This window comes from Oncorhynchus mykiss, unplaced genomic scaffold, assembly GCF_013265735.2.
Source record: "Oncorhynchus mykiss isolate Arlee unplaced genomic scaffold, USDA_OmykA_1.1 un_scaffold_156, whole genome shotgun sequence".
Classification (NCBI taxonomy): Eukaryota; Metazoa; Chordata; class Actinopteri; order Salmoniformes; family Salmonidae; genus Oncorhynchus; species Oncorhynchus mykiss.
In genome coordinates, this window is record NW_023493666.1 from 31494 (window position 1) to 175672 (window position 144179).

Below are 144179 nucleotides of genomic sequence, written 5' to 3' on the forward strand. Positions count from 1 at the left end.
TTGTATTATGACATACCAGCTAGATCGATTGTCTCTATTGTATTATGACAGAGCAGCTAGATCTACTGTCTCTATTATATTATTACAGACTAGCTAGAACTACTGTCTCTGTTCTTTTATGACAGACCAGCTAGATCTACTGTCTCTATTATATTATGACAGACCAGCTAGTTCTACTGCCTCTATTGTATTATGACAGACCAGCTAGATCTACTGTCTCTATGTCTCTATTATATTATGACAGACCAGCTAGAACTTCTGTCTCTATTATATTATGACAGAACAGCTAGATCTGCTGTCTCTATTATTTTATGGCAGACCAGCTCGATCTACTCTCTCTATTATATTATGACAGACCAGCTAGATCTACTGTCTCTATTATAATATGACAGACCAGCTAGATCTACTCTCTCTATTATATTATGACAGACCAGCTAGATCTACTGCCTCTATTATAATATGACAGACCAGCTAGATCTACTGTCTCTATTATATTTGACAGACCATCTAGATTACTGATTCTATTGTATTATGACACACCAGCTAGATCGATTGTCTCTATTGTATTATGACAGAACAGCTAGATCTACTGTCTCTATTATATTATTACAGACTAGCTAGAACTACTGTCTCTGTTCTTTTATGACAGACCAGCTAGATCTACTGTCTCTATTATATTATGACAGACCAGCTAGATCTACTGCCTCTATTGTATTATGACAGACCAGCTAGATCTACTGTCTCTATGTCTCTATTATATTATGACAGACCAGCTAGAAGTTCTGTCTCTATTATATTATGACAGAACAGCTAGATCTGCTGTCTCTATTATATTATGGCAGACCAGCTCGATCTACTGTCTCTATTATATTATGACAGACCAGCTAGTTCTACTGCCTCTATTGTATTATGACAGACCAGCTAGATCTACTGTCTCTATGTCTCTATTATATTATGACAGACCAGCTAGAACTTCTGTCTCTATTATATTATGACAGAACAGCTAGATCTGCTGTCTCTATTATTTTATGGCAGACCAGCTCGATCTACTCTCTCTATTATATTATGACAGACCAGCTAGATCTACTGTCTCTATTATAATATGACAGACCAGCTAGATCTACTCTCTCTATTATATTATGACAGACCAGCTAGATCTACTGCCTCTATTATAATATGACAGACCAGCTAGATCTACTGTCTCTATTATATTTGACAGACCATCTAGATTACTGATTCTATTGTATTATGACACACCAGCTAGATCGATTGTCTCTATTGTATTATGACAGAACAGCTAGATCTACTGTCTCTATTATATTATTACAGACTAGCTAGAACTACTGTCTCTCTTCTTTTATGACAGACCAGCTAGATCTACTGTCTCTATTATATTATGACAGACCAGCTAGATCTACTGCCTCTATTGTATTATGACAGACCAGCTAGATCTACTGTCTCTATGTCTCTATTATATTATGACAGACAAGCTAGAAGTTCTGTCTCTATTATATTATGACAGAACAGCTAGATCTGCTGTCTCTATTATATTATGGCAGACCAGCTTGATCTACTGTCTCTATTATATTATGACAGACCAGCTAGATCTACTGTCTCTATTATAATATGACAGACCAGCTAGATCTACTGTCTCTATTATATTATGACAGACCAGCTAGATCTACTGCCTCTATTATATTATGACAGACCAGCTAGATCGATTGTCTCTATTGTATTATGACAGAACAGCTAGATCTACTGTCTCTATTATATTATGACAGACCAGCTTGATCTACTGTCTCTATTATATTATTACAGACTAGCTAGAACACATATGTCAGAGTCAAGGCCCGCGGGCCACATCCGGCCCGCAAGAAGGTTTTTTACGGCCCCTGGGATGATCTTGATTTATTATTAGAACCGGCCCGCAGCAAGCCGGCAGCCCGCAGATCTTTTACACGCACCAATACTACATTTCCCACAATGCAAAGGTGACGCACCGAGCAGTAGGCTGCTTCATTTCAATATTTATTGGCACAGCAGTCGTCAGCATCACAGTAAAATTAACTTTCAGATACCCATCAAAAATGGCAAAACGGAAGGTGGATACTGAGAACCGGGGGTTTCAAACAAGGTGGGAGTCGGAGTATATGTTCACGAAGGTAGCTGGAAAACCTGTGTGTCTTCTGTGTGGAGAAAGTGTGGCGGTACTGAAAGAGTATAATCTGAGACGACATTATGAAACGAAACACGCGGACAAAAACAAGAATATGGACATGGAACAAAGGCTACAAAAGGCAGAGGAATTAAAACGAGGCCTCAAATCTCGACAGGCTCTGTTCAAAAAAGCCAAATCACAAGGCCAGGCTGCTGTCAAGGCCAGTTTTATTTTGGCAGAAGAGATCGCTAAATCAGCCCGGCCATTTACGGAGGGGGATTTCATCAAAAACTGCATGATTAAAGTTTGTGACGAAGTTTGCCCAGAAAAAAGGCAACTCTTTTTAAATGTGAGTCTGAGCAGAAACACCATTGCCGAGAGAGTAGACCAGTTGTCCATCAATCTAAAAGAGCAGCTTGTGAAAAAGGGAAAAGATTTTATTGCATATTCCTTGGCTGTGGATGAGAGCACCGACATTTCTGACATTGCCCAGTTGTCAATTTTCATCCGCGGAGTGGACTCCAACCTAAGCGTGACAGAGGAGTTTTTGGCTTTACGTCCTATGCATGGCACAAATACGGGGCATGATTTGTATGAAGAGGTGTCAAGATGTGTAAATGAGATGGAGCTGCCTTGGGAAAAACTCGTGGGTTTGACAACCGACGGAGCACCTGCGATGTGTGGACACAGGAGCGGACTGGTGGCGAAGATACGGGAAAAGATGCAAGAGGAAAACGCGACAGGTGAGCTGACAGCTTATCATTGTATCATACACCAGGAAGCGTTGTGCGGTAAAGCCTTGAAAATGGAGCATGTAATGAGCATCATCACGCGCACAGTTAACTTTATCAGAGCCAAAGGTTTGAATCACCGCCAGTTCAAGGCATTTCTGACGGAGTTAGAAACGGAGCATGGTGATTTGCCTTATCACACAGAGGTGCGATGGCTAAGCCAGGGAAAGGTGCTTCAAAGATGTTTCGAGCTTCGTGAGGAGATTTGTCTGTTCTTGGACAGCAAAGGGAAAGACACAACACAACTCCGAGACGAAATGTTTCTGTGTGAAATGGCTTTTCTGTGTGACATTACGAGTCATCTGAATGCAATAAACTTGCAGCTGCAGGGTCGGGATCGTGTCATCTCTGATATGTACAGTACAGTGAAGGCATTTAAAACCAAACTGACTCTGTGGGAGACGCAGATGCGGAAAGAAAATTTGAGCCACTTTCCCAGCTGCCAGACCATGAAAGAGAAGCTCTCTACCAGTGCGTTCCCGAGCACACAGTTGGCTGATAAAATAGGTATGCTTGCCGCTGACTTTCGACGCCGATTTGCTGACTTTGAAGCGCAAAAAAGCAGGTTGGAACTGCTCGGTAACCCATTTGCTGTTGACGTGGAAAGCTCACCACCAAACCTCCAAATGGAGTTGATTGACCTCCAATGCAATGATGCACTGAGGGCAAAATATGCGGCAGTGGGTGCTGCGGAGTTCGCCCGTTTCCTCCCCGGCACAATGCCCCAGCTGCGCATCCAGGCTGCTCAAACGTTGTCTATGTTTGGCAGCACATACCTGTGTGAACAACTGTTTTCTTTGATGAACCTGAACAAAACATCACACAGAAGTCGACTTACTGCTGAACACCTCCACTCAATTCTGAGGATTTCTTCAGCTCAGAGCCTTACCCCGAACATTGATGAACTTGTGGAAAAGATGGGACACCACCAAGTATCACCCTCAACCTCAAACAAGTGAACATTACTGTGCAATCACATATTTAGAGTTTTTACTCAGTTCAAGTTTAAAAGTTAAAATTTAATATTTGTTTTCACTGCATGTTACTTCTCCTTAAACAAAGTGTTGTTTTTGATTAATAGATTTTTGCACTTTATTTTTTTGTATTTCAATCCAATTATATTTTAAAAATATTTCAGTTGAGTGGATGATAGAAAATTGCTATTATTGTTTTTTCTTTGAAGTAAATTTAGCCCACTTTTGCTAAAATAGAAAATATAGTCTACTGATGGTGCCTTGAATACCGGTTTCTTTCATTTAATGTTCATGTTATGGGGATATTTATATAAAGGAAATTTGTCTTTTGTGTCTGTTGAAAATTAAAGATTACTGACAGAGCCATAAGAAAATATTGCTTTATTTATCTGATCATATTGTAATATATTTGTTAGGTTTTCAGTAGGTTCAATTAGGTTCACTAGACTATATGCGTCATTTAAAAAATTTTCAATGAACATTCGAACAGTCCGGCCCTCGTCTTGTAGCTGATTTTTTTATTTGGCCCTCCGTCCATTTGACTTTGACACCCCTGAGCTAGAACTACTGTCTCTGTTCTTTTATGACAGACCAGCTAGATCTACTGCCTCTATTGTATTATGACAGACCAGGTAGATCTAATGTCTGTATGTCTCTATTATATTATGACAGACCAGCTAGAACTACTGTCTCTATTATATTATGACAGAACAGCTAGATCTGCTGTCTCTATTATGTTATGGCAGACCAGCTCGATCTACTGTCTCTATTATATTATGACAGACCAGCTAGATCTACTGTCTCTATTATAATATGACAGACCAGCTAGATCTACTGTCTCTATGTCTCTATTATATTATGACAGACCAGCTAGATATACTGTCTCTATTATATTATGACAGACCAGCTAGATCTACTGTCTCTATTATATTATGACAGACCAGCTATATCGATTGTCTCTATTGTATTATGACAGAACAGCTAGATCTACTGTCTCTATTATATTATGACAGACCAGCTAGATCTACCTTCTCTATTATAATATGACAGACCAGCTAGATCTACTTTATCTATGTCTCTATTGTATTATGACAGATCAACTAGATATACTATCTCTATTATATTTTGACAGACCAGCTGGATCTACTGATTCTATTGTATTATGACAGACCAGCTAGATCTACTGTCTCTATTATATAATGACAGACCAGCTAGATCTACTGTCTCTATTATATAATGACGAACAGCTAGATCGATTGTCTCTATTGTATTATGACAGAACAGCTAGATCTACTGTCTCTATTATAATATGACAGACCAGCTAGATCTACAGTCTCTCTGTCTCTATTATATTATGACAGACCAACTAGATATACTGTCTCTATTATATTATGACAGACCAGCTAGGTCTACTGATTCTATTGTATTATGACAGACCAGCTAGATTGATTGTCTCTATTGTATTATGACAGAACAGCTAGATCCACTGCCTCTATTATATTATGACAGACCAGCTAGATCTACTGTCTCTATTATATTATTACAGACTAGCTGGATCTACAGTCGCTTGTGTATTATGATAGACCAGATAGATCTACTGTCTCTATTGTATTTTGACAGACCAGCTAGATCTACTGTCTCTATTATATTATGACAGACCAGCCTGATCTACTGTCTCTATTATGTTATTACAGACTAGCTGGATCTACAGTCTCGTGTGTATTATGATAGACCAGCTAGATCTACTGTCTCTGTTATATTATGACAGACCAGCTAGATCTACTGTCTCTGTTATATTATGACAGACCAGCTAGATCTACTGTCTCTGTTATATTATGACAGACCAGCTAGATCTACTGTCTCTATTATATTATGACAGACCAACTAGATCTGCTGTCTCTATTATATTATGACAGACCAGCTAGATCTACTGTCTCTATTATATTATGACAGACCAGCTAGATCTACCTTCTCTATTATAATATGACAGACCAGCTAGATCTACTGTCTCTGTCGCTATTATATTATGACAGACCAACTAGATATACTATCTCTATTATATTATGACAGAACAGCTAGATCTACTGTCTCTATTATATTTTGACAGACCAGCTAGATCTACTGATTATTTTGTATTATGACATACCAGCTAGATCTACTGTCTCTATTATATTATGACAGACCAGCTAGATCTACTGCCTCTATTGTATTATGACAGACCAGCTAGAACTACTGTCTCTATTATATTATGACAGAACAGCTAGATCTGCTGTCTCTATTATGTTATGGCAGACCAGCTCGATCTACTGCCTCTATTATATTATGACAGACCAGCTAGATCTACTGCCTCTATTGTATTATGACAGACCAGCTAGAACTACTGTCTCTATTATATTATGACAGAACAGCTAGATCTGCTGTCTCTATTATGTTATGGCAGACCAGCTCGATCTACTGTCTCTATTATATTATTACAGACTAGCTAGAACTATTGTCTCTGTTCTTTTATGACAGACCAGCTAGATCTACTGTCTCTATTATATTATGACAGACCAGCTAGATCTACTGCCTCTATTGTATTATGACAGACTAGCTAGATCTACTGTCTCTATGTCTCTATTATATTATGACAGACCAGCTAGAACTTCTGTCTCTATTATATTATGACAGAGCAGCTAGATCTGCTGTCTCTATTATATTATGACAGACCAGCTAGATCTACTGTCTCTATTATATTATTACAGACTAGCTGGATCTACAGTCGCTTGTGTATTATGATAGACCAGATAGATCTACTGTCTCTATTGTATTTTGACAGACCAGCTAGATCTACTGTCTCTATTATATTATGACAGACCAGCCTGATCTACTGTCTCTATTATGTTATTACAGACTAGCTGGATCTACAGTCTCGTGTGTATTATGATAGACCAGCTAGATCTACTGTCTCTGTTATATTATGACAGACCAGCTAGATCTACTGTCTCTGTTATATTATGACAGACCAGCTAGATCTACTGTCTCTGTTATATTATGACAGACCAGCTAGATCTACTGTCTCTATTATATTATGACAGACCAACTAGATCTGCTGTCTCTATTATATTATGACAGACCAGCTAGATCTACTGTCTCTATTATATTATGACAGACCAGCTAGATCTACCTTCTCTATTATAATATGACAGACCAGCTAGATCTACTGTCTCTGTCGCTATTATATTATGACAGACCAACTAGATATACTATCTCTATTATATTATGACAGAACAGCTAGATCTACTGTCTCTATTATATTTTGACAGACCAGCTAGATCTACTGATTATTTTGTATTATGACATACCAGCTAGATCTACTGTCTCTATTATATTATGACAGACCAGCTAGATCTACTGCCTCTATTGTATTATGACAGACCAGCTAGAACTACTGTCTCTATTATATTATGACAGAACAGCTAGATCTGCTGTCTCTATTATGTTATGGCAGACCAGCTCGATCTACTGCCTCTATTATATTATGACAGACCAGCTAGATCTACTGCCTCTATTGTATTATGACAGACCAGCTAGAACTACTGTCTCTATTATATTATGACAGAACAGCTAGATCTGCTGTCTCTATTATGTTATGGCAGACCAGCTCGATCTACTGTCTCTATTATATTATTACAGACTAGCTAGAACTATTGTCTCTGTTCTTTTATGACAGACCAGCTAGATCTACTGTCTCTATTATATTATGACAGACCAGCTAGATCTACTGCCTCTATTGTATTATGACAGACTAGCTAGATCTACTGTCTCTATGTCTCTATTATATTATGACAGACCAGCTAGAACTTCTGTCTCTATTATATTATGACAGAGCAGCTAGATCTGCTGTCTCTATTATATTATGGCAGACATGCTCGATCTACTCTCTCTATTATATTATGACAGACCAGCTAGATCTACTGTCTCTATTATAATATGACAGACCAGCTAGATCTACTGTCTCTATTATATTATGACAGACCAGCTAGATCTACTGCCTCTATTATAATATGACAGACCAGCTAGATCTACTGTCTCTATTATATTTGACAGACCATCTAGATTACTGATTCTATTGTATTATGACATACCAGCTAGATCGATTGTCTCTATTGTATTATGACAGAACAGCTAGATCTACTGTCTCTATTATATTATTACAGACTAGCTAGAACTACTGTCTCTGTTCTTTTATGACAGACCAGCTAGATCTACTGTCTCTATTATATTATGACAGACCAGCTAGATCTAATGCCTCTATTGTATTATGACAGACCAGCTAGATCTACTGTCTCTATGTCTCTATTATATTATGACAGACCAGCTAGAACGTCTGTCTCTATTATATTATGACAGAACAGCTAGATCTGCTGTCTCTATTATATTATGGCAGACCAGCTCGATCTACTGTCTCTATTATATTATGACAGACCAGCTAGATCTACTGTCTCTATTATAATATGACAGACCAGCTAGATCTACTGTCTCTATTATAATATGACAGACCAGCTAGATCTACTCTCTCTATTATATTATGACAGACCAGCTAGATCTACTGCCTCTATTATAATATGACAGACCAGCTAGATCTACTGTCTCTATTATATTTGACAGACCATCTAGATTACTGATTCTATTGTATTATGACACACCAGCTACATCGATTGTCTCTATTGTATTATGACAGAACAGCTAGATCTACTGTCTCTATTATAATATGACAGACCAGCTAGATCTACAGTCTCTCTGTCTCTATTATATTATGACAGACCAACTAGATATACTGTCTCTATTATATTATGACAGACCAGCTAGGTCTACTGATTCTATTGTATTATGACAGACCAGCTAGATTGATTGTCTCTATTGTATTATGACAGAACAGCTAGATCCACTGCCTCTATTATATTATGACAGACCAGCTAGATCTACTGTCTCTATTATATTATTACAGACTAGCTGGATCTACAGTCGCTTGTGTATTATGATAGACCAGATAGATCTACTGTCTCTATTGTATTTTGACAGACCAGCTAGATCTACTGTCTCTATTATATTATGACAGACCAGCCTGATCTACTGTCTCTATTATGTTATTACAGACTAGCTGGATCTACAGTCTCGTGTGTATTATGATAGACCAGCTAGATCTACTGTCTCTGTTATATTATGACAGACCAGCTAGATCTACTGTCTCTGTTATATTATGACAGACCAGCTAGATCTACTGTCTCTGTTATATTATGACAGACCAGCTAGATCTACTGTCTCTATTATATTATGACAGACCAACTAGATCTGCTGTCTCTATTATATTATGACAGACCAGCTAGATCTACTGTCTCTATTATATTATGACAGACCAGCTAGATCTACCTTCTCTATTATAATATGACAGACCAGCTAGATCTACTGTCTCTGTCGCTATTATATTATGACAGACCAACTAGATATACTATCTCTATTATATTATGACAGAACAGCTAGATCTACTGTCTCTATTATATTTTGACAGACCAGCTAGATCTACTGATTATTTTGTATTATGACATACCAGCTAGATCTACTGTCTCTATTATATTATGACAGACCAGCTAGATCTACTGCCTCTATTGTATTATGACAGACCAGCTAGAACTACTGTCTCTATTATATTATGACAGAACAGCTAGATCTGCTGTCTCTATTATGTTATGGCAGACCAGCTCGATCTACTGCCTCTATTATATTATGACAGACCAGCTAGATCTACTGCCTCTATTGTATTATGACAGACCAGCTAGAACTACTGTCTCTATTATATTATGACAGAACAGCTAGATCTGCTGTCTCTATTATGTTATGGCAGACCAGCTCGATCTACTGTCTCTATTATATTATTACAGACTAGCTAGAACTATTGTCTCTGTTCTTTTATGACAGACCAGCTAGATCTACTGTCTCTATTATATTATGACAGACCAGCTAGATCTACTGCCTCTATTGTATTATGACAGACTAGCTAGATCTACTGTCTCTATGTCTCTATTATATTATGACAGACCAGCTAGAACTTCTGTCTCTATTATATTATGACAGAGCAGCTAGATCTGCTGTCTCTATTATATTATGACAGACCAGCTAGATCTACTGTCTCTATTATATTATTACAGACTAGCTGGATCTACAGTCGCTTGTGTATTATGATAGACCAGATAGATCTACTGTCTCTATTGTATTTTGACAGACCAGCTAGATCTACTGTCTCTATTATATTATGACAGACCAGCCTGATCTACTGTCTCTATTATGTTATTACAGACTAGCTGGATCTACAGTCTCGTGTGTATTATGATAGACCAGCTAGATCTACTGTCTCTGTTATATTATGACAGACCAGCTAGATCTACTGTCTCTGTTATATTATGACAGACCAGCTAGATCTACTGTCTCTGTTATATTATGACAGACCAGCTAGATCTACTGTCTCTATTATATTATGACAGACCAACTAGATCTGCTGTCTCTATTATATTATGACAGACCAGCTAGATCTACTGTCTCTATTATATTATGACAGACCAGCTAGATCTACCTTCTCTATTATAATATGACAGACCAGCTAGATCTACTGTCTCTGTCGCTATTATATTATGACAGACCAACTAGATATACTATCTCTATTATATTATGACAGAACAGCTAGATCTACTGTCTCTATTATATTTTGACAGACCAGCTAGATCTACTGATTATTTTGTATTATGACATACCAGCTAGATCTACTGTCTCTATTATATTATGACAGACCAGCTAGATCTACTGCCTCTATTGTATTATGACAGACCAGCTAGAACTACTGTCTCTATTATATTATGACAGAACAGCTAGATCTGCTGTCTCTATTATGTTATGGCAGACCAGCTCGATCTACTGCCTCTATTATATTATGACAGACCAGCTAGATCTACTGCCTCTATTGTATTATGACAGACCAGCTAGAACTACTGTCTCTATTATATTATGACAGAACAGCTAGATCTGCTGTCTCTATTATGTTATGGCAGACCAGCTCGATCTACTGTCTCTATTATATTATTACAGACTAGCTAGAACTATTGTCTCTGTTCTTTTATGACAGACCAGCTAGATCTACTGTCTCTATTATATTATGACAGACCAGCTAGATCTACTGCCTCTATTGTATTATGACAGACTAGCTAGATCTACTGTCTCTATGTCTCTATTATATTATGACAGACCAGCTAGAACTTCTGTCTCTATTATATTATGACAGAGCAGCTAGATCTGCTGTCTCTATTATATTATGGCAGACATGCTCGATCTACTCTCTCTATTATATTATGACAGACCAGCTAGATCTACTGTCTCTATTATAATATGACAGACCAGCTAGATCTACTGTCTCTATTATATTATGACAGACCAGCTAGATCTACTGCCTCTATTATAATATGACAGACCAGCTAGATCTACTGTCTCTATTATATTTGACAGACCATCTAGATTACTGATTCTATTGTATTATGACATACCAGCTAGATCGATTGTCTCTATTGTATTATGACAGAACAGCTAGATCTACTGTCTCTATTATATTATTACAGACTAGCTAGAACTACTGTCTCTGTTCTTTTATGACAGACCAGCTAGATCTACTGTCTCTATTATATTATGACAGACCAGCTAGATCTAATGCCTCTATTGTATTATGACAGACCAGCTAGATCTACTGTCTCTATGTCTCTATTATATTATGACAGACCAGCTAGAACGTCTGTCTCTATTATATTATGACAGAACAGCTAGATCTGCTGTCTCTATTATATTATGGCAGACCAGCTCGATCTACTGTCTCTATTATATTATGACAGACCAGCTAGATCTACTGTCTCTATTATAATATGACAGACCAGCTAGATCTACTGTCTCTATTATAATATGACAGACCAGCTAGATCTACTCTCTCTATTATATTATGACAGACCAGCTAGATCTACTGCCTCTATTATAATATGACAGACCAGCTAGATCTACTGTCTCTATTATATTTGACAGACCATCTAGATTACTGATTCTATTGTATTATGACACACCAGCTAGATCGATTGTCTCTATTGTATTATGACAGAACAGCTAGATCTACTGTCTCTATTATATTATTACAGACTAGCTAGAACTACTGTCTCTGTTCTTTTATGACAGACCAGCTAGATCTACTGTCTCTATTATATTATGACAGACCAGCTAGATCTACTGCCTCTATTGTATTATGACAGACCAGCTAGATCTACTGTCTCTATGTCTCTATTATATTATGACAGACCAGCTAGAAGTTCTGTCTCTATTATATTATGACAGAACAGCTAGATCTGCTGTCTCTATTATATTATGGCAGACCAGCTCGATCTACTGTCTCTATTATATTATGACAGACCAGCTAGTTCTACTGCCTCTATTGTATTATGACAGACCAGCTAGATCTACTGTCTCTATGTCTCTATTATATTATGACAGACCAGCTAGAACTTCTGTCTCTATTATATTATGACAGAACAGCTAGATCTGCTGTCTCTATTATTTTATGGCAGACCAGCTCGATCTACTCTCTCTATTATATTATGACAGACCAGCTAGATCTACTGTCTCTATTATAATATGACAGACCAGCTAGATCTACTCTCTCTATTATATTATGACAGACCAGCTAGATCTACTGCCTCTATTATAATATGACAGACCAGCTAGATCTACTGTCTCTATTATATTTGACAGACCATCTAGATTACTGATTCTATTGTATTATGACACACCAGCTAGATCGATTGTCTCTATTGTATTATGACAGAACAGCTAGATCTACTGTCTCTATTATATTATTACAGACTAGCTAGAACTACTGTCTCTGTTCTTTTATGACAGACCAGCTAGATCTACTGTCTCTATTATATTATGACAGACCAGCTAGATCTACTGCCTCTATTGTATTATGACAGACCAGCTAGATCTACTGTCTCTATGTCTCTATTATATTATGACAGACCAGCTAGAAGTTCTGTCTCTATTATATTATGACAGAACAGCTAGATCTGCTGTCTCTATTATATTATGGCAGACCAGCTCGATCTACTGTCTCTATTATATTATGACAGACCAGCTAGATCTACTGTCTCTATTATAATATGACAGACCAGCTAGATCTACTGTCTCTATTATAATATGACAGACCAGCTAGATCTACTCTCTCTATTATATTATGACAGACCATCTAGATTACTGATTCTATTGTATTATGACACACCAGCTAGATCGATTGTCTCTATTGTATTATGACAGAACAGCTAGATCTACTGTCTCTATTATATTATTACAGACTAGCTAGAACTACTGTCTCTGTTCTTTTATGACAGACCAGCTAGATCTACTGTCTCTATTATATTATGACAGACCAGCTAGATCTACTGCCTCTATTGTATTATGACAGACCAGCTAGATCTACTGTCTCTATGTCTCTATTATATTATGACAGACCAGCTAGAAGTTCTGTCTCTATTATATTATGACAGAACAGCTAGATCTGCTGTCTCTATTATATTATGGCAGACCAGCTCGATCTACTGTCTCTATTATATTATGACAGACCAGCTAGTTCTACTGCCTCTATTGTATTATGACAGACCAGCTAGATCTACTGTCTCTATGTCTCTATTATATTATGACAGACCAGCTAGAACTTCTGTCTCTATTATATTATGACAGAACAGCTAGATCTGCTGTCTCTATTATTTTATGGCAGACCAGCTCGATCTACTCTCTCTATTATATTATGACAGACCAGCTAGATCTACTGTCTCTATTATAATATGACAGACCAGCTAGATCTACTCTCTCTATTATATTATGACAGACCAGCTAGATCTACTGTCTCTATTATATTTGACAGACCATCTAGATTACTGATTCTATTGTATTATGACACACCAGCTAGATCGATTGTCTCTATTGTATTATGACAGAACAGCTAGATCTACTGTCTCTATTATATTATTACAGACTAGCTAGAACTACTGTCTCTGTTCTTTTATGACAGACCAGCTAGATCTACTGTCTCTATTATATTATGACAGACCAGCTAGATCTACTGCCTCTATTGTATTATGACAGACCAGCTAGATCTACTGTCTCTATGTCTCTATTATATTATGACAGACCAGCTAGAAGTTCTGTCTCTATTATATTATGACAGAACAGCTAGATCTGCTGTCTCTATTATATTATGGCAGACCAGCTCGATCTACTGTCTCTATTATATTATGACAGACCAGCTAGATCTACTGTCTCTATTATAATATAACAGACCAGCTAGATCTACTGTCTCTATTATAATATGACAGACCAGCTAGATCTACTCTCTCTATTATATTATGACAGACCAGCTAGATCTACTGCCTCTATTATAATATGACAGACCAGCTAGATCTACTGTCTCTATTATATTTGACAGACCATCTAGATTACTGATTCTATTGTATTATGACACACCAGCTAGATCGATTGTCTCTATTGTATTATGACAGAACAGCTAGATCTACTGTCTCTATTATATTATTACAGACTAGCTAGAACTACTGTCTCTGTTCTTTTATGACAGACCAGCTAGATCTACTGTCTCTATTATATTATGACAGACCAGCTAGATCTACTGCCTCTATTGTATTATGACAGACCAGCTAGATCTACTGTCTCTATGTCTCTATTATATTATGACAGACCAGCTAGAAGTTCTGTCTCTATTATATTATGACAGAACAGCTAGATCTGCTGTCTCTATTATATTATGGCAGACCAGCTCGATCTACTGTCTCTATTATATTATGACAGACCAGCTAGTTCTACTGCCTCTATTGTATTATGACAGACCAGCTAGATCTACTGTCTCTATGTCTCTATTATATTATGACAGACCAGCTAGAACTTCTGTCTCTATTATATTATGACAGAACAGCTAGATCTGCTGTCTCTATTATTTTATGGCAGACCAGCTCGATCTACTCTCTCTATTATATTATGACAGACCAGCTAGATCTACTGTCTCTATTATAATATGACAGACCAGCTAGATCTACTCTCTCTATTATATTATGACAGACCAGCTAGATCTACTGCCTCTATTATAATATGACAGACCAGCTAGATCTACTGTCTCTATTATATTTGACAGACCATCTAGATTACTGATTCTATTGTATTATGACACACCAGCTAGATCGATTGTCTCTATTGTATTATGACAGAACAGCTAGATCTACTGTCTCTATTATATTATTACAGACTAGCTAGAACTACTGTCTCTGTTCTTTTATGACAGACCAGCTAGATCTACTGTCTCTATTATATTATGACAGACCAGCTAGATCTACTGCCTCTATTGTATTATGACAGACCAGCTAGATCTACTGTCTCTATGTCTCTATTATATTATGACAGACAAGCTAGAAGTTCTGTCTCTATTATATTATGACAGAACAGCTAGATCTGCTGTCTCTATTATATTATGGCAGACCAGCTCGATCTACTGTCTCTATTATATTATGACAGACCAGCTAGATCTACTGTCTCTATTATAATATGACAGACCAGCTAGATCTACTGTCTCTATTATATTATGACAGACCAGCTAGATCTACTGCCTCTATTATATTATGACAGACCAGCTAGATCGATTGTCTCTATTGTATTATGACAGAACAGCTAGATCTACTGTCTCTATTATATTATGACAGACCAGCTTGATCTACTGTCTCTATTATATTATTACAGACTAGCTAGAACTACTGTCTCTGTTCTTTTATGACAGACCAGCTAGATCTACTGCCTCTATTGTATTATGACAGACCAGGTAGATCTAATGTCTGTATGTCTCTATTATATTATGACAGACCAGCTAGAACTACTGTCTCTATTATATTATGACAGAACAGCTAGATCTGCTGTCTCTATTATGTTATGGCAGACCAGCTCGATCTACTGTCTCTATTATATTATGACAGACCAGCTAGATCTACTGTCTCTATTATAATATGACAGACCAGCTAGATCTACTGTCTCTATGTCTCTATTATATTATGACAGACCAGCTAGATATACTGTCTCTATTATATTATGACAGACCAGCTAGATCTACTGTCTCTATTATATTATGACAGACCAGCTATATCGATTGTCTCTATTGTATTATGACAGAACAGCTAGATCTACTGTCTCTATTATATTATGACAGACCAGCTAGATCTACCTTCTCTATTATAATATGACAGACCAGCTAGATCTACTTTATCTATGTCTCTATTGTATTATGACAGATCAACTAGATATACTATCTCTATTATATTTTGACAGACCAGCTGGATCTACTGATTCTATTGTATTATGACAGACCAGCTAGATCTACTGTCTCTATTATATAATGACAGACCAGCTAGATCTACTGTCTCTATTATATAATGACGAACAGCTAGATCGATTGTCTCTATTGTATTATGACAGAACAGCTAGATCTACTGTCTCTATTATAATATGACAGACCAGCTAGATCTACAGTCTCTCTGTCTCTATTATATTATGACAGACCAACTAGATATACTGTCTCTATTATATTATGACAGACCAGCTAGGTCTACTGATTCTATTGTATTATGACAGACCAGCTAGATTGATTGTCTCTATTGTATTATGACAGAACAGCTAGATCCACTGCCTCTATTATATTATGACAGACCAGCTAGATCTACTGTCTCTATTATATTATTACAGACTAGCTGGATCTACAGTCGCTTGTGTATTATGATAGACCAGATAGATCTACTGTCTCTATTGTATTTTGACAGACCAGCTAGATCTACTGTCTCTATTATATTATGACAGACCAGCCTGATCTACTGTCTCTATTATGTTATTACAGACTAGCTGGATCTACAGTCTCGTGTGTATTATGATAGACCAGCTAGATCTACTGTCTCTGTTATATTATGACAGACCAGCTAGATCTACTGTCTCTGTTATATTATGACAGACCAGCTAGATCTACTGTCTCTGTTATATTATGACAGACCAGCTAGATCTACTGTCTCTATTATATTATGACAGACCAACTAGATCTGCTGTCTCTATTATATTATGACATACCAGCTAGATCTACTGTCTCTATTATATTATGACAGACCAGCTAGATCTACCTTCTCTATTATAATATGACAGACCAGCTAGATCTACTGTCTCTGTCGCTATTATATTATGACAGACCAACTAGATATACTATCTCTATTATATTATGACAGAACAGCTAGATCTACTGTCTCTATTATATTTTGACAGACCAGCTAGATCTACTGATTCTTTTGTATTATGACATACCAGCTAGATCTACTGTCTCTATTATATTATGACAGACCAGCTAGATCTACTGCCTCTATTGTATTATGACAGACCAGCTAGAACTACTGTCTCTATTATATTATGACAGAACAGCTAGATCTGCTGTCTCTATTATGTTATGGCAGACCAGCTCGATCTACTGCCTCTATTATATTATGACAGACCAGCTAGATCTACTGCCTCTATTGTATTATGACAGACCAGCTAGAACTACTGTCTCTATTATATTATGACAGAACAGCTAGATCTGCTGTCTCTATTATGTTATGGCAGACCAGCTCGATCTACTGTCTCTATTATATTATTACATACTAGCTAGAACTATTGTCTCTGTTCTTTTATGACAGACCAGCTAGATCTACTGTCTCTATTATATTATGACAGACCAGCTAGATCTACTGCCTCTATTGTATTATGACAGACTAGCTAGATCTACTGTCTCTATGTCTCTATTATATTATGACAGACCAGCTAGAACTTCTGTCTCTATTATATTATGACAGAGCAGCTAGATCTGCTGTCTCTATTATATTATGGCAGACATGCTCGATCTACTCTCTCTATTATATTATGACAGACCAGCTAGATCTACTGTCTCTATTATAATATGACAGACCAGCTAGATCTACTGTCTCTATTATATTATGACAGACCAGCTAGATCTACTGCCTCTATTATAATATGACAGACCAGCTAGATCTACTGTCTCTATTATATTTGACAGACCATCTAGATTACTGATTCTATTGTATTATGACATACCAGCTAGATCGATTGTCTCTATTGTATTATGACAGAACAGCTAGATCTACTGTCTCTATTATATTATTACAGACTAGCTAGAACTACTGTCTCTGTTCTTTTATGACAGACCAGTTAGATCTACTGTCTCTATTATATTATGACAGACCAGCTAGATCTAATGCCTCTATTGTATTATGACAGACCAGCTAGATCTACTGTCTCTATGTCTCTATTATATTATGACAGACCAGCTAGAACTTCTGTCTCTATTATATTATGACAGAACAGCTAGATCTGCTGTCTCTATTATATTATGGCAGACCAGCTCGATCTACTGTCTCTATTATATTATGACAGACCAGCTAGATCTACTGTCTCTATTATAATATGACAGACCAGCTAGATCTACTGTCTCTATTATATTATGACAGACCAGCTAGATCTACTGCCTCTATTATATTATGACAGACCAGCTAGATCGATTGTCTCTATTGTATTATGACAGAACAGCTAGATCTACTGTCTCTATTATATTATGACAGACCAGCTAGATCTACCTTCTCTATTATAATATGACAGAACAGCTAGATCTACTGTCTCTATTATATTATGACAGACCAGCTAGATCTACTGCCTCTATTATATTATGACAGACCAGCTAGATCGATTGTCTCTATTGTATTATGACAGAACAGCTAGATCTACTGTCTCTATTATATTATGACAGACCAGCTAGATCTACCTTCTCTATTATAATATGACAGACCAGCTAGATCTACTGTCTCTATTATATTTTGACAGACCAGCTAGATTACTGATTCTATTGTATTATGACATACCAGCTAGATCGATTGTCTCTATTGTATTATGACAGACCAGCTAGATCTACTGCCTCTATTGTATTATGACAGACCAGGTAGATCTATGTCTGTATGTCTCTATTATATTATGACAGACCAGCTAGAACTACTGTCTCTATTATATTATGACAGAAGAGCTAGATCTGCTGTCTCTATTATGTTATGGCAGACCAGCTCGATCTACTGTCTCTATTATATTATGACAGACCAGCTAGATCTACTGTCTCTATTATAATATGAAAGACCAGCTAGATCTACTGTCTCTATGTCTCTATTATATTATGACAGACCAGCTCGATCTACTGTCTCTATTATATTATGACAGACCAGCTAGATCTACTGTCTCTATTATAATATGACAGACCAGCTAGATCTACTGTCTCTATTATATTATGACAGACCAGCTAGATCTACTGCCTCTATTATATTATGACAGACCAGCTAGATCGATTGTCTCTATTGTATTATGACAGAACAGCTAGATCTACTGTCTCTATTATATTATGACAGACCAGCTTGATCTACTGTCTCTATTATATTATTACAGACTAGCTAGAACTACTGTCTCTGTTCTTTTATGACAGACCAGCTAGATCTACTGCCTCTATTGTATTATGACAGACCAGGTAGATCTAATGTCTGTATGTCTCTATTATATTATGACAGACCAGCTAGAACTACTGTCTCTATTATATTATGACAGAACAGCTAGATCTGCTGTCTCTATTATGTTATGGCAGACCAGCTCGATCTACTGTCTCTATTATATTATGACAGACCAGCTAGATCTACTGTCTCTATTATAATATGACAGACCAGCTAGATCTACTGTCTCTATGTCTCTATTATATTATGACAGACCAGCTAGATATACTGTCTCTATTATATTATGACAGACCAGCTAGATCTACTGTCTCTATTATATTATGACAGACCAGCTATATCGATTGTCTCTATTGTATTATGACAGAACAGCTAGATCTACTGTCTCTATTATATTATGACAGACCAGCTAGATCTACCTTCTCTATTATAATATGACAGACCAGCTAGATCTACTTTATCTATGTCTCTATTGTATTATGACAGATCAACTAGATATACTATCTCTATTATATTTTGACAGACCAGCTGGATCTACTGATTCTATTGTATTATGACAGACCAGCTAGATCTACTGTCTCTATTATATAATGACAGACCAGCTAGATCTACTGTCTCTATTATATAATGACGAACAGCTAGATCGATTGTCTCTATTGTATTATGACAGACCAACTAGATCTGCTGTCTCTATTATATTATGACAGAACAGCTAGATCTACTGTCTCTATTATAATATGACAGACCAGCTAGATCTACAGTCTCTCTGTCTCTATTATATTATGACAGACCAACTAGATATACTGTCTCTATTATATTATGACAGACCAGCTAGGTCTACTGATTCTATTGTATTATGACAGACCAGCTAGATTGATTGTCTCTATTGTATTATGACAGAACAGCTAGATCCACTGCCTCTATTATATTATGACAGACCAGCTAGATCTACTGTCTCTATTATATTATTACAGACTAGCTGGATCTACAGTCGCTTGTGTATTATGATAGACCAGATAGATCTACTGTCTCTATTGTATTTTGACAGACCAGCTAGATCTACTGTCTCTATTATATTATGACAGACCAGCCTGATCTACTGTCTCTATTATGTTATTACAGACTAGCTGGATCTACAGTCTCGTGTGTATTATGATAGACCAGCTAGATCTACTGTCTCTGTTATATTATGACAGACCAGCTAGATCTACTGTCTCTGTTATATTATGACAGACCAGCTAGATCTACTGTCTCTGTTATATTATGACAGACCAGCTAGATCTACTGTCTCTATTATATTATGACAGACCAACTAGATCTGCTGTCTCTATTATATTATGACAGACCAGCTAGATCTACTGTCTCTATTATATTATGACAGACCAGCTAGATCTACCTTCTCTATTATAATATGACAGACCAGCTAGATCTACTGTCTCTGTCGCTATTATATTATGACAGACCAACTAGATATACTATCTCTATTATATTATGACAGAACAGCTAGATCTACTGTCTCTATTATATTTTGACAGACCAGCTAGATCTACTGATTCTTTTGTATTATGACATACCAGCTAGATCTACTGTCTCTATTATATTATGACAGACCAGCTAGATCTACTGCCTCTATTGTATTATGACAGACCAGCTAGAACTACTGTCTCTATTATATTATGACAGAACAGCTAGATCTGCTGTCTCTATTATGTTATGGCAGACCAGCTCGATCTACTGCCTCTATTATATTATGACAGACCAGCTAGATCTACTGCCTCTATTGTATTATGACAGACCAGCTAGAACTACTGTCTCTATTATATTATGACAGAACAGCTAGATCTGCTGTCTCTATTATGTTATGGCAGACCAGCTCGATCTACTGTCTCTATTATATTATTACAGACTAGCTAGAACTATTGTCTCTGTTCTTTTATGACAGACCAGCTAGATCTACTGTCTCTATTATATTATGACAGACCAGCTAGATCTACTGCCTCTATTGTATTATGACAGACTAGCTAGATCTACTGTCTCTATGTCTCTATTATATTATGACAGACCAGCTAGAACTTCTGTCTCTATTATATTATGACAGAGCAGCTAGATCTGCTGTCTCTATTATATTATGGCAGACATGCTCGATCTACTCTCTCTATTATATTATGACAGACCAGCTAGATCTACTGTCTCTATTATAATATGACAGACCAGCTAGATCTACTGTCTCTATTATATTATGACAGACCAGCTAGATCTACTGCCTCTATTATAATATGACAGACCAGCTAGATCTACTGTCTCTATTATATTTGACAGACCATCTAGATTACTGATTCTATTGTATTATGACATACCAGCTAGATCGATTGTCTCTATTGTATTATGACAGAACAGCTAGATCTACTGTCTCTATTATATTATTACAGACTAGCTAGAACTACTGTCTCTGTTCTTTTATGACAGACCAGTTAGATCTACTGTCTCTATTATATTATGACAGACCAGCTAGATCTAATGCCTCTATTGTATTATGACAGACCAGCTAGATCTACTGTCTCTATGTCTCTATTATATTATGACAGACCAGCTAGAACTTCTGTCTCTATTATATTATGACAGAACAGCTAGATCTGCTGTCTCTATTATATTATGGCAGACCAGCTCGATCTACTGTCTCTATTATATTATGACAGACCAGCTAGATCTACTGTCTCTATTATAATATGACAGACCAGCTAGATCTACTGTCTCTATTATATTATGACAGACCAGCTAGATCTACTGCCTCTATTATATTATGACAGACCAGCTAGATCGATTGTCTCTATTGTATTATGACAGAACAGCTAGATCTACTGTCTCTATTATATTATGACAGACCAGCTAGATCTACCTTCTCTATTATAATATGACAGAACAGCTAGATTTACTGTCTCTATTATATTATGACAGACCAGCTAGATCTACTGCCTCTATTATATTATGACAGACCAGCTAGATCGATTGTCTCTATTGTATTATGACAGAACAGCTAGATCTACTGTCTCTATTATATTATGACAGACCAGCTAGATCTACCTTCTCTATTATAATATGACAGACCAGCTAGATCTACTGTCTCTATTATATTTTGACAGACCAGCTAGATTACTGATTCTATTGTATTATGACATACCAGCTAGATCGATTGTCTCTATTGTATTATGACAGACCAGCTAGATCTACTGCCTCTATTGTATTATGACAGACCAGGTAGATCTATGTCTGTATGTCTCTATTATATTATGACAGACCAGCTAGAACTACTGTCTCTATTATATTATGACAGAACAGCTAGATCTGCTGTCTCTATTATGTTATGGCAGACCAGCTCGATCTACTGTCTCTATTATATTATGACAGACCAGCTAGATCTACTGTCTCTATTATAATATGAAAGACCAGCTAGATCTACTGTCTCTATGTCTCTATTATATTATGACAGACCAGCTAGATCTACTGTCTCTATTATATTATGACAGACCAGCTAGATCTACTGTCTCTATTATATTATGACAGACCAGCTATATCGATTGTCTCTATTGTATTATGACAGAACAGCTAGATCTACTGTCTCTATTATATTATGACAGACCAGCTAGATCTACCTTCTCTATTATATTATGACAGACCAGCTATATCGATTGTCTCTATTGTATTATGACAGATCAACTAGATATACTATCTCTATTATTTTTTGACAGACCAGCTGGATCTACTGATTCTATTGTATTATGACAGACCAGCTAGATCTACTGTCTCTATTATATAATGACATACCAGCTAGATCTACTGTCTCTATTATATAATGACGAACAGCTAGATCGATTGTCTCTATTGTATTATGACAGAACAGCTAGATCTACTGTCTCTTTTATAATATGACAGACCAGCTAGATCTACAGTCTCTCTGTCTCTATTATATTATGACAGACCAACTAGATATACTGTCTCTATTATATTATGACAGACCAGCTAGGTCTACTGATTCTATTGTATTATGACAGACCAGCTAGATTGATTGTCTCTATTGTATTATGACAGAACAGCTAGATCTACTGCCTCTATTATATTATGACAGACCAGCTAGATCTACTGTCTCTATTATATTATGACAGACCAGCTAGATCTAATGCCTCTATTATATTATGACAGACCAGCTAGATCGATTGTCTCTATTGTATTATGACAGAACAGCTAGATCTACTGTCTCTATTATATTATGACAGACCAGCTAGATCTACCTTCTCTATTATAATATGACAGACCAGCTAGATCTACTGTCTCTATTATATTTTGACAGACCAGCTAGATTAGTGATTCTATTGTATTATGACATACCAGCTAGATCGATTGTCTCTATTGTATTATGACAGAACAGCTAGATCTACTGTCTCTATTATATTATTACAGACTAGCTAGAACTACTGTCTCTGTTCTTTTATGACAGACCAGCTAGATCTACTGTCTCTATTATATTATGACAGACCAGCTAGATCTACTGCCTCTATTGTATTATGACAGACCAGCTAGATCTACTGTCTCTATGTCTCTATTATATTATGACAGACCAGCTAGAACTTCTGTCTCTATTATATTATGACAGAACAGCTAGATCTGCTGTCTCTATTATATTATGGCAGACCAGCTCGATCTACTGTCTCTATTATATTATGACAGACCAGCTAGATCTACTGTCTCTATTATAATATGACAGACCAGCTAGATCTACTGTCTCTATTATATTATGACAGACCAGCTAGATCTACTGCCTCTATTATATTATGACAGACCAGCTAGATCGATTGTCTCTATTGTATTATGACAGACCAGCTAGATCTACTGTCTCTATTATATTATTACAGTCTAGCTAGAACTATTGTCTCTGTTCTTTTATGACAGACCAGCTAGATCTACTGTCTCTATTATATTATGACAGACCAGCTAGATCTACTGCCTCTATTGTATTATGACAGACCAGCTAGATCTACTGTCTCTATGTCTCTATTATATTATGACAGACCAGCTAGAACTTCTGTCTCTATTATATTATGACAGAACAGCTAGATCTGCTGTCTCTATTATATTATGGCAGACCAGCTCGATCTACTCTCTCTATTATATTATGACAGACCAGCTAGATCTACTGTCTCTATTATAATATGACAGACCAGCTAGATCTACTGTCTCTATTATATTATGACAGACCAGCTAGATCTACTGCCTCTATTATAATATGACAGACCAGCTAGATCTACTGTCTCTATTATATTTGACAGACCATCTAGATTACTGATTCTATTGTATTATGACATACCAGCTAGATCGATTGTCTCTATTGTATTGACAGAACAGCTAGATCTACTGTCTCTATTATATTATTACAGACTAGCTAGAACTACTGTCTCTGTTCTTTTATGACAGACCAGCTAGATCTACTGTCTCTATTACATTATGACAGACCAGCTAGATCTACTGCCTCTATTGTATTATGACAGACCAGCTAGATCTACTGTCTCTATGTCTCTATTATATTATGACAGACCAGCTAGAACTTCTGTCTCTATTATATTATGACAGACCAGCTAGATCGATTGTCTCTATTGTATTATGACAGAACAGCTAGATCTACTGTCTCTATTATATTATGACAGACCAGCTAGATCTACCTTCTCTATTATAATATGACAGACCAGCTAGATCTACTGTCTCTATTATATTTTGACAGACCAGCTAGATTACTGATTCTATTGTATTATGACATACCAGCTAGATCGATTGTCTCTATTTTATTATGACAGAACAGCTAGATCTACTGTCTCTATTATATTATGACAGACCAGCTTGATCTACTGTCTCTATTATATTATTACAGACTAGCTAGAACTACTGTCTCTGTTCTTTTATGACAGACCAGCTAGATCTACTGCCTCTATTGTATTATGACAGACCAGGTAGATCTAATGTCTGTATGTCTCTATTATATTATGACAGACCAGCTAGAACTACTGTCTCTATTATATTATGACAGAACAGCTAGATCTGCTGTCTCTATTATGTTATGGCAGACCAGCTCGATCTACTGTCTCTATTATATTATGACAGACCAGCTAGATCTACTGTCTCTATTATAATATGACAGACCAGCTAGATCTACTGTCTCTATGTCTCTATTATATTATGACAGACCAGCTAGATCTACTGTCCCTATTATATTATGACAGACCAGCTAGATCTACTGTCTCTATTATATTATGACAGACCAGCTATATCGATTGTCTCTATTGTATTATGACAGAACAGCTAGATCTACTGTCTCTATTATATTATGACAGACCAGCTAGATCTACTTTATCTATGTCTCTATTATATTATGACAGACCAGCTAGAACTTCTGTCTCTATTATATTATGACAGAACAGCTAGATCTGCTGTCTCTATTATATTATGGCAGACCAGCTCGATCTACTGTCTCTATTATATTATGACAGACCAGCTAGATCTACTGTCTCTATTATAATATGACAGACCAGCTAGATCTACTGTCTCTATTATATTATGACAGACCAGCTAGATCTACTGCCTCTATTATATTATGACAGACCAGCTAGATCGATTGTCTCTATTGTATTATGACAGACCAGCTAGATCTACTGTCTCTATTATATTATTACAGTCTAGCTAGAACTATTGTCTCTGTTCTTTTATGACAGACCAGCTAGATCTACTGTCTCTATTATATTATGACAGACCAGCTAGATCTACTGCCTCTATTGTATTATGACAGACCAGCTAGATCTACTGTCTCTATGTCTCTATTATATTATGACAGACCAGCTAGAACTTCTGTCTCTATTATATTATGACAGAACAGCTAGATCTGCTGTCTCTATTATATTATGGCAGACCAGCTCGATCTACTCTCTCTATTATATTATGACAGACCAGCTAGATCTACTGTCTCTATTATAATATGACAGACCAGCTAGATCTACTGTCTCTATTATATTATGACAGACCAGCTAGATCTACTGCCTCTATTATAATATGACAGACCAGCTAGATCTACTGTCTCTATTATATTTGACAGACCATCTAGATTACTGATTCTATTGTATTATGACATACCAGCTAGATCGATTGTCTCTATTGTATTGACAGAACAGCTAGATCTACTGTCTCTATTATATTATTACAGACTAGCTAGAACTACTGTCTCTGTTCTTTTATGACAGACCAGCTAGATCTACTGTCTCTATTACATTATGACAGACCAGCTAGATCTACTGCCTCTATTGTATTATGACAGACCAGCTAGATCTACTGTCTCTATGTCTCTATTATATTATGACAGACCAGCTAGAACTTCTGTCTCTATTATATTATGACAGACCAGCTAGATCGATTGTCTCTATTGTATTATGACAGAACAGCTAGATCTACTGTCTCTATTATATTATGACAGACCAGCTAGATCTACCTTCTCTATTATAATATGACAGACCAGCTAGATCTACTGTCTCTATTATATTTTGACAGACCAGCTAGATTACTGATTCTATTGTATTATGACATACCAGCTAGATCGATTGTCTCTATTTTATTATGACAGAACAGCTAGATCTACTGTCTCTATTATATTATGACAGACCAGCTAGATCTACTGTCTCTATGTCTCTATTATATTATGACAGACCAGCTAGAACTTCTGTCTCTATTATATTATGACAGACCAGCTAGATCGATTGTCTCTATTGTATTATGACAGAACAGCTAGATCTACTGTCTCTATTATATTATGACAGACCAGCTAGATCTACTGTCTCTATTATATTATTACAGACTAGCTAGAACTACTGTCTCTGTTCTTTTATGACAGACCAGCTAGATCTACTGCCTCTATTGTATTATGACAGACCAGGTAGATCTAATGTCTGTATGTCTCTATTATATTATGACAGACCAGCTAGAACTACTGTCTCTATTATATTATGACAGAACAGCTAGATCTGCTGTCTCTATTATGTTATGGCAGACCAGCTCGATCTACTGTCTCTATTATATTATGACAGACCAGCTAGATCTACTGTCTCTATTATAATATGACAGACCAGCTAGATCTACTGTCTCTATGTCTCTATTATATTATGACAGACCAGCTAGATCTACTGTCCCTATTATATTATGACAGACCAACTAGATATACTGTCTCTATTATATTATGACAGACCAGCTATATCGATTGTCTCTATTGTATTATGACAGAACAGCTAGATCTACTGTCTCTATTATATTATGACAGACCAGCTAGATCTACTTTATCTATGTCTCTATTATATTATGACAGACCAGCTAGAACTTCTGTCTCTATTATATTATGACAGAACAGCTAGATCTGCTGTCTCTATTATATTATGGCAGACCAGCTCGATCTACTGTCTCTATTATATTATGACAGACCAGCTAGATCTACTGTCTCTATTATAATATGACAGACCAGCTAGATCTACTGTCTCTATTATATTATGACAGACCAGCTAGATCTACTGCCTCTATTATATTATGACAGACCAGCTAGATCGATTGTCTCTATTGTATTATGACAGACCAGCTAGATCTACTGTCTCTATTATATTATTACAGTCTAGCTAGAACTATTGTCTCTGTTCTTTTATGACAGACCAGCTAGATCTACTGTCTCTATTATATTATGACAGACCAGCTAGATCTACTGCCTCTATTGTATTATGACAGACCAGCTAGATCTACTGTCTCTATGTCTCTATTATATTATGACAGACCAGCTAGAACTTCTGTCTCTATTATATTATGACAGAACAGCTAGATCTGCTGTCTCTATTATATTATGGCAGACCAGCTCGATCTACTCTCTCTATTATATTATGACAGACCAGCTAGATCTACTGTCTCTATTATAATATGACAGACCAGCTAGATCTACTGTCTCTATTATATTATGACAGACCAGCTAGATCTACTGCCTCTATTATAATATGACAGACCAGCTAGATCTACTGTCTCTATTATATTTGACAGACCATCTAGATTACTGATTCTATTGTATTATGACATACCAGCTAGATCGATTGTCTCTATTGTATTGACAGAACAGCTAGATCTACTGTCTCTATTATATTATTACAGACTAGCTAGAACTACTGTCTCTGTTCTTTTATGACAGACCAGCTAGATCTACTGTCTCTATTACATTATGACAGACCAGCTAGATCTACTGCCTCTATTGTATTATGACAGACCAGCTAGATCTACTGTCTCTATGTCTCTATTATATTATGACAGACCAGCTAGAACTTCTGTCTCTATTATATTATGACAGACCAGCTAGATCGATTGTCTCTATTGTATTATGACAGAACAGCTAGATCTACTGTCTCTATTATATTATGACAGACCAGCTAGATCTACCTTCTCTATTATAATATGACAGACCAGCTAGATCTACTGTCTCTATTATATTTTGACAGACCAGCTAGATTACTGATTCTATTGTATTATGACATACCAGCTAGATCGATTGTCTCTATTTTATTATGACAGAACAGCTAGATCTACTGTCTCTATTATATTATGACAGACCAGCTTGATCTACTGTCTCTATTATATTATTACAGACTAGCTAGAACTACTGTCTCTGTTCTTTTATGACAGACCAGCTAGATCTACTGCCTCTATTGTATTATGACAGACCAGGTAGATCTAATGTCTGTATGTCTCTATTATATTATGACAGACCAGCTAGAACTACTGTCTCTATTATATTATGACAGAACAGCTAGATCTGCTGTCTCTATTATGTTATGGCAGACCAGCTCGATCTACTGTCTCTATTATATTATGACAGACCAGCTAGATCTACTGTCTCTATTATAATATGACAGACCAGCTAGATCTACTGTCTCTATGTCTCTATTATATTATGACAGACCAGCTAGATCTACTGTCCCTATTATATTATGACAGACCAGCTAGATCTACTGTCTCTATTATATTATGACAGACCAGCTATATCGATTGTCTCTATTGTATTATGACAGAACAGCTAGATCTACTGTCTCTATTATATTATGACAGACCAGCTAGATCTACCTTCTCTATTATAATATGACAGACCAGCTAGATCTACTTTATCTATGTCTCTATTATATTATGACAGATCAACTAGATATACTATCTCTATTATTTTTTGACAGACCAGCTGGATCTACTGATTCTATTGTATTATGACAGACCAGCTAGATCTACTGTCTCTATTATATAATGACAGACCAGCTAGATCTACTGTCTCTATTATTTAATGACGAACAGCTAGATCGATTGTCTCTATTGTATTATGACAGAACAGCTAGATCTACTGTCTCTATTATAATATGACAGACCAGCTAGATCTACAGTCTCTCTGTCTCTATTATATTATGACAGACCAACTAGATATACTGTCTCTATTATATTATGACAGACCAGCTAGGTCTACTGATTCTATTGTATTATGACAGACCAGCTAGATTGATTGTCTCTATTGTATTATGACAGAACAGCTAGATCTACTGCCTCTATTATATTATGACAGACCAGCTAGATCTACTGTCTCTATTATATAATGACAGACCAGCTAGATCTACTGTCTCTATTATATAATGACGAACAGCTAGATCGATTGTCTCTATTGTATTATGACAGAACAGCTAGATCTACTGTCTCTATTATAATATGACAGACCAGCTAGATCTACAGTCTCTCTGTCTCTATTATATTATGACAGACCAACTAGATATACTGTCTCTATTATATTATGACAGACCAGCTAGGTCTACTGATTCTATTGTATTATGACAGACCAGCTAGATTGATTGTCTCTATTGTATTATGACAGAACAGCTAGATCTACTGCCTCTATTATATTATGACAGACCAGCTAGATCTACTGTCTCTATTATATTATGACAGACCAGCTAGACCTACTGCCTCTATTATATTATGACAGACCAGCTAGATCGATTGTCTCTATTGTATTATGACAGAACAGCTAGATCTACTGTCTCTATTATATTATGACAGACCAGCTAGATCTACCTTCTCTATTATAATATGACAGACCAGCTAGATCTACTGTCTCTATTATATTTTGACAGACCAGCTAGATTAGTGATTCTATTGTATTATGACATACCAGCTAGATCGATTGTCTCTATTGTATTATGCAAAGGAGGATGCGAAGTCAGTCATTAAGTTGCTACAGACGGAACTCATACCTAGGTATGGGGTTCCTCGACAAATCAGGTCCGACAATGGGTCCCACTTCTCAAATCAGCACCTGAGACAGGTGGAGGAGAGGTTTGGCATTACACACAAGTTTGGCTCTGTGTATAAGCCGCAATCGCAGGGCCTTGTGGAACGCTGTAATCAGACTCTGAAAGCTAAGATAGCTAAAGTGTGTGCAGGGACCAAATTGACCTGGGTGGAAGCCCTGCCCCTGGCACTGATGGCCATGAGGTCCTCACCAGGTGCAGGGACACATCTTTCACCCCATGAAATAATGACAGGTAGAGTAATGCCAGGGCCACCAAGAGAGGGAGGTCATATGCCCCCTCTTGATGTGCACCAGATAGGGATGTCTGACTATGTGAAGAAATTGACGGAATTGTCTGCAGCTCTCTCCAAACAGATACACCGTGTCGCAGAGGGGGAGCTGGCTGACGTCCCGGAACAACCAAGGGTAAAAGTTGGAGACTGGGTAAGGATCAAGGTCCACAAGAGAAAGTGGGCTGATCCCAGGTGGACTGGACCGTACGAAGTGAAGGAGGTTACTTCACACTCAGTCCAGGTCAAAGGTAAATCAGGCGCACCTTGGCACCACCTGACACATTGTACACCAGCCCCAACCCCTGCCAGAACTCTGGCTGAAGTAAGAAGTGATTTACTCACATCCAATTCGAATTCAAATTCTGACATCCCTCCCGTCTGACCATGTGGAGGAGACTCCCATCCTCAGATGATAGGGACACTAGAGTAGCACCATGGGCTAGAAGGGCTAGGAGACCATGGGAAAGACTGGGTTGTTCTGGCCCATTGTTTGTCCTAATTATAGTCAATGTTGTTTTGACATTGGGAGTAATGATATGGGCAGCCCAGCGTATAATTACCGACCAGGAACAGACTACTCGATTAAACATCACCAATGCTTCTATATTCTCGGATACGCATGTTTTGTCTAAACGTAACGTTCGGAATGGTGACTTTGAATGTACTGCAGAATTAATTAGATCAGCTACTCTGTGTACCCCGCTTAACGCTACTAACACTGTTATACTTACTTGGGGTGTTCTGGGTAGCCCAGGTGGTGGTTATGGTACTCATGCAATCATGTGGTCTAGATCAGAATGGTATATGACAGCAGGAGGCTATGGTGAATGGACATGGAAAAATCTAGTTGCAGAAACTGGTCACGATTGGTCCTCCTGGACAGTGCATCAGCAAGCTCTACAGTGGAGAAATCGGTTGACCTTGACAAAAGTGAGTAATGGCCTGAAATTGATAATCAAAATAGGAACCGGGAAAGGTTGGGTGTACCACTTTCCTACTAGCACCATGGGTGGACCAGAGGGTTTACTGGCCCCTTAAGATCTGTCATACTAACATAACCACCCCTCTAGCTGTTCTTTCTACGCGACAGGTGCTATCCACTTCGGATCCAAGATTGGGGTCTATTATTATCACGTCCGGACTGAATCCGCCTACAGTAGATGATTCCATCCTGATGACTTCTGGAGTCTCAGGTTTCTCCAATAATTGGTTACTACTGACTGAAGAAGCTGGGAAGGCAGCCCGTACTGACTGTGTGGTATGTATGGGAGCTAGGCCTCTCCTTCGCATTGTGCCTGCAGCCTTACCTGTCAATTGTGTTTTCCCTGTTATGAAATTTAATAACCCAACCCAAAATTGTTCTTCCTGGGATAAGGTTTATCCACTAGTCAAGGGCAGACAGGCACCGATTTTCTCCTCAGATGTTGCTGAAGGGAATTTCACATGTGTGAACATGACCCTAGGACCTCCAGATTTAGGTACTGTCCCACCCCACTGGTGTAACTCTACTTACTTCCCTAATTCTCCCCTTACAGTTGTCACCAGAGCAGATGTCTGGTGGTGGTGCGGTGGTAAGCAACTGTTTGGGCGTTTCCCAAAGAATTCTACTGGCCTTTGTGCTCTTGTCTCTCTGCTTCTTCCCATTTCAGTATACCCAATAGGTGTGACTGAGTTGGTGGCCCAATTTGAAAAGGATGCCTTCCCGTCCAAGAAAAAGAGGATGGCTGGATCTGATGGTGGTGACCCTACGTACATAGACGCCATAGGAGTTCCCAGAGGGGTCCCGGATGAGTATAAACTTGCTAACCAGGTTTCTGCTGGGATTGAATCTTCTATTTGCTGGTGGTGTACCATCAACAAAAATGTAGATCGAATTAACTATATCCATTTTAATGTTCAGAGATTGGGCAACTGGACACAGCAAGGTTTTGAAGCCGTCCATGGTCAACTGGCTGCAACCAGCCTTATGGCCTTCCAAAATCGTATCGCAGTTGACATGCTCCTAGCTGAGAAAGGAGGTGTCTGTTCTATGTTTGGGGAACAATGCTGTACTTTTATCCCTAATAACACTGCTAGTGATGGAAGCCTGACCGTCGCTTTGGAGGGACTTCGGACTCTTAATGGTAAAATGAAATCTCATTCTGGGATTGATACCTCAATGTGGGACTCCTGGATGAGTGCCTTTGGTAAATATAAAACCCTGGTCTCCTCCATTTTGGTCTCCATTTCGGTGTTCGCGGCCATTTTGGTTCTCTGTGGATGCTGTTGCATTCCATGTATCCGTTCCCTTACCACTAGGGTTATCTCTAGAGCTATTGACCCTTCCCCCCTTTCCCAGATGTTTCCTCTGCTTGCTAATGACCTGCCCGAATTTGAGGATGAGGTTGAGAGTGCCTACTAGGTTTTGTTTTTCTTTTCATGAAATGCTATGACTGCTGAAATAAGGGATAATGAGTGACACCCTAGTGGGTGTCAAAAAGGGGGGCTTAAATTTCACACCATTTTCTTTTGTTCTGTTTTTCAATGAGCTGTTGTTCTCTTTTGACATGAGGGTTGCAAGTTCCTAGGTGGCTGGTAGCCAATCTAGTACATAGTGGGATCGAATGGAGAACATGAAGGTATTTTAAACTTTGTAATTGTTAGCCTAGTTTATGTCACATCTCTTAGGAGATGTGAAGAGAGGGAATCACAAAACTTTTCCTTCTGGGAAAAGTTTTCTTTTTGTGTCTGGATCTAGTTAGGTTGTGTCACGTCTCTGGGGAGACGTGAAGAGAGGGATTTGTAAGGAAGTGCTATTTCTTATGCAGGTGACCAGCCTACTGCTATTACATTGCTATAACTGAGACAACGTATTTTCACAGTAAAACATGTTAGGTCCCATACAGGATAGCTCCCACACCCACACACACAGCACACACACATTACACACACTAACTGCCGAGGACACACAGATAAGACATACACCCACACATTGGGAGGAAGAGACAGTCTTGACTTGCAGAAACCAGCGCACACACCTAATCTCCTTTCTAGCCGAACATTGTGTGACTGAGGACAGCGCACACACCTAATCTCCTTTTTTAGCTGAACATTGTGTGACAAGGAACGGCACGACAAGACTCAGAGGGATGACGGACGGCCCAACAGGGCCAATCCAAGAAGACTACACCTCAGCCTGAACCAACCCGAAGACCCGATCTTCTAGAATCAACCTACTTTCTGTTCTGTATATGAGACATGTGCAAACTGTTAGCGGGGCTTCTTTTCTGCTGGTTCCTTATGAGCTGAATGAAATGGGCCCGTATACGTTGTACCAGATATCTTTACTCATAATTAAACTGTCACTTGTCATACAATAGACCACCTTGTCTGAATCGATCCTTGACCGGCTCACCCTCCTACATATCCCATTATCAACAGTAGCGAAGTAATTACAATTTAGCAAATGAACACTGGAGTGATAGATGAGCAAATGATGATGTGCAAGTAGAAATACTGGTGTGCAAAGAGCAGAATGTAAATTAAAACAATATGGGGATGAGGTAGGTAGATTGGGTGGGCTATTTACAGATCGGCTATGTACAGCTGCAGCGATCAGTTAGCTGCTCAGATAGCCAATGTTTAAAGTCAGCAGTGTTGCCAACACCTCAGTAAGGAAAGTAGCTATTGGCTGTCCTAAAAGTCGCTAGAAGTTGCTAAAACATGTCATCACCTAATTTGCAGAATTGGCAATGTGCATGTAAATGTGAAGGACACTGTAGGAGTGAGGAATAACATTGTGGGAGAGACAAAAAGTGAGTAAAAAACTCCCTAAATATGTTTGGAACTACAAATGAACTTTCTTCTATCGATCCTTGTTTTTTTATGATACAATTCCAACCCTCGTCCTTTACCCGGCTGGCTTGAGACCGGCAAAAGTGAACCAAAAGAGACATACTGGCGGAGCGGAGCTACTTAGTTTTTCATGACCTTTTTATTTTATTCTTTGTTTTTTGTTTTTCAGTTTAGTTTTCTTAATTTGTTTTGGTTTTTAACCTTATGGTCCACTTAGGAGCCTAAAACATTTGACATTTTTAACCTTAACATTTAAAAAAAAGAAATGGTATACAATCGACATTAGCAATCTAAATGGACCAAAAAGAGACAATAGAAAAAAATGGCAATGGCAATGTGAGAAAATTACGGTAACTAGTCTGGCTCTAAATCAGGTTAATTGTGTTTTTTTTTTGTGTAAGCCAGGGCGGGATCAGCCAGCGGCAGCTTCCCGCATGTGCGATTCATTTGCAGTCTGGACGCAATTGACCTTTTCTTTACACTGTTCTAATGAAAGTACATTTTCATAATATCAGCTAGCTTCCATAAACGTCAAACAAGGATTGAACCCACGTGCTTCAGTTTACAAAAACAGATGACTTAGCACATCTATTTCCTTATTAAAATGTCAACATTCTGGAAAGTGGGAGTTGTGCAAATGCTAATTTAACAACTAAATATACTCATCAGAGAAGTTGTGGATTAACTTCAGACCGCATACATTTCAAGTATTAGCTCTACCGTAGAGACACATCCCCTTACAATATATTAGCAGGGTTGCCATATTGAGACGACTTGCCTTTTTTTCAAAGTCCTCCAGTTAAAGAACCTCTCCGTGGTACCAGCTAATTTTCAGTAAGGCACAGATGGGATTTGAACCCATGATCTTCGGTTTCCAAGACCAACACCTTGCCACTTGGCCACCATGCCAATCTATGCTGCAAAATATTTATCAACATTCTGGAAAGTAGTAGTTGTGTAATGTGAATTTGGCACACAAATAAACTCAGTGGAGAACCTTGGGATTGAACCAAGGAAGGAATGCATGCACTCCCCCTCTGAGCTTCCATCCCATTTTATTTGCAGGTAAAATTCAATATTAATACAATGTACTTTTTATATAAACCACTCCATTAAAACTACAATGAAATGATAGCAGCAATTCTTAATACAAGTATGGACAGTCATCGAACCCATGAACTTCAGTTTTTGAAAATGATGCAATTGAAGTTGGCAACCACTTCTGTTTCCTGCTGAGAATTTCAACATTCTGGAAAGTAGGAGATGGGCCATTGCAAAGGTTTCAATGGAGAAGCTGGGGATTGAACCCAGGACCTCATACATGCGAAGCATGTGCTCTACCACTGAGCTACATCCCCTTTCTGTGATAAAGAGAAATGTTTCTTGTTTTTTTAAATGTCACCTTTATATAACCAGGTAAGCTAGTTGAGAACAAGTTTTCATTTACAACTGCGACCTAGCCAAGATAAAGGAAAGCAGCGCAACACAAACAACAACACAGAGTTACAGATGGAATAATAAAGAGTACAGTCAATAACACAATAGAAGAAAAAAAAGAAAGTCTATATACAGTGCGTGCAAATGGAGGTAGGGCAATAAATAGGCCATAGTAGCGAAGTAATTACAATTTGGCAAATGAACACTGGAGTGATAGATGAGCAAATGATGATGTGCAAGTAGAAATACTGGTGTGCAAAGAGCAGAATGTAAATTAAAACAATATGGGGATGAGGTAGGTAGATTGGGTGGGCTATTTACAGATGGGCTATGTACAGCTGCAGCGATCAGTTAGCTGCTCAGATAGCCGATGTTTAAAGTCAGCAGTGTTGCCAACACCTCAGTAAGGAAAGTAGCTATTGGCTGTCCTAAAAGTCGCTAGAAGTTTCTAAAACATGTCATCACCTAATTTGCAGAATTGGCAATGTGCATGTAAATGTGAAGGACACTGTAGGAGTGAGGAATAACATTGTGGGAGAGACAAAAAGTGAGTAAAAAACTCCCTAAATATGTTTGGAACTACAAATGAACTTTCTTCTGTCGATCCTTGTTTTTTTATGATACAATTCCAACCCTCGTCCTTTACCCGGCTGGCTTGAGACCGGCAAAAGTGAACCAAAAGAGACATACTGGCGGAGCGGAGCTACTTAGTTTTTCATGACCTTTTTATTTTATTCTTTGTTTTTTGTTTTTCAGTTTAGTTTTCTTAATTTGTTTTGGTTTTTAACCTTATGGTCCACTTAGGAGCCTAAAACATTTGACATTTTTAACCTTAACATTTAAAAAAAAGAAATGGTATACAATCGACATTAGCAATCTAAATGGACCAAAAAGAGACAATAGAAAAAAATGGCAATGGCAATGTGAGAAAATTACGGTAACTAGTCTGGCTCTAAATCAGGTTAATTGTGTTTTTTTTTTGTGTAAGCCAGGGCGGGATCAGCCAGCGGCAGCTTCCCGCATGTGCGATTCATTTGCAGTCTGGACGCAATTGACCTTTTCTTTACACTGTTCTAATGAAAGTACATTTTCATAATATCAGCTAGCTTCCATAAACGTCAAACAAGGATTGAACCCACGTGCTTCAGTTTACAAAAACAGATGACTTAGCACATCTATTTCCTTATTAAAATGTCAACATTCTGGAAAGTGGGAGTTGTGCAAATGCTAATTTAACAACTAAATATACTCATCAGAGAAGTTGTGGATTAACTTCAGACCGCATACATTTCAAGTATTAGCTCTACCGTAGAGACACATCCCCTTACAATATATTAGCAGGGTTGCCATATTGAGACGACTTAGCTTTTTTTCAAAGTCCTCCAGTTAAAGAACCTCTCCGTGGTACCAGCTAATTTTCAGTAAGGCACAGATGGGATTTGAACCCATGATCTTTGGTTTCCAAGACCAACACCTTGCCACTTGGCCACCATGCCAATCTATGCTGCAAAATATTTATCAACATTCTGGAAAGTAGTAGTTGTGTAATGTGAATTTGGCACACAAATAAACTCAGTGGAGAACCTTGGGATTGAACCAAGGAAGGAATGCATGCACTCCCCCTCTGAGCTTCCATCCCATTTTATTTGCAGGTAAAATTCAATATTAATACAATGTACTTTTTATATAAACCACTCCATTAAAACTACAATGAAATGATAGCAGCAATTCTTAATACAAGTATGGACAGTCATCGAACCCATGAACTTCAGTTTTTGAAAATGATGCAATTGAAGTTGGCAACCACTTCTGTTTCCTGCTGAGAATTTCAACATGCTGGAAAGTAGGAGATGGGCCATTGCAAAGGTTTCAATGGAGAAGCTGGGGATTGAACCCAGGACCTCATACATGCGAAGCATGCGCTCTACCACTGAGCTACATCCCCTTTCTGTGATAAAGAGAAATGTTTCTTGTTTTTTTAAATGTCACCTTTATATAACCAGGTAAGCTAGTTGAGAACAAGTTTTCATTTACAACTGCGACCTAGCCAAGATAAAGGAAAGCAGCGCAACACAAACAACAACACAGAGTTACAGATGGAATAATAAAGAGTACAGTCAATAACACAATAGAAGAAAAAAAAGAAAGTCTATATACAGTGCGTGCAAATGGAGGTAGGGCAATAAATAGGCCATAGTAGCGAAGTAATTACAATTTAGCAAATGAACACTGGAGTGATAGATGAGCAAATGATGATGTGCAAGTAGAAATACTGGTGTGCAAAGAGCAGAATGTAAATTAAAACAATATGGGGATGAGGTAGGTAGATTGGGTGGGCTATTTACAGATGGGCTATGTACAGCTGCAGCGATCAGTTAGCTGCTCAGATAGCCGATGTTTAAAGTCAGCAGTGTTGCCAACACCTCAGTAAGGAAAGTAGCTATTGGCTGTCCTAAAAGTCGCTAGAAGTTGCTAAAACATGTCATCACCTAATTTGCAGAATTGGCAATGTGCATGTAAATGTGAAGGACACTGTAGGAGTGAGGAATAACATTGTGGGAGAGACAAAAAGTGAGTAAAAAACTCCCTAAATATGTTTGGAACTACAAATGAACTTTCTTCTATCGATCCTTGTTTTTTTATGATACAATTCCAACCCTCGTCCTTTACCCGGCTGGCTTGAGACCGGCAAAAGTGAACCAAAAGAGACATACTGGCGGAGCGGAGCTACTTAGTTTTTCATGACCTTTTTATTTTATTCTTTGTTTTTTGTTTTTCAGTTTAGTTTTCTTAATTTGTTTTGGTTTTTAACCTTATGGTCCACTTAGGAGCCTAAAACATTTGACATTTTTAACCTTAACATTTAAAAAAAAGAAATGGTATACAATCGACATTAGCAATCTAAATGGACCAAAAAGAGACAATAGAAAAAAATGGCAATGGCAATGTGAGAAAATTACGGTAACTAGTCTGGCTCTAAATCAGGTTAATTGTGTTTTTTTTTTGTGTAAGCCAGGGCGGGATCAGCCAGCGGCAGCTTCCCGCATGTGCGATTCATTTGCAGTCTGGACGCAATTGACCTTTTCTTTACACTGTTCTAATGAAAGTACATTTTCATAATATCAGCTAGCTTCCATAAACGTCAAACAAGGATTGAACCCACGTGCTTCAGTTTACAAAAACAGATGACTTAGCACATCTATTTCCTTATTAAAATGTCAACATTCTGGAAAGTGGGAGTTGTGCAAATGCTAATTTAACAACTAAATATACTCATCAGAGAAGTTGTGGATTAACTTCAGACCGCATTCATTTCAAGTATTAGCTCTACCGTAGAGACACATCCCCTTACAATATATTAGCAGGGTTGCCATATTGAGACGACTTGCCTTTTTTTCAAAGTCCTCCAGTTAAAGAACCTCTCCGTGGTACCAGCTAATTTTCAGTAAGGCACAGATGGGATTTGAACCCATGATCTTTGGTTTCCAAGACCAACACCTTGCCACTTGGCCACCATGCCAATCTATGCTGCAAAATATTTATCAACATTCTGGAAAGTAGTAGTTGTGTAATGTGAATTTGGCACACAAATAAACTCAGTGGAGAACCTTGGGATTGAACCAAGGAAGGAATGCATGCACTCCCCCTCTGAGCTTCCATCCCATTTTATTTGCAGGTAAAATTCAATATTAATACAATGTACTTTTTATATAAACCACTCCATTAAAACTACAATGAAATGATAGCAGCAATTCTTAATACAAGTATGGACAGTCATCGAACCCATGAACTTCAGTTTTTGAAAATGATGCAATTGAAGTTGGCAACCACTTCTGTTTCCTGCTGAGAATTTCAACATGCTGGAAAGTAGGAGATGGGCCATTGCAAAGGTTTCAATGGAGAAGCTGGGGATTGAACCCAGGACCTCATACATGCGAAGCATGCGCTCTACCACTGAGCTACATCCCCTTTCTGTGATAAAGAGAAATGTTTCTTGTTTTTTTAAATGTCACCTTTATATAACCAGGTAAGCTAGTTGAGAACAAGTTTTCATTTACAACTGCGACCTAGCCAAGATAAAGGAAAGCAGCGCAACACAAACAACAACACAGAGTTACAGATGGAATAATAAAGAGTACAGTCAATAACACAATAGAAGAAAAAAAAGAAAGTCTATATACAGTGCGTGCAAATGGAGGTAGGGCAATAAATAGGCCATAGTAGCGAAGTAATTACAATTTGGCAAATGAACACTGGAGTGATAGATGAGCAAATGATGATGTGCAAGTAGAAATACTGGTGTGCAAAGAGCAGAATGTAAATTAAAACAATATGGGGATGAGGTAGGTAGATTGGGTGGGCTATTTACAGATGGGCTATGTACAGCTGCAGCGATCAGTTAGCTGCTCAGATAGCCGATGTTTAAAGTCAGCAGTGTTGCCAACACCTCAGTAAGGAAAGTAGCTATTGGCTGTCCTAAAAGTCGCTAGAAGTTTCTAAAACATGTCATCACCTAATTTGCAGAATTGGCAATGTGCATGTAAATGTGAAGGACACTGTAGGAGTGAGGAATAACATTGTGGGAGAGACAAAAAGTGAGTAAAAAACTCCCTAAATATGTTTGGAACTACAAATGAACTTTCTTCTGTCGATCCTTGTTTTTTTATGATACAATTCCAACCCTCGTCCTTTACCCGGCTGGCTTGAGACCGGCAAAAGTGAACCAAAAGAGACATACTGGCGGAGCGGAGCTACTTAGTTTTTCATGACCTTTTTATTTTATTCTTTGTTTTTTGTTTTTCAGTTTAGTTTTCTTAATTTGTTTTGGTTTTTAACCTTATGGTCCACTTAGGAGCCTAAAACATTTGACATTTTTAACCTTAACATTTAAAAAAAAGAAATGGTATACAATCGACATTAGCAATCTAAATGGACCAAAAAGAGACAATAGAAAAAAATGGCAATGGCAATGTGAGAAAATTACGGTAACTAGTCTGGCTCTAAATCAGGTTAATTGTGTTTTTTTTTTGTGTAAGCCAGGGCGGGATCAGCCAGCGGCAGCTTCCCGCATGTGCGATTCATTTGCAGTCTGGACGCAATTGACCTTTTCTTTACACTGTTCTAATGAAAGTACATTTTCATAATATCAGCTAGCTTCCATAAACGTCAAACAAGGATTGAACCCACGTGCTTCAGTTTACAAAAACAGATGACTTAGCACATCTATTTCCTTATTAAAATGTCAACATTCTGGAAAGTGGGAGTTGTGCAAATGCTAATTTAACAACTAAATATACTCATCAGAGAAGTTGTGGATTAACTTCAGACCGCATACATTTCAAGTATTAGCTCTACCGTAGAGACACATCCCCTTACAATATATTAGCAGGGTTGCCATATTGAGACGACTTGCCTTTTTTTCAAAGTCCTCCAGTTAAAGAACCTCTCCGTGGTACCAGCTAATTTTCAGTAAGGCACAGATGGGATTTGAACCCATGATCTTCGGTTTCCAAGACCAACACCTTGCCACTTGGCCACCATGCCAATCTATGCTGCAAAATATTTATCAACATTCTGGAAAGTAGTAGTTGTGTAATGTGAATTTGGCACACAAATAAACTCAGTGGAGAACCTTGGGATTGAACCAAGGAAGGAATGCATGCACTCCCCCTCTGAGCTTCCATCCCATTTTATTTGCAGGTAAAATTCAATATTAATACAATGTACTTTTTATATAAACCACTCCATTAAAACTACAATGAAATGATAGCAGCAATTCTTAATACAAGTATGGACAGTCATCGAACCCATGAACTTCAGTTTTTGAAAATGATGCAATTGAAGTTGGCAACCACTTCTGTTTCCTGCTGAGAATTTCAACATTCTGGAAAGTAGGAGATGGGCCATTGCAAAGGTTTCAATGGAGAAGCTGGGGATTGAACCCAGGACCTCATACATGCGAAGCATGTGCTCTACCACTGAGCTACATCCCCTTTCTGTGATAAAGAGAAATGTTTCTTGTTTTTTTAAATGTCACCTTTATATAACCAGGTAAGCTAGTTGAGAACAAGTTTTCATTTACAACTGCGACCTAGCCAAGATAAAGGAAAGCAGCGCAACACAAACAACAACACAGAGTTACAGATGGAATAATAAAGAGTACAGTCAATAACACAATAGAAGAAAAAAAAGAAAGTCTATATACAGTGCGTGCAAATGGAGGTAGGGCAATAAATAGGCCATAGTAGCGAAGTAATTACAATTTGGCAAATGAACACTGGAGTGATAGATGAGCAAATGATGATGTGCAAGTAGAAATACTGGTGTGCAAAGAGCAGAATGTAAATTAAAACAATATGGGGATGAGGTAGGTAGATTGGGTGGGCTATTTACAGATGGGCTATGTACAGCTGCAGCGATCAGTTAGCTGCTCAGATAGCCGATGTTTAAAGTCAGCAGTGTTGCCAACACCTCAGTAAGGAAAGTAGCTATTGGCTGTCCTAAAAGTCGCTAGAAGTTTCTAAAACATGTCATCACCTAATTTGCAGAATTGGCAATGTGCATGTAAATGTGAAGGACACTGTAGGAGTGAGGAATAACATTGTGGGAGAGACAAAAAGTGAGTAAAAAACTCCCTAAATATGTTTGGAACTACAAATGAACTTTCTTCTGTCGATCCTTGTTTTTTTATGATACAATTCCAACCCTCGTCCTTTACCCGGCTGGCTTGAGACCGGCAAAAGTGAACCAAAAGAGACATACTGGCGGAGCGGAGCTACTTAGTTTTTCATGACCTTTTTATTTTATTCTTTGTTTTTTGTTTTTCAGTTTAGTTTTCTTAATTTGTTTTGGTTTTTAACCTTATGGTCCACTTAGGAGCCTAAAACATTTGACATTTTTAACCTTAACATTTAAAAAAAAGAAATGGTATACAATCGACATTAGCAATCTAAATGGACCAAAAAGAGACAATAGAAAAAAATGGCAATGGCAATGTGAGAAAATTACGGTAACTAGTCTGGCTCTAAATCAGGTTAATTGTGTTTTTTTTTTGTGTAAGCCAGGGCGGGATCAGCCAGCGGCAGCTTCCCGCATGTGCGATTCATTTGCAGTCTGGACGCAATTGACCTTTTCTTTACACTGTTCTAATGAAAGTACATTTTCATAATATCAGCTAGCTTCCATAAACGTCAAACAAGGATTGAACCCACGTGCTTCAGTTTACAAAAACAGATGACTTAGCACATCTATTTCCTTATTAAAATGTCAACATTCTGGAAAGTGGGAGTTGTGCAAATGCTAATTTAACAACTAAATATACTCATCAGAGAAGTTGTGGATTAACTTCAGACCGCATACATTTCAAGTATTAGCTCTACCGTAGAGACACATCCCCTTACAATATATTAGCAGGGTTGCCATATTGAGACGACTTAGCTTTTTTTCAAAGTCCTCCAGTTAAAGAACCTCTCCGTGGTACCAGCTAATTTTCAGTAAGGCACAGATGGGATTTGAACCCATGATCTTTGGTTTCCAAGACCAACACCTTGCCACTTGGCCACCATGCCAATCTATGCTGCAAAATATTTATCAACATTCTGGAAAGTAGTAGTTGTGTAATGTGAATTTGGCACACAAATAAACTCAGTGGAGAACCTTGGGATTGAACCAAGGAAGGAATGCATGCACTCCCCCTCTGAGCTTCCATCCCATTTTATTTGCAGGTAAAATTCAATATTAATACAATGTACTTTTTATATAAACCACTCCATTAAAACTACAATGAAATGATAGCAGCAATTCTTAATACAAGTATGGACAGTCATCGAACCCATGAACTTCAGTTTTTGAAAATGATGCAATTGAAGTTGGCAACCACTTCTGTTTCCTGCTGAGAATTTCAACATGCTGGAAAGTAGGAGATGGGCCATTGCAAAGGTTTCAATGGAGAAGCTGGGGATTGAACCCAGGACCTCATACATGCGAAGCATGCGCTCTACCACTGAGCTACATCCCCTTTCTGTGATAAAGAGAAATGTTTCTTGTTTTTTTAAATGTCACCTTTATATAACCAGGTAAGCTAGTTGAGAACAAGTTTTCATTTACAACTGCGACCTAGCCAAGATAAAGGAAAGCAGCGCAACACAAACAACAACACAGAGTTACAGATGGAATAATAAAGAGTACAGTCAATAACACAATAGAAGAAAAAAAAGAAAGTCTATATACAGTGCGTGCAAATGGAGGTAGGGCAATAAATAGGCCATAGTAGCGAAGTAATTACAATTTAGCAAATGAACACTGGAGTGATAGATGAGCAAATGATGATGTGCAAGTAGAAATACTGGTGTGCAAAGAGCAGAATGTAAATTAAAACAATATGGGGATGAGGTAGGTAGATTGGGTGGGCTATTTACAGATGGGCTATGTACAGCTGCAGCGATCAGTTAGCTGCTCAGATAGCCGATGTTTAAAGTCAGCAGTGTTGCCAACACCTCAGTAAGGAAAGTAGCTATTGGCTGTCCTAAAAGTCGCTAGAAGTTGCTAAAACATGTCATCACCTAATTTGCAGAATTGGCAATGTGCATGTAAATGTGAAGGACACTGTAGGAGTGAGGAATAACATTGTGGGAGAGACAAAAAGTGAGTAAAAAACTCCCTAAATATGTTTGGAACTACAAATGAACTTTCTTCTATCGATCCTTGTTTTTTTATGATACAATTCCAACCCTCGTCCTTTACCCGGCTGGCTTGAGACCGGCAAAAGTGAACCAAAAGAGACATACTGGCGGAGCGGAGCTACTTAGTTTTTCATGACCTTTTTATTTTATTCTTTGTTTTTTGTTTTTCAGTTTAGTTTTCTTAATTTGTTTTGGTTTTTAACCTTATGGTCCACTTAGGAGCCTAAAACATTTGACATTTTTAACCTTAACATTTAAAAAAAAGAAATGGTATACAATCGACATTAGCAATCTAAATGGACCAAAAAGAGACAATAGAAAAAAATGGCAATGGCAATGTGAGAAAATTACGGTAACTAGTCTGGCTCTAAATCAGGTTAATTGTGTTTTTTTTTTGTGTAAGCCAGGGCGGGATCAGCCAGCGGCAGCTTCCCGCATGTGCGATTCATTTGCAGTCTGGACGCAATTGACCTTTTCTTTACACTGTTCTAATGAAAGTACATTTTCATAATATCAGCTAGCTTCCATAAACGTCAAACAAGGATTGAACCCACGTGCTTCAGTTTACAAAAACAGATGACTTAGCACATCTATTTCCTTATTAAAATGTCAACATTCTGGAAAGTGGGAGTTGTGCAAATGCTAATTTAACAACTAAATATACTCATCAGAGAAGTTGTGGATTAACTTCAGACCGCATTCATTTCAAGTATTAGCTCTACCGTAGAGACACATCCCCTTACAATATATTAGCAGGGTTGCCATATTGAGACGACTTGCCTTTTTTTCAAAGTCCTCCAGTTAAAGAACCTCTCCGTGGTACCAGCTAATTTTCAGTAAGGCACAGATGGGATTTGAACCCATGATCTTTGGTTTCCAAGACCAACACCTTGCCACTTGGCCACCATGCCAATCTATGCTGCAAAATATTTATCAACATTCTGGAAAGTAGTAGTTGTGTAATGTGAATTTGGCACACAAATAAACTCAGTGGAGAACCTTGGGATTGAACCAAGGAAGGAATGCATGCACTCCCCCTCTGAGCTTCCATCCCATTTTATTTGCAGGTAAAATTCAATATTAATACAATGTACTTTTTATATAAACCACTCCATTAAAACTACAATGAAATGATAGCAGCAATTCTTAATACAAGTATGGACAGTCATCGAACCCATGAACTTCAGTTTTTGAAAATGATGCAATTGAAGTTGGCAACCACTTCTGTTTCCTGCTGAGAATTTCAACATGCTGGAAAGTAGGAGATGGGCCATTGCAAAGGTTTCAATGGAGAAGCTGGGGATTGAACCCAGGACCTCATACATGCGAAGCATGCGCTCTACCACTGAGCTACATCCCCTTTCTGTGATAAAGAGAAATGTTTCTTGTTTTTTTAAATGTCACCTTTATATAACCAGGTAAGCTAGTTGAGAACAAGTTTTCATTTACAACTGCGACCTAGCCAAGATAAAGGAAAGCAGCGCAACACAAACAACAACACAGAGTTACAGATGGAATAATAAAGAGTACAGTCAATAACACAATAGAAGAAAAAAAAGAAAGTCTATATACAGTGCGTGCAAATGGAGGTAGGGCAATAAATAGGCCATAGTAGCGAAGTAATTACAATTTGGCAAATGAACACTGGAGTGATAGATGAGCAAATGATGATGTGCAAGTAGAAATACTGGTGTGCAAAGAGCAGAATGTAAATTAAAACAATATGGGGATGAGGTAGGTAGATTGGGTGGGCTATTTACAGATGGGCTATGTACAGCTGCAGCGATCAGTTAGCTGCTCAGATAGCCGATGTTTAAAGTCAGCAGTGTTGCCAACACCTCAGTAAGGAAAGTAGCTATTGGCTGTCCTAAAAGTCGCTAGAAGTTTCTAAAACATGTCATCACCTAATTTGCAGAATTGGCAATGTGCATGTAAATGTGAAGGACACTGTAGGAGTGAGGAATAACATTGTGGGAGAGACAAAAAGTGAGTAAAAAACTCCCTAAATATGTTTGGAACTACAAATGAACTTTCTTCTGTCGATCCTTGTTTTTTTATGATACAATTCCAACCCTCGTCCTTTACCCGGCTGGCTTGAGACCGGCAAAAGTGAACCAAAAGAGACATACTGGCGGAGCGGAGCTACTTAGTTTTTCATGACCTTTTTATTTTATTCTTTGTTTTTTGTTTTTCAGTTTAGTTTTCTTAATTTGTTTTGGTTTTTAACCTTATGGTCCACTTAGGAGCCTAAAACATTTGACATTTTTAACCTTAACATTTAAAAAAAAGAAATGGTATACAATCGACATTAGCAATCTAAATGGACCAAAAAGAGACAATAGAAAAAAATGGCAATGGCAATGTGAGAAAATTACGGTAACTAGTCTGGCTCTAAATCAGGTTAATTGTGTTTTTTTTTTGTGTAAGCCAGGGCGGGATCAGCCAGCGGCAGCTTCCCGCATGTGCGATTCATTTGCAGTCTGGACGCAATTGACCTTTTCTTTACACTGTTCTAATGAAAGTACATTTTCATAATATCAGCTAGCTTCCATAAACGTCAAACAAGGATTGAACCCACGTGCTTCAGTTTACAAAAACAGATGACTTAGCACATCTATTTCCTTATTAAAATGTCAACATTCTGGAAAGTGGGAGTTGTGCAAATGCTAATTTAACAACTAAATATACTCATCAGAGAAGTTGTGGATTAACTTCAGACCGCATACATTTCAAGTATTAGCTCTACCGTAGAGACACATCCCCTTACAATATATTAGCAGGGTTGCCATATTGAGACGACTTAGCTTTTTTTCAAAGTCCTCCAGTTAAAGAACCTCTCCGTGGTACCAGCTAATTTTCAGTAAGGCACAGATGGGATTTGAACCCATGATCTTTGGTTTCCAAGACCAACACCTTGCCACTTGGCCACCATGCCAATCTATGCTGCAAAATATTTATCAACATTCTGGAAAGTAGTAGTTGTGTAATGTGAATTTGGCACACAAATAAACTCAGTGGAGAACCTTGGGATTGAACCAAGGAAGGAATGCATGCACTCCCCCTCTGAGCTTCCATCCCATTTTATTTGCAGGTAAAATTCAATATTAATACAATGTACTTTTTATATAAACCACTCCATTAAAACTACAATGAAATGATAGCAGCAATTCTTAATACAAGTATGGACAGTCATCGAACCCATGAACTTCAGTTTTTGAAAATGATGCAATTGAAGTTGGCAACCACTTCTGTTTCCTGCTGAGAATTTCAACATGCTGGAAAGTAGGAGATGGGCCATTGCAAAGGTTTCAATGGAGAAGCTGGGGATTGAACCCAGGACCTCATACATGCGAAGCATGCGCTCTACCACTGAGCTACATCCCCTTTCTGTGATAAAGAGAAATGTTTCTTGTTTTTTTAAATGTCACCTTTATATAACCAGGTAAGCTAGTTGAGAACAAGTTTTCATTTACAACTGCGACCTAGCCAAGATAAAGGAAAGCAGCGCAACACAAACAACAACACAGAGTTACAGATGGAATAATAAAGAGTACAGTCAATAACACAATAGAAGAAAAAAAAGAAAGTCTATATACAGTGCGTGCAAATGGAGGTAGGGCAATAAATAGGCCATAGTAGCGAAGTAATTACAATTTAGCAAATGAACACTGGAGTGATAGATGAGCAAATGATGATGTGCAAGTAGAAATACTGGTGTGCAAAGAGCAGAATGTAAATTAAAACAATATGGGGATGAGGTAGGTAGATTGGGTGGGCTATTTACAGATGGGCTATGTACAGCTGCAGCGATCAGTTAGCTGCTCAGATAGCCGATGTTTAAAGTCAGCAGTGTTGCCAACACCTCAGTAAGGAAAGTAGCTATTGGCTGTCCTAAAAGTCGCTAGAAGTTGCTAAAACATGTCATCACCTAATTTGCAGAATTGGCAATGTGCATGTAAATGTGAAGGACACTGTAGGAGTGAGGAATAACATTGTGGGAGAGACAAAAAGTGAGTAAAAAACTCCCTAAATATGTTTGGAACTACAAATGAACTTTCTTCTATCGATCCTTGTTTTTTTATGATACAATTCCAACCCTCGTCCTTTACCCGGCTGGCTTGAGACCGGCAAAAGTGAACCAAAAGAGACATACTGGCGGAGCGGAGCTACTTAGTTTTTCATGACCTTTTTATTTTATTCTTTGTTTTTTGTTTTTCAGTTTAGTTTTCTTAATTTGTTTTGGTTTTTAACCTTATGGTCCACTTAGGAGCCTAAAACATTTGACATTTTTAACCTTAACATTTAAAAAAAAGAAATGGTATACAATCGACATTAGCAATCTAAATGGACCAAAAAGAGACAATAGAAAAAAATGGCAATGGCAATGTGAGAAAATTACGGTAACTAGTCTGGCTCTAAATCAGGTTAATTGTGTTTTTTTTTTGTGTAAGCCAGGGCGGGATCAGCCAGCGGCAGCTTCCCGCATGTGCGATTCATTTGCAGTCTGGACGCAATTGACCTTTTCTTTACACTGTTCTAATGAAAGTACATTTTCATAATATCAGCTAGCTTCCATAAACGTCAAACAAGGATTGAACCCACGTGCTTCAGTTTACAAAAACAGATGACTTAGCACATCTATTTCCTTATTAAAATGTCAACATTCTGGAAAGTGGGAGTTGTGCAAATGCTAATTTAACAACTAAATATACTCATCAGAGAAGTTGTGGATTAACTTCAGACCGCATACATTTCAAGTATTAGCTCTACCGTAGAGACACATCCCCATACAATATATTAGCAGGGTTGCCATATTGAGACGATTTGCCTTTTTTTCAAAGTCCTCCATTTAAAGAACCTCTCCGTGGTACCAGCTAATTTTCAGTAAGGCACAGATGGGATTTGAACCCATGATCTTCAGTTTACAAGACCAACGCCTTGCCACTTGGCCACCATGCCAATCTATGCTGCAAAATATTTATCAACATTCTGGAAAGTAGTAGTTGTGTAATGTGAATTTGGCACACAAATAAACTCAGTGGAGAACCTTGGGATTGAACCAAGGAAGGAATGCATGCACTCCCCCTCTGAGCTTCCATCCCATTTTATTTGCAGGTAAAATTCAATATTAATACAATGTACTTTTTATATAAACCACTCCATTAAAACTACAATGAAATGATAGCAGCAATTCTTAATACAAGTATGGACAGTCATCGAACCCATGAACTTCAGTTTTTGAAAATGATGCAATTGAAGTTGGCAACCACTTCTGTTTCCTGCTGAGAATTTCAACATTCTGGAAAGTAGGAGATGGGCCATTGCAAAGGTTTCAATGGAGAAGCTGGGGATTGAACCAAGGACCTCATACATGCGAAGCATGCGCTCTACCACTGAGCTACATCCCCTTTCTGTGATAAAGAGAAATGTTTCTTGTTTTTTTAAATGTCACCTTTATATAACCAGGTAAGCTAGTTGAGAACAAGTTTTCATTTACAACTGCGACCTAGCCAAGATAAAGGAAAGCAGCGCAACACAAACAACAACACAGAGTTACAGATGGAATAATAAAGAGTACAGTCAATAACACAATAGAAGAAAAAAAAGAAAGTCTATATACAGTGCGTGCAAATGGAGGTAGGGCAATAAATAGGCCATAGTAGCGAAGTAATTACAATTTAGCAAATGAACACTGGAGTGATAGATGAGCAAATGATGATGTGCAAGTAGAAATACTGGTGTGCAAAGAGCAGAATGTAAATTAAAACAATATGGGGATGAGGTAGGTAGATTGGGTGGGCTATTTACAGATGGGCTATGTACAGCTGCAGCGATCAGTTAGCTGCTCAGATAGCCGATGTTTAAAGTCAGCAGTGTTGCCAACACCTCAGTAAGGAAAGTAGCTATTGGCTGTCCTAAAAGTCGCTAGAAGTTGCTAAAACATGTCATCACCTAATTTGCAGAATTGGCAATGTGCATGTAAATGTGAAGGACACTGTAGGAGTGAGGAATAACATTGTGGGAGAGACAAAAAGTGAGTAAAAAACTCCCTAAATATGTTTGGAACTACAAATGAACTTTCTTCTGTCGATCCTTGTTTTTTTATGATACAATTCCAACCCTCGTCCTTTACCCGGCTGGCTTGAGACCGGCAAAAGTGAACCAAAAGAGATATACTGGCGGAGCGGAGCTACTTAGTTTTTCATGACCTTTTTATTTTATTCTTTGTTTTTTGTTTTTCAGTTTAGTTTTCTTAATTTGTTTTGGTTTTTAACCTTATGGTCCACTTAGGAGCCTAAAACATTTGACATTTTTAACCTTAACATTTAAAAAAAAGAAATGGTATACAATCGACATTAGCAATCTAAATGGACCAAAAAGAGACAATAGAAAAAAATGGCAATGGCAATGTGAGAAAATTACGGTAACTAGTCTGGCTCTAAATCAGGTTAATTGTGTTTTTTTTTTTTGTGTAAGCCAGGGCGGGATCAGCCAGCGGCAGCTTCCCGCATGTGCGATTCATTTGCAGTCTGGACGCAATTGACCTTTTCTTTACACTGTTCTAATGAAAGTACATTTTCATAATATCAGCTAGCTTCCATAAACGTCAAACAAGGATTGAACCCACGTGCTTCAGTTTACAAAAACAGATGACTTAGCACATCTATTTCCTTATTAAAATGTCAACATTCTGGAAAGTGGGAGTTGTGCAAATGCTAATTTAACAACTAAATATACTCATCAGAGAAGTTGTGGATTAACTTCAGACCGCATACATTTCAAGTATTAGCTCTACCGTAGAGACACATCCCCTTACAATATATTAGCAGGGTTGCCATATTGAGACGACTTGCCTTTTTTTCAAAGTCCTCCAGTTAAAGAACCTCTCCGTGGTACCAGCTAATTTTCAGTAAGGCACAGATGGGATTTGAACACATGATCTTTGGTTTACAAGACCGACACCTTGCCACTTGGCCACCATGCCAATCTATGCTGCAAAATATTTATCAACATTCTGGAAAGTAGTAGTTGTGTAATGTGAATTTGGCACACAAATAAACTCAGTGGAGAACCTTGGGATTGAACCAAGGACCTCATGCATAAATAGCATGCACTCCCCCTCTGAGCTTCCATCCCATTTTATTTGCAGGTAAAATGCAATATTAATACAATGTACTTTTTATATACACCACTCCATTGAAACTACAATGAAATGATAGCAGCAATTCTTAACTTCTTGATCCTACTTGAGACGCAGACGTCTCAAGTAGGCAACTGGAAATGCAAATGCGCTACGCTAAATGCTAAATGTACTTGTTAAAACTCAAACGTTCATTAAAATACACATGCAGGGTATTGAATTAAAGCTACACTCGTTGCGAATCTAGCCAACAAGTCAGATTTGTAAAATGCTTTTCGGCAAAAGCATGAGAAGCTATTATCTGATAGCATGCAACACCCCAATATACCTGAAGGGGACGTAAACAAAAGAATTAGCGTAGCCGGCGCTACACAAAAACGCAGAAATAAAATATAAAACATTCATTACCTTTGATGATATTCTTTGTTGGCACTCCTATATGTTCCATAAACATCACAAATTGGTATTTTTCCCGATTAAATCCATCCATGTATGCCCAAAATATCCATTTGTATAGCCTGTCTGGTTCAGGAAAAAAGCTCTCTTCCAACACGCAACTCATTTTTTAAAATTATATAAGTTGCCTATATTCTTTGACAAAACACTTCAACCTACTTTTGTAACCCAACTTTAGGTATTTGTAAACGTTAATAAGCGATCAAATTGATCACTGGGCGATCTGTATTCAATAGCAGCTACTCAAGAAAACAATGTCCATTTTTCAATCTTCCAAAATCGATTGTTGTAGGCTGGATGGAATGACGGATCTATTGGTCATGTCTCAAAGGATTTTTGTCAATGAAAATGACGTTTTTGGCGACATCGTGTGGAAGCTGTAGGAATTGCATCCATATTTAATTTGGTGTCCTTTAAACAATACATGAAAGTGGCGCATGGATACTTTTTTCAGATTTCAGTGAGCAGTTTTTCTTGCGCTTTTCGATGAAACACACGCTCAGGTAGACTGGTAGACTGAAGAGGTTAACCCTCCCGTTGTCCTCCTATTATGCCTAGCACACAGTGTCCCCCCCGGGTCACCCTGTCCCGTCTTGGCTAAAGGCCCAGTGGGCACAAGTTTGACAGTATGCGTGTGAACAGCCTTTGCAGATGTATTTCTTACACCTGCAGCACGCGGTGTAGGTCTTGGCGTCCTTCTTGGGTGGGCAGAGCTGACACCTCTTCCTCTTACTCGCCACCGGCGGGGCGGCTGGGGCGGCGGCGGCCGGGCCAGCGGCTTGCTCCCGGGCTGGCGGACGAGCCTCGGCGGTGGCACTCTGTAGGACTTTGACAAGTGCGGACGCGGCTTGGGTGCGGGGGAGCCGCTGCCTTCTTTGTATCAAGGGCTTCACGAGTGCCTTTCCGAGCTGCTCCAGGAACACCCTCCTCTTGTTCCGCTTCCCAGGCATCCAGTCGGGCTTGATCTCTCGCCATATGACAAAGGCGTTGTAGGAGGACACGTCGAGGATGTTGTGGAAGATGACCAGGGGTCATACTACTGCGGATTGCTACTACTGCCCATTGCTACTACTGCCCACGCTACTAGTGCTACCTCTCTATGCTACACGCACATACACAGATACATAGACGGTACCTCTGAACGGGACCAGTTGTTCGTCCACCGTCAGGTCGGGCCCCGGGTTGTAGAGGGCCGGCAGCCGCTCCTCCCACAGGTCCCATACCTCTCTTATGGCCGCCAGTCTGTCGGTGGCGAGTCTGGCGGGTCTCGACTGGCGGTCGTCGAATCGCAGCAGCCTCGAGTACTTGTGAAACACCTTGAGCGGCATGGTGGCGCGGAACACGGTCCTGCCGCTCTCGGCGTCCCACAGGCTGGCCGCGGCCTCGCCTCGGGACCTGTAGACGCCGGCTAGGATCAGCAGCCCTACGTAGGCGCGCAGGTCGGTGGAGTCCATGGGTCGCCAGCCGTCGCCGTATTTTCTCACCCCCTGCAGATTTGTCATGTCCACAATGATCCTTTCTATCGCCGGTGTGACAAACAGCCGGAAGGCGGACTCGATGTCGAGCGCTCGCGACGCGGCGTAGGCCGTGGGGCCCGGCGTCACGACGGAGCCGGGGCGGCGGATGGCGCGGGGCCGGTCCGGGCCGCGATAGGCCACGGAGGACCATTTGATTTTGCCGTTCTTTGACAGCAACGTCTCCCTTTGGGCTCGGGCGGCTGCCGCCGCGTCCTCTCTGTCTCGCTCTGGCTCTCTGGCTGTGTCTCGCTCTCGGGCAGCGGCCGTGTCTCCCTCTCGCTCTCCCTCTCGCTCTTCCTCCGAAGAGGAGCACGACCGTGAGGCCGAGTCGTCGTCGTCGTCGTAGTCGTCCGCATCACGCTCGGGGTTGTATTCCTCACCGTCTTCATCTTCCGAAACGTCCTCCTCTTCGGATTCCATGTAGTCTTCCTCGTCTTCTTGGTCGACACTGGAGGATATCTGTTCCAGGACCTGAGCCGCGCTCAAACAAGGACTGCGAGGCGTCGTAGGCGGAGGGCTCGCGCTCGGCGGGGTCGTATTCCTCCTCATCATCGTCCTCATCATAGTCCTCATCTTCTTCTGCTTCTTCTTCTTCCTTCTTCTTCTCCTTCTTCTTCCTGACAATATTAGTAGCCTCTGTACGGCCGGCTTACAGTCGTAGGCGGAGGGCTCACGCTCGGCGGGGTCGTATTCCTCCTCGTCGTTGTCCTCGTCTTCTTCTTCTTCTTCTTCTTCCTTCTTCTTCTTCCTGACAATATTAGTAGCCTCTCTACGGCGGCCTTACAGTGGCCACGTGAATAGGACGAGGCACGCGAACGGACGAGGCACGCGAGCGGTCGGCCCTGTCTGCTCCTTCGGACCCTTCGGCCCGTCCGGTACGCTTGGCAGGCCTCCCCGTGTGATTGCAACGAGGTCTTGCACTGAGTTCTTGTGGACAAGTGGTGCCAGGGTCACTCTGACCCGGCCCAGACACAGGGGAACAACTTGTAACACAGGGCCAGGGTTACTCTGACCCAGACCAGACAGTGGTAGGAGGGTTACAACATAAACCTTGCTAACGCTGCCGGGGTCACTCTGACCCACACAGACAGGGGGGGAATCAACTCGTAACGCTGGCCGGGGTCACTATGACCCGGCCCAGACAGGGGTAGGGTATTGTAACAACAACCATACCCAAAAGGCACAATTTCCACAACCAAAGGAAGACAGTGTAGCAGGGGGGCGTTTTTAGAATCAATACCCAAACTCACACGGGGCCCAAGGGCCCGCGGGGGGCGGCCTGTCACTTCGCACATAGGGCCCTTGCCCGGAATGTGGCGGGTGTCAATTCTGGGGCAGGACCTTTGACTAGTGTCCACCAGATGGTAGTGTTGGGTCACAATGACCCAGACCAGACAGTGGTAGGAGGGTTACAACATACACCTTGATAAGGCTGCCAGGGTCACACTGACCCGGGGAATCAACTCGTAACTTTGCCCGGGGTCACTCTGACGTCACTATGATCCCGCCCACACAGGGGGGGAGGGTTACAACATACACCTTGCTGTTTGACTAGTATCCACCAGGTGGTAGTGCTGGGTCACTATGACCCGGCCCAGACAGGGGTAGGAGGGTTACAACATACACCTTGCTAAGGCTGCCCGGGGTCACTCTGACCCACACAGACACGGGGGATCAACTCGTAACCCTGCCCGGGGTCACTCTGACCCGCCGAGACAACACGAGGGTTAATACAAGTATGGACAGTCATCGAACCCATGAACTTCAGTTTTTGAAAATTATGCAATTGAAGTTGGCAACCACTTCTGTTTCCTGCTGAGAATTTCAACATTCTGGAAAGTAGGAGATGGGCCATGGCAAAGGTTTCAATGGAGAAGCTGGGGATTGAACCCAGGACCTCATACATGCGAAGCATGCGCTCTACCACTGAGCTACATCCCCTTTCTGGGAAAAAGATAAATGTTTCTTGTTTTTTTAAATTTCACCTTTATATAACCAGGTAAGCTAGTTGAGAACAAGTTTTCATTTACAACTGCGACCTAGCCAAGATAAAGGAAAGCAGCGCAACACAAACAACAACACAGAGTTACAGATGGAATAATAAAGAGTACAGTCAATAACACAATAGAAGAAAAAAAAGAAAGTCTATATACAGTGCGTGCAAATGGAGGTAGGGCAATAAATAGGCCATAGTAGCGAAGTAATTACAATTTGGCAAATGAACACTGGAGTGATAGATGAGCAAATGATGATGTGCAAGTAGAAATACTGGTGTGCAAAGAGCAGAATGTAAATTAAAACAATATGGGGATGAGGTAGGTAGATTGGGTGGGCTATTTACAGATGGGCTATGTACAGCTGCAGCGATCAGTTAGCTGCTCAGATAGCCGATGTTTAAAGTCAGCAGTGTTGCCAACACCTCAGTAAGGAAAGTAGCTATTGGCTGTCCTAAAAGTCGCTAGAAGTTGCTAAAACATGTCATCACCTAATTTGCAGAATTGGCAATGTGCATGTAAATGTGAAGGACACTGTAGGAGTGAGGAATAACATTGTGGGAGAGACAAAAAGTGAGTAAAAAACTCCCTAAATATGTTTGGAACTACAAATGAACTTTCTTCTGTCGATCCTTGTTTTTTTATGATACAATTCCAACCCTCGTCCTTTACCCGGCTGGCTTGAGACCGGCAAAAGTGAACCAAAAGAGACATACTGGCGGAGCGGAGCTACTTAGTTTTTCATGACCTTTTTATTTTATTCTTTGTTTTTTGTTTTTCAGTTTAGTTTTCTTAATTTGTTTTGGTTTTTAACCTTATGGTCCACTTAGGAGCCTAAAACATTTGACATTTTTAACCTTAACATTTAGAAAAAAGAAATGGTATACAATCGACATAAGCAATCTAAATGGACCAAAAAGAGACAATAGAAAAAAATGGCAATGGCAATGTGAGAAAATTACGGTAACTAGTCTGGCTCTAAATCAGGTTAATTGTGTTTTTTTTTTTGTGTAAGCCAGGGCGGGATCAGCCAGCGGCAGCTTCCCGCATGTGCGATTCATTTGCAGTCTGGACGCAATTGACCTTTTCTTTACACTGTTCTAATGAAAGTACATTTTCATAATATCAGCTAGCTTCCATAAACGTCAAACAAGGAATGAACCCACGTGCTTCAGTTTACAAAAACAGATGACTTAGCACATCTATTTCCTTATTAAAATGTCAACATTCTGGAAAGTGGGAGTTGTGCAAATGCTAATTTAACAACTAAATATACTCATCAGAGAAGTTGTGGATTAACTTCAGACCACATACACTTCAAGTATTAGCTCTACCGTAGAGACACATCCCCTTACAATATATTAGCAGGGTTGCCATATTGAGACAACTTGCCTTTTCTTCAAATTCCTCCAGTTAAAGAACTGGTACCAGCTAATTTTCAGTAAGGCACAAATGGGATTTGAACCCATGATCTTCGGTTTACAAGACCGACGCCTTGCCACTTGGCCACCATGCCAATCTATGCTGCAAAATATTTATCAACATTCTGGAAAGTAGTAGTTGTGTAATGTGAATTTGGCACACAAATAAACTCAGTGGAGAACCTTGGGATTGAACCAAGGACCTCATGCATAAATAGCATGCACTCCCCCTCTGAGCTTCCATCCCATTTTATTTGCAGGTAAAATGCAATATTAATACAATGTACTTTTTATATACACCACTCCATTGAATCTACAATGAAATGATAGCAGCAATTCTTAATACAAGTATGGACAGTCATCGAACCCATGAACTTCAGTTTTTGAAAATGATGCAATTGAAGTTGGCAACCATACCACTTCTGTGTCCTGCTGAGAATTTCAACATTCTGGAAAGTAGGAGATGGGCCATTGCAAAGGTTTCAATGGAGAAGCTGGGGATTGAACCCAGGACCTCATACATGCGATGCATGCGCTCTACCACTGAGCTACATCCCCTTTCTGGGAAAAATAAAACTGTTTCTTGTTTTTTTAAATTTCACCTTTATATAACCAGGTAAGCTAGTTGAGAACAAGTTTTCATTTACAACTGTGACCTAGCCAAGATAAAGGAAAGCAGCGCAACACAAACAACAACACAGAGTTACAGATGGAATAATAAAGAGTACAGTCAATAACACAATAGAAGAAAAAAAAGAAAGTCTATATACAGTGCGTGCAAATGGAGGTAGGGCAATAAATAGGCCATAGTAGCGAAGTAATTACAATTTAGCAAATGAACACTGGAGTGATAGATGAGCAAATGATGATGTGCAAGTAGAAATACTGGTGTGCAAAGAGCAGAATGTAAATTAAAACAATATGGGGATGAGGTAGGTAGATTGGGTGGGCTATTTACAGATGGGCTATGTACAGCTGCAGCGATCAGTTAGCTGCTCATAGCCAATGTTTAAAGTCAGCAGTGTTGCCAACACCTCAGTAAGGAAAGTAGCTATTGGCTGTCCTAAAAGTCGCTAGAAGTTGCTAAAACATGTCATCACCTAATTTGCAGAATTGGCAATGTGCATGTAAATGTGAAGGACACTGTAGGAGTGAGGAATAACATTGTGGGAGAGACAAAAAGTGAGTAAAAAACTCCCTAAATATGTTTGGAACTACAAATGAAGTTTCTTCTGTCGATCCTTGTTTTTTTATGATACAATTCCAACCCTCGTCCTTTACCCGGCTGGCTTGAGACCGGCAAAAGTGAACCAAAAGAGACACACTGGCGGAGCGGAGCTACTTAGTTTTTCATGACCTTTTTATTTTATTCTTTGTTTTTAGTTTTTCAGTTTAGTTTTCTTAATTTGTTTTGGTTTTTAACCTTATGGTCCACTTAGGAGCCTAAAACATTTGACATTTTTAACCTTAACATTTAGAAAAAAGAAATGGTATACAATCGACATTAGCAATCTAAATGGACCAAAAAGAGACAATAGAAAAAAATGGCAATGGCAATGTGAGAAAATTACGGTAACTAGTCTGGCTCTAAATCAGGTTAATTGTGTTGTTTTTTTTTGTGTAAGCCAGGGCGGGATCAGCCAGCGGCAGCTTCCCGCATGTGCGATTCATTTGCAGTCTGGACGCAATTGACCTTTTCTTTACACTGTTCTAATGAAAGTACATTTTCATAATATCAGCTAGCTTCCATAAACGTCAAACAAGGATTGAACCCACGTGCTTCAGTTTACAAAAACAGATGACTTAGCACATCTATTTCCTTATTAAAATGTCAACATTCTGGAAAGTGGGAGTTGTGCAAATGCTAATTTAACAACTAAATATACTCATCAGAGAAGTTGTGGATTAACTTCAGACCACATACACTTCAAGTATTAGCTCTACCGTAGAGACGCATCCCCTTACAATATATTAGCAGGGTTGCCATATTGAGACAACTTCCCTTTTCTTCAAATTCCTCCAGTTAAAGAACCTCTCCATGGTACCAGCTAATTTTCAGTAAGGCACAGATGGGATTTGAACCCATGATCTTTGGTTTACAAGACCGACGCCTTGCCACTTGGCCACCATGCCAATCTATGCTGCAAAATATTTATCAACATTCTGGAAAGTAGTAGTTGTGTAATGTGAATTTGGCACACAAATAAACTCAGTGGAGAACCTTGGGATTGAACCAAGGACCTCATGCATAAATAGCATGCACTCCCCTTCTGAGCTTCCATCCCATTTTATTTGCAGGTAAAATGCAATATTAATACAATGTACTTTTTATATACACCACTCCATTGAATCTACAATGAAATGATAGCAGCAATTCTTAATACAAGTATGGACAGTCATCCATGAACTTCAGTTTTTGAAAATGATGCAATTGAAGTTGGCAACCATACCACTTCTGTTTCCTGCTGAGAATTTCAACATTCTGGAAAGTAGGAGATGGGCCATTGCAAAGGTTTCAATGGAGAAGCTGGGGATTGAACCCAGGACCTCATACATGCACTCTACCACTGAGCTACATCCCTTTCTGGGAAAAAGATAAATGTTTCTTGTTTTTTAAAATTTCACCTTTATATAACCAGGTAAGCTAGTTGAGAACAAGTTTTCATTTACAACTGCGACCTAGCCAAGATAAAGGAAAGCAGCGCAACACAAACAACAACACAGAGTTACAGATGGAATAATAAAGAGTACAGTCAATAACACAATAGAAGAAAAAAAAGAAAGTCTATATACAGTGCGTGCAAATGGAGGTAGGGCAATAAATAGGCCATAGTAGCGAAGTAATTACAATTTAGCAAATGAACACTGGAGTGATAGATGAGCAAATGATGATGTGCAAGTAGAAATACTGGTGTGCAAAGAGCAGAATGTAAATTAAAACAATATGGGGATGAGGTAGGTAGATTGGGTGGGCTATTTACAGATGGGCTATGTACAGCTGCAGCGATCAGTTAGCTGCTCAGATAGCCGATGTTTAAAGTCAGCAGTGTTGCCAACACCTCAGTAAGGAAAGTAGCTATTGGCTGTCCTAAAAGTCGCTAGAAGTTTCTAAAACATGTCATCACCTAATTTGCAGAATTGGCAATGTGCATGTAAATGTGAAGGTCACTGTAGGAGTGAGGAATAACATTGTGGGAGAGACAAAAAGTGAGTAAAAAACTCCCTAAATATGTTTGGAACTACAAATGAACTTTCTTCTGTCGATCCTTGTTTTTTTATGATACAATTCCAACCCTCGTCCTTTACCCGGCTGGCTTGCGACCGGCAAAAGTGAACCAAAAGAGACATACTGGCGGAGCGGAGCTACTTAGTTTTTCATGACCTTTTTATTTTATTCTTTGTTTTTAGTTTTTCAGTTTAGTTTTCTTAATTTGTTTTGGTTTTTAACCTTATGGTCCACTTAGGAGCCTAAAACATTTGACATTTTTAACCTTAACATTTAGAAAAAAGAAATGGTATACAATCGACATTAGCAATCTAAATGGACCAAAAAGAGACAATAGAAAAAAATGGCAATGGCAATGTGAGAAAATTACGGTAACTAGTCTGGCTCTAAATCAGGTTAATTGTGTTTTTTTTTTTTGTGTAAGCCAGGGCGGGATCAGCCAGCGGCAGCTTCCCGCATGTGCGATTCATTTGCAGTCTGGACGCAATTGACCTTTTCTTTACACTGTTCTAATGAAAGTACATTTTCATAATATCAGCTAGCTTCCATAAACGTCAAACAAGGATTGAACCCACGTGCTTCAGTTTACAAAAACAGATGACTTAGCACATCTATTTCCTTATTAAAATGTCAACATTCTGGAAAGTGGGAGTTGTGCAAATGCTAATTTAACAACTAAATATACTCATCAGAGAAGTTGTGGATTAACTTCAGACCACATACACTTCAAGTATTAGCTCTACCGTAGAGACGCATCCCCTTACAATATATTAGCAGGGTTGCCATATTGAGACAACTTCCCTTTTCTTCAAATTCCTCCAGTTAAAGAACCTCTCCATGGTACCAGCTAATTTTCAGTAAGGCACAGATGGGATTTGAACCCATGATCTTCGGTTTACAAGACCGACGCCTTGCCACTTGGCCACCATGCCAATCTATGCTGCAAAATATTTATCAACATTCTGGAAAGTAGTAGTTGTGTAATGTGAATTTGGCACACAAATAAACTCAGTGGAGAACCTTGGGATTGAACCAAGGACCTCATGCATAAATAGCATGCACTCCCCTTCTGAGCTTCCATCCCATTTTATTTGCAGGTAAAATGCAATATTAATACAATGTACTTTTTATATACACCACTCCATTGAATCTACAATGAAATGATAGCAGCAATTCTTAATACAAGTATGGACAGTCATCCATGAACTTCAGTTTTTGAAAATGATGCAATTGAAGTTGGCAACCATACCACTTCTGTTTCCTGCTGAGAATTTCAACATTCTGGAAAGTAGGAGATGGGCCATTGCAAAGGTTTCAATGGAGAAGCTGGGGATTGAACCCAGGACCTCATACATGCACTCTACCACTGAGCTACATCCCTTTCTGGGAAAAAGATAAATGTTTCTTGTTTTTTAAAATTTCACCTTTATATAACCAGGTAAGCTAGTTGAGAACAAGTTTTCATTTACAACTGCGACCTAGCCAAGATAAAGGAAAGCAGCGCAACACAAACAACAACACAGAGTTACAGATGGAATAATAAAGAGTACAGTCAATAACACAATAGAAGAAAAAAAAGAAAGTCTATATACAGTGCGTGCAAATGGAGGTAGGGCAATAAATAGGCCATAGTAGCGAAGTAATTACAATTTAGCAAATGAACACTGGAGTGATAGATGAGCAAATGATGATGTGCAAGTAGAAATACTGGTGTGCAAAGAGCAGAATGTAAATTAAAACAATATGGGGATGAGGTAGGTAGATTGGGTGGGCTATTTACAGATGGGCTATGTACAGCTGCAGCGATCAGTTAGCTGCTCAGATAGCCGATGTTTAAAGTCAGCAGTGTTGCCAACACCTCAGTAAGGAAAGTAGCTATTGGCTGTCCTAAAAGTCGCTAGAAGTTTCTAAAACATGTCATCACCTAATTTGCAGAATTGGCAATGTGCATGTAAATGTGAAGGTCACTGTAGGAGTGAGGAATAACATTGTGGGAGAGACAAAAAGTGAGTAAAAAACTCCCTAAATATGTTTGGAACTACAAATGAACTTTCTTCTGTCGATCCTTGTTTTTTTATGATACAATTCCAACCCTCGTCCTTTACCCGGCTGGCTTGAGACCGGCAAAAGTGAACCAAAAGAGACATACTGGCGGAGCGGAGCTACTTAGTTTTTCATGACCTTTTTATTTTATTCTTTGTTTTTAGTTTTTCAGTTTAGTTTTCTTAATTTGTTTTGGTTTTTAACCTTATGGTCCACTTAGGAGCCTAAAACATTTGACATTTTTAACCTTAACATTTAGAAAAAAGAAATGGTATACAATCGACATTAGCAATCTAAATGGACCAAAAAGAGACAATAGAAAAAAATGGCAATGGCAATGTGAGAAAATTACGGTAACTAGTCTGGCTCTAAATCAGGTTAATTGTGTTTTTTTTTTTTGTGTAAGCCAGGGCGGGATCAGCCAGCGGCAGCTTCCCGCATGTGCGATTCATTTGCAGTCTGGACGCAATTGACCTTTTCTTTACACTGTTCTAATGAAAGTACATTTTCATAATATCAGCTAGCTTCCATAAACGTCAAACAAGGATTGAACCCACGTGCTTCAGTTTACAAAAACAGATGACTTAGCACATCTATTTCCTTATTAAAATGTCAACATTCTGGAAAGTGGGAGTTGTGCAAATGCTAATTTAACAACTAAATATACTCATCAGAGAAGTTGTGGATTAACTTCAGACCACATACACTTCAAGTATTAGCTCTACCGTAGAGACGCATCCCCTTACAATATATTAGCAGGGTTGCCATATTGAGACAACTTCCCTTTTCTTCAAATTCCTCCAGTTAAAGAACCTCTCCATGGTACCAGCTAATTTTCAGTAAGGCACAGATGGGATTTGAACCCATGATCTTTGGTTTACAAGACCGACGCCTTGCCACTTGGCCACCATGCCAATCTATGCTGCAAAATATTTATCAACATTCTGGAAAGTAGTAGTTGTGTAATGTGAATTTGGCACACAAATAAACTCAGTGGAGAACCTTGGGATTGAACCAAGGACCTCATGCATAAATAGCATGCACTCCCCTTCTGAGCTTCCATCCCATTTTATTTGCAGGTAAAATGCAATATTAATACAATGTACTTTTTATATACACCACTCCATTGAATCTACAATGAAATGATAGCAGCAATTCTTAATACAAGTATGGACAGTCATCCATGAACTTCAGTTTTTGAAAATGATGCAATTGAAGTTGGCAACCATACCACTTCTGTTTCCTGCTGAGAATTTCAACATTCTGGAAAGTAGGAGATGGGCCATTGCAAAGGTTTCAATGGAGAAGCTGGGGATTGAACCCAGGACCTCATACATGCACTCTACCACTGAGCTACATCCCTTTCTGGGAAAAAGATAAATGTTTCTTGTTTTTTAAAATTTCACCTTTATATAACCAGGTAAGCTAGTTGAGAACAAGTTTTCATTTACAACTGCGACCTAGCCAAGATAAAGGAAAGCAGCGCAACACAAACAACAACACAGAGTTACAGATGGAATAATAAAGAGTACAGTCAATAACACAATAGAAGAAAAAAAAGAAAGTCTATATACAGTGCGTGCAAATGGAGGTAGGGCAATAAATAGGCCATAGTAGCGAAGTAATTACAATTTAGCAAATGAACACTGGAGTGATAGATGAGCAAATGATGATGTGCAAGTAGAAATACTGGTGTGCAAAGAGCAGAATGTAAATTAAAACAATATGGGGATGAGGTAGGTAGATTGGGTGGGCTATTTACAGATGGGCTATGTACAGCTGCAGCGATCAGTTAGCTGCTCAGATAGCCGATGTTTAAAGTCAGCAGTGTTGCCAACACCTCAGTAAGGAAAGTAGCTATTGGCTGTCCTAAAAGTCGCTAGAAGTTTCTAAAACATGTCATCACCTAATTTGCAGAATTGGCAATGTGCATGTAAATGTGAAGGTCACTGTAGGAGTGAGGAATAACATTGTGGGAGAGACAAAAAGTGAGTAAAAAACTCCCTAAATATGTTTGGAACTACAAATGAACTTTCTTCTGTCGATCCTTGTTTTTTTATGATACAATTCCAACCCTCGTCCTTTACCCGGCTGGCTTGAGACCGGCAAAAGTGAACCAAAAGAGACATACTGGCGGAGCGGAGCTACTTAGTTTTTCATGACCTTTTTATTTTATTCTTTGTTTTTAGTTTTTCAGTTTAGTTTTCTTAATTTGTTTTGGTTTTTAACCTTATGGTCCACTTAGGAGCCTAAAACATTTGACATTTTTAACCTTAACATTTAGAAAAAAGAAATGGTATACAATCGACATTAGCAATCTAAATGGACCAAAAAGAGACAATAGAAAAAAATGGCAATGGCAATGTGAGAAAATTACGGTAACTAGTCTGGCTCTAAATCAGGTTAATTGTGTTTTTTTTTTTTGTGTAAGCCAGGGCGGGATCAGCCAGCGGCAGCTTCCCGCATGTGCGATTCATTTGCAGTCTGGACACAATTGACCTTTTCTTTACACTGTTCTAATGAAAGTACATTTTCATAATATCAGCTAGCTTCCATAAACGTCAAACAAGGATTGAACCCACGTGCTTCAGTTTACAAAAACAGATGACTTAGCACATCTATTTCCTTATTAAAATGTCAACATTCTGGAAAGTGGGAGTTGTGCAAATGCTAATTTAACAACTAAATATACTCATCAGAGAAGTTGTGGATTAACTTCAGACCACATACACTTCAAGTATTAGCTCTACCGTAGAGACACATCCCCTTACAATATATTAGCAGGGTTGCCATATTGAGACAACTTGCCTTTTCTTCAAATTCCTCCAGTTAAAGAACCTCTCCAAGGTACCAGCTAATTTTCAGCAAGGCACAGATGGGATTTGAACCCATGATCTTCGGTTTACAACACCGACGCCTTGCCACTTGGCCACCATGCCAATCTATGCTGCAATATATTTATCAACATTCTGGAAAGTAGTAGTTGTGTAATGTGAATTTGGCACACAAATAAACTCAGTGGAGAACCTTGGGATTGAACCAAGGACCTCATTCATAAATAGCATGCACTCCCCCTCTGAGCTTCCATCCCATTTTATTTGCAGGTAAAATGCAATATTAATACAATGTACTTGTTATATACACCACTCCATTGAATCTACAATGAAATGATAGCAGCAATTCTTAATACAAGTATGGACAGTCATCGAACCCATGAACTTCAGTTTTTGAAAATGATGCAATTGAAGTTGGCAACCATACCACTTCTGTTTCCTGCTGAGAATTTCAACATTCCGGAAAGTAGGAGATGGGCCATTGCAAAGGTTTCAATGGAGAAGCTGGGGATTGAACCCAGGACCTCATACATGCAAAGCATGCGCTCTACCGCTGAGCTACATCCCCTTTCTGTGATAAAGAGAAATGTTTCTTGTTTTTTTTTAATTTCACCTTTATATAACCAGGTAAGCTAGTTGAGAACAAGTTTTCATTTACAACTGCGACCTAGCCAAGATAAAGGAAAGCAGCGCAACACAAACAACAACACAGAGTTACAGATGGAATAATAAAGAGTACAGTCAATAACACAATAGAAGAAAAAAAAGAAAGTCTATATACAGTGCGTGCAAATGGAGGTAGGGCAATAAATAGGCCATAGTAGCGAAGTAATTACAATTTAGCAAATGAACACTGGAGTGATAGATGAGCAAATGATGATGTGCAAGTAGAAATACTGGTGTGCAAAGAGCAGAATGTAAATTAAAACAATATGGGGATGAGGTAGGTAGATTGGGTGGGCTATTTACAGATGGGCTATGTACAGCTGCAGCGATCAGTTAGCTGCTCAGATAGCCGATGTTTAAAGTCAGCAGTGTTGCCAACACCTCAGTAAGGAAAGTAGCTATTGGCTGTCCTAAAAGTCGCTAGAAGTTTCTAAAACATGTCATCACCTAATTTGCAGAATTGGCAATGTGCATGTAAATGTGAAGGACACTGTAGGAGTGAGGAATAACATTGTGGGAGAGACAAAAAGTGAGTAAAAAACTCCCTAAATATGTTTGGAACTACAAATGAACTTTCTTCTGTCGATCCTTGTTTTTTTATGATACAATTCCAACCCTCGTCCTTTACCCGGCTGGCTTGAGACCGGCAAAAGTGAACCAAAAGAGACATACTGGCGGAGCGGAGCTACTTAGTTTTTCATGACCTTTTTATTTTATTCTTTGTTTTTAGTTTTTCAGTTTAGTTTTCTTAATTTGTTTTGGTTTTTAACCTTATGGTCCACTTAGGAGCCTAAAACATTTGACATTTTTAACCTTAACATTTAGAAAAAAGAAATGGTATACAATCGACATTAGCAATCTAAATGGACCAAAAAGAGACAATAGAAAAAAATGGCAATGGCAATGTGAGAAAATTACGGTAACTAGTCTGGCTCTAAATCAGGTTAATTGTGTTTTTTTTTTTTGTGTAAGCCAGGGCGGGATCAGCCAGCGGCAGCTTCCCGCATGTGCGATTCATTTGCAGTCTGGACGCAATTGACCTTTTCTTTACACTGTTCTAATGAAAGTACATTTTCATAATATCAGCTAGCTTCCATAAACGTCAAACAAGGATTGAACCCACGTGCTTCAGTTTACAAAAACAGATGACTTAGCACATCTATTTCCTTATTAAAATGTCAACATTCTGGAAAGTGGGAGTTGTGCAAATGCTAAACTAACTAAATATACTCATCAGAGAAGTTGTGGATTAACTTCAGACCACATACACTTCAAGTATTAGCTCTACCGTAGAGACACATCCCCTTACAATATATTAGCAGGGTTGCCATATTGAGACAACTTGCCTTTTCTTCAAATTCCTCCAGTTAAAGAACCTCTCCATGGTACCAGCTAATTTTCAGTAAGGCACAGATGGGATTTGAACCCATGATCTTCGGTTTACAAGACCGACGCCTTGCCACTTGGCCACCATGCCAATCTATGCTGCAATATATTTATCAACATTCTGGAAAGTAGTAGTTGTGTAATGTGAATTTGGCACACAAATAAACTCAGTGGAGAACCTTGGGATTGAACCAAGGACCTCATTCATAAATAGCATGCACTCCCCCTCTGAGCTTCCATCCCATTTTATTTGCAGGTAAAATGCAATATTAATACAATGTACTTGTTATATACACCACTCCATTGAATCTACAATGAAATGATAGCAGCAATTCTTAATACAAGTATGGACAGTCATCGAACCCATGAACTTCAGTTTTTGAAAATGATGCAATTGAAGTTGGCAACCATACCACTTCTGTTTCCTGCTGAGAATTTCAACATTCCGGAAAGTAGGAGATGGGCCATTGCAATGGTTTCAATGGAGAAGCTGGGGATTGAACCCAGGACCTCATACATGCAAAGCATGCACTCTACCGCTGAGCTACATCCCCTTTCTGGGAAAAAGAGAAATGTTTCTTGTTTTTTTTTATTTCACCTTTATATAACCAGGTAAGCTAGTTGAGAACAAGTTTTCATTTACAACTGCGACCTAGCCAAGATAAAGGAAAGCAGCGCAACACAAACAACAACACAGAGTTACAGATGGAATAATAAAGAGTACAGTCAATAACACAATAGAAGAAAAAAAAGAAAGTCTATATACAGTGCGTGCAAATGGAGGTAGGGCAATAAATAGGCCATAGTAGCGAAGTAATTACAATTTAGCAAATGAACACTGGAGTGATAGATGAGCAAATGATGATGTGCAAGTAGAAATACTGGTGTGCAAAGAGCAGAATGTAAATTAAAACAATATGGGGATGAGGTAGGTAGATTGGGTGGGCTATTTACAGATGGGCTATGTCCAGCTGCAGCGATCAGTTAGCTGCTCAGATAGCCGATGTTTAAAGTCAGCAGTGTTGCCAACACCTCAGTAAGGAAAGTAGCTATTGGCTGTCCTAAAAGTCGCTAGAAGTTTCTAAAACATGTCATCACCTAATTTGCAGAATTGGCAATGTGCATGTAAATGTGAAGGACACTGTAGGAGTGAGGAATAACATTGTGGGAGAGACAAAAAGTGAGTAAAAAACTCCCTAAATATGTTTGGAACTACAAATGAACTTTCTTCTGTCGATCCTTGTTTTTTTATGATACAATTCCAACCCTCGTCCTTTACCCGGCTGGCTTGAGACCGGCAAAAGTGAACCAAAAGAGACATACTGGCGGAGCGGAGCTACTTAGTTTTTCATGACCTTTTTATTTTATTCTTTGTTTTTAGTTTTTCAGTTTAGTTTTCTTAATTTGTTTTGGTTTTTAACCTTATGGTCCACTTAGGAGCCTAAAACATTTGACATTTTTAACCTTAACATTTAGAAAAAAGAAATGGTATACAATCGACATTAGCAATCTAAATGGACCAAAAAGAGACAATAGAAAAAAATGGCAATGGCAATGTGAGAAAATTACGGTAACTAGTCTGGCTCTAAATCAGGTTAATTGTGTTTTTTTTTTTTGTGTAAGCCAGGGCGGGATCAGCCAGCGGCAGCTTCCCGCATGTGCGATTCATTTGCAGTCTGGACGTGTTAGTGTTCAAATACTGGAGAGTTGAGACCAAATCACGGACGCTGGACAGAGTGGATTTCAGTTGTAACGAAAGACAGTTTTAATGAGTCAGAGATATCTTGTCCCGCAGTTTTACGTGCACGGACCTAGTTCACATAACTCGGCAAGGAGCCAGGTGAAAAAGAGGCCTATACAATGGTTACATACATTTTTATACATAGAATAAAGTAGGTGGAGTCTTGTCGTTTCGGTCTTCTTGACTGGTCGGAGGGTTGGAGGCGGGCCTTGCTCTAGCCAGAGCGGGCCCCATTGGTGCACAGCAAAAGTTCTTTGCTCTTGGGACCGGCCAGTTAGAGGGAGATGAGATGTGTGTTTATATAAGGAAGAGGGGGTCAGTCTTATGGCTGGGTGTATGTGTTCTTACTACGGAATGTCTTTGTTTATATGAGCTATGTGTATGAATATTTATATAACAAATCCCCCTCTTCACGTCTATTAGACGTGAAAACTATAGCAGAAAGGTGGCGGTTGCAATCGTGGGTATACATGAGGTGGTGCTCCTAACCTTGTCTGGTTTGCATGGTGGGTCTGTAGGTGTAGTGCTACGTTTGGGACGGGAGTGATTGGAGGGAGTGATATCAGGAAAGGAGTTAGGGACATGTGTAGGGGTTGGTGTATGTGATGTGGCAGGGTGAAGTAGTTGTTCAATTAACCATGTGAAAGTCCTAGGGTTACTTCAAATATCAGTATGAATATCACAAATAAGGGACCAGATATCCCCAGCCTCACCCAGAGAGGGAGAAATTTCCCTCTAACTGGGCGAGGTTCCCTTCTCAGGGGAGGCGGAGTTTGATGCCGCATCACCTGAGGAAGGAGTGTCTTCATTTGGAATCGAATTTAGGCCGCTCAAATCAGCTCTGACTTCAGTCAGTGTTCTAGAAGGAATTGGGGCTGGGGTGCAATGTGTAAGGCGGTGCCAAGGTATGCCTGATTTACCTTTGACCTGGACTGAGTGTGAAGTAACCTCCTTCACTTCGTACGGTCCAGTCCACCTGGGTTCCAGCCACTTTCTCTTGTGGACTGTAACCCTCACCCCGTCACCAACCTTTACCTTCAGTAGTGGCGTGTCCCCCGGCAGCTCCCCCTCCTGGACCTTGTGAACCTGGGTAGAGAGTGCTGCAGAGAGAACCGTCAGTTTTTTCACATAATTAGACATTACAATTTGTTGTACATCAAGGGCGGGCATATGACCTCCCTCCCTTGGTGGACCATGCATGACTCTACCAGTCATTATCCCATGAGGCACATACTTTAGCTATCTTAGCTTTTGCTTTTGGTTTGACGTTCCACCAGATTTTGGGATTGGGGCCTGTACACAGATCCAAATCTGTGGGTTATGCCAAATCTTTCTTCCACCTGTCTCAGGTGTTTGTTAAATGTAAGCCATTTGTCAAATTTGATTTGTCTTGGGATGCCATACCTGGGTATTAGTTTGGTTTGTAGCCACTTAAAGACTGACCTAGCATCCTCCCCTTTTGTTAGTATTGCCTCTACCCATTTGGAGAACCTATCTACTATGACTAGGAGATAGAGTTTGCCTTTAGATAAATTTTCGGGGCCCATGTCGGTGTAGTCTATACTAATATCCTGAAACCATGCATTAGGTATTACGTATGAGCCCATTGGTGTTTGATATGGTTTCTTTGGGTTGTGTCTGTCACAACCATTGCATTCGTCACAAAATAAATCATCGTCATAAAATAAGTCAGTCATATTTTTTATGTGAGGGTGCCACCAGATGTGCGAGGCCTTTTTGGAGGGTCTTTAGTTTGCCTTCGTGTGTGGGGCCATGTGTTTCTCATAAAAGTTCTGGGTCCATCAGTGTGGCCTGCTTCATGGGCATGGGCTGAGTCTGTATAGATATTCAGTCTTTCCTTTTCCTCTGATGAGGACCTGCGTCAATCCGATGATTTCAGCTAATTTGGCCGATGCTGGTTGAGGGATGATGGCTGATTGAAGGGTGACATCACGAGGTGAGCTGTTTTTTCAATAGCTTTTGCTACTGCAGCAACGTATCTGGAGCATGTTGACTGTCCTACCTCAATGTGGTCAAGTTTGAAGAGTAGTACATCAAGACCCTTCTCTCCCCCTCTTGTTTCTGGAATAGGACGGATGAGGTGAATCCTTCCCTTCCAGAAACATCCAAATGGAACTTGTTCTTGTAGTCAGGTGCCGTCAGAGCTGCTGCCGCTGATAGATCTGTTTTCAGGAGTGCTATGGCTGTTGATGCTTCAGCCGTCCAGGCCAGGGGTGCATGGAGGTTCCTTGATCGTAGGATGACCGGTGCTGCCACCCCCTCTGGGCCACACCCAATGGTACAACACCTGATAGGTGGGGTCAGGTGCATCATGTCTTCGTCCCAGTCTGCAGTGTAGAGGCAGTCATCAGTTTCTGTTGCATTGAGTGTGCAATGGATCTCAGCTTGGGGAGTCTTATATGGGTGCAGAGTGTAGATTTGAGCTTTCAGTTGGTTGAACTTAAACTGGATGTGAGGGGTGGCAGGCTCTGTGGGTAGGCATTTTAGCCAGTACACTTCTTGGGCTTCAGACAGTGTGGTCATCGGCAGGAGTGGCATCCTCATCATTCTTACTGGGTGATCAGGTGTTGAAGTGGGAGGGTTGGTTGTAATCTTGCTGCTCCTGCTGCATGTGTCTAGGAGAGGGTCCTCTTCCTCTTCCTGGTGCCCCTCCACGTCCTCTTCCTCTTTCTCTCCATTGCTGTTGCTGCGGGGAGAGTGGTTTCGTGCAATATCTGGCATAGTGACCGGGAATTCCTCAGTTATACCACTGGTAGTTTCCCCCTCTGTATGGTCCAGTGTAGGGGCCTCGTTGAGCCCGTTGCCGTTGCAGGATATACCGCTGTGGGGGAGGGTAATGGGGTGGTGGGGCTGCCTGCTGTTGGATCATCTGAGAGACAGTCTGTGCCACGATCTGAGTGTTATCTGGCTGCTCCCCTTGGTCTTGAGTTTCTACTGCAATCATTTGTTTGGGCGTGATGGCTGCAGACATTTTATCTAAGTCGTCTGATAATGTGTATAATGCGTTATTTAGGTATATTCAATCCTTACTATGTGGTGTTTATTTCTATCGTTGTATGCTTAGCCTGTCCCTGGTCGAGACAAAGGGGGTTATCAGTATGTGACGCCCGCCACGTGTGTATTTCACCGGTATTTTATTTGAATTTGTTCAGCGATTCGTTTAGGTATTTTCTATAAATGATTCTGCGATTTCCTTTTGGAACAATATATCAGTGAATATATGCGGTTCTATAACAATTTTCAGAGTAATTCTAGCTCTTTAGGAAATATAGATAGAATAGAAAAACCCAAAAATCAGTGTGTAGCTTTTAGCGTCTGTCAAACAAAGTCTGTACTAAGCTCGGCGGCTTATTTAAATACTTTCTAGAAACAATTCAGTAAGTTCCTTTATGAACTTATATCAGTAAATTCCAGCGATTCTATAGCAATTGTCAGAATAATTTTAAACTTTAGGCAATATCAACAGGAATGAAAAAAAACGAAAATCAGTATTCCATTCGATACTAAGGTGGCTTTGTCTACCAGCACGTGTGCATAATAGCCCAGTTACGTATCCCAACCTACTCCGCGACAAACGTTTCTTTCAATTTAATTTCCCCCATCTCCAAATCATGGAATGTCAACTCTGGTTCATATTATGTTTATTGTTTGATGTGCAATAGCCACCTCATTCCCGATCTCTGTCTTGTGGAACGCCAAACTTACATATCCTGCATCTACTCGACTACACCTCTTACAAAACCTATTAAATAATACACAGCTTTTTTAATAGGGCATTTTTCATGCAGATTCATTCAATCCAACCACACCTCCACAAGACCTATTCGATGTTATGTGTATCAACAGGAGATTTTACTTGCAGATCCGGTTCATCCATAATTCAACTATAACCCCACCTCCACAAGACTATATTCGATAGTATAGAACGTATCAAAAATAGGACATTTTTACTTGCAGATTCGGTTCATCTATAACCACACCTCCACAAGACCTTACTTGCAGATTCGGTTCATCTATAACCACACCTCCACAAGACCTTACTTGCAGATTCGGTTCATCTATAACCACACCTCCACAAGACCTTACTTGCAGATTCGGTTCATCTATAATTCATTCATTCGTATGAAATTCTCATTGAATTTCCAACATCCATAATTGTGTCCATTACGTGTTAAAACACAGCCACTATTTAACGTCACCTCTATACACAACCCAATACATATATAATTAGGACAGTTTTCTATGCAGATTTCAGAACAAATAGGGTCCCTGGAGGAATTTAACACATTGGTCAATCACAATTCACACATTCCTATTAAAATAACTGAGTATAGGCCCATTAATAAGAATATATATATATATATTTTTTTACAAAACAAGATATCTTTAATCAATGTCTTAGGTTCTTATGTAAAAAATTTGGGCACCGATTCATACTCACGCCCAGTACTTTCTGATCAAAATTTGGTTTAGGCTATAATACAATATGCAGATTTCGATATAACGGGCTCTGCTCACCTTTATATAGAGCGCTCCGATCAGATTTCCTGAGGCAAGATGAATGGCTGGGGAAGTCACTCTTCCGTCTGATTTTTTAGCCGTGATCAGTCTCGTCCTCTCACACTAACTTATAATAGATCGAATTCAAGAACAACCAAACTCTGCTACCAATTCTGTTAGTGTTCAAATACTGGAGAGTTGAGACCAAATCACGGACGCTGGACAGAGTGGATTTCAGTTGTAACGAAAGACAGTTTTAATGAGTCAGAGATATCTTGTCCCGCAGTTTTACGTGCACGGACCTAGTTCACATAACTCGGCAAGGAGCCAGGTGAAAAAGAGGCCTATACAATGGTTACATACATTTTTATACATAGAATAAAGTAGGTGGAGTCTTGTCGTTTCGGTCTTCTTGACTGGTCGGAGGGTTGGAGGCGGGCCTTGCTCTAGCCAGAGCGGGCCCCATTGGTGCACAGCAAAAGTTCTTTGCTCTTGGGACCGGCCAGTTAGAGGGAGATGAGATGTGTGTTTATATAAGGAAGAGGGGGTCAGTCTTATGGCTGGGTGTATGTGTTCTTACTACGGAATGTCTTTGTTTATATGAGCTATGTGTATGAATATTTATATAACAGACGCAATTGACCTTTTCTTTACACTGTTCTAATGAAAGTACATTTTCATAATATCAGCTAGCTTCCATAAACGTCAAACAAGGATTGAACCCACGTGCTTCAGTTTACAAAAACAGATGACTTAGCACATCTATTTCCTTATTAAAATGTCAACATTCTGGAAAGTGGGAGTTGTGCAAATGCTAAACTAACTAAATATACTCATCAGAGAAGTTGTGGATTAACTTCAGACCACATACACTTCAAGTATTAGCTCTACCGTAGAGACACATCCCCTTACAATATATTAGCAGGGTTGCCATATTGAGACAACTTGCCTTTTCTTCAAATTCCTCCAGTTAAAGAACCTCTCCATGGTACCAGCTAATTTTCAGTAAGGCACAGATGGGATTTGAACCCATGATCTTCGGTTTACAAGACCGACGCCTTGCCACTTGGCCACCATGCCAATCTATGCTGCAATATATTTATCAACATTCTGGAAAGTAGTAGTTGTGTAATGTGAATTTGGCACACAAATAAACTCAGTGGAGAACCTTGGGATTGAACCAAGGACCTCATTCATAAATAGCATGCACTCCCCCTCTGAGCTTCCATCCCATTTTATTTGCAGGTAAAATGCAATATTAATACAATGTACTTGTTATATACACCACTCCATTGAATCTACAATGAAATGATAGCAGCAATTCTTAATACAAGTATGGACAGTCATCGAACCCATGAACTTCAGTTTTTGAAAATGATGCAATTGAAGTTGGCAAGCATACCACTTCTGTTTCCTGCTGAGAATTTCAACATTCCGGAAAGTAGGAGATGGGCCATTGCAAAGGTTTCAATGGAGAAGCTGGGGATTGAACCCAGGACCTCATACATGCAAAGCATGCACTCTACCGCTGAGCTACATCCCCTTTCTGGGAAAAAGAGAAATGTTTCTTGTTTTTTTTTATTTCACCTTTATATAACCAGGTAAGCTAGTTGAGAACAAGTTTTCATTTACAACTGCGACCTAGCCAAGATAAAGGAAAGCAGCGCAACACAAACAACAACACAGAGTTACAGATGGAATAATAAAGAGTACAGTCAATAACACAATAGAAGAAAAAAAAGAAAGTCTATATACAGTGCGTGCAAATGGAGGTAGGGCAATAAATAGGCCATAGTAGCGAAGTAATTACAATTTAGCAAATGAACACTGGAGTGATAGATGAGCAAATGATGATGTGCAAGTAGAAATACTGGTGTGCAAAGAGCAGAATGTAAATTAAAACAATATGGGGATGAGGTAGGTAGATTGGGTGGGCTATTTACAGATGGGCTATGTCCAGCTGCAGCGATCAGTTAGCTGCTCAGATAGCCGATGTTTAAAGTCAGCAGTGTTGCCAACACCTCAGTAAGGAAAGTAGCTATTGGCTGTCCTAAAAGTCGCTAGAAGTTTCTAAAACATGTCATCACCTAATTTGCAGAATTGGCAATGTGCATGTAAATGTGAAGGACACTGTAGGAGTGAGGAATAACATTGTGGGAGAGACAAAAAGTGAGTAAAAAACTCCCTAAATATGTTTGGAACTACAAATGAACTTTCTTCTGTCGATCCTTGTTTTTTTATGATACAATTCCAACCCTCGTCCTTTACCTGGCTGGCTTGAGACCGGCAAAAGTGAACCAAAAGAGACATACTGGCGGAGCGGAGCTACTTAGTTTTTCATGACCTTTTTATTTTATTCTTTGTTTTTAGTTTTTCAGTTTAGTTTTCTTAATTTGTTTTGGTTTTTAACCTTATGGTCCACTTAGGAGCCTAAAACATTTGACATTTTTAACCTTAACATTTAGAAAAAAGAAATGGTATACAATCGACATTAGCAATCTAAATGGACCAAAAAGAGACAATAGAAAAAAATGGCAATGGCAATGTGAGAAAATTACGGTAACTAGTCTGGCTCTAAATCAGGTTAATTGTGTTTTTTTTTTTTGTGTAAGCCAGGGCGGGATCAGCCAGCGGCAGCTTCCCGCATGTGCGATTCATTTGCAGTCTGGACGCAATTGACCTTTTCTTTACACTGTTCTAATGAAAGTACATTTTCATAATATCAGCTAGCTTCCATAAACGTCAAACAAGGATTGAACCCACGTGCTTCAGTTTACAAAAACAGATGACTTAGCACATCTATTTCCTTATTAAAATGTCAACATTCTGGAAAGTGGGAGTTGTGCAAATGCTAAACTAACTAAACTCATCAGAGAAGTTGTGGATTAACTTCAGACCACATACACTTCAAGTATTAGCTCTACCGTAGAGACACATCCCCTTACAATATATTAGCAGGGTTGCCATATTGAGACAACTTGCCTTTTCTTCAAATTCCTCCAGTTAAAGAACCTCTCCATGGTACCAGCTAATTTTCAGTAAGGCACAGATGGGATTTGAACCCATGATCTTCGGTTTACAAGACCGACGCCTTGCCACTTGGCCACCATGCCAATCTATGCTGCAATATATTTATCAACATTCTGGAAAGTAGTAGTTGTGTAATGTGAATTTGGCACACAAATAAACTCAGTGGAGAACCTTGGGATTGAACCAAGGACCTCATTCATAAATAGCATGCACTCCCCCTCTGAGCTTCCATCCCATTTTATTTGCAGGTAAAATGCAATATTAATACAATGTACTTGTTATATACACCACTCCATTGAATCTACAATGAAATGATAGCAGCAATTCTTAATACAAGTATGGACAGTCATCGAACCCATGAACTTCAGTTTTTGAAAATGATGCAATTGAAGTTGGCAAGCATACCACTTCTGTTTCCTGCTGAGAATTTCAACATTCCGGAAAGTAGGAGATGGGCCATTGCAAAGGTTTCAATGGAGAAGCTGGGGATTGAACCCAGGACCTCATACATGCAAAGCATGCACTCTACCGCTGAGCTACATCCCCTTTCTGGGAAAAAGAGAAATGTTTCTTGTTTTTTTTTATTTCACCTTTATATAACCAGGTAAGCTAGTTGAGAACAAGTTTTCATTTACAACTGCGACCTAGCCAAGATAAAGGAAAGCAGCGCAACACAAACAACAACACAGAGTTACAGATGGAATAATAAAGAGTACAGTCAATAACACAATAGAAGAAAAAAAAGAAAGTCTATATACAGTGCGTGCAAATGGAGGTAGGGCAATAAATAGGCCATAGTAGCGAAGTAATTACAATTTAGCAAATGAACACTGGAGTGATAGATGAGCAAATGATGATGTGCAAGTAGAAATACTGGTGTGCAAAGAGCAGAATGTAAATTAAAACAATATGGGGATGAGGTAGGTAGATTGGGTGGGCTATTTACAGATGGGCTATGTCCAGCTGCAGCGATCAGTTAGCTGCTCAGATAGCCGATGTTTAAAGTCAGCAGTGTTGCCAACACCTCAGTAAGGAAAGTAGCTATTGGCTGTCCTAAAAGTCGCTAGAAGTTTCTAAAACATGTCATCACCTAATTTGCAGAATTGGCAATGTGCATGTAAATGTGAAGGACACTGTAGGAGTGAGGAATAACATTGTGGGAGAGACAAAAAGTGAGTAAAAAACTCCCTAAATATGTTTGGAACTACAAATGAACTTTCTTCTGTCGATCCTTGTTTTTTTATGATACAATTCCAACCCTCGTCCTTTACCTGGCTGGCTTGAGACCGGCAAAAGTGAACCAAAAGAGACATACTGGCGGAGCGGAGCTACTTAGTTTTTCATGACCTTTTTATTTTATTCTTTGTTTTTAGTTTTTCAGTTTAGTTTTCTTAATTTGTTTTGGTTTTTAACCTTATGGTCCACTTAGGAGCCTAAAACATTTGACATTTTTAACCTTAACATTTAGAAAAAAGAAATGGTATACAATCGACATTAGCAATCTAAATGGACCAAAAAGAGACAATAGAAAAAAATGGCAATGGCAATGTGAGAAAATTACGGTAACTAGTCTGGCTCTAAATCAGGTTAATTGTGTTTTTTTTTTTTGTGTAAGCCAGGGCGGGATCAGCCAGCGGCAGCTTCCCGCATGTGCGATTCATTTGCAGTCTGGACGCAATTGACCTTTTCTTTACACTGTTCTAATGAAAGTACATTTTCATAATATCAGCTAGCTTCCATAAACGTCAAACAAGGATTGAACCCACGTGCTTCAGTTTACAAAAACAGATGACTTAGCACATCTATTTCCTTATTAAAATGTCAACATTCTGGAAAGTGGGAGTTGTGCAAATGCTAAACTAACTAAACTCATCAGAGAAGTTGTGGATTAACTTCAGACCACATACACTTCAAGTATTAGCTCTACCGTAGAGACACATCCCCTTACAATATATTAGCAGGGTTGCCATATTGAGACAACTTGCCTTTTCTTCAAATTCCTCCAGTTAAAGAACCTCTCCATGGTACCAGCTAATTTTCAGTAAGGCACAGATGGGATTTGAACCCATGATCTTCGGTTTACAAGACCGACGCCTTGCCACTTGGCCACCATGCCAATCTATGCTGCAATATATTTATCAACATTCTGGAAAGTAGTAGTTGTGTAATGTGAATTTGGCACACAAATAAACTCAGTGGAGAACCTTGGGATTGAACCAAGGACCTCATTCATAAATAGCATGCACTCCCCCTCTGAGCTTCCATCCCATTTTATTTGCAGGTAAAATGCAATATTAATACAATGTACTTTTTATATACACCACTCCATTGAATCTACAATGAAATGATAGCAGCAATTCTTAATACAAATATGGACAGTCATCGAACCCATGAACTTCAGTTTTTGAAAATGATGCAATTGAAGTTGGCAACCATACCACTTCTGTTTCCTGCTGAGAATTTCAACATTCCGGAAAGTAGGAGATGGGCCATTGCAAAGGTTTCAATGGAGAAGCTGGGGATTGAACCCAGGACCTCATACATGCAAAGCATGCACTCTACCGCTGAGCTACATCCCCTTTCTGGGAAAAAGAGAAATGTTTCTTGTTTTTTTTTATTTCACCTTTATATAACCAGGTAAGCTAGTTGAGAACAAGTTTTCATTTACAACTGCGACCTAGCCAAGATAAAGGAAAGCAGCGCAACACAAACAACAACACAGAGTTACAGATGGAATAATAAAGAGTACAGTCAATAACACAATAGAAGAAAAAAAAGAAAGTCTATATACAGTGCGTGCAAATGGAGGTAGGGCAATAAATAGGCCATAGTAGCGAAGTAATTACAATTTAGCAAATGAACACTGGAGTGATAGATGAGCAAATGATGATGTGCAAGTAGAAATACTGGTGTGCAAAGAGCAGAATGTAAATTAAAACAATATGGGGATGAGGTAGGTAGATTGGGTGGGCTATTTACAGATGGGCTATGTCCAGCTGCAGCGATCAGTTAGCTGCTCAGATAGCCGATGTTTAAAGTCAGCAGTGTTGCCAACACCTCAGTAAGGAAAGTAGCTATTGGCTGTCCTAAAAGTCGCTAGAAGTTTCTAAAACATGTCATCACCTAATTTGCAGAATTGGCAATGTGCATGTAAATGTGAAGGACACTGTAGGAGTGAGGAATAACATTGTGGGAGAGACAAAAAGTGAGTAAAAAACTCCCTAAATATGTTTGGAACTACAAATGAACTTTCTTCTGTCGATCCTTGTTTTTTTATGATACAATTCCAACCCTCGTCCTTTACCTGGCTGGCTTGAGACCGGCAAAAGTGAACCAAAAGAGACATACTGGCGGAGCGGAGCTACTTAGTTTTTCATGACCTTTTTATTTTATTCTTTGTTTTTAGTTTTTCAGTTTAGTTTTCTTAATTTGTTTTGGTTTTTAACCTTATGGTCCACTTAGGAGCCTAAAACATTTGACATTTTTAACCTTAACATTTAGAAAAAAGAAATGGTATACAATCGACATTAGCAATCTAAATGGACCAAAAAGAGACAATAGAAAAAAATGGCAATGGCAATGTGAGAAAATTACGGTAACTAGTCTGGCTCTAAATCAGGTTAATTGTGTTTTTTTTTTTTGTGTAAGCCAGGGCGGGATCAGCCAGCGGCAGCTTCCCGCATGTGCGATTCATTTGCAGTCTGGACGCAATTGACCTTTTCTTTACACTGTTCTAATGAAAGTACATTTTCATAATATCAGCTAGCTTCCATAAACGTCAAACAAGGATTGAACCCACGTGCTTCAGTTTACAAAAACAGATGACTTAGCACATCTATTTCCTTATTAAAATGTCAACATTCTGGAAAGTGGGAGTTGTGCAAATGCTAAACTAACTAAATATACTCATCAGAGAAGTTGTGGATTAACTTCAGACCACATACACTTAAAGTATTAGCTCTACCGTAGAGACACATCCCCTTACAATATATTAGCAGGGTTGCCATATTGAGACAACTTGCCTTTTCTTCAAATTCCTCCAGTTAAAGAACCTCTCCATGGTACCAGCTAATTTTCAGTAAGGCACAGATGGGATTTGAACCCATGATCTTCGGTTTACAAGACCGACACCTTGCCACTTGGCCACCATGCCAATCTATGCTGCAATATATTTATCAACATTCTGGAAAGTAGTAGTTGTGTAATGTGAATTTGGCACACAAATAAACTCAGTGGAGAACCTTGGGATTGAACCAAGGACCTCATTCATAAATAGCATGCACTCCCCCTCTGAGCTTCCATCCCATTTTATTTGCAGGTAAAATGCAATATTAATACAATATACTTTTTATATACACCACTCCATTGAATCTACAATGAAATGATAGCAGCAATTCTTAATACAAGTATGGACAGTCATCGAACCCATGAACTTCAGTTTTTGAAAATTATGCAATTGAAGTTGGCAACCATACCACTTCTGTGTCCTGCTGAGAATTTCAACATTCTGGAAAGTAGGAGATGGGACATTGCAAAGGTTTCAATGGAGAAGCTGGGGATTGAACCCAGGACCTCATACATGCGAAGCATGCGCTCTACCACTGAGCTACATCCCCTTTCTGGGAAAACTAAAAATGTTTCTTGTTTTTTTAAATTTCACCTTTATATAACCAGGTAAGCTAGTTGAGAACAAGTTTTCATTTACAACTGCGACCTAGCCAAGATAAAGGAAAGCAGCGCAACACAAACAACAACACAGAGTTACAGATGGAATAATAAAGAGTACAGTCAATAACACAATAGAAGAAAAAAAAGAAAGTCTATATACAGTGCGTGCAAATGGAGGTAGGGCAATAAATAGGCCATAGTAGCGAAGTAATTACAATTTAGCAAATGAACACTGGAGTGATAGATGAGCAAATGATGATGTGCAAGTAGAAATACTGGTGTGCAAAGAGCAGAATGTAAATTAAAACAATATGGGGATGAGGTAGGTAGATTGGGTGGGCTATTTACAGATGGGCTATGTACAGCTGCAGCGATCAGTTAGCTGCTCAGATAGCCGATGTTTAAAGTCAGCAGTGTTGCCAACACCTCAGTAAGGAAAGTAGCTATTGGCTGTCCTAAAAGTCGCTAGAAGTTTCTAAAACATGTCATCACCTAATTTGCAGAATTGGCAATGTGCATGTAAATGTGAAGGACACTGTAGGAGTGAGGAATAACATTGTGGGAGAGACAAAAAGTGAGTAAAAAACTCCCTAAATATGTTTGGAACTACAAATGAACTTTCTTCTGTCGATCCTTGTTTTTTTATGATACAATTCCAACCCTCGTCCTTTACCTGGCTGGCTTGAGACCGGCAAAAGTGAACCAAAAGAGACATACTGGCGGAGCGGAGCTACTTAGTTTTTCATGACCTTTTTATTTTATTCTTTGTTTTTAGTTTTTCAGTTTAGTTTTCTTAACCCTCCCGTTGTCCTCCTATTATGCCTAGCACACAGTGTCCCCCCCGGGTCACCCTGTCCCGTCTTGGCTAAAGGCCCAGTGGGCACAAGTTTGACAGTATGCGTGTGAACAGCCTTTGCAGATGTATTTGTTACACCTGCAGCACGCGGTGTAGGTCTTGGCGTCCTTCTTGGGTGGGCAGAGCTGACACCTCTTCCTCTTACTCGCCACCGGCGGGGCGGCTGGGGCGGCGGCGGCCGGGCCAGCGGCTTGCTCCCGGGCTGGCGGACGAGCCTCGGCGGTGGCACTCTGTAGGACTTTGACAAGTGCGGACGCGGCTTGGGTGCGGGGGAGCCGCTGCCTTCTTTGTATCAAGGGCTTCACGAGTGCCTTTCCGAGCTGCTCCAGGAACACCCTCCTCTTGTTCCGCTTCCCAGGCATCCAGTCGGGCTTGATCTCTCGCCATATGACAAAGGCGTTGTAGGAGGACACGTCGAGGATGTTGTGGAAGATGACCAGGGGCCAGCGGGCGGTCATCCGTCTGCAGCTGTAGGTCCCGACCACCTTGTCTAGGTTGTCCACGCCGCCCTTGTTGCAGTTGTAGTCTAGGATGAGGGCCGGCTTCCGGTCGCGGCGATCGCTAACGTCGGGCTCCGCGTGCAGCGTGCTCAGAAGTAGCACGTTCTTATTTCTCTTTGCCAGGTAGGACACTAGAGTGGCGGTGGGCGTGAAGGCGAACCTGGAGGACAGGACCTGTCTGCCCTTTGACTGGAGCAGCGCGGGCGGGAGCTCGGCCTTGTTCTTTCTCACCGTGCCCACCATGGTGAGGTTCCTCTCGAGGAGCCGCTGGCCCAGTTCGTAGGAGGTGAAGAAATTGTCACACGTGACGTTGTGACCGCCCGGCAGTCCCTCGGTCAGATCGAGGACGACGCGGGCGCCCTGGTTCTTCTCGGGGCCTCCGCCGGCCGCCTTGCCGGTGTAGACTTGCATCTTCCAAGCGTAGCTGGACTTGGCGTCGCAGGCCACCCACGACTTGATGCCGTATTTGGCCGGCTTGCTGGGAATGTACTGTCGGAAAGGACAGCGTCCTTTCGGTGGTGAGAAGGGAGGGGAGAGGAGATTAGCAGCGTCATCGTTAAAGCGGGGACACTGCGTTTATGTTACACAAATCAAATCAAATCAAATTTATTTATATAGCCCTTCGTACATCAGCTGATATCTCAAAAGTGCTGTACAGAAACCCAGCCTAAAACCCCAAACAGCAAGCGATGTAGGTGTAGAAGCACGGAGCCGCCGCCGCCGCCGCTTACTACTGCCCATTGCTACTACTGCGGATTGCTACTACTGCCAAATTGCTACTACTGCCCACGCTACTAGTGCTACCTCTCTATGCTACACGCACATACACAGATACATAGACGGTACCTCTGAACGGGACCAGTTGTTCGTCCACCGTCAGGTCGGGCCCCGGGTTGTAGAGGGCCGGCAGCCGCTCCTCCCACAGGTCCCATACCTCTCTTATGGCCGCCAGTCTGTCGGTGGCGAGTCTGGCGGGTCTCGACTGGCGGTCGTCGAATCGCAGCAGCCTCGAGTACTTGTGAAACACCTTGAGCGGCATGGTGGCGCGGAACACGGTCCTGCCGCTCTCGGCGTCCCACAGGCTGGCCGCGGCCTCGCCTCGGGACCTGTAGACGCCGGCTAGGATCAGCAGCCCTACGTAGGCGCGCAGGTCGGTGGAGTCCATGGGTCGCCAGCCGTCGCCGTATTTTCTCACCCCCTGCAGATTTGTCATGTCCACAATGATCCTTTCTATCGCCGGTGTGACAAACAGCCGGAAGGCGGACTCGATGTCGAGCGCTCGCGACGCGGCGTAGGCCGTGGGGCCCGGCGTCACGACGGAGCCGGGGCGGCGGATGGCGCGGGGCCGGTCCGGGCCGCGATAGGCCACGGAGGACCATTTGATTTTGCCGTTCTTTGACAGCAACGTCTCCCTTTGGGCTCGGGCGGCTGCCGCCGCGTCCTCTCTGTCTCGCTCTGGCTCTCTGGCTGTGTCTCGCTCTCGGGCAGCGGCCGTGTCTCCCTCTCGCTCTCCCTCTCGCTCTTCCTCCGAAGAGGAGCACGACCGTGAGGCCGAGTCGTCGTCGTCGTCGTCCGCATCACGCTCGGGGTTGTATTCCTCACCGTCTTCATCTTCCGAAACGTCCTCCTCTTCGGATTCCATGTAGTCTTCCTCGTCTTCTTGGTCGACACTGGAGGATATCTGTTCCAGGACCTGAGCCGCGCTCAAACAAGGACTGCGAGGCGTCGTAGGCGGAGGGCTCGCGCTCGGCGGGGTCGTATTCCTCCTCATCATCGTCCTCATCATAGTCCTCATCTTCTTCTGCTTCTTCTTCTTCTTCTTCTTCTTCTTCTTCTTCTTCTTCTTCTTCTTCTTCTTCCTGACAATATTAGTAGCCTCTGTACGGCCGGCTTACAGTCGTAGGCGGAGGGCTCACGCTCGGCGGGGTCGTATTCCTCCTCGTCGTTGTCCTCGTCTTCTTCTTCTTCCTTCTTCTTCCTTCTTCTTCTTCTTCCTGACAATATTAGTAGCCTCTCTACGGCGGCCTTACAGTGGCCACGTGAATAGGACGAGGCACGCGAACGGACGAGGCGCGCGAGCGGTCGGCCCTGTCTGCTCCTTCGGACCCTTCGGCCCCTCCGGTACGCTTGGCAGGCCTCCCCGTGTGATTGCAACGAGGTCTTGCACTGAGTTCTTGTGGACAAGTGGTGCCAGGGTCACTCTGACCCGGCCCAGACACAGGGGAACAACTTGTAACACAGGGCCAGGGTTACTCTGACCCAGACCAGACAGTGGTAGGAGGGTTACAACATAAACCTTGCTAACGCTGCCGGGGTCACTCTGACCCACACAGACAGGGGGGGAATCAACTCGTAACGCTGGCCGGGGTCACTATGACCCGGCCCAGACAGGGGTAGGAGGCTTACGACATACACCTTGCTAAGGCTGCCGGGGTCACTCTGACCCACACAGACAGGGGGGGAATCAACTCGTAACGCTGGCCGGGGTCACTATGACCCGGACCAGACAGGGGTAGGGTATTGTAACAACAACCATACCCAAAAGGCACAATTTCCACAACCAAAGGAAGACAGTGTAGCAGGGGGGCGTTTTTAGAATCAATACCCAAACTCACAAGGGGCCCAAGGGCCGTACGGGGCAGTCCGGTCACTTCGCACACAGGGCCCTTGCCCGGAATGTGGCGGGTGTCAATTCTGGGGCAGGACCTTTGACTAGTGTCCACCAGATGGTAGTGTTGGGTCACTATGACCCAGACCAGACAGTGGTAGGAGGGTTACGACATACACCTTGATAAGGCTGCCAGGGTCACACTGACCCACACAGACACGGGGAATCAACTCGTAACTTTGCCCGGGGTCACTCTGACGTCACTATGATCCCGCCCACACAGGGGGGGAGGGTTACAACATACACCTTGCTGTTTGACTAGTATCCACCAGGTGGTAGTGTTGGGTCACTATGACCCGGACCAGACAGGGGTAGGAGGGTTACAACATACACCTTGCTAAGGCTGCCAGGGTCTCTCTGACCCACACAGACACGGGTGATCAACTCGTAACCCTGCCCGGGGTCACTCTGACCCACACAGACACGGGGGATCAACTCGTAACCCTGCCCGGGGTCACTCTGACCCGCCGAGACAACACGAGGGTTATTACATTTATTTCTTATACCACACTACCACCAGGTGGATACTAGTCAAACGTCCTGCCCCAGAATTCACACGCGACACATTCCGGGCAAGGGCCCTGTGTGCGAAGTGGCAGGCTGTCCCCGATTATCAACTAACTATTTCCAAAAGTCTTCCAAAACTATTGTAAACTATAGAAATAACATATAATGTTGGTTAGGACCACTGTGTCTGGTGAGCATGATAGTAATCCTAACCATCCTGTCACCCGGTGTGTTTCGGCATGTACCTTCCCGTCGCCCCCCCCTACTGTTGGTTTCATGTCCTTCTTCATCCCATGTAGGTGATAGTGGCTGCACTTCGTCCCTGTCTATTGGTTTGTCTCTCATACACACTGTCCTAGTCTCTGGCTAAATATCTCTGTGTCTATAATATATGCACCTGACTTAGGCTACAATATGCCACTCTGTCTCAGTCTCACAGAGTGCATTCGGGAGTTGCTTGCTAGGGCTGACCGATTCACCATTTCTGTCAGGGGTATGTGCTACATTTCCATCCCCATGTAAACACTAAGTTGTACCTGAAATAGAGTTGGGAATGTGATGCATAGTGCTACCCCTCGTCTGTGTAAGTGCTGGGAGTGCAGAGTCTATCCTATGTGTGATATGAAACACTGTGAGGTATGCCTTGCATAGTAATGACTGAAAGACAGGTGTAGGGGTAGAGATGAATAGTAAATGTAACAACAGGACCTGAACTGTGAGAAGGGCTGTTGAGCTTTTTATTCATATTCTGTGTCATCAGTACATGCTGTACAGTGATTTTGTAATGATTTGAAATGAGCCTCAGGTCTTGGTAGCTGGCAGTGGAGTCCATGTCTTGAGGGCTGGCTGTTCCATCAATGGCTGTGGTCACTGGCCACATAAGGCTATGGGGACCATGTCCAGGTTGGATCAGTGTCTTTCCACTTGTGAGTGTGTGTAGAGTGAATAGGATGGTGATGTTCTCTTTTTACCCTTATCGTATCTATACTTTGCTTACTCTTCTCCTCTCCTCGCTGACTTGACGGGGGATTGTGATGCGTGATGGAGCAGCTGCCCTGGTTCAATGTGAACACGTCTCACGGGATAGTCGCACAAACTTTTCACTCTCGGGGAGACGTAGCACGCCATGATGGCTAATAGGGCGTCGAGATGGTGGTAGTGCGTTAACGGCACATACAAGGGTCTGGTGAAGAGACTGTCCGTTGGGCCTATAGTCACATCGCCACCTTCGGCGCTGCCGGCTCTCACGTTCACACGGTCCAGCTTTTCCTTCTCGTAATCTGTCAGGGTCCTGTCCTTCAAGAGGAGGCAGTCGTACCAGGCTGCCATATCCTTAGTAAAGTCTGTGGTTACCTGAGGTGGATGAAGGAGTTACGAGGGTAGGATAGGATAGGATAGGATATGATAGGGGCTAAGCTTAGGTTGTCCTAAGAGTTTGATTAGAGAGCGAAGATAGTTGTAGTTGCTGTCAGAGAGCTATTCAAAGGTTTGCAATGTCTCTGTTGAAACCTCTATAACCAACGTCGTGTTCTTTCCGTGTGTATGGCTAATGGACTGATATTACCCCCTGGGTGTGTGAGGACTGGAGGCTCTAAGTACATCTCAGCAAATTGCCTGTGTGTGGTGGGATGCTGCATATACCCCTTCTTCAAGAATGAATTTCTTGACACCCTCTACCACTGTCCTAGCTGCAATGTTGCTCTGGTTGTAATAAAGAAGTGACGATGACCGCTAATATGAACGGGACAGTGTATGGGTTCTCATCGCCATACACACCTAACACTTGGCATGTGCCTATTTACAATATATGACTTTTTGTGAACATGTGTCAATAAAAACTCACCACTCTCAGTACATTGTTCCCTTGTCATTTATTCACATACATAGCAAAGCTTATGAGGGGTATGGTCAAGTGAAACAGGATAGTGGGCCACTGGGTTGGACAAAAGTTCCCTTGCTGTCGCCAATGTATCATTTGTTTCCGTGATCTAATAAGGAACTAAATAGAAAATAGGCCACGTGTTATATAACAATTGTTTAGAATGGCACGTAGGGTCTATTCTTGAGGGACTGCATGCAAGGTTGGTGTCATGTCTTCCCAAGGCCCCAGTACAAAGCATCTGCTTCTCTCTATTGTTGATGTAGCTCCTGACAAAATGGAATGTAAGCACAAAGTACACTTAGGGTTCCTTGTAAAATATAATAATTGCCGGGAGGGTTAAGCAAAGGTCTTCCAATGATCTCAGGTGAGCACAGAGGGGCTGGTGACTGCCTGTGTGGTCGAACTGCGGTACAACTCCACGTTCCCCTTTGCCCCTCAGCTGTATGGGCTGAGACTTTGTGGGGGAGGGCTAGAGGTCCTTAAATGAAACTTGACTGTGAATTGTAAGAGTTGATGCTTCTGCTCAAGTAGTCACGAGCTGTGTAGGGGATGGCCCCGGTCTCGGGGATGTCTCGTGGAGCATCAACCGTGGTGGCTACTTCGTGCTTCGCCTTAAGCACGGTTGACGTCAGCACCATGGTCACCACGTACATGATGTAGATTATGATGTTGAACACTGCGATAGCGCACTCCATGTTATGCAACCTTTGTGCGTCGCTTATCATAGGTTGGTAAAGCAGCTCCATGCAGCCCGCGATCACAGCCATGAAGAGCTCAATGTTCATCATGATGAGGCACGCAATCACGGTCCTGGTGCTCCTGACGGCCTCTGGACGCTTGTAGGGGCCTTCGGAGTCGTCCATTTTGCGCTTGCTCTTGGAGGCAAAGTAGCTGAGTACTATGCTCACCACCATGGCAAGACAGCCGAGCGTGATGAGGGCAATCCCCGAGTGGATGTACGCGTACTCGTAGTCAGGTCTGCCTTCGGAAGAGGAAGTGGTACTCGAGTCTGAGTCCTGCCTGCATGTGGTCCTTGAACCATGCTTGTTGTTGATGAAGTAGAGAATGTTGTTGGGGATGGTAAGAAACCCCACCGTGAGAGATGTGATGACAGCAATGGAGGCTCCCAGCTTGCCCCTGAAACGGGCCGCGCTCAGTATGGGGCCGTTTGGGACCCAAGACTTTCTGCTGTTAAACAGCTCCTTGCTCCCGGATATCAGAGACTCAACGCCTCCCATGATTGGTTTTTTGCGATTCATATCTCTAATCTCTAACAGGGGATCCCTTGATCCTTGATCCCGGTTCCCAGCTTCTGCTTTGTACTTCTTTACTTACTGACTGTGCAACTTGGCCGTGCCACTTTCTGTTTCTCACAAAGGGATACGGTTATCACAGCAGCAACCTACCGCTCATAGAACATTTAATACAATGAAGCTCCAGGACCCTGTGATCGAGTTCCGGGGCTCCGGTGGTGAGCTGTGTGCCAAGTCTACAGCCGACCATCGTTGGTACAAAGTTAAGGGTATCACCAGAACCCTAACTTCTATCATGTGCTGCAGGAAGCGCTCAGCCGGGCACAATATGATAAGCATGGATCTGTTCACCAGGGTTGTGAAGGAACTGAACGCCAACCCCGAGAGCTCGCTTGAGTGGCTGCCTGAGTACCTAAGAAACCTTAACGCGCCCGATTCCAAGGGGTCTGCGTTCAAGGAAGCGCTGCTGCAACTTTTCAGGTGTAGAGCCCTGACTCCAGACGCCTGCAGACGTCTGTGGGATAGGAGCCGTATGTCCACAGGCATAGGCGTTGCGGTAGACTCTCAGTGCAAGGGCGTGTTCAACGGAAAGAAGAGACTGTGCGACGTAGGCCCCGTATCCCGCCTCATTCTCACGCAGCTCGAGGCTCTGCGTCTTGCTCCCATTTGCGCAGGCCTCAAGGTTGCCGGTGTGCCAACGCCCGATAGGTTCCGTAAACACGGATCCTACACGTACCACAATGGCTGTACGCAGGGCTGCAAGTCCATCCACTGCACATGGGGCTTCTACACAGAGGTGGACCTAGTGGCCCACGACACCGTAACCGGAAACGTAACACTGCTGGAGCTTAAGACCCGGAACAAAGACATTCTTGACCAGGCCACCTTGTGGCGATACAACACGCAACTGTGGCTTACGTGGCTGATGTTCTCGCTCACGTACCCCAGCATGGCAGAGCGGTCTGCTGCGTATCTGGTGATAGTCAGGCCAGGCACCAACCAGGTTACCATACGGAGTTGTTTAAGGCCAACGATCTCTAAGACTATGCGCCGCAAGTTCCCGTGGCTGAACTGTTTCTGCTCCCAGGTGCTCAACTGTCTGGCTCCTACGTGTGTGAACATGAGAGTCGAGAGACTCGAGGCCAGCGGAGAGTCAAATGCAAGGGGAGAGTCCTCCCGATTAGAGCCTACCGATCTGTGTTACAGGAACATACTTTTCAACCAAGCCAAAGTGAACACCAGGAAGAGTGTACCGGTGACAATCAACCGAGAAGTCAATTCAGTCTCTCCTGTTTGGAATCAACCAGGGTGAAGAGTACTAAACGTGCATCTAGTGTCCTTGCTAGCACCGCAATAGAGCCCTTGCAAACCTTCCAAACAGGGCTCGCGTGCCGCTAGCGCTAGATCAGGTCGTTGTAGCAGGGCCCATTGGCCAACGAGGGCCGAGAGCTCCAACCTCGCAGCGTTCACCCGCTGAGGTGCACGACAAAGACTCCGACCAAGAGGGACCCAGGGCTACATATTGCCCGGTTACACTGTCCCTCTAGATAAACTTTAGACCAACGCAGTCCCGCTCCCGTTCCACGGAATAACACATTGACCGAAATGGGGTTGAAACACAAGGCCATTCACGCGATGCTCGCAAACCCTCACCTGGCTCCGTTTGAATTGATCGACAGACCGTGGCAAAAACAGGATTGGACTCTGATAGACCATCTCATGGTAATCCACAAAGTGAAGGACACTGACTATATCTGGGATGATCCTCAGACGTCCATAGTTAGCATGGCCAGAACCCTGGCGAGTTGTTACATCTCGGAAAGGGCAGGCAGTCAGTGTGTAGTCCTTGTAAAGGACGGAGCGAGAGCTCCTAAACCTGCTGTGAGGGAAATGAGACTAAAACATACCCCCGTACCTCACATTGACTTCTGTAAGCGTAATCTGTGTGCAATAGAATACACCATGATGAAGCTTTTGGCCGACATGGGTATGAAAAACAAGCTGTTTCTAGTGACCGGAGCCAAGGGAGACTCCTCTGAGGATCAGCTCCTAGAGGGAACCTCGGTCGATAACCTGGTGTCTTTCCACCAGAGGTACCTGGAGTACCAGGAGTGCCAGGACGACTGTCTATTCGCCAACACGCTCGAAGAGCTGAACCCTCCTGAGTGTGGACTGTCAGACCTAGATGCCAGTTATGCCGACGGCTCGATAGACAGGCCTGAGGGACACGAGGGCATCTTTATGGCAACCTTCGCGGACCCCATGACTATACAATTGTCTACACTGAGAGACGCCTGTCTAGCATGTACGAGCACAGAGGCCGACACACTGCTCGTGGAGTTGGCAAACGTTCTGAAAGGTAGCGTGACCGTGTGCACAGGAGACTCGGACCTGGTGGCCGTGCTGACGGCTTGTGGCCGCGAGGGCATTACTATGAGGCTAGACAATAAGAGCTACCGCGAGGAGCGAGACATGCACATGTCGACCTTCGGGGAGCTGCTGTTTGACATTCCTGACAAGCACCCACCCAAGCTTAGTTTTAAGGACTTGGCTTCAAGTGACGATAGGTTCCGAGTGCTCTGCGACATCGGCGCTGAGGACGAGTACCTGCTTCAGATGACTCGAAAGGAACACGACTCATTCGAGGTCATTCTGGACAAGCACGGTATCGTCAACTTTAAGAAAACAGTAGCTATGCACCTGTACAGAGTCGGGATAAGGGGATCTCTCTACCGCACCTTCCTGTCTAGGTTTTTCGAGTCGAACGCCCGGGACAGATTGGATCAGTTGGGGCTCACCGTAGACAAGGGCTGTGTCAGTACAAAGGCGGTGTGTTACATCTTCGAAACGATATGCCCCGCATCTGACCAGAGTCCGCTATCCGGCTCCGAATCGGCAACCCCACCATGTACCGGTAAGAAGAGGAAGATCTTGTGTCAGCAGGAGGACGAGGTCCCCGAGCCCTACCTAGACGACTGCGCGGAATATAGCGTGGCACAGAGCAAAGACAAGAAACGTGTCATGGGCGGCATCAAGCAGTTGAGTAATGCGTACAAGAACGGAATGGTACCGAGGGGCAGTTACGGTCGTTTCATGAGGATGAACCGAGCGGGCAGGCACTTTTACCTGCGTATCAAACCAAATGTAATCCGAGACGAGACGGAGCGAAGGGAAAAGCTCTTTTTCATGGCGCTGTGTGGCACCGATTATAACATAGTTCCGAGGGGACTGGGAATTAAGAGATTGATGACCGGAGTGGTGACCAACCACAAGGCCTTTTCCTCGTGGTGCCGAGAGATGAAGAGTCTACTCTGGAGAGTCGGGGGCGCTTCTTCTCAGGACTGCGACTATTACAAAATGGGTATGAAGCTGGCCGGGTTCACAAAGATCCCGGCGACGATTGGGGCTAAGTACTGGACCGAGGTGGATTGCCGATTAATGGCTAAGACAATGAAATACGTCTGCGAACTGTGGACCCTGAAGAAACCGAGACCTGGATCCGAGTACGGGTTCTCTGTGTGCGACGGTCTAGTCCGATTCGACTGCGAAGACTCACTCACAGTAGACGCGGCATTGTGAAATGTACCTTGTGGTGACAAATGGGATCTTGATGTGGGATCTTAATGTGAGGGATAAAGAAGGCAGAATGCACCAGTACTAAGGACAATGTGATCTGTAATACAAGTCTGTGTTGTGTACAATAAACTATATCACCTGGACTGTCTGTGAGAGTGTTTTTCTGTGCCATACTCTTGTGACATGTGTTCCACCAATATTCATTTCAACTCTATGAGTTATAGGATGAGTTATAGGGTTGTGATTTCATCCGTTCTTGGGACCTCACAAGGGTTCTTGTCCCATATCGTCAGTGCTCAACTAGGACTCTCTACCAATGTGTATCTATTGAACAAGTTATTGTACTTGGAATAAAATAACATAGTGTATGTGTGATTGTTTGTGATATATCCATCACGCTCATTGACTCCACTAGACAATAGGATAATCAACCAGAGACATGTGTAATGTACACCTTATTTTTTGTAAAGGTCAGGATATAGTGCCTATCATCCTATGGGCCTTTGTTAATGTACATATAAGTAAAGGACTCGTATGGTAATAAAGGGAAACATCGAAACAGTTATTTTCACCAGTGTTTATTGCCTTTATAATACACAGATAAACAACATGGGTTGGTACAGGAAGCACTGTACTACACATACACAAAGACATCTCCCATTCGCATCTTTATATTGTTGGGAATATCAAACACATGCATGTTAAAGGAAGACACTACCAAGGAGATGAACTTTCGGTTCGGTTCAGGGATGGTAGTGTCCCTGCACATCTCTTCCAGTTGCACAATCATAGCATAGCCATTGTTGCGGTTTAACTGGAACTCTGCACGTTCTTCTGGAAGCAGTTGGCTGTGAAACACCAGTAGGTCTAGAGCGGACATGATATCTGTGATCCTCCGGTTGTAGGAGGGTGTCATAGTCATGGACCATAGATGGTGGATCTTGTCACCGAGTGCAGCGCGTACCTTGTCCGTCAATTTCACGACGGGAGGATCTTTCCTGACTGACACAAAGACACAGGAGAGTAGTTTAGTTATAGAGAGCGTGATGATCCATTCCAGGCCTTGTTTCACTATATATGTGGTTGTACTCACCGAACTTTCCCCGTGGTTTGTTTTCTTTCAGGTCATCATATAAGTACAGATTCGTTTCACGTAACACCTTGAGGAATCTCGCCGCTAGTTCCTCGGTCTGGAGGCAGTGTTCGATGAGCTTATGCATCATCTTAACCTGATTACCCTTACTGTGAAAATACCTGAGTAGATTCACATCATCGGGGTCGTTTGTCAGGACCCCATCCACGATAGGTCTGATGTACCCATGCCTCTCGGCTACGTCGTCCTTGTAACTCTTCAACAACTGGCAATTCATTATACAGACCAGAGGTTGTGAATAATGGAACTGTGTTGAGCTGCATCTCTCTATATATATTTTACAGTCTGAATAGTGGTATGATACATGACCCATTGTTGGATACATGAGCCCTGTTTGGCCCGTAGACTTATCTTTGGTTGGATACACGAGCCCTGTTTGAATGAATGGTCCTGGGTGGGAAAGGTGAGCCCTTGCTGTATGAAGTGTGTTTTAATTAGAAAGTTAGAGTTCCCCGAACTCAACGCTTTGGACAACTTTACCACCAGTACCATGGCGAGGTTCACATAGGTAAACGACAGGTTTATGAAAAGAGTCTACAAACAGAAACATGTCTTCTGAACCCGTTCTATTGATGTGTAATTCTATGAAATGTTTGTTGATCTCAGCCCCACGGTCGAGCTTCTGATACCACAGACGCACAGAGTCTGTGTTGTTAAGTAGAAACCGTGTTGTCCCCAATCCGTTCACCTTGGTCCAGTTTACAATAAGTTCCATCTGAGTCGAGACCTCTAGAGGTACGCCCTCTGCATCTTGGGTGAGCTCAATGATCCTGGATGCAGACATGGTTGTCGTCCGGTCGACACTGAGCTGTGTGTACAAGGACAACCTCACCGTTCCATTTGAGACAAACCGTGTAATAATATTCCTCGATGGGGATGAATAACTACTGGTTGGATGATACACGGTCAATCTGCATTGTTAAGGATGAGCTATGCTATCTCAATGGGGTTGAACACACCAAGGTCAGAGTCGGTAGTCTTTGCATGTATATTTAATATTGGAGAAACGTATATCATTACCATAACAATGTAAACCTACAAAACATTGATTGTACACTTGCCATATCCAAGGTTCATATTCATTCACTACATAATAGACGTTACATAAGCCTGTTACAAAGGTAGCCTTTTAACAGCTGTGGTTAGAAACGTATACATTTAAACAGCTGTGGACGTTTCCAGTTTTGCATGTGGATGATACACAGTTTCTCTCATATTGGATTTCTGTCTCATACAAGAGCAAAAACAGCACACCATACAAGCAGTTGCACTGATAATCAACACTACTGAAACACAGATAATTATATGCAACCAATAACTTTCCCAAAAGAGGACACTTTTGTCTGGGTGGTCCTGGTATAGATCTTGGCCTCTCACAAGGTCCTCCTTTTCAGCCTCGAGGTACCTAAATAGATTGGTGTAGTTGATCTCACCGTCCTCGAAATGGGTCTCAATCTCTTCCTCTTCTTCTTGGCTCAGTGGCCGACCAGTCAATTCAACCAATGCCTTTAGTCCCCCATCAAAATCTCTCGTGTAAAAGGAGTTACCCAGTCGAATGATCTGATCCATGTTCTTCATGGAATCTTCAGGAACTCCAATAACCTTGGCTAGTTTGAGGATATTGTCTTTGTTGTTGATCACTGTAGCGCCTATTGCCGATGCTACCCCTTTGGCCTTGTCAGAGGTGACAAATGTCTTGATCTTTTCCAGGGACTGTTTAAGTTTTTCAGTTTTTGAGGTCTTTGTATCAACTTGATAGGTGCCTCTAGCTGTAGACACTCTACCAGAACTAACCTTCTTGGTTCCGACATAGACCTCACAGTTCTTTGAATTCTTGCATTCATCACATTGAGTAGTCAGGCATTGTTTCATGGTAGAACTGGTGTAACATAGTACCTTCTTGACATCTCCTCCAGGACATTTGTAGGACACTTCGATTTCATCTGACCCGTAATTTTTCAGACTTAGTCCAGCCAAATTACGGACATTCATGATTCTGTCACCATCATTCTTCTTCTTGAAGTTATCAAACAGTCTTGTTTCTTTACAGCTCGTTACACCGCAGGCAACACAGACAACTTCCTTATAGTCTTTATATTTGGAAAACATGTTTATGTCAGGAACATCTACCCTTACGGTTGAGCCGCTAAGACAATGGACATTGTAGGTCTTGGTCAAGGCTAGGACCTTGTATGTAGCAACAAGAACTACTATTAAGATTATGTTCATGGTCGTCCCCATGGTTTGGGTTTCAACTTAGTAGGACCTCTGTGAATGTGAATGCTGAGGGAGTTGTTACAGCTTGCATATTTATACCGTGTATCTGGAAATCCCCTGGCATGAGGCTTGGATAGAGGAATCCTCCACTGTCGGGCGTTTCTACATAGGGTAGAGGATTCCTCCACTGTTGGACGTTCTGACTTTACTTTTGGTTGGATAGATCCTCCACTATCGGGCGCTTCTACAAAGATATGTTTAACATTGGGTAGAGGATTCCTCCACGGTTGGAGGTTCTGACTTTACTATTGGTTGGATTGATCCTCCACTATCGGGCGTTTGTACATATATATTTTTAACATTGGGGAGAGGAATCCTCCACTGTTGGACGTTTCTACTTTACTTTTGGTTGGATAGATCCTCCACTGTCGGGCGTTTCTACAAAGATATGTTTAACATTGGGTAGAGGATTCCTCCACTGTTGGAGGGTCTGACTTTACTATTGGTTGGATAGATCCTCCACTGTCGGGTGTTTCTACATATATATTTTTAACATTGGGGAGAGGAATCCTCCACTGTTGGATGTTTCCACTTAGATACGTTTAACAGTGGTTGGACAACACTTACTTAGTTTCTGCTTACATATTGGTTGAAAGGTTCCTCCATGGTTGGATTGTTGTGAAACCTTTAACTAGGCTTTAAAAAGGCTCATCTCTTTCTTCAAACCATGTCGCAGTCATGTTTACATTACTGGTGCTGGTGCTTCTTGTTACCCCGAGCAAAGGCTGTGGATTGAACAACAATTGTTGCAAGTGTCCACCTGGGACCAGGTTGGGTGACAGCGGAACCTGTGAAGATCCCCAGTGTACACCTTGTAAGAGTGACGAATATATGACATCGTACAACCGGGAAAGAATATGTCCTCTACAACCATACTGTGATCCCAACCTAAACTTTGAAACACGAGAAAATTATGATCTGACTAAGAGACACACCTGTAGGTGTAAAGACGGATTCCATTGTTCTGATTCCTGTATTCTATGCATTCCCCATACCACATGCAAAGAAGGCTTTGTCCCTATCTCCCTGGGTAATAACACTCACGATGTTCTGTGTGAGCCTATACCTATACCGGCTCAACCAACTACTTTTAACCCGGGTGTATTACTTGGAGTGATTGCTGTCTTGGCTGTGGTCGTGGTAGTAATTGTGATCTACAGAAAGAAGGTTCGGCTTCAATGTCCAGATGTAGTTCAAATGGTACGAGGTCTGAATGATCTTACGGTCCGAAACGAACAACCAGTCGCTGCTGTTGATGACAATGAAGGACTCCAGACAGACCGGGCTACACCGCACGTGTCCGAACTGAGAGATGCTAACCAACAGGGACCTCGTGTAATTCAGTGTATTTGTACTATACCAAAGAAAGTATGCCTCATCACAGTCATGGTCATAACCTTGACTTTGGGACTGAGCTTTGGACTCGTTATCGTGGTGGACTGGGGCTTGGCAGCTTACTGTGACGCTTCGGTTTCAGTCTACACTTTCCCCTTAGGTCATTCCATAACACCCCATGGCCTTGGACAGATGGAGGCTATACCCATGTCCAGTTTTTTGAACAGATGCAAACAGCAAAATGAGTTCACTGTACCCGGAACCGTGAGGTTCCACAAGGCTATCAAGTGCTTCAGGACAACCAAGTACCATAAAAAAGGCAATTCTGGCACGCACTCACGAAGGGACAGCGATGGCTCAAGCGATTCCATTTCGGGGCACCTGGGAGCGTCCGGATCTTTAGTCGGCGTAACCGCTTCGGCAGAAGCATCTTTCAGCAAAACCGAAGCAGTGGAAAACATGGTAGAGAAAAGTGTGTCGACCAGCAACAACGTAGCCATCTCTCTTACCACTTACCAATGTGAAGTGGGTTCTGTGATGGTTTCCTCATATACGCCTAGTAGCGCCCTGAAACAGGACATGGACACACTGAACAAAGACCCTCACAGCACTATAGATGAATTTCTACGAAAGTGGGGCTACGCATTTGTCAGCTCTATTACAGTGGGTGGATATTACAGTTCATTCAATATCTTCTCAACATGTAACAAAGAAGCTATAGAAGGCCTGGACTCTGCCACAGAGCTCTGTAATGAATTAGCTGTGAAAACTGAGGTGACAGGTGGTACGTTTGGGGCCAGTGGCGGTATTTCAAAGGTTAAGTGTAACACTGAAGGACTGTCTGAGTCCCAAAGAGAAACATTGACAAAGATTGACAAGGAATCTCAGAAACTGCAGGTCGGCGGTGATACTTTGGGCGGTGAAATGGATTGGGAAACCACATTGAAAATGAATCCCTACCCATTGAAGATGAAAATGACTCCGATAACGGCGATTGATGGATTCTCCAAGGACGCTGTAACCCTGATAAAGCACCGAGCTGAACGTGTTCAGCTATCTGTGGCTTCCTTGATGGAAAAGATGCCTGATTTGACCAGACGTTGTTAGCAATGTATATCTACCCGAGTCCAATTGACATGGTACACGTACTTAGCCAATAGAGACATGGACGATTCGGGCAGTGAGGACACAAGGTCCTTTGCCCAAACGTAATGTGTAACATGAAGGTTGTACATTCACTGTAGGGTATCTAGTTAATTTGTGTGTATATTACCCAATGTTCGGATAAAAATGTCCCAGTCTACGACAGAGGGACTATACACACTGACCTGTGGCGTGTCCTCGTAGATAATGATATTCCTTTCTGGCCAACCATATCCCATAACTGGCTGTGTTTAATGATACATGTCTCTGTTAGACATAGGACCAAACCCTGTGCTGTTTATGAAACTGAATAAAGTCTTCCCTCTCTATTGCACTATAACGTGTAGTGTGTGTGTGTGTCTGTGTTTCTGTTAATCGTGTCTCGGAGTAACCTATATAGTGGTTGTTGTTATATTTTCATCGTTATACGGGTAAGGGCTTGTGGAATCATGCCTTCCACACGCAGTGGTTCATCTCTGTGCAGAAAGAGGACCCGAGAAGAGTCATCTGGTCAGTGTGATGACTGTTCCCACATAAAGATGATAGCAAACTTGAAACGTCAAATCCTTGAACTTAACAAGTCACTGGATGTGGAGCATGAACAGAGGATTGAGTTTCTCCATCAAAGAACTGAGTTGAGCGCGGGACGTGTGAAATGGGACGGGGAACCAACATCGGCAGGAGACGTGATAGAGGATACAACGCTAAAAACTACTGTCAACGGCTTGGGTGATACCAGCAGGCACACGCTACATGAACTTGAGTTGTGTAAACGGGAGCTGGAGGATACAAGAGAGGCACTCCAAGAAGCCTGTGAAGAACGAGAAGCCCTGAGAACTAAGTTGTCAGAGAGCCAGACTAGCAAGGCTGTGGAGGCCAAGGAAGCAGCAGGTGACACGGACAAGATCGAAGAGTCACACCCTCACTTAGATTGGGTAGGGAGACATTACCTTGCGGTGTCGATCCCAGAGGATCGCATGTTCAAACCAGGTCAGTCTGTCACTCCGGTCGGGGTGTTACAGAAGCTGTTTGAGATGAGGGTAGGTGATAAACATGCGGTTGGGTTCAGTGTGCTGTTAGAGAATATAAACATCATGCTATCTCACCTGGAGCCCGAGTGGTACGCCAAACAGTTTGGTTTCTGTAGAGCATACGCGCATGGCAACAAATACAGACTCACCGACAGGGTGGACACGGAGGACTTTGCGTGGCTGTTGTTCGAGTACGGAGCGCATGCTCCCTTGATTGAAGTGTTAGCAGGCCTCCAGAATGTCCTACAAAGCACGGGAAAGGGAGGGGTGACGACCGCAGCTCTGTACACGAGCAAGAACATGTACAGCTCCTATGTGACACTGTTCAGAGACACGGTGTCAAGGGCCTATGAGGGGTTGATGCGTGTTCGCGAGCGAGCTCTGAGGGTGCGGAAGGCTCAAGGTGTTGTGTACGTGCCTCTCACAGCAGGCTTGGGTGGGGATCAGAGCGAATCTCAAGGAGGCTCCCACTCTGTGAGGAACAGAGTCTTGCGCTCTGTACTGGAAGGGATCGAAGCTCCCCCTCACATCAGCAGCTCGGCGGCAAGCTCTGAGGTAGATAGAGTCTCACGTGAAGACCCCCTTCGGTTGGAACAGTCCCTCTCTGCGTTCATGAAACGTAGAGGTCTGGAGGATCAGGGTAAAGGCGGGAGGTCCTCTGGTCATCGGAGTAACCAGGAACACTTCCCCGTTAAGGCGGCGACTTCAAGTGTCGTACCAGGACCCCTTGAAAAGCGGGTGTTGTTCGATTCACCTTGGTCAAACGATCTACCTGCTCTGTAGCTTTTGTACAAGGACGAGAGTACTAGGGAGATATATAGTTACAGAGATATAGTTAGAGAGATATAGTCAACCATACGGCCATGAGTGGGTCCTCTGAGCCACACAGAGATGAGCTACTGGTAAGGGAGCCTGAGAGTCTGGAAGAGGATGACCTGAGAACAAAAGCAATGTTGGCAATGTCTAGATACTGTCAGGAACAATGGGTGAGAGCAATGGTAAAGCTGCACATGTCTCGAGGCGAGTATATGAAACTGGCTCTGCTGAGCGGAGACGCTGGCTGTGGCAAGTCGTACTCTATATCACTGCTGGAGAAGAAGCTAAGTCTCATGAACGTCAGTGTGGTTGTGAGTGCCATGACCAACAAGGCAGCGGGAACCCTGATGGAATCCTGCTCGCTGGACCGAGTCTACACATTCCACAAGATGATGGGGTTCAAAAAGGAACTGTTGAACGACAAGCTGTCGCTCGAAGACTTTACGCGGCTGTACTGCAAATTATACTGGAACGTGATGTCTCGGTTCAATACACTGCACCAGTCCGACTTGCCCCCTGAGCAGAACGAGGTGATCGCACATCACTCGTGTAGACAACTGAGACCCGAATCGTGTGCGGTGTGTAGTAAACTGTTCCAGCAGCTGAGGGTGGCTAAGAACCCAGGGGACCTGGCCCCCATGGAGGAGGCCCCTCCGTTCCTGGGGGTGAACGTGCTGATCATAGACGAGTATGGTCTGCTGAGCGTGGAGCTGCTGGAGAGGATGCTGTGCTGCCTTGCTCTCTTCTACGGAACAGGAAAGGGTCCTCTGATAGTCTTCTCGGGCAGCGTCTCGCAATTGCAGCCTGTGGGATCTAATCTGCGCATTTGGCAAACGGAGCGGTTCGAAGGGCTCCTCTCGTCTTCGACTCCGCTCTTTGTCAACAGGCGGCAGTTCAAGGACCCCGGTTACGCCGAGGCGTTGACGTACCTTCAGTTCAACACGGTCACGGAAGAATCGCGTCGCATTTTCAGGAGCCGGGTGTCTGTCAGCGAGCTAGACCTTATGGATCCCGAATACGAACCAGACAAGCTGCGGATCTTCCACCAGGATGAACAGCAGATGGCATACACGACGAGATACATGAACAAGGCGAAAGACAATGCCCGTGTGGGGGACAAGTTTCTCAGCGTCACTCGGACCCGGACGTCCTACAAAGGACCGAACGCTTGGTACGATGTGCTGAAGCAAGCTGCCCAGACGCTGCCCAAGCTCTTTTCCGTGCCCAAATACCGCAAAGGGGTCCTCCCCATGGAAAGAGACTATCTGAAGGTGGACAAGCTCTGGGTAGGTTGCAAGGTGCGCATGATCTGGCACATGGACTTCAACGGTATACAAGTTGCCAAAAGAAAGATAAGACCATCATCTGCCTTGCTGGGCAGGCAGCAAACAGGGGGGGACCCGCAATTGCCTTCCATGTCAGACACGGAGGGTGTAGTGGAAGGCATTCGTTTCAAGCCGGAAGGCCAGTTCAACGAGTTCTACGTGAGAGGGGGTCTGACGGGAACCCTGTACAGGGTCGCGCCTTCCAATTGGAATCACATGAACTGGACAGTGACCACGCACCCGCTGGCCTGTCTGTTGGCGATGAACACGTACGACTGCCAAGGCTGCACCGTGCACGGGCAAGTGCTCTACCACCCACCAAGGCATTTCTCCATGTCGCCGATAAAGCCCTCGGTGTACGTTGTGCTCACTAGGGTGGTGAAAAGAGAGGCTATACAAATGACTAACTGCAACTTCGCAGAGAATATAGGCACTGTAGACTTTTACAATGACAAACTGGTGGCTTACCGCAAGAGGGTGGAGATGAACTATTCATCTTGACACACCTATGCAATAACCACCCGTCCCATACACAAAGAGCCTTGGGTGAGGAGGGTTCATTTCATCTGTCACCGTTGACATTACAACTACAGCAGTAGCACAGGAGGCAAGGAGATGAGCTGGGCTACTCTGCTGCACAAGCTAACACTGGAAGAGTTGATATGCCTCACGTCATCAAAGTCTCTAAGTGAACTCACTAAAGAGTACAATATGAAGCCTAATCGAGTACAGCTGTTGATCAACAAGGAACGGTCCATGTGTGAGCTGGACAACAGTCTCATACCACCCCAAGCAAGTGCACAGGACGATCTCAATACTTACATCATTCTAAGGTGGTGTCCTTGGTTTTCCCAAACGTTCGGTGTGCTTTCGGATTCAAATCTTAACATGCTTACGATCAGGCTGCTCAGGCTCAACAGTGAAGCAGCACCTATTCTCTTGGAAGTACTGACAGCAGTGTCGCTCGTGCTCAAGCAACCCAACGTACCGTACTCTCCAACCTGTCCAGATCCATCTCGAGCAGAGAGATTCATATTCTGCAGCTGAAAAGCATATTGCTGTGATAGCGCATAGTCTGAAATATCCCACGGGACACAAGATCCACGTCGTCGACTTAGACATCGACTATGTCGTCCACCAGAGTGCACAACCCTATTCGTACATACACACACAATCTCAGTGAACATAGGACCGCGACCACAGACATACCCTACGGCTGCTATAAATACGAGTCGGCTAAGAACTACCTACCCGGTGGCCTGTTCCACTTTGTGAAAGATGCGGATTCGTACGTGCCCACGCTACACGGGCTGAGCGCAGACTTACTCGGAACCCTAAAAGAGGTGGCTGTATGTGCCACCAGCAGCTCCATTGCAAATAGACCGTTCCTGAATACACCGCACCTGTACGAAGTGGAGCTCATCAACACAGGACAACAGTCCATGAAGCAGGGAGACCGTTTCACAGTGCAGCTCCCTAACCGAGAGGACGTGGCGGCTCAACGTGAGGTGAACCTAGATCTAGGTTACAATATGTCCGTGAACAAGGGCATATGGGGAGGACTGCTGGCTACCAGAAGAGTGAATTGTGAGGCAGGAGGAGACCCCGTGGAGGAGGTGATACAGGCTATTAAGCACGATCAGGAGTTAGACATATTCCAACTTGTTTCACCTTACACACCCCAGAGTATACTGTCAATGATGACACTGGTGGCAAACGGGGCTGACTACCATGAAGTGTCTGATGTGATAAGAACCAGCGCCGCCGCAGCTGTCAACGAGGACTTTGACGCTGTTATCATTAGCAGCATTGTAGAGAATGACATTGTGAAACGGTTTCTTAGGACCGTGGTCATGCATGCGATGAACATCGTGGAAAGTGTGCAAGGATTCGCAGGGGGACAGGTGGTGCGAGCCTGCAATGGTTATAATTCCAGCGAAATCAAGACCGGTGACAGATTCATGGCCCAGCTGAACATGAACAGATGGCTTTTGTGAAGGACTCCATTGGAACCTAGATATAGACACTGTAGTTTGACTTTGTGTAGTAGACAGTTGCACTCTATCTTGTATTACCATTGTGACCTTGTGCCTAGGCAGTCACTTGTATAACATGTTGTGTTTTGCATCATAATAACGGTTGACAAATAAAGTGGCTTTAACCATGTACCTGTGTGACATACTTTTATTTGTTTCACAAAAGATACAAATCATACAGTGTAACCTCAGCATCTAAACTAACATCACATCGAATGGTTAGGTGATTTCCTTTTCAGGTTGCGATCTGGGTTCTCGAAGGACAGCTTCTTACACTTTTTGATACCCTTCAGCAGGATATCCTTGTCCTGGATGTTGTGGCGTCTAGAGTGGTTATCATGTTCAACTTTAGCAGAGAGCATCTGACCCAAGCTAAATGTGTCTAGGGAATGGTTGAGTCTGTTGGCTACACAGGCTGCGTTAGAGTCACTGGCAGCCCCGGAGCTCACAGCCAGCTCGTTGCTCACAGTCAGGTCGTTTCTCACAGCCTGGCCAGCCACGATTGAGTTGTTAGGGCCATGGTGGTTGACTGCCAGGCTTTTGGTGGCAGACTCAGCTGCAGGAGAACTCTCTTCCTTCCCACATGCAATTGCTGTCCACCATTGCTCGCATCGCAGATGGCTACTGATATTGTGCGGTTCAACGGTCTTGTCTTTCAAAATGGTTATCCACCAGTTTTCCTCCTGAAGACGATCCATTCGCAGTTCAGATCTTGAGTCGTCTCCCTTGTTACACAACTATGGCGCTGGTATGGAAACAGAGTCTAGCAAACCACAGGCCAATGTTCAATAATACCAGTATGCATAGGAGTACAGTAATACACTGATCCAGACGTTTATCCAGTGAACCAGAGTCTCTTGATATTGTCCTGACTTTGGGCTCTCTCTCTAGATCCGTGTTGATCATGGCGCTACACCATGTCCTATGCCACGTACTGAGACTGGTTGCGCCTTTACTTAATACAAGAGAAACCCTCTTCACCCTAACATCAACGTGGTCGCTCTCATAGCTGCCCAGTAGAGCACGTAAGCGGGCGCACCGCAGAATAGGGGCGATGTGTACGACATGGGGACAATAGCCAGATGGGCCGTGTTGTAGAGGAGCAACAATGCCATGAGAGTGCACCAGAAGACCGGAGGTGGGTTGTATTGGTCATAAGGGTGAAAAGGTATCTGCCCGCCATGTCCAAACTCTCGCTTGCTGTAGAGCACCTCGGGGCTGTCGACCTTAGACAGTCTCTCCTCCCTGTGCAAAGCCAGTGCCTCACCTTTGCTCGTGGTCGAGACAGCCGAGCACTGCAACTGCCTGGTCCTCTCGATTATGGTGTCCAGTTTAAGGCATACGTGAGATGTGAGCGATTTCACAGCAGCAGCCAAGAAGATCAACTTGTACCCAGCTAGCCACATTGAGTTGATTGGCACCAGATCCCCAAGTGCCAGGTCGTAGGACAGGTAGACTATGGAAAATGAGACAAAGTATAACCGAGTCCCTTGGTAGGGTGACATGAGTTCAATTGGATCGAACTAGTCTGATGAAGCCAATTGTGTTAATCCAGACAAACACTAACGCTGTCCATTTTAGAATTGGGAACAGAGAGGGCCCTCGTCTGTCTGCGCATTCAATCCACGAGACAACGACCTCGGTACCACCGCAGACTTCGTAGTATAGCCAGGTGTAAATGTAGGTGGCTAAGAAGAATATTGACATGACCACTTTATGGGAGACGGCTACACCAGCCATTGGGTCCATGATGACGCTGGTGTCACTGCCACAGTTTCGTCTCTCCGAGCACAGAACGGAAAGAATGGAACCGCTCATCAAGGTGACGCACACCATGAGAGACCACAGGCTTCCGAGTACACCCCATGCAAAAAAGGTCAACAATCTCATAATGTGTAAACAAATAGTAGCAGCAACCAGCAGGGTTGAGATAGCCTTGACTATGTTGGCAACTATTTGCTTGACACGCTGCACCTTCACACAGGTCCGATTGAGCCAGCATACGATGGGAGGTAGGTAGAGGGGATGAACGTTTGTTGTCATCATAGTCCTGTTCAGAGAGGCGAACATGATCACGTCATGATCAGGTAAAAAGGTTCTGGGTAACATTGTATATGGTAGGTTAGAGCGGATGAGACACACCGTAAGGTATTGAATCTATGTGTTTAATGTGTGTTGACACAAATCAATATTTGGGACGCTAAGCTTGCTTTAGCACTCTAGCCGAGTCGCCCGTGTTACCCGACAACGTGGTGCTTTCGAACTTGGAGACTGTTTCCTGTCCGATTGTAGTCATCCTATTGAACACGCTGTGGTTATAATATCGCCACTCACAGAATCCTTTGCACCTGAAGGTGTTCCCAGTCCTGTTACCTATATGTACGTAGTAGCAGTTTTGGCTGTTTCGCAGGTGGTCTTGCAGTGCGTCTTCGTCCGGGACCCAGACGAGACCTAGTGTCGCACCGGCTTCGTCTCCTAAAACTGTAACATTGTTTCCCGTGGAGGGTACGGATTTCGCTATTAGGTATAGTTTCCCAGCGTGCATAGCGTCCTCCCCGGGAACCGTGGTGTTTTCCACCTCGCCTGTGTGGTACACCGTACCCGATGTGGATGCAATGGAGCCCACCAGCTGCAGGACTCGCCTGACCATTGACGGCTTTGACACGATAGAGTGTAGTACGAACCATAAATGGTCACTTACAATCGGTACGTTCTTGAGCGCGATCTCTGTCACGTTGGACACCAGGGTGATTCGACGCTGGCGTTGGGTCTGTCGGTCACCCAAGCCGTCGCTCCTGATCATATCGTGGAACTGTTGGAGCGACTTGTTCCACTCTGAGACAAATGTGTGGATGGGGATTGTGGGGATGTATAGTTCCTCGGTGCCTGTGTAGCTGTTTATACACCGTCTGGCTATCAGTGAGCTCCCTTTTGCAATGTAGGTGTTGTACAGGTCCACGATAGAAGAGTATTCTTCGGCTTGACAGACGATGGGCATTAATCTGACACACACGTCTCCGACTCCAGGACGGTGTTTGGTAGTCGAAGCGATCAGTTGAGAGGGTACGTGATTGAAGTCAAGATTACCCAGGGCTAGGTTGTTCCATTCACCCTTATAGCCGTTCAGCCCCGATACCAGCACCTGGTTATTGCTGCTGTCATCAGTCACCAACTGCCTCCGTGGGGACATTGGCTGGTGCGGGGCCGCTGTCAGAGGTTGTTTGTTGAGCATGAAACAGATGGACCTCTGCATGGTCATAGTAGGATACGGTATAGTCTCGAAGGTTGAGTGTGAGATTGTTGTACACTGTTGGAACGTGTGTCGTTAGTGGCTTGCTTACTGCCGTGTAAACAGTTTATCATCGTAACCCATTCCCAATAGATCGACTAACATGACAAGTTTATAAAAGGAAACATAACACTTTACACCCAAGTATGTTTTGCAAGACTTTATTTCGGATATGGGATACATCAACACGTATAATAGAAACCATTTCAAAGGATGTACAAACAAGTATGCTCACAATATGGTACTGTACACTGTCCGGCTAATGCAATATGGACATATGTTCTATATCTTTGTGACAACAGCCGAGATGAAATCAGCCACTGAATCAGCCACTGAGGTGGAATTGTTAGGGCCTCCTCTTCCACCAGAGGGTACTGAGTACCCGGCTTGTTGTTTGTTCATCACTGCCATAGTCGCCTGATGTGCTGGTGGCTGAGACTGTTGACTGTTGTCTGACGAGGTTGTTGCAGTCGCCATCTCTTCCGTGTCCATGGTGACCAGGTCACAGCTCTCCTCACTTGAGCCGATATTGCCACGCTTTGAGATCTGCTTCGTAAGTTCGCGTAGTTCCTTCATCAATTTAGAGACATCACCAGGATCGTGTTCATCATCCTTGGCTTGTTTGCGCGCACGTTTATACGGAGTGTCTCTCGCCAAACTCTGCAATGTATCCATACTGGACTGGTTAGATGCGGCCTCCTGTGACACCGAACTGCGCTGCTGTTCTACAATGACGTCTCTTATGCTGGACTTTATCGAATCTATCATCTTCTCTTGCTCTTTCTGGGAGACTGCCTGTCTCTCGGATTCTTCCTTGTTGTACTCCATGGCTATCTTCCTCCTTTGCTCCTCGGTCAGAGTCCCGTACTGAACAGATTTCCCACCAAGATTAGGTGAACTGCTCGGGTTGTACATAGTCTCCCCCCTGAAGAACCCTTGCCCCGTCTGCTGCTGGTGAGGATTCCACAGATGTTGGGCTTGAGGTTGGGTAATATTCTGAAGTGCGGGGACCAAATGCATGAAACTCTGGAGAGCTTGTAGTTGTGCTTGCGACTGCTGATATTGTTGATGCTGAGGCAGAGCCGGCTGCGGCTGAGGTAGATTCGGCTGCTGCTGCAAAAGCTTGATCAGATTATCTATTTGGGTCTGAGTAACGGCCATTTTATCTTCCATCTGTTTGTGATCAGGCGACGGCGTATCTCCTGTAGGGTATGTCACTCCCCTGTTAGTATCTTCGTCAGTAGGTTTAATACCAGCGCAGAGTTTTGTTTTCACCCCAGTGCGTTGGGTGAAATCATTTGCTCCTTGCATCGTGAACAATGTGTCCGGATCGTCAGGACATGTCAGTCTCTGAGTTAGTACGGTATTCTGAACCTTGATGGCCTCTAATAGATCCTTCAGCGCTCGCACCTCCGCCGCTTGGTGTAGCACGGCCTTCCTTAGGGAGATAACTGTCTCTGTGATACTCTGGCCCTGTGAGCTCTCGTCCAATGCATCTGAGGGCGTTACGGTCGGCCCACATACAACCGGTGCCATATCCTTTGCGTCGATGCCCGCGTCGAGGGCCGAGTCCTTCAGTGTGGAGAATCCCATCCTGGTCATTGTCTGGGCCAGATGTTGACCTGTCACCATGGTGCAAAAGCAACCCGGTCTCATGGGCACAGAGACTAAACTACACTCTTCCGTTATGGGGCCACTCTTGTTATCTCCCACTGTGCCTAAGCTGAAGGCGATACTTATCTCGGGATTCAGTATGCAATTGGTGTACTCGGTGTCATCGCACGCCACACAGCAGTACAAGTAGGTTTTGTCAACTGACCTACTGTGCACGTGCCAGTAACACTTAACCCGTCCAATGTCCTTTTTGACCTTGTGTAGAAATACAGCCTTTCCGGGTTGAGGCTGACACGCTCCAGAGTAAGCCATGTCATTGCTCACAATGAAATCTTTCCTCGACTCTGGGTAATTCTCACCCTGAGACACTCCATACACGCTACACACCCCAACTAGGAACTTGTCACTCTGACTAGAAACAATAGTAGCCGTGGCCTCTGTGTAATCGGCATCGTTGGTGCCGTAGCAATCTGTGCAGAAGATCGGCACAAATAGAGACGGGTCGGAATGCAGAGGCCCTTCGGGGTACTCGCTTCTATCTGCATAGTCAACTAGGGTCATGCTGGTAATGTTTACCACAGCTCTCTTCTTGTCCTGGGTTGACACTTTCACAAACGCGCACATGTCTTTCTGGCAGAACACAGGGCCTACCCTAGACCCTTGGCTCACCAAGGGTCTTATCTCGCTGGGGGACATTGCAGAAGAGGAGAATATCTAGGCTTCTGTCACCTATCGGTTAGTGCGAACCCGAATGACAATGGTCCACCTTGGTGTTGAAGATGAGATTGTCTCCCCAGACAAAGTCCTTGTCAAACTCGACAAGTTTCCGGAGCGCGAGACTAGAGATGTGTGTCACGGTCTCAACTGTGCAATAGGGAGGTGTACAGGTTACAGGGAAACTGTGCCTTTCGCTCTTGGTTTGGGTACGCGTCAGCTCGAATATCAGTTCCGATAGCCTCATAGAGTCCGACAAGGACATTTGGAACATGCCACGTAAGTAGGCTCTAGTCCTGCCTTCGTCAACATCGCTCTCTTTAACAGGTGTAGACAAAGCGCCTTTACACCATTTACAATGTGCACTGTTTACTATGACAATTACGTGTTTGGTACTGACACGGAATAAGCAGTGGCCATCCCACAGTAAGCTGCAACACGAACCTATAAGCCCTCCTGCCACAGTACATTTATCACTTTCAATAACTCCAGCCACAGCCAGGTATAAGTCTCCGTTTTTACCAACAGCGGAAGATGGCAGAACGGGCTTCCTCTTCACCTTCTTGTTCTTCGTCTCCTTCTGGGTGTTATTCTCAGCAGCTTCCATCATCGACTGAGGGTGGCCGAGTCAGCCGCCCAGAGACAGGACAATGGAATAAGAGGGTAAGGGTTAGAACTGACCGGGATGACGCGAACTCACAACCTCAGACTAAGAGGCGAACAACTGCCTGCTACAGTCACCATCAGGCTACCCCGGGTGAGATGCGAGCATCCATTTCTATTAGTAACCCTAACATGCCCCGCGATGTATATTCAGAGTCCTCAGAGGATGGGACCACGAGCGACGGTTCCCCTGACACAAGAGCTGCATCCAAGAGAGGATATTCTTCCAATATGGCAGCGGACGCTATATTCCACATGTTCCCTGAGCCCGTGGAGCAACAGGATCAGGAGCTGTACAAGCTCAGCGAGAATGACCGCTTCTTACAGAAACAATACCCTATGCTGTATATGAACCTCAATGCTAGCGAGCATCCCACCATAGTCGAAGTACAGTACGAGAATGAGGGTATCGGTTGTCCCGTGTGCGAATTAGACAAGAACACCTTGGACTCCATCAAAGTGCTGAAGTGCCATGAGGTGAAAGGCTACCTCGACTCTTACAACCACAGGTTCACAGAGCAACAAGTCAACATTCATCTAGGCCACAGCATGAGGCATGACAATATCATAGATGTGATACAGAACATGTCCGTGGACCTGATCAGCAAATCGTACTCGCTAGCCAATGCAGCTTCTCTACGCATCATGAACCGAATCACCACTCACATGGGTAGACCGCTTTTCGTTCCGGACCACGACGTGGCTAAGGTTCACAATGATGCCGTTAAGCAGTTCATTGGTCTTGCGTCTACATGTCAAGCCTTGATGAAATACAAGCACAGCGACAATGACAGGGTTCCAGCGCCCAATCCTCTGTTATAACCCTTTCAGCAATAATAAGGTACTATATATAACCTTACCATATCATGGTGTGACTGACTGTGTTATCCTAATGTAGTTTATGCACCAGAAAGATTTTTCCATTTATTCTGTCTGGAGCCCTTCACCGAAAACCCCAAATAGCACCATGAGGCTCCTGATAGTGATCTCACTCTCATGGCTCCCACACCTCATCTGCGCCCCTGTCAACAACAATGATCCTTACGGATATGCTCCTTACGTTTGGATCACGGCCAGCTCATGCAGCAGAGAGACTGGCTGGTGTCAGGGTAGGAGCCAGAGCGGCTTTGCTTTAACCGTAAACAACTACACAAGAACTAGTGACAGATGCACACACTACTGCCCGGGGATGATCTACGCCCACTGGAGACGCTTACGGGAGTCGGTGGTTGATCTCGAAAGACATCAAGCCGAAGGCTCCATACTTGGCGCTTATGTTAAGAGGTTGGACAGGACCTCCTGTCTAGTGGTCCCGGGAGGGTTCAATTGTTCAGACCGCATTTTTGTGGACACCCCTTTGAACAAAGTTTCAATTCTACTCCACGCCACACCTGCTAACAGAGACTATTACTTCGGCGAGGACCCCATGGCTGACTGCGGGCCCGATCCTCAGTGCTCCGCTTACAAGCTGTTGAGGAGGACGCTACACGCCCCCGATGCAAGCAGAATATGGCCAGAGACAGATGAGGTCCTTACTATCCGGAACTCACCTTACGCGTGTGTTCTCACCTACATAGGCCTCGGGGACTCCGAGTCGATAGGTACATGTTATTCGCAACTGGGGGACAATTGTTTTCGTTCCAAAGGCAACAGGTTCTGCATAGCCAATTCCAGAGCACCTGGACTGGGCATAACCAACGCAGATAGTGACGCGTCGGCACCCATTGCCATATGTGAGCTCTCGACAGTCATGAGTCTAAGGCATCGTGACTCCGAATACATCCCCACTGCTACAGAGATCAGGGACTTTATCACACCCTCCTCCTGTGATGCCACCATTCTCTCTCTGAACCGAGCCATTTACAGGTCAAACTATCTATCGGTAGAGGTCAACGTACCCAGGTTCTACACAGTGGCAGAAGCGAGCCATGTAATCATGAAGGTTATATTTGACGAGTGCCTCATTCCCATAGCATCCACAAGCCCAGATCTTCCCCAGGTCGTGAGTACCGTAGCAGAAACGCTATCCAAGGTACGAGTGTCCACGCACTCAGCCGCTGTCATGCTGGACGCTACTGACTGGGGTATGGCTGAGTGCCAGGAGGTACAATGGCAAGGCTCTGATTTTACCAGAATTGCAGCAGATCTCGCATCAGCCCTCATCAAAGAGGGGACGGTGAAACTATTCCTCAGGCTGCCCAGATCCCACAAGCTGTTGAGCACCATAGACCTCTTGCAGCTGGGCTCGTTCGATGCTTTCATCACACCCCAGGGGTTGGTTGACATGAATAAACCTGGCCACTGTCAGAACATGTGGGCGCACGGGAGCGGAGAGGACACCTCGAAGGGGGTTATGTCATACATCTTGAGTATTCTAAGGCAAAAAGTCAGGGCCAACAAGGTAATCTTCACACTGTCTCTTACAGGGGGACTGAAGATTAGGTCGCTGGAAAATTCTCAGCAGACCGAGATAACGGGCAATCTATCTTTGGCTGACATGGAAACGAACACTGTGTTAAACTGTGAAGAGAACCTAAGCACCAAGTGCTGCTCTGGGTCCAGTGCAACACTGTGGGCTAGGAACCTGATGGTGAACATCACCGTGACCACTACTTCATTCGAGATGCTCAAGCGGTTTCCCGAGCTGGTAGCGGTCGCGTTCGGTGTAAACCAGTTTGTGATATCCCCGATTGATTCCGATTTCAAACGAGGGATTCGATCCGACACCCCAGGGATACTGGGTATCACATCGGCAGTACACAGGCTCAGGGACTGGAAGAGGCAACAGATAGCGGCAGGCATATCTACTGTCCAAGCAAAGTCTAGCGACAGAAGCAAGCGCTCCGCTTCTGATGTCAACAACTCAGGGGTGATGAAGTTGAACGACGTCAGCATCCACATCCCGGAAAACCAATACAAGGACCCGGCCTCTGGTTCAAAGAACTGTCTCGACCCCCATTACAACATAGGTTTGAGTACCACGATTGTGTGTCCTGGGCTCATAGCCGCTCACGGGGCTTTGGGTATATTCAAGGAGCCCCACAGGGAGCTCTACAGCACGAGCTACGATAAAATCTACATAGCCGATTTGTACAAGCTCGAGTCGTGCACACCGGGAGAACCCAGCAACAAGGCCGCTATCTCAACGACACCTCCTCAGGTCGCAGTGAACATCAACACATTCATCCCCACGACAGATCCTAACCACTATATGGTAGGCATCCTAGATTCGGTACGCGTTGTCGAGTATGTGCCTCCTGTGAACAAGGTGTGCACCGCATACAACACGGGGGACATCACACACAGTATGAACTTAGTGTGGGTGGACGACGGTTATACTGTCGACAAACCTGTGGTTGAACCCAAACATAGTGTGATAGTGAAACCCGTACAAGCTCTGTACTTTGTCTCCAACTTCACCCCGGGCATAGACTATATCAACCTGAATGTGAGTTGTGTAAATTACGACGTGAGCTCCCTACGACCCTGTCTGATTGCCATATGCGGCGGAGACAACAGTTGCAGGAAGGACTACGGGAGGCTCTGCAACTCGGCGCACGAGATCATCAACGACGCTCGCAGGGCCGGAGAGCTGATGAGGGAAGGACTCGAGGAGCTAGCTGTACAGGAGAGGAAGGCTAGGATGTACGAGCTGCCTGACAACGCTCCCTTCCCCTGGCTTGACAAACCGCAGGGAGGCCCTGCTAGGCGCAAGAGGTTTCTTGGGATCGTGACAGGAGCCTCAGCCTTGGGGCTCGCGTGGCACGTTTCCAATCGGGTGGACAAATTGGAGGAGCAAATGGACACACTTAAGAACTCATACGTTTTCGTGTCGAATACCTTAGTGGAAGTGAGCAACAAGCTCGACTCCAACATAGCCCTAGTCAATGGTAGGATCGAGGACCAGGAGAAGAAGATACAGAAGAATAACGACATCGTCAACAGCAACTTTGCCTTGATGAGGGATGCAATGATGAGGAACACGGAGGCCGGTTTGCGTGACACCAACATAAAGTTCTCAGTCATTGCCAGTTATCAAATGTGGTATGCTCAAATGCAGAGCGTCACCCATCAGATGATGCAGGCCGCCATGCACACCAAGTTCATGACCAGAGGAGTGGAAAATTGTCTGAGGCAGATAGCATCGAAGCGCTCAGGCAGTTGCCCTAGTGGCATGGCAATCATGCAGGAGCACCCAGGCCTGTCCGAGTTTCCCACGGTCGGCACAGCCCTGTACAAGGACAGAAAGCTTTTCATAGCACACTCTATTCCGGGGACAGTTAAGAAGACCGTAGTAAGAGGAATCATACCCATGCCCAAGATGAGCACGGACGGAGTCCCTTGCTGGCCAGACTACAAAGTATGGTTGATAGATGGCAAGTATTACGAACCGTCCGAATGTTATGGCAAGTACTGTCACAAACCCGAGCTTCACGAGAGGTACGTGAGATGCGTTAAGGAACCAGGTGAATGTAAAACAGTATGCTCCCCTTGTCACCGAGGTATTTGTTACCAGGATAAGAAAGTCACTTGGATGGAGGGTTCTGCCTCCATAGAGATCGAGTCTCCTCCGCTAAAACCCTTCTCAAGGCCGCACATATCGGACGGACCCATGTCTTTCTCAGAGTTAGTGAAAGACAGCATTCCAGAAATGTCAGAGCTTGAGTTGCTGCGTGCCATAAACACCAGCGTAAAGCTCATGGACGTGAGAGACGACCTGGATAATATAACAAGAAACCTACAAGAGTTTGACAAGAGGTATGATGAGATTACGGCTAGCAGGGTAACGTTCGGAGGTTGGCTTTCAGGATTTGCCAGCGATGCGGCCCTATGGACATCTGTAGCTATTCTCATGACGTGGTCCACGGCGCTATCATTTGGGATGGGGTACATGTTTTTATTTGGTGGTGGTGGTGGTGGTGGTGGTGGTGGTGGTGGTGCAGGTGCTTTAACTAACCTTACAAGGAGGCGGTATAAAATGTTATAGACACCAAGACCCTTGTAAAGCTGTGGATGTACTTGATATCACTTTGTCTCTTTGCCTATCTATGCTTGAATAAATGTCCTAAAGACTGTGTCCTTGTGATTGTGTCTTTTATGATATGAAAGTAGGATGGTGGGAGAGGTAACAAAGATGACAACACTGATTTCCAAAACTCTTATTTCATTAAACATCTTTATTACATGCTATTTATTTCACTTTACACAATGGTCTGTCTATACAATCAGACCAATACATTGTTATTATATACTTTCTGTCTGTAAAGCTCACATGTGGTCACAGGTGATCTGTATTCAGATCAGAAAGTCATTGAAACACGACAACGATCTTGGTGTGGATATCATGCCTATCTCCTGATGATCCGTAACTAACTGGCATCAGTAACACTGCCACAGTCCCGGACGCGACAACTCCTCCGCCTGAGCGCAACACAACCGATGCGTCTCCCCTTGAGATAACCAAATCGGCACGTTCAACTATTGCCAGGTCTGGTTGCTTCTCAGGGATCACCATCTCTTTCGGTGGCTGGAACCACTCGCCCGAGTGTTCCCCAAAGAACCAGCCCCCGGGGTAGACTGACATGCATTTGTTCAAGCGAATGTAGTGATCAATGATCATGGACCCCTTGACATGTATGTTGCGTATACCCCCGTTGACATCAGGTTCGATCTTGGTATAACCTATTCTGTTCATAGTCAGCTCTTCTGCGTCTTCTTTCTCTTGGGCCAGTATAAAATTAGGTGCCATGACCAGTACACCGTGTGAGCTAACGGCAGGGTCATCTTTATCGGTATAAACAACCAGGGCGCCATTAGCCTCTGTGTCATAGTGTAAACCCAGGCCCTCTCCGATATCTTTGTCAAATTTAGCCAAGGTTCCCCTGGAAATGAGCACTCTGCCCTTTGATGTTACATCTTCATAGTCCCCGAAACGAACACTGGTTCCATCTCTGGAAATGACAACATCGTCTTTGGATGATTCCATCTGGTCATCTGGGGTAGACTGGTAGCGTTGTGTTCTGCGCAGGTTTGGATGGATTACATTTGTGAAATCCCCTTCAATTTTCATATTCTCGTACAAATGTGACACAACCGAACCCTCCTTGTTGTTCGCGTTGTCGACTAATACATCCATGGACACTGAGCCATCATAGACAGTCCGCTTGGCCTGATCACATTCATAACTGATACTTGTGTGAGACATGGTTCTAGTCCACTGTGTGTTGACAATCTCTACTGCTATGGGATCCTAAGGATCTAACAGAGTGTTAAGTGTATAGTGATTAGGCTCTGTTGATCACATTTATACAAAGGTAATAGCCAACCAAGCCTCTCTAACATAGGCTACAATATCCACCCGTGGGCTGACTATCACATACACATAGACAACATAATAATGCTCCGGTTAGAAACATGAGACACGGTTGGATAGATAAAATCGGTCTCGGTTGGACATTTGAACTGGGGTGGGAAACATGAACCATGGCCACGTTAGAAACATGAGCCACGGTTGGATAGATAGAATCGGTCTCGGTTGGACATTTGAACTGGGGAGGGAAACAGGAGCCATGGCCCCGTTAGAAACATGAGCCACGGTTGGATAGATAGAATTTCTCTCGGTTGGACATTTGAACTCGGGAGGGAAACATGAGATATTGCCCCGTTGGAAATATGAGACACGGTTGGATAGATAGAATTTCTCTCGGTTGGACATTTGAACTCCGGAGGGAAACATGAGATATTGCCCCGTTGGAAATATGAGACACGGTTGGATAGATAGAATTTCTCTCGGTTGGATATTTGAACTCGGGTGGGAAACATGATATATTGCCCCGTTGGAAATATGAGACACGGTTGGATAGATAGAATTTCTCTCGGTTGGACATTTGAACTCGGGTGGGAAACATGATATATTGCCCCGTTGGAAATATGAGACACGGTTGGATAGATAGAATTTCTCTCGGTTGGACATTTGAACTCGGGTGGGAAACACGAGCCACGGTTGGATAGATAAAGTTGGTTACGGTTGGACATTTGAATTCGGGTGGGAAACATGAGCCACGGCTGGACAGATAGAATTGGTCTCGATTTTAAACATGAGCCGTCAACTTTTTCCAAGTGCCAAGTTTACACTGGAGCCCCGCGGCCCTCCAAAACAGGGAAATTCTGGCCCCATCGGCTCCTCGTGACGGTTGGACAGATGTAAGTGGTCTCAAATTTAAACATGAGCCGTCAACTTTTTCCAAGTGCCAAGTGGACACAGGAGCCCCGAGGCCCTCCAAAACAGGCAAATTCGGGCCCCATCGTCTCCAGAGTCTTGTTTGTAAACATTATACATGATTGGATTTCTATGGTAGCTCCTCCTCCCGTTCATAGTCCCATACCCAGAATGTGCTCAGTCTGTCAGTGACTGGGCTAGGGTGAACATCTCCCTTGGATATTATTTAACTTTGTCAAAGTTTGAAGATTTTCAAGTGCGAGGTAGAAACCCGGAGCCCATGGACCCCACCTAGGTCAATTCAGGCCACATCGGTGCCTCGTGTGGGTCTCGGGATTCATTGTTGGTCAAGGTTGGATAGTTTTTCACATCAAACTTACCATATGGGACCAGACTCAGTTAGGACAGAACAGAGTAGGAAAGGGTAGAGTAGGAAAGGGTAGAATAGGAAAGGGTAGAATAGGAAAGGGTAGAATAGTACATAATATGATAGACACCCTTTGCCTGTTGAGAGATATCTACGGTTATACTCACATCATTACTGGATGCCAAGAAGTGAGCAAAGGAAGAGCCCTTGTAACCGGGGTCGAATCTGTAGATCCTATTCTCTGGGTTACCACAAACGGTCACTGGTTTCTCTGTGTGTTGAAAAGACTGCAGGTGCTGGAGTTCTTCCATGGCGCTCTCCACCCCAACTCTCAAGGTGTTGCACATGTGTTTATTCTGTGCCTGAACCATGATGTTGATATCGAGGTGTAGGAGAACAGCCGCTAGTAACAGCCTCATCATTAAACTTTTTCCACACTGTCTCGGGGCTAGGCAAAGTGTGTAAGGGTTGGCATAGCGAGAGAACTCTCTCTCCACCTGGTAAAGGTGACCTAGGGCAGGGTTGACGTGATCATAGTTCTCTGAGCCCAAAGGGGCTAGGCAAAGTTTCTCAAGCAGAGGGTGTTTATACTTGAAGAGAGAGTCTCCAAATTGACTACTGGTAACACCCAACACCACACCCCTGAAGAGTTCTATCTGAAACGGTTCCATACGCATTCCTTTGACTTGGAAATATTCAAACACCCTATCTATCATACGTTCAAACCGGTACATCACGGAGTTTGACTTGTCGTTCACCGATGCGCCGTACAGCTGTAACTCGAGCATCCTCGCTTTAGCACGCTCCACCCCGAGCTCCTTTATTAGCGCAGCTTGTGCAAATCGGTCTTTTATCAGTCGATTGTACTCGGTCATTCTATCGGTATTCATCCGCTCCCTTTCTCTGTTGATGTCGGCCTTGGAGAGCCTGGCTCTCACGCAGTCGACAGCAACCCCGATAGGGGCAGACCTAGCGTTATCAATGGGGTCGCTCACCAACTCACTGAGTAACCACGAGGTCTCGCTGGGGTTTGAGGACAGCGCTCGGTGTCGCGATCGCAACCCTGTTGATGCGTTACACCCAGAGCTTAGCTGGAGCTCAGGTGAATCTGATAATGTCATACTGTGCCCCAGTGAATGCATCACGGACAACATGTCCATGTGTCACACTGGTAAGGAGCAATCTAATCCCTCGAAATGGACCGTACTGGAGTTTGTGTTACCGATGAAAATTCACTTCAGATACTGTTGGCTTTTCTCGGGTGTGCCCTGCCACACAGCAAAGCGTTTGTTTACCAGACCGGAACCGTTAACCGATAGAGAACTGCTCTGGGTTAACCGCACTCTGATGACAGATGATGAACCGGAGCTGTGCAGTCAGGTGTGTTGTGACAAGATCGCTTTCCAGCAGGACATCAAAGCATTCTGGTTGACCACTGATGGCCGACTGGTCTACGTGGATAGACTCTCTGAAGATATCAAGTTCCGCTGCCTAAGACTGCAGAACCTGCGAGTGGCATTGTCACTGTGGACTACCAACCCAGAGCTGTGTGGACAATTGATGAGGGCCTCGGGGTTGGCTCACGGTAACCTTATCGGAATATGCGGAGAGGCAGCCCGTCTAAGCAAAGGCAACTTCTACAACCTATACACGAAGTACCCTCTCCCGATTTACACTGACGGTGAAAAGAACCTTTCAATAAAGTTAATGTGGGTGGCAGATAAGAAAATTGACTCAAAAGAGATAAGGAGTGGTGGGGAGTTACTCCTGCAGCTGCAGCCTCTCTACTCTGCCTATTTCAGCTTCATGAAGGACACGTCCGCTTGTAACGAACTGAGGGAGAGAGTTGTGCGTTTGGGTGCTGAGTGGTTGGTGCAACAGGACTGTTCCGAGGTTGAGTTGTCGCTGAACCTCAGAAGGAACTGGATTACAAGGATTGTCATTAGATTGGCTCTCTTTCTGGCTATGCCGTGAACAAGGAGCAACTGGGACACAAAGCGCGGTTGGAAAAGCCTGTCGACGCAGGAGATGTAGCCGGAAAAGGTTCCCGGTCGGATGAGTTACTTCAGGCCAGAGTCAATTGAGAGTCCTTTATCTGGGCATGTGGAGAGTACTCATATTAGAAAGCTGACTAGCTAAGACAAAATGGTATATTAACTAGCAAATAGAATGTCAACACTGGGGCAGATTGAAATCAGGACAGTCAGCGCTGAACCAAGCACAATAATGTTTCCCAACCGGTCCAGGGGAGGCATCAGGCGAAAGTTACCTAACTACGCAGCTGGAAAGAAAGACCTGGCTGACGCTTGGGCTGCACAGATGCTCTCACTGAGGTTTGTCACCAAGCAGAATGTGAGCGACGCTATTGCAGAGATGCGTGACAAACCTGTAGGGTATTACATTTTCATAAGGCCTGACAATACGGAACAGGACAGGTTTGAGGTGCTGGTGAGGCACCAAGATAAGACTGTTCGCTACAACATCCTTCCGAACGACGACTACAGCGCATACATCATGGACACCCTGGAAGGTGTAGAGGTGCGGTACAATAGTATATCAGAGCTTGTAGAGCAATGGGACGACAGCATCGACGACTACGAGATGATCAGAAACATGGAGCTGGAGGAAGATTATTCTGGATCAAAGACCAGTGACACCATGAACGAGTCCCAGGCTGCAAAGGGTTTGACACTGCAGCAGGAGAGGCTAGACAGCGTGTACAATGTAATAGGGACCGTAAAACAGTCCGATCCGACCAGACCCCCTCCGATCTACAGAACCCAGAAGCTGCAATACTACCGGAACACTGCGACCGGTGTCAAGGAGGAACCCAGCTCTATGAGGGTGGAATCAAAGGATCCGAGATCACATAGTCATGGCAGCCTAGACAGCGTGTACAGTTCCCTAGACGTGAAACTCTCTGACCGTTGCACACGGCCCAGTTTCCACAGAAGTCGTAAGGTGCGTCTGATCCAGGACATTGCTCCTCAGGTTGAAAAAGAACACGTGAACCCGGTACAGCATGACTATGAGCAGGCTGAAGGTACAAACAAGGATGGGGACTCAGAGTGCTATGAGGTTGACTTCTACCAGGACGAGAGCTATGATGTCAATCCAAACACTGTTACCAAGGCTAAGGTTGATTTTGGAGCAATTGGGAGAATTAGACGAGCAAACCCATTTCAGTAGCCACATCATTGCCTCCACTTGATAGAGACCACATTGTTTAATTTTACAGACCATGTATTATGTGTACAATAATGTTTGTACCTGTGTGTGTGTATGTGTGCAGAATAAAGACAGAACCGTAATACATTTGCTACCTGGTGTGCTTTATTTTCAACACAATTTTATATGACAGATTGATTAGGACATTTCATTATGATACAATAGCTAATGCCAAAAGGGGTGAGCGATCACTATTCCATGGCTTTCACGGCCTCTTCAGCTAGGAGCATCAGCTTGTTATCGTGATAAATCCAAAGTCTTTGTCATGCCCGGGTATTGTATTTTGTCTTCTCCTATGCCTAGTCTGACACCGGTGTAGTGTGGTGGTCCTTCTCAGCATGATGGACATCATTATCATTGTACGCTGCTAGAGCCTCTTCACTCAGAGCGTCCAAGGCTTTCACGGCCTCTTCAGCTAGGAGCATCAACCTGTTATCATCTTGCTGTAATATATAATCGCACATGTCTGCCTTGTCCATATGTTGCATGTTCGCATGGGGTTCTGCTAGGATAGTCTCCACGGTCTTGAGAATACCTTCCAGGTTACGATCTGTACTTTCTAATAGCTCATCATCAACAAGCACCGTGGGTACATTGATACCAAGGTAGCCTGTACAAATACAGCAATGAATATCAATAGCCTGGTCATTGTAGCATTGTAGCAGCACAAGTCCGACCTGTGCGTTTGTTTAATAACAGTTATTGTAATGTCACCATAGCTCCGAATCGGACAACTGATACAACGTTAGGTCTGTTACTGAGTGTAGAACGTGAGGACGTGCCCAGGGTTGTTCTCTACATCCCAACAATACTAATTTCATCCAGTCAGCTGTGGTGCTCGCTTATGTGACTCTCACCTTATCTTTCGTCTACCACCTACGGTCTGTCAGAACCGCATTTGGGGAAGTAGGCAGCTCTTCGCTGCCACTGTTAGATGGAACACATTGATTCACACGGTTCGAAAGACTGTAACGGGTTCGGTAACTCTCAATAGGACTCAGGTATTAACTAGCATCTGCTCCCAAATGTACCTCCAAGGTCTAGACAAAAGAGGAGTTGGGAACAATAATGGCGAGCAGGGTTAACAGTGTAGGGGAGCAAGGCACTGGGCAATACGCTGGGTCGATAAGGGATGTCAACGTGAAACAACTGGTTCAAGCTTGGATAGGGCACACGCCTGCTAACCTGGACATGTCTTTTGAAAAGTTTCTGCTCATGTCATCACGGGAAACTAATGCCTTTGGTGTTGGGTTCGCTACAAAGCACAGCGAAATGATCAAGAGGATTCTCATTAGCTATGCTGGCTCTGTCGATATCATAAATGCCTTGTCTGGAGTCAGGGACACTAGACACACCAGTCGATTCGGGTACGGAGTCGGGGACACTAGACTCCACAGTCCACTCGAACACGACCGATACAACAGCGACGTGGATCGACACGGTGCTACTGGGTATGACTATGATGACCAGGATAGATTGTACGCAGAGGAGTTTGACATGGACGATGCTCTCGCAGACTACATCACTGAGATAAGGCTTCAAGATGGGTTGAAACGAGGCCATGCTAGTCAAAGCAGAACACATCAGTGAGCTTAGCTTCTAGTAGCCTGGCGACCTTGGTGCTGGGTGTTCAACAGGTACAGTGAATGTGCAGTGAATGTGTTACACAACCCGCTTTTTTTCTATTATTAACTACAAGCAAACCGATAAGGACCAGTACAACTCTCTGTTATAGATCACACAAGGGAAGGACTCGATATGGAGAAGATTGACACCCGTGTAAAAGCGTTCCTAGATAGGCACGGTCATACGGATGACACTTCCAAGTTCCTGGGGATGAAGTTTCTAGTTTTTACAGCTTTGCCGGTGAACGCGCTACGTGCCATGGGTGTCACTGAGAGGTTCATATGTGACCATACACAACTTGTACAAAATCTCACCCAGATGTGGCTGGGGCCACATGTTCGGAGGCTGCAAGATGAGCAGGTAGAGCAAGTACAGCAGCAACAACAAGGAGAGAGGAAAAATAGACCATGGACGCAGGAGCACAATCCTGTCACCGCACGCTCCACAAGCCCTGATTTTGCTTATCGCACTCCAGCTGTGCCAGCTGATACGGTATATGCCACTAATCAGCAAGAGCTCGGGGACAATTGCTGCGGAAACTCTGTGAGAGCTAACCATGTACGGGATCAGAGCCCCGAAGCAAGGTGCGCTAAACCATCTCAAAGCAAACAGCAGCTGAGCTCAGAAAGTAGATCGGATATACGGCTGAGGTCTGATGTTACAAAGGGCATGAACCAGCCCAGGTCTGATGTCAGAAAGGACAACGGCCAGATGAGGTCCGCTGCGGAACGTTGGGGGTTAGAGTAGCGCTAGGTGGACATAGACATATTAAACCAACATGATCGGAATCATCCATGTGACAAGACACAGGGTTAATCCAAACAGAGTGCTCATTCCTCCAACCATGGGTAGGATTTGAGAAAAGGATGGATGTCTCACCAAAAAGGTTTAGATAAAAGGCCGTTGGATCAGGGAAGCAGACCTGTACTGAACAGTTTCCTTTGGTCTATATCATATTTAAGAGCAGACTCAACTCATAACACACTAGATCCTAATCATTTGGTTAACCCTTCTCACCCTTCTGTTAAAGCGTTTAACTGAAAGCCACTCGAGAGAAAGCCACTCGAGAGGTGCTGAGTCGCGCACACCAGCCGTGCCTGATACAGGACTCTGCTACCTGCAGCTGTAATGGACTATACCACAGCCCCAGTCTCAGCTCTAACCCACACCCCGACCAGCGGCTCCACAACCGGGAGCACTACTACCCTTACCTCCTCACGAACTGAAAATAAGTCTACCCCTCTCACTATACCAAGTCACAGCACGACCACGACCAGACACCACACATTGCAGTTGTGTGACAACCCAGGCCATTGCAACCCTTTCCTAAAGTACATCATTGACATGGATTATGCGGATGAACAGCTTCGAATCTACACCAAAGGTGACCGGGATACTGACGAGGATGACACTGATTACGAGGAGTCGTACGAGGACGACACTGACACTAGGGATGAGGGTCCCTTCATGGAAGAAGAGGAAGAGTGTTATTGGTCAGATCCAGACATTGATCCCGCTCTCAGATACTACCACGAGGATGAGGTTGCATACCGACGTGGTTATGGCCTAGACTTCTACAACGAAGGTGACGGTGGTGTTTGGTATAACCCTGGTGGATACATCAAGATCGAAGGAAGAGCGACAGGAGTTGTTTTTGAAAAAGAATAACACCATTGTTTGCAAAACTTTGTTCTTATACATTATAACCTCAGATTGCTAATAATAAAGACACTCTCCATATCAGTTTTACACATTGGGAATTGTTTATTGAAGCACTGTAACCTCAGATTGCTACTAATAAAGACACTCTCCATATCATTTGTACACGTGTGCATTGTTTGTTTATTGAATCACTTTGCATGTTGATTGTTATAGATACTTGCTACTTGTAATAAACCTCACCACCTAGGCTGATAGACGTTTCACCACTGTATATCTCGTCTCTGGTGTGGCATAGAAGTAAGAACGCTGAAAGCATATCATCTCTGGTGTACTCTCCCTGTACAGACTTCTTGCCACCGGTTGTCACGATGCTACCTTTCGCTGACTCTGCGATGGTTACCATTGCCATTTCTTCTCTCAATTTCCCCAGTAGCATTTTCCCCTGCTCGGCGTGCGCCTTGTCAGTGAGCCTATCCCTAGGTAGGGCTATGATGTCACGTGTCTCCAACACACCAGCCATTATATCTGTGGCGACATTAACTCCCTTTCGCGAGCGCCTATACATGAATACGTCCATGTTGGAGCCCATCTTGTTGCTGGAGCCAGCACCCTTCGATGTTCCCATGGACGACTCGATCGTCCTAGTGTTTTTAGTGGCCTCGGATAACACTGCCCATCCCAGGGACATTACTGTGTCACAGTAATACAGGGTTTCTCTATTGATCGCAAACACCGTACTGAGAACCATGGCGAGTTTGGTCTTGGCACCAACATGCTTCCCTAGCATGTACTTGTTGTTGATATGTGACCACTTGCTGTAGAACAGGACCTTGAACCCCGAGCGTACTAGGGTGTTCTCGATTAGATGTTTGACATCGACCAGTGCGTTGACGTAGGTGTTTTGTTCAAATACCACGATAACAGGTACTTCCTTCCACATTACTCTGGGCATCACAACTTTCAGTAGTCTGATGTGAGCACTTAGAAGAGCGGCGTACACACGAGTAACCTGATCCAAATCGCGTATCTCCAGTTCCTCCAGGGCCATAACCTGAGAGAAAAGGATAGAGATAGTACATTAGAGATGTCAGTTATAAACACATTGTTATTGATAGAGCTATTGCTGAAGAGAAAGGTCAAGAAAGACTCTAGCCACTATGTTGTGTCCAGCTTGCACAGCTGCTCGTGAGGCCGTGGCAGCATTGATGACGGCTCCATGGGATTACCTCCTTTCACAGTACGAGTTCATGATAGTGTTCACCTCCTTCCAGCGCAACATTATCTTCTACTCTAACATGGATCACGGCCAGCTCAAAAACCTATACAGTCAGATGGTATCGTTCTCACCTGCTAGGATACTCATGATCGACACCTTAATCTCAGTTTACACCAAAGGCGGACTCGGTAAACACCTACAATGTGCTTCCTTCGATGTGCCCAGCGAGTTGTCGAGGACTATAACACTTGCCATAGGCAACCAGGTCCCGGAGCAGTTCATACACGAGTGCATCTCGAGCTGTCACTGGAAGGGGTACGGCGATATGGCGCTTGCGGCGTTCGCTTCAGCCGAATCAATTCGCAGCGGACCCCTTAAGTACTTGGCTGTTATCAAGGAGAGCCTAAGGGAAAGAGGATCTCTTCACACCATCATATCTCTAGCGGTGACCGGGTGGATGGTGAAACTCTCAGACTCCAAATGCACATGCGGCACCTGGGGTCAGGCCGTGGAACTGATCTCGTGCTTCGTACCAGACACCGAGACAACGTTGACGATCCAGGACGAGGCTCGTATAAGAGCTTACATTTGCACCCTGTTAGACCTGAGTCCGCCTCCAAACACATCGTTTCGTGGTGGGGAACACAAGAACTTAGATTACGGATACATGTTTAGAGACCTTCTGGTATCGGTCTTTGATTCGGCTGACGACGTGACAACTCACCACTAGCTTTCCGCTTGTCAACTCCACAGCACAGCACACACCGGCACAGGATTTAGAGCCTCCTCCGAATGTTGGGTCGAGACACAGGTACGCTCTGACCACAGACGCACGACTCATATATTCCAGGGTGACACTGTTATTCGACAGGAACTTGTTTATGACCGAGGGCTCGAAGGGAGTGGTGTTGTCCGTCTTGGTATCCGTGGACGAAGTGCTGCTGCTACCAGTGACTTCGCTCTCGAATCCTTTCGGCGTGACCATGTTCATCAGCTCCTTCAGATGGTTGTCTACGGATATGTGTTGTGGACAGTACACTCCGAGGCAGAAGCAAGTCGGTCCCGGTTCCCTTTCGTGAAACCTACACTTGAAGCTCTGCGACACGACGTGGTACGCGGGCTCCCCGTCATCCCCGCGGATATCCGCCACTTTGTTCAGCCAGGGAGTGTTGTTGACATGACTTGTGATGTGCACTTGCTTTCGCCCTCTGAATGCAATGTTCGGCAGCACAGCCAGTAGCACCTTAGAATTAACAAAGCCCACTTCGTCCACCAGAATGAGATCGGCGCTCTGTCCTCTGCTAGCCTGGGAAGAGACAACATATGGAGAGATGGGAGTGGTTAAGCTACACTGTTGTCATTCAAGATAATAACACCGGTGATTGTACGGTTCATATTCTCAAGAAAGAGAGTGGAGAGGAAGGTGCTATTAGAGGAAGTGGACAGACAGAAGAACAAGAACAAGAGCAAGACGATAAGGAAAGCAGCGGAGATGAAGTGGATAGACAGAAGAACAAGACGAGCAACAGCAAGACAATAAGGAAAGCAGCGGAGCCCGATAGCTAGCGGACCCGGGATGAACCACTCACACATAGAGTTAATAGAGGATCCCCAATGGGTGTCCTACTGTGTTGAGAATGAATGCTCTTTCAGAGATCACATTCAGGGGTACGTGTGCAGAACACACTGCAGCAGACACGTGTGCTCAGGTTCCAGTTGCTCCTTGATACAAACCATGGTAACTCGAACCCGGTATCAGACTGGGTCCTTTGGAGCTTCATGTCCCGTTGCGGCTCTGCTCGTGTTTCACAAACCTGAGTTGGAGTTCAGAGGTCCGTACTACATACCCGATAAAGGGGATCCTGTCGAAATGGGTTATGGTGCGAAAGAATACCAACCAGCGAAGGGGGTATGCTGCTCAGAGGGGGACGGTAATCATATAATAGTGAAAGCCAGCCTGTCTGTCATGGTCGCGTTGTTCTCAACAGCGTTGTCCGAAGGATTCCGTAGTCAATATGATATCATCGACAAGAGTCAGGGTGTGAACACTTCGGCAGGTACCCCGTCCTTGCCATGGATGGCAAAGATATTCGAGCTGGCTGAGGTGATAGAGCTTAAGACCAAGCCCGAGCTGCCTTGCTCGCTAGAGATGTCTTCGGTTGTAAAGGAGGCCGTGTTGAAGACGGCAGTGTCCATATCTACCCTGTTCAACTCGCGCAGAGACATGATCAAGCGTTTCATGAAGAGAGTAACGTGCAGGTACAACGACAAACACGCAAAGAGAGCTGACTTTTATACCATGGTGGTAATGTTGGCGTTATGTTTTTTCCCATATTTAAAGCATCGTGTACTGTGTGACATATTTAACAACAGGACGTTGGTGATTATGTGCTTTGACAAGACTCGTACCAGACACAACCAGTGGTCTACACTCTCGACTCATATCCATCTGCACGTCAACCAGCCCGAGTTTGTAAACAGGGTGCTGTCCAACAGCCATCTCGACAGGGGGCTGCCGATTGTGGTCACTGTAACCTTGGACAAGTACATGGCGGAAGCTAGCTACTCTGACAGAGACGGTGCTATGGCTCACATCCAGACTCCCGGAGACTGCAGGGATCGACTTGAACAATGCGAGGTTACAAATGAGCCTGAGACGGGAAAGGTCTCCTCGCTACACGAAATCAAGCCTAAGCGACTCATGGGGAAAAGGAGGATACCTTGCTCGGCTGGATATTACGAAACACACGAGGGCAGAGTGGATGGGAAGGTGATGCGTTTAAAGCGGCAATAGCAGTGGCAATGCAGGCCACCTTTGCTCTGTGTATATGTTGTCAATGATGTGGTGTTCACAAGGTCCTGTATTATTCTATGTCACTGTACAATAAAAGTGTTTTCACACCCATTACACTATGTCTACTTGGTTGTTTAATTCATATGAGGGAACTTAGTAAAGGGAAATGAATGGAAGCCATTGATTCATATACAGTCATTGTACTTTATTCAGATATTGCTGCATAGATATACACAACACAGGTTCACGTGAGTCTGGTGTCCATGTCAAAGTGGTACAGGTGATTCATGGGGTTGTCTTTCACCCGGCGATTTACCAGACCTTTTCTTCTTCTTTTGCATGCAGACGGGTCTTTTCCAAGTAATTGTAGCATTACTCTTACGTTGTTGCTTAGGGCGCTCAGCCTGCCGACTCTGCCGACTCTGTCTCTTTGCCATGTAATCACAGAGTAATGTTTCGTATTTGTCAGCAGAGCATTTTGAGCGCTCCGAGTTGTACTTTTCCAGTGCCTCGCGCTTCCACTGTAAGTTGACAATGCTGGTTATGGGAGCGTCACCAAACTGCACCAGTGCGTCGTACGAGTGCTCGGGGCCGGCTCTGATGACTCTATCGGCGAAGTCTCTCCTGAACGCTATCCCGCAGTGCAAGCAGTTCCAAAACTCGTGAGAAGGGCATGTATGCCGAGGCTGCCGCTCCTGGACACACGGAATGTGTTGTATCTGTGAGCTCAGGCTCTCGGGACAATCTGAAGCCAACATGATCTTGGTCAAAGACGTAGATGCCTTCACAGGCCATGTCCTTTGGTGAGTCTCCCATTTGTACGTATCCATGATCCAGCTGTCGAAGTGTACAGTAGGCAGTGATGTGGGAGAATAACCATATGAGAGAAGCTATCTTTCTGTTATAGGTGGTAGCTTGTACGGTTTTGTGCAACTGTAGCTCTACCCCCTTGTCCAAGGGTAAGGCGATCATAGACACTCTCTTGGACACGGCTATATTCTTCACCAGACCTGAGGCAGTCTGTATAGGGAAGCCCGATGCTATCAAGTGCTTGAATAACACCACTCTCTCAGCCGTGCAGTTATATCTCAAGTTGTATCTACGGACTGGACCTATCATCGCCATGCACATGTAAGAGAGCAGCTTATCGTTGGTGCCTGTGGAAGCTGTTGACCTTAGGTTCATTCTCAGATCTTCGACTTTCAACAGAGCCCTGAGGCTGTCCAGCTCCGCTTCGGGGTACTGCCCAGACAGGAACTGGGCTCTCTCCCGACTCCTATTCAGAGATCCGTAAAATTGGTAGAGGCAACGCAGGGGATAGGAGCTCAGATATCTAGGGGCCTCTAGCTCCTCCAGTGTGTGGCTATGTGATTGGAGTTGGTGGAATATGTCTTTACCCAAAGTCTTCTGCTTGGTTATTTCATCACGTCTCTTCAGGGACTCCAACTGCTCTAGGAACTTGATGGGTTTCAGACTTTCACCGGCACATCGATCATCCTTGGTGGCATCGGTTAGGAAAACGCTACCACAAGGTCCGGCTCGCACCATTTCGTCGCTGTCGTCGATCCGGAGTTGGCACGAGTCCGCGGCTTCTACGGGGATGTCTTTCTGTCCGAACATGAACTGCTCGTGCCTGAGCGTGAAGTGGTAGCACATAATCTTCCTCCTGACTTCTTCCCAGGTATCGACGGTGATGTCCGTTTCAAATAAACACTCGGGACACTCCTTGGTGTCCATAGCCAGCTGCGGCACCATTGGGTACCGGAGCATTAGCGAAAGGAAGTCCTGCAGCGAATCCAAGGTGTTGAGAGACTCTTCGTGAGAGCACGTCATGACATCTCTGCCCAGCTTCGCGTACATACTTACTGCCTCTGACATTGTCAGTGGTTGATTTGGGGTACCGACTATGGTTTCTCCCTTCTCTACGCCTCGGCACGTGAGCCACACTGTGTACTCGTTCACCTGTTTGTCACAAGGGTCTTCCGGTGTCGATGACGACCGCTTAGGCTCCTCAAACGATTCTAGGAATTGCTCCAGTTGTGAGTCAATCTCTCCCAGTAACCTCGCTCTGCACGCCAAATCGTACAGCTTGATCACTGTCATTCTCTGCCCTTCCTGATGCTCGACATCAGAGCCTCTAGCGCTCCCGGGGCTACAGTATCTGCGATCTGTCTCTGACCCTCCCACTCCGCTAGACACAACATGAGTCCTATCCATCTGGGGTCTTGTGAGCACGCTGGGTGGTTCACGTCGCTTCTCTTGGAAACAGAGGGCCAAAGTGTCGTAAGTTGCACAAATGCAGATATTCCAGCGTCACAGATAAACTTCTCTGGCAATGGGTAGTGACAGCTAGGCCTTTCGTGTCCTGCCCAAGGCAAGCTGGCCTCTCTTTCTAGGTTGGGCCGCAACTCCCTGAACGCGTAGGATAGTGCGCCCGCTCTCTTCCTACAGCCCGTGGTAACGACAATGCAGCGACTGATCTCCCGAGCTAGTTTAAGAATTTCCTCTCTCCCCTCGTGTACCACAATGGCAATCCTTGGCTTTATAGGATATACAGCCGTGGAGACTCTGTCGGCTAGGCAAAGCGTTGCCATTACCATGTTAAGAACATTAGACCCAGCGGTGTCCGACTCGCCATGTACAAACACGGGTCTCAGTCCACACCCGTACACAAGTACGGTGTAAACATCGTACATCACGGAGAAGAACTTGTGAGGTTTGTAAAACTTCACTAGCCTGCCCTTGTTGTCCAATTGCGCCCTGGTCCTGTAGTCCTCGTTGTGAACGGGTTTGAAGAACACATGTCCTCCGTCACCAGGGAGCCTGGGGACGAACTCAATTTCCAGACATGAATTGAGTACCAGGAAACATGAAACTCCCCTCTCACGCCACTCACAGTTCACCATAATGGGCCACGGGGTCCCATCGCCTGCTACTTCGTCTTGGTCTTCTTTGTCGTATTGGGCATCGTCTTTGTCGTCTTCATCTTCTACACTTTCTTCCGATCCGCTCTCGTCGTGATCATCAACCACTCGGGATCCGCTGTCCTCGTCTTCATCTTCCACACTTTCTTCCGATCCGCTCTCGTCGTGATCATCAACCACTCGGGATCCGCTTTCCTCGCCTTCATCTTCTACACTTTCGTCCGATCCGCTCTCGTCGTGATCATCAACCACTTGGGATCCGCTTTCCTCGCCTGCTTGTCCGGCTGCGCTTTCCTCGTCTTCATCTTCTACACTTTCTTCCGATCCGCTCTCGTCACGATCATCAACCCCCTCGGATCCGCTTTCCTCCTCAGGGTCCCCATCCGAGGACTCGTTGTTGCTGTCGGAAACCTCTGGTTCGCTTTCATCGTAGCTTACGAATTCACCTTCCTTACGTCTAGCAAAGGACTCCTTGTAGTCGATCAGGTACCAAAACCTCTCTCTCCTAGGTATCAGTTTCCCATCAGAACACCTCTTCCATTCTCGCAGCTGCTTGCCATACCAAAAACAACCCGCAGAGTCTCGAGCGGGTGCCTCCGTGAAGTCCGCCCGCCCAGACTCCCATCTGTACTTTAACTCAGACACCTTGGCGCAAAATGAACCCGGGTCCGTCTTTGACCATGGTAAGGGTTTCTTCCAGGTTTCAGGGCCTCGAATTCCCTTTGGTAGACATCGCAGCTTACAGAACTCCCTAAGTGAACGGTTGCAACGAACGTGTACCTCTGAACAGTCACTCTCCCCACATTTCACGCTGTCCAGGGGTGTCTTGATGACAGCGTGCACGCCTGCTTCCCCTTGCATCGCAGACACTTTCAATGTCCCTGGGGTTGAATGCAACACCAGATTCCCGGATGAGTTGACACGAATAACCCCTTTAGACTTTGCGAGCAGAGCGGTCACGTCCTCCCTACTGCAGCAAGGCTTTTTACAGGAGATGAGATACCCAGTGCTACTTGTTTTCAGAACGTCTAAACCTGGGGGTAACGTGTGAGTCCACCATTGTGTACTGGAGTCAGTCTCGGGCGTGAAGACAGTCACAGCTCGGGATCTGAACGGTCCCGTTGCACCCGCAAACCAGGCCAGTGCCCGCTGCAGGTAATTGTAGACCCCGCGTCTTAGGCATTGTATCTCGAGCTCTTCGTGAATCTCTCCCGAGAGCATTCTACACGCTAGGGCCTCGACAAACTCTGAAGCTGAGCATACCTCTTTGTGGTAAATCAGACTCACGTCAGCAGCCGGACTGTCCCGCTTGGTGCCATCACCGTGGCCATTGCAATCGTGACACGGGGCCGCGTACCACTCTCCGGGTTCGACTATCACGATTAGGTTGGAGATGGGCACCAGAGCGTCACGTCTGAACATAGCGAGTCCTTTGTTCACCACCTTAGAAATACCTCTCGTCCAGACCTTTTCGGTAGGGCACGTCAGCACCCGGGAGCACAGGTCGTCGAATCCTTTCCACGCAGCGGGGTCTCGGATTCGAGCCGTCCTAGAGTCAATCTCCACACGGCCGAGCACTGGGGGCATTCCTATCACCCGTTTGCATGGAGAACTATTCAGCCCCAAATTAACACTGGCAGGAGGAGAGTCACACAGCCACTTTACAGTAGCTACGTGAGAACACAGGCTCCCTATCGCGTTCAGGTTCTCGGAGAGAGGGTATTCCTGCTCCCAGTCCTGATCCTGCGACGCCTCACCAGGGGCCTTGTGGAACGTCCACTGAGTAGCTATCAGTTTTTTCCAAGACCTCTGGTTCGCCTCGTACCCCTCTAAGGGGTCCCGGCCTCCGCTTCGCATGAACATGTCATTGACTACGGAGCTCTTATTTTTACACTTGATGCGTTCTCGGGAGTCTATCGGATCGGGGCCTGGCCACTCGGGGTCCTCTTTCTTCAACACTTCTGTTCTGTACAGAGAGCTGCTCTCTACGACTACTGCCACGGACTCCAGCTTCTGCACCAACGGGCCCTCGGCCCTCAGGTAAAACAGCGGGGACTCGGACGCGAACGCTATAGTGTAACCGTCTACCACCGTGGTGCCAGGGTATCGGTTGACACCGTAGGACCTGCTCGCTAACCGCATGAACGACCAATCACCCAGACTGGTCCTGACCTTACTCGGGAAACACTCTACCTTCTCAAACTCAAACACGGGACCCAGCGTACTGGAGTAGGCTCGCAAGAGGAGCTGTTCTTCATCTCCGCGAGGCAACAGCTCGCACCCTTCCCAGAATTCGGAGGCCTGTACGGGCGAGGGGTTGCAACACCTCGACAGCAGAGGCGCTAGCCTATGATCCTGAGCGCACAAGAAGGCCCCGATAGTGTTTGCCCTCAGCCTTTGCGTGTGGAACGGCTCGTCCGTGCCCCTAGCCCACACCGATGATCCTCTGTGTCTAGTGAGGGTGATCAACTTGCACATGGGGAAGCAGTTTACCCTGCAGCTTTCCGCCAAATGACTCAGGAGAGCGTAGACCGGAGACAGCTCGCCCCTGCCATGCACGGTGAACTCGTAGTCGAGCATCACGTCTCCTACGGCCATGTCCGGCACGCACGGGTGAACTGATCTGTAGAACCAGGTCAGACAGGCGCTCACATCAAAGTTCCTCTTGGCACCCCGTGTGACAGAGACCCTGGCGCAGTGTCCCAGTAGCACTGCCTCGTCTAAGCACGCCTCGTAAACGGAGCCGCATTCACCTGGAGCCCTGTCTGCCCTAACCATGGAGTAGTGATTCGGGTAACACTTGACTGTGAGGTTGAGATTGTATTCCGACAGGGGGTAGGAGAGCATATCTTCGTCACTCTCGTCCAAATCGGTTTCTTTCGCTATCTCGATAGAAGGGAAGAACTCTCCATCTCCTATGGTGGACAGGGCCACAGAGGAGCCCAGCTTCTGCCTTTGCAACCTAAGCCAAGATCTTTTGTACAGAGGCTGTTTACAGCCAGGGTCCCCAATATCGGGATTGTCGACGGCCACGTCAAACAGGCACTGTTGTACCTTCCTGCGACAGGTCTTGAAGAGACGAAAGAGTTTATGTTCCTCGTAGCCTCTCGCGTCCTCGCTGCATATGGCCTGCTCAATCCTCGACATCTCCATGACTATACCCCCATCGGCAAAGGAACCCGAATCGATTTTCACCCTGCCGGTCTTGGGAGAGTAATTAAGTTGAAAGAAGCAGTCGTTGTTATTGAGTAACTGCGTTTGCAGGGAGCTGGGTCTTTTCTCTGGAACAATGACACAGAAGTCATCGGTAAGCAATGTAGGTTCCCCTGCCCAGCTGGGTTGGGGTACAACGCCGTTCGTGTTCGGGATCTTCAACATAGCTCTGCTGTTTCCGTGCTTGGCGTTGAAGACACCGCAAGCCCTCAATATTCTGAGGTTAAACAGCCCCAGAGTCCGTATCCCGATCGTGATCCACTTGAAACTTGCTTTGCAACCTTGCCCGCGCCCAAACAGGACCAAATGTCCCGTTCTCTGTCCGGTCCTCGGAATGGTGGCGATGGCTGTGGATATGTTTGCTATGACTCGATCTTCATCGTCCGTATCATCCTGGGTTTCACCATCAGAGCTACAGCACTCGCTGTCTTCCTCACAGTCGTAGTTATTTTCCTCCTCACCTGTGTCTTTGCTTTCCTCATCCTCATCTCCCTGACTGTCCTCCCAATCGTCATCTTCGGTCTCTCCCTGGCTGGAGTCCTCGCTGTCATTTCTTTGCTCGCTTTCCTCCCCGTTGCTATCCCAGTTGCTGTCATCCTTGCTATCTTTGCAAGCTAAACCATTTTGGATTCGCAATATCTCACCTTCCAGCTCCTCGCACATTACCTCCTCTCCACCCGAAAGTTCCAAGTCCACAAGATCGGAGTGGACTCTTGGGTTGGCAGACACGATCTTTCTGAGTTCTGATAAAATTGAAAGTGATTTCACCGTCAACCTGAAACAGCTCTTATCCGAGGCAACAAAGGATTCTTTCAGACACAGGTAGCACAAAAGCAGAGTCTGAGCCTCTCCCAGGCTCAGGGTGGACATGAACGAAAGCTGAACCGGGCTGCTAGCGAGCTCTGATGTGGAGACACTTAGTTGCCTGAAGACATTGAACGCGTACATGATGGCGACACAGCCCGCAAAACGTAACACCCATGGTGCGACTATGTCCATTGTTCCAGGCAACAGGCATACGGATTGATTGAAGATGTGACTGCTTGACCTAAACTCTCTCGGTAGGACCCTTTCATAGGCTGAGTGCCTTATGACGTGTAGCGTTGGCACCTCGCTTTTGAAACGGTCTTTTCCTAGGTGACCGTCTTCTTCTCCCCGGCAAATGCTGCAGTGTATCACGACAGGAGGCACGCCCGGGATACCCCTCTCAACTCTAAACAGACAGCGATCACACGGGAACCATTCCGTTATATAGCCGCTCGGAGCCAACAGGTTACTTGTCCTTAACTGAACCGTCCCTCGGTCTCCCTTTGTCATGCTAGCCATATTCTTGGGTACGATCACCACAGCGTCTCTCAATAGGTGTCTCAACACCACAACGTCCTGGTTCTCTGCAAGAATAGAGAACCCTGAGGGGAGTCTGGTCATGTCTCTCAAAGACGCTAAGCCCTCGTGAATATAGTTGCTAAAGGGGCTCGAGTGTTGATCTGTGAGAGGCTCTAGTTTAATCTCCCGGGGGATACAGCTTTCTGGTAGAACCGAGCCAGACTCTAGAGGGTCCAGGTCTCTCAGATCAAAGCATTTGCCTTGATCAGGCAGTACACATTTAAGTCTGAACTGGATGCCCAACATGCTGTCCCCTATAGCCAGAGCGCACAGTGTTCGGACTATCTGCTCTCGGCAGCCTTCGTCAAAGATCAGACATATATCAGTCTTCCACGAGGAGACCAAGCTGTACAGAGATACACCATCTGTCGTATAGATGTGGCCCGATACCACCTTCAGGCCTCGGATGTCACGCTCCTTGACCATGTAACGAGTCTGCCAGTTTGAACACAAGCTTGCCACGGTACCTTGTGAGTCTGAGCGTCGACAGATCACCAGGGAAGGAAGTGCTGGCACTTTGCCATCTTGTATCCTAAACGCCACGTCTGAGAACACGGATAGGGTCTCCTCAAAGACTGCAAATGCAGTCTCGCCAACCGACAGTTTCCTGGGGAGACGGAGGTCTGTGTAATTCTCGATTTGGACGACATATCCTCTGCTGTCAACCGTTGTGAATGTACAATGACCGGTCCGCACCCTGTACACGTTATTGGATATACCTAGGGGTGACAAATCAAGAGACCTCTTGAGTTCCCCTTCGTACAAGATCCTGCACCTCATCATGAACCTACATATCCATTTAGGATCTAACTGGGCGAATATATCACTGTGGGAGCCGAACAAGCACGATAGTTCATCTTCCGTGAGTCGTATCTTTCGCCATTTGAGACAGGTGTAGATGTAGAAGATGTACTTATCACACATACGAACAAGAGATCTCCCACTACACTTGTTGGGCCTCATAGCAACGATAGAGTTGTATCCAGCACTACCGGGTACACTTGTATCAATGCAATGGCCAGCGTGAAGGGAACCCTTTCGCTCTGGAAGAGGGCTGACACCTTTGATCATTCTCTCCCCTTGAGAGACACCTTGACCAGAGTGGTTAAAGATATCTTCTCAAAGTACGAAAATGTATTCAGGGCCGAGGCGATGTCCTTTGCGAGGCCGGACTCAGCTCTGTCGACCTGTTCCCTGGACTCTGTAAAGGAAGACACGGTGAAATCAATGGAACAAGGCTCTGTGACATATGAACATGAGAGTGAGAAGGAGCATGTGTTCCACGACGTCAGTATGAGTTCAGAATATTCCCTTGATGATGTACCTAGGAACCCGCTTAGAGTTATAAGTTTTGGAAATAGCGACAGCGAAGAGAGTATGTCAATAGCCTGCTCCGACCAGGGCAACGACCACGATTACTACTATGACCACCACAATGACGAGGACACTCCCGGAGTGGGGCAGATTCCCATTCCGTCGTGGAGAGTTACAAAGTGGACCTCGGGAGACCTAGATAGAGAAAAGCCGCACGGAGGAGGACGTGGTGTTCGATCGACCGGTTCCAAACGTAGATGCATGCGATGCGAAGCCTATGACTCCCACTGTAAGGCAGCAGCTGAGAACTACAGACGGACCCTCGCCAGCTATACCAAGACAGTGTCTGAGCTCATGATAGGCTTCAAGAAGGTCCTAGAAAGGTACCCAGAGCTTAGAGTCGATTCGAGCGACGATCATCTCCACTACATGGTGCAGGCTGCACTGGGGCGTAACAACCTCGTACAGGAGATGGTTCGCCTGGCTGCAAAGAGACAAGCTATAGATGTTCTCAAAACAGAGCCTGGTCTTCAAGATGGTAAGTGCAACAGTGACGTTGTTGCCGTTCACGAAGCCCTCAACATGTGCTATACCGACAGCGAGACGCTCAGGATGATCCTCCAACGCTACACCAATCTGTACGTTCGATACATAGAGGTGTGGAGAGAGATGTGTTCCAAGGTGTCAAAGGACATCACGGTGATGGAGTTTATCAACCTGACTCAGGACAGGCCTGGTTTAAGCCACGGGGAGCCTTGGTCTGAGGCAAAGGCCTACGTGGCTCGCATGCTACACAAGGTGGGGTCTATCAACCCAAGGGTCGTGGGAGAAGCTTGCGCCCGGGCGCTAAAGAATATAGATTACAACCTCTCGACAGCGCCTAGGGATTTTGAGAAACGTAAAGGGCTCGTTGACGCCTCGATACAGGACATTCGCAGTCGTTTAGACAGCAGTTCAGCAACTTGGAGTTGGGACTCGTGCATGACCGACCTACACTTTGACATCCGCTGCGACCTCACGGTGCTGGAGGACCTGGTCGGAGCCGGTGAGATCTCTGTGAAGACTTTGCTTTACGAGAGGTCTATGCTTGTCTCCCAAGTGAGAAAGATGATCAGGAACCAGGGCTCTCTCGAGCTGCAGGTTGGTCAGGTTCAATCAGAGCTCAGAGACTCGATATCTCGGTGCCGGTACGTCGAGATGAAAGCTTTGCAGTGACCAGCCCTGCCGACTAGGAGGCAATGTTGGAGCGGCGTGTGTAGGTACTAATCTAGCACTTGAATTCAGGATAGGGCTCGTAAAACATGGATTCAGATTGTGATTACCTGCTCTACAGCAGAGGAGAAGATACCCGAGATGGGGACGATGTCGACTACGAGTCATGTCTACACTGTTCCGATTATTGGAGTCAAGCAGAGTCAATACGATGTACGGGCATACACAATAGCCTCGAAGTAACCTTCCAAGTGGCGCGGACAGGGCGCATGGTACCTTACGTGGAGGGTTTGGAAGCTACCGACCAGGCGGCTCGGGTCAAATGTACATCATTTGAAAACTCTGAGACTCCCATATTCTATGTAAACAATAGCACGGTTATATGCACACAAGGTGCGATACATATGCAGGATGTGTCGCCGAACGGCACATGGTTATCTGCAAAGGACACATGTATCCACTCGGTACTGAGGTTGAGGCTCGCGGGTCTGATCTGCACACATATGCCAGAACTGAACAGAATAGTCCTTGAACACAAAAACGACGATGGGCTACTGTATCTGGCAAACAAGTGGCTGTTGAGCAAAAACAACATGAACGAAGGCATAGAGTTATTCGGACCCTTTGTCTGTGATGCCATGCTGGCTCCGGTGCTTCATGAAATCCTTCGTTCAGATTGGATTGAAGAGCGCAAGGAATTAACCGATAACAACAACGAGCTGAAGCTAGGATGGGCCCAGGAGTTTTATGATTTGAACAGTATCATGAAGAACAAGACCGGGTCAATGGTATTTGCGCACCATGGAACATGTCCGATCGACCCCAACATTGTGGACAGTTACAGATTGGTAACGTTCATCTTGGACAAAATGAGATGGTGCGGCTACACTCCTTGGTCCGCTGTGCAGGCAGTGCGCAGCTCTGAAGATCGCATTAGCAAACTCACCTGTGTCCAATGTAAGAGTCGGCTCCTGGCATCGTGTGTGTTTCTCATGGAGTGTGCCGCTGTGGAGGCGTCTCGACAGCGGGACTGGCTGGTGCGAAACGAAGCTGTGATTCAACTGTGCTGGCTCCTGTATCACATCCACATGCCTATGCCTATGCCTAAGAGGTGTCATGTCGATGACTTGCTAGAAGCGTGGACAGAGTGCACCGTGATACACTCAGCAAGGTACCAGGACTACAAAGAGAAGGCGGCATCGTCTGACCTAGAGGCTCTCCTTGTGATGTTCGCCAATGACCACCTGCCAGGTGGACCCAAAACAAACAAATGCAAGCTCCCCCTGGTCAGTTGCGATAACGGTGTCCCCTGTCCCAACCAAGAGCTGTTACAGTTCATTATTCAAAACGACAGGTTCTCCCCTAAGCGAGAGACTGTTGTGTACCCGATTAGAAGCGAGGACGACGTCAACATCTGCACAGCTGTGGACGTACTATCCAAGGCCCAAGATAATATGGAAGCCAGAGCCCAAGAGGTAGACGTGATAGCACGAGCCCTATTGCTGTGCTTCCCTAGAGTGGCCGCATCAGCTCTGGACGATCTCACGTTGAGGACTCCTAACACTGTAAGGTTCTCAGCTAGAATATGGCCCGTCTTTGTCAACTCTACCAGGGCGTGTTATCAGCTTTTCAGAGCCCTGGCCCTCCCTGTGTCACCCAGCCCCGTGTACACTCTCGAGCTGCTAGCGCGAGGCTGGAGATACATAAGGGCAGATATCTTAGAACGTTTCATACCCATGAGCACCGGGGGCCATGTCAAGGTCAGCTATGAGCATTACACAAAGCACCTTTTGGGCCCAGTCAACACTCTACTCGGTCTCAGGCTGATAAGTGAATCAGAAAAGGACCTAACCATCAAGCTGTTGCACAAAGGGTTGCTACCTTGTTTTGCGGCAGAGGGTGACAGCGCGCCTGATCGACTCGTGAGCTCTACCATAGCTTTAACATTTGCAGCTTGCGGGGCACGCGTGTTTGAGTTGTCCAAGGATGACGACACCACAGGCTCGGACCTCACAGTTACCTCAGCTGGGTTGTTGTACTTCGCAGCCTGGTACGTGCTGGTGTACATTGGGGCGTTGCATATGCAACCCACGTTGAAGAATCGATTGTCCCGATCCGGCTCAGATGCTGACAAACACCTATGCCTATCTCTGAACCTTGAGCGCATGTCGAATGGATCGTACAATTGCAACGTCCTTGACGTTAGAGAAATCGTACAGGCTCTAAGGATTGTGTTCTACGACCTGCTCGACACAGGCACCTTACTACGCGTTGCAGAGCTATACGTTCCGGAACTGCTAGTGCAGCTGCCCTACGCTAGGATTCTTAACTTAATTCCGAACAGTGTCAAGAGCGCAATAGAGAGCCGAGACAGGTGGTTCGTCAAGGAGCACGGGGACGGCTCCTACCTAGAACAACAAGAGCCACCCTTCACGTACCTTGGCACTCTGGCCCACGGGTTTCACAGTAGCATCAAGGGTAGCTTAACTAGGTGTCATGCTAGACCGATCGCGCAGTCCCTTCAAGGACCTGAAATCGATTTTGACCCGTGGTGCAACTCGCTTTGGGTTTGTAATGAGGGCCAGGATCAGTCAGGCTTCGAATGTGCTCTAAGCATGGCAATCAAGGACGACGAGGAGGAGATCTATTGCAATCTAGATCAACTTGAAGAAGCTCAGACCTCAGGTGGCACCTGGGCCTCTGAGCTAAATATCTCCCTTTCATCAGACCTTCACGCTCAATCTAGAGAAGATGAGGCGCTTGAGCTAACTGAACAAGACGATGTCATACAACATCGTCGGTTATGCAAAGGGCTACTGGTGGAGAATGTAGATAATTTGGGGTTTCACAAAGGCCACAGATTCCTAACCATGACACAGTTGAGACACGGGTTAGACACCAAGTCATCTGTTTCAGCAAGCGTAATGAAAACGCCTTGCATGGGAAACATAGCTTCCACTGTGTATGCGAAGACCGAGGGCAGCGTGGACTTGAGCAAATGTCTCATGTCTCATCATACACTCATAGAGGCACTGTGGGCCCTCTTCATGTACTCGAAGAGTGGCCCAGTGACAACATCAGGGGGGCCAATCTTGACTGACACTACTGCACCTGAGGAACCATACACTCCCGAATCTCTGGCCGTGATGGTACACCTAGCAGTGAAAAGTTTCGGTGTCGAAACAGTCAAGTCTCTTGGAGTCTGCAATGACATATATAAAATGTACAATAGCCCGTGCCATGAAGAGTCCCTATTTATACCCATCACGGCAATTGTAGGAGGCCTGTTTGGAGTCAACGTAGAGGTAAACGTCAACGGCTTCAATTATTATATCACAAACCAACACTATCATGGCATGTGGGCTCCCGGTTCCATCTGCTACAATAAGGGAGTCTGGCACGTGATGGGCAAAGACCTGCCCCTAGCCATGTTGATACCCCATGAGACGTCTACATCTCACTGCTATCACAAAGGTACATTAGGAGCCTACGTCCGGCTGAACAACCTTAAGGTTGTCAAAGTGCCATCCGATAACTACTGTGGATTCCACACTGTAGCTGCGCTAGTGGGTTTATTCAGAGACAATGACAATGGAAAGGGGTACTGCGATGTTCGCAAAATGATGGTCAGTGAAACCTCAGAATATATGATAAGGAATAAGAATGTCTCCGGAATCGCACTGTACCTAAATTTGAATAACTGTACCAGCCACCAGCGTCTGACTGATTATCTCATGCAGCGGGATAGGTGGTTGAGCGTCGATGAAGTTACCTTCATGCTCATGGCACACAAAAAGCTCCCAGTCGTGATTACAGAACACTCCTACCCCATCTATGAGCTAGGGTGTGCTCATTTCCTTATCAAAGGCCATCATTATGAACCTGTGGTACATGTTTAAGCCTCACATCTTTATTAGATGCTAGAGGTTATATATGATGATGTCTTGCTACCTATTGTGTTTGAATGATATGAGATCCATGTGAAATAAACAACCACTGAGACACACTCTACTATGGTATTCCATCTTTAATGTACATATCATAAACAGGGGATTACAATTGAAGTATCATAACGCACAGACAGTTTGAAATAATCACAAGGAACACACATTGAAACCATAAGCTACTCTCTATACATCTCAGTATACATTATAATACACGCTGTGTTCTTCTAACACTAGTCTAGGACTGCTTTCCTGTGCACCATGAAGCTCTTGGTTGTCCTTACAAGGTACATTCACAGCAACAGGGAAAGGTCCTTGTGAGACTGCAGCCAATGGTCCTTGTGAGACTGCAGCCAATGGTCCTCGTGAGACTGCAGGCATTGGGCCGTGTGAGACTGCAGGCAATGGTCCTCGTGAGACTGCAGGCATTGGGCCGTGTGAGACTGCAGGCAATGGCCCTCGTGAGACTGCAGCCAATGGTCCTCGTGAGACTGCAGCCAATGGGCCGTGTGAGACTGCAGGCAATGGTCCTTGTGAGACTGCAGCCAATGGTCCTCGTGAGACTGCAGGCAATGGGCCGTGTGAGAATGCAGGCAATGGTCCTTGTGAGACTGCAGCCAATGGGCCGTGTGAGACTCTAGAAGCTTGGTTCGGGGCACCTAGGCAAGCCACGGATAACATTTTCTTGGGCTGTAGAGCTTTAGCTATGCGACCTTCTGGCACGTGAGTGTTACCCTTAAACACATGTGATACCACAGCCAGTGCTGGAACCCTTTCGAGAACGGGCTCCACTATAGTAACCTTGTTCCATTTGAAACACTGGTTGTGAATCTGTATGTAGAACGGCCCGTAGGGTTGAACGTTTGCTCCCACAGTGTGTAGGTCCATATCTTCGTACTTGCCAGAGCCTAGTATTGTCTCCCAAGTACTAGCTACGGACATCGCCTCGGTTGTGAATGCACACAGGTTGTACACAGTATACAGTAGGTTCTCAGTATCAGGGTTAAACTGCCTCTGGACTGGAATAGGCATGTCCCGTCTTTTCCCCTTTTGCCTGCCTTCTGTGTGAAAGAGACTTGTGTAGCTTTCAACCAAAATATTCTTCACATTACCTGGTAGAAAGTGAAGCAATCCCAGCTGGTCCATTGTCCTGTGAATGGTAGCTAAACCTTCTGTGTCTCCCCCCATTGGATCCCGATTTTGCACACGTATATAGTGTCGACTATGCACCCAATAAAGTCCACTCTGAATCCAGTACTCCCTCGCCATATCCTCGCAGGTTGTATAGACTTCATGGTGAAGCCCAGAACCCGGAGAGTTAGGATCTGTACTCGTAGGAGGCATTGTAGTACATAGTAAGCAAGGATGAACTTTTCCGTCTCGGTCATAATGTTCGTTCCATTCACACACCCTAGGTTCCACTCTCCGACTGCCTCTCCAACAAACACCCCTACCCCTGAGTGGTCAGTAAAGGGGACTGTCATCATATGCAGGGCGAATGTCCTGCTCACGAAGGGGTGCACCTGGAGAGAGGTGTGCATATCCAAGATATCTTGTAGAAGTTTCCCATCGGCAA

At 43.6% G+C, this 144179-nt stretch overlaps 1 protein-coding gene and 34 non-coding genes across 35 annotated transcripts; all 35 read right to left on the reverse strand.

The window, feature by feature from the left end:
* Positions 1 to 35935: 35935 nt before the first annotated feature.
* Positions 35936 to 36007, reverse strand: trnap-ugg. The gene has a single exon. It is a non-coding gene; the product is annotated as a tRNA-Pro (tRNA).
* A 377-nt stretch (positions 36008 to 36384) lies between these two features.
* On the reverse strand, positions 36385 to 36456 carry trnaa-cgc. The gene has a single exon. It is a non-coding gene; the product is annotated as a tRNA-Ala (tRNA).
* A 1503-nt stretch (positions 36457 to 37959) lies between these two features.
* Positions 37960 to 38031, reverse strand: trnap-ugg. Its single transcript has one exon. It is a non-coding gene; the product is annotated as a tRNA-Pro (tRNA).
* A 377-nt stretch (positions 38032 to 38408) lies between these two features.
* trnaa-cgc lies at positions 38409 to 38480 on the reverse strand. Its single transcript has one exon. It is a non-coding gene; the product is annotated as a tRNA-Ala (tRNA).
* A 1503-nt stretch (positions 38481 to 39983) lies between these two features.
* On the reverse strand, positions 39984 to 40055 carry trnap-ugg. Its single transcript has one exon. It is a non-coding gene; the product is annotated as a tRNA-Pro (tRNA).
* A 377-nt stretch (positions 40056 to 40432) lies between these two features.
* Positions 40433 to 40504, reverse strand: trnaa-cgc. The gene has a single exon. It is a non-coding gene; the product is annotated as a tRNA-Ala (tRNA).
* Positions 40505 to 42007: 1503 nt separating this feature from the next.
* trnap-ugg lies at positions 42008 to 42079 on the reverse strand. The gene has a single exon. It is a non-coding gene; the product is annotated as a tRNA-Pro (tRNA).
* A 377-nt stretch (positions 42080 to 42456) lies between these two features.
* On the reverse strand, positions 42457 to 42528 carry trnaa-cgc. Its single transcript has one exon. It is a non-coding gene; the product is annotated as a tRNA-Ala (tRNA).
* Positions 42529 to 44031: 1503 nt separating this feature from the next.
* On the reverse strand, positions 44032 to 44103 carry trnap-ugg. The gene has a single exon. It is a non-coding gene; the product is annotated as a tRNA-Pro (tRNA).
* Positions 44104 to 44480: 377 nt separating this feature from the next.
* On the reverse strand, positions 44481 to 44552 carry trnaa-cgc. Its single transcript has one exon. It is a non-coding gene; the product is annotated as a tRNA-Ala (tRNA).
* A 1503-nt stretch (positions 44553 to 46055) lies between these two features.
* trnap-ugg lies at positions 46056 to 46127 on the reverse strand. Its single transcript has one exon. It is a non-coding gene; the product is annotated as a tRNA-Pro (tRNA).
* A 377-nt stretch (positions 46128 to 46504) lies between these two features.
* trnaa-cgc lies at positions 46505 to 46576 on the reverse strand. Its single transcript has one exon. It is a non-coding gene; the product is annotated as a tRNA-Ala (tRNA).
* A 1503-nt stretch (positions 46577 to 48079) lies between these two features.
* Positions 48080 to 48151, reverse strand: trnat-ugu. The gene has a single exon. It is a non-coding gene; the product is annotated as a tRNA-Pro (tRNA).
* A 377-nt stretch (positions 48152 to 48528) lies between these two features.
* On the reverse strand, positions 48529 to 48600 carry trnaa-cgc. The gene has a single exon. It is a non-coding gene; the product is annotated as a tRNA-Ala (tRNA).
* Positions 48601 to 50103: 1503 nt separating this feature from the next.
* On the reverse strand, positions 50104 to 50175 carry trnat-ugu. Its single transcript has one exon. It is a non-coding gene; the product is annotated as a tRNA-Thr (tRNA).
* A 377-nt stretch (positions 50176 to 50552) lies between these two features.
* trnaa-cgc lies at positions 50553 to 50624 on the reverse strand. Its single transcript has one exon. It is a non-coding gene; the product is annotated as a tRNA-Ala (tRNA).
* A 5575-nt stretch (positions 50625 to 56199) lies between these two features.
* Positions 56200 to 56271, reverse strand: trnaa-cgc. The gene has a single exon. It is a non-coding gene; the product is annotated as a tRNA-Ala (tRNA).
* Positions 56272 to 57768: 1497 nt separating this feature from the next.
* trnat-ugu lies at positions 57769 to 57840 on the reverse strand. The gene has a single exon. It is a non-coding gene; the product is annotated as a tRNA-Thr (tRNA).
* A 391-nt stretch (positions 57841 to 58231) lies between these two features.
* On the reverse strand, positions 58232 to 58303 carry trnaa-cgc. Its single transcript has one exon. It is a non-coding gene; the product is annotated as a tRNA-Ala (tRNA).
* A 1503-nt stretch (positions 58304 to 59806) lies between these two features.
* On the reverse strand, positions 59807 to 59878 carry trnat-ugu. Its single transcript has one exon. It is a non-coding gene; the product is annotated as a tRNA-Thr (tRNA).
* Positions 59879 to 61831: 1953 nt separating this feature from the next.
* trnat-ugu lies at positions 61832 to 61903 on the reverse strand. The gene has a single exon. It is a non-coding gene; the product is annotated as a tRNA-Thr (tRNA).
* A 1953-nt stretch (positions 61904 to 63856) lies between these two features.
* trnat-ugu lies at positions 63857 to 63928 on the reverse strand. Its single transcript has one exon. It is a non-coding gene; the product is annotated as a tRNA-Thr (tRNA).
* A 1953-nt stretch (positions 63929 to 65881) lies between these two features.
* Positions 65882 to 65953, reverse strand: trnat-ugu. The gene has a single exon. It is a non-coding gene; the product is annotated as a tRNA-Thr (tRNA).
* Positions 65954 to 66344: 391 nt separating this feature from the next.
* trnaa-cgc lies at positions 66345 to 66416 on the reverse strand. The gene has a single exon. It is a non-coding gene; the product is annotated as a tRNA-Ala (tRNA).
* A 1503-nt stretch (positions 66417 to 67919) lies between these two features.
* trnat-ugu lies at positions 67920 to 67991 on the reverse strand. The gene has a single exon. It is a non-coding gene; the product is annotated as a tRNA-Thr (tRNA).
* Positions 67992 to 68382: 391 nt separating this feature from the next.
* trnaa-ugc lies at positions 68383 to 68454 on the reverse strand. The gene has a single exon. It is a non-coding gene; the product is annotated as a tRNA-Ala (tRNA).
* Positions 68455 to 75170: 6716 nt separating this feature from the next.
* trnat-ugu lies at positions 75171 to 75242 on the reverse strand. Its single transcript has one exon. It is a non-coding gene; the product is annotated as a tRNA-Thr (tRNA).
* A 391-nt stretch (positions 75243 to 75633) lies between these two features.
* trnaa-cgc lies at positions 75634 to 75705 on the reverse strand. Its single transcript has one exon. It is a non-coding gene; the product is annotated as a tRNA-Ala (tRNA).
* A 1498-nt stretch (positions 75706 to 77203) lies between these two features.
* Positions 77204 to 77275, reverse strand: trnat-ugu. Its single transcript has one exon. It is a non-coding gene; the product is annotated as a tRNA-Thr (tRNA).
* A 391-nt stretch (positions 77276 to 77666) lies between these two features.
* trnaa-ugc lies at positions 77667 to 77738 on the reverse strand. The gene has a single exon. It is a non-coding gene; the product is annotated as a tRNA-Ala (tRNA).
* A 1498-nt stretch (positions 77739 to 79236) lies between these two features.
* Positions 79237 to 79308, reverse strand: trnat-ugu. Its single transcript has one exon. It is a non-coding gene; the product is annotated as a tRNA-Thr (tRNA).
* A 391-nt stretch (positions 79309 to 79699) lies between these two features.
* On the reverse strand, positions 79700 to 79771 carry trnaa-ugc. Its single transcript has one exon. It is a non-coding gene; the product is annotated as a tRNA-Ala (tRNA).
* A 1502-nt stretch (positions 79772 to 81273) lies between these two features.
* On the reverse strand, positions 81274 to 81345 carry trnat-ugu. Its single transcript has one exon. It is a non-coding gene; the product is annotated as a tRNA-Thr (tRNA).
* A 391-nt stretch (positions 81346 to 81736) lies between these two features.
* trnaa-cgc lies at positions 81737 to 81808 on the reverse strand. The gene has a single exon. It is a non-coding gene; the product is annotated as a tRNA-Ala (tRNA).
* Positions 81809 to 82706: 898 nt separating this feature from the next.
* LOC110514508 (piggyBac transposable element-derived protein 4-like) lies at positions 82707 to 85011 on the reverse strand. Its single transcript, XM_036972396.1, has 2 exons — positions 84063 to 85011; positions 82707 to 83725 (listed from the first exon to the last, which is right to left on the reverse strand). Exons 1-2 carry the CDS (start codon positions 85009 to 85011, stop codon positions 82707 to 82709), a joined length of 1968 nt encoding a protein of 655 aa, XP_036828291.1.
* Between the last annotated feature and the right edge of the window lie 59168 nt (positions 85012 to 144179).

Coding starts and splice junctions, on each gene's coding strand:
- LOC110514508 (XM_036972396.1), bottom strand. CDS start 85,011: ATGAGGACTATGATGAGGACGATGATGAGGAGGAATACGACCCCGCCG. Junction 83,726..84,062: donor ACAACTGGTCCCGTTCAGAG/GTACCGTCTATG, acceptor CACCACCGAAAG/GACGCTGTCCTTTCCGACAG.